At 37.6% G+C, this 132,952-nt stretch overlaps 3 protein-coding genes across 8 annotated transcripts; 1 reads left to right on the plus strand and 2 right to left on the minus strand.

Moving 5' to 3' along the window:
• Positions 1-9,943: 9,943 nt before the first annotated feature.
• On the plus strand, positions 9,944-92,659 carry USP53 (ubiquitin specific peptidase 53). 6 transcript variants are annotated; one of them, XM_033215122.1, is made up of 17 exons: positions 10,056-10,294; positions 15,649-15,767; positions 34,244-34,923; positions 46,953-47,045; positions 50,769-50,903; positions 59,722-59,835; positions 59,917-59,999; positions 63,575-63,680; positions 64,267-64,413; positions 65,830-65,979; positions 71,024-71,186; positions 72,746-72,898; positions 74,172-74,318; positions 75,740-76,478; positions 78,078-78,154; positions 88,496-88,592; positions 89,500-92,659. In XM_033215122.1, the coding sequence occupies exons 3-17, from the start codon at positions 34,780-34,782 to the stop codon at positions 90,371-90,373; spliced, it is 3,222 nt and encodes a 1,073-aa protein (XP_033071013.1). In that variant the 5' UTR covers positions 10,056-10,294; positions 15,649-15,767; positions 34,244-34,779; the 3' UTR covers positions 90,374-92,659. The 6 variants fall into 6 exon arrangements, with proteins under 6 accessions (XP_033071015.1, XP_033071013.1, XP_033071014.1 ...); XM_033215123.1 differs by having other exon boundaries at positions 10,056-10,147; XM_033215124.1 differs by lacking the exon at positions 15,649-15,767 and having other exon boundaries at positions 9,944-10,147.
• Positions 92,660-95,627: 2,968 nt separating this feature from the next.
• CUNH4orf3 (chromosome unknown C4orf3 homolog) lies at positions 95,628-101,317 on the minus strand. Its single transcript, XM_033215134.1, has 3 exons — positions 101,113-101,317; positions 97,466-97,880; positions 95,628-95,919 (listed from the first exon to the last, which is right to left on the minus strand). Coding segments are annotated over exons 1-3 (606 nt in total). The 5' UTR covers positions 101,303-101,317; the 3' UTR covers positions 95,628-95,918.
• A 13,713-nt stretch (positions 101,318-115,030) lies between these two features.
• On the minus strand, positions 115,031-119,955 carry FABP2 (fatty acid binding protein 2). Its single transcript, XM_033215136.1, has 4 exons — positions 119,830-119,955; positions 118,465-118,637; positions 117,337-117,444; positions 115,031-116,890 (listed from the first exon to the last, which is right to left on the minus strand). The coding sequence occupies exons 1-4, from the start codon at positions 119,894-119,896 to the stop codon at positions 116,840-116,842; spliced, it is 399 nt and encodes a 132-aa protein (XP_033071027.1). The 5' UTR covers positions 119,897-119,955; the 3' UTR covers positions 115,031-116,839.
• Positions 119,956-132,952: the final 12,997 nt, after the last annotated feature.

The following is a 132,952-nucleotide window of genomic DNA, read 5'->3' on the forward strand; positions in this document are numbered from 1 at the left end:
GTGGGCAAAGGATATGAACAGACACTTCTGAAATAAAGATATCTATGTAGCCAGCAGACACATGAAAAAATGCTCATCATCACTGGTCATCAGAGAAATGCAAAGCAAAACCACAATCAGATACCATTTCAAGCCAGTTAGAATGGCAATCATTAAAAAGTCAGGAAACGGGTGGGTGTGGTGGCTCACACCTGTAATACCAGTACTTCGGGAGGCTGAGGCAGGCAAATCATGAGGTCAGAAGATCGAGACCATCCTGGCTAACACGGTAAAACCCCGTCTCTACTAAAAACAGAAAAAAAAAATTAGCCCGGTGTGGTGGCGGGCACCTGTAGTCCCAGCTACTTGGGAGGCTGAGGCAGGAGAATGTCGCGAACCCAGGAGGTGTATCTTGCAGTGAGTCGAGATCACACCACTGCACTCCAACCTGGGCAAAAGAGTAAGATTCTGTCTCAAAAAAAAAAAAATTCAGGAAACAGATGCCGGAGAGGATGTGGAGAAATAGGAACGCTTTTACACTGTTGGTAGGAGTGTAAATTAGTTTAACCACTGTGGAAGACAGTGTGGCAATTCCTCAAGGATCTAGAACTTGAAGCACTATTTGACCCAGCAATTCCATTACTGGGTATATACCCAAAGGATTATAAATCATGCTAGTACAAAGACACATGCACACGTATGTTTATTGTGGCATTATTCACAATAGTAAAGACTTGGAACTAACCCAAATGTCCATCAATGATAGACTGGATTAAGAAAATGTGGCACATATACACCATGGAATACGATGCAGCCATAAAAAAGGATGAGTTAATGTCCTTTGCAGGCACATGGATGAATCTGAAAACCATCATTCTCAGCAAAGTATCACAAGGACAGAAAACCAAACACTGCATGTTCTCACTCATAGGTGGGAACTGAACAATGAGATCACTTGGACACAGGGCAGGGAATATCACACACTGGGGTCTGTTGGGGGTGGGGGGCTGGGGGGGGAATAGCATTAGGAGAAATACCAAATGTAAATGACAAGTTAATGTGTACAGCAAACCAATATGGCACATGCATACCTATGTATCAAACCTGCATGATGTGCACGTGTACTCTAGAACTTAAAGTGTGAAAAAAAAAAAAAAGGAATAAACAAGAATAAGTTATTCTTTTGCTATGTAAAACCAACTGGTACTATATTAACAGCATGATGAAGGCCGGGCGTGGTGGCTCACGCCTGTAATCCCAGCACTTTGGGAGGCCGAGGTGGGTGGATCACCTGAGGTCGGGTGTTGGAGACCAGCCTCGCCAACATGGCAAAAGCCCTTCTCTACTAAAACTACAAAAAAATTAGCCGGGCTTGGTGGCATGTGTCTATACTCACAGCTACTCGGGAGGCTGAAGTAGGAGAATCGCTTGAATCCGGGAGGCGGAGGTCCATTGCACTCCACCCTGGGCAACAAGTGTCTGGAAAAAAAAAAAAAAAAGAAAGCTATTGTTCTTTCTTGTGCTAGTTGTTGCTTGCAATTTAAATGTCAGCACTGTTTTTAGCAACTGAAATAGCTTCCTTCTATCACATTAACACTATTAAAACTTGATAAAGAGTTCTTTAGAGTTAAAAGTATTTGAAACATTAGCGGAATAAAACTTGCAGGAAGCAATTTAATGAAAACACTTTGATTTAACAATGTCTAAAAAGGCTTTAACACACATACAAGGGATTTTACTTGCCCAGAGTTGGTTTGTGTTTTTCCTCAGCATAATTTCAGGTTTAGGGCTTGTTTCACTGATAAGAAAATGAAAGATTCAAGAACATAAACAGTTAAGAATTGGTAAAAAATTCAGTATCTTAGTATTTCTGCCTTCGTATATACTTATAAATCTGGAAAATATTTTTGCCACTGAATATTTTCCAATAATATTATATTATTTAAAATTAAGTGTTATTTTACTTTTTCCTTTTGACTGTGAAGTGAATTTTAACAAGGAAATTCAACTTGAAAACACTGGTGCCCTGAATATTTTTGCCATCTTTATAAAGAAAAGTGCTCTCCAGGGCAACTTCCTTTGGGTCTAGTATTTCAGCCAATATGCTATGAGCAAAAGACACTGTGGTATTTTACTATTGCATTTCTTAAAGAATTACTTTAAAAACAATTCAGTCCAAGGTGTAAAGTGAGTGAGTGTGTGTGTTTGCGTGCATGTGCAAGTCACAGAGGCTTGGATTTGTTATATTTCCAAGGAGTGGGAAAATAAGTTTGATAAATTTGCAAACACGATGGTTGTTTTTTGTATAGTCAGAGAACTATCATAGATATCACAATTCAGAAAAAAGAAAATATTTGCTTTTGAAATACTCTTGACCTCCTTTTGTTCTCTTTCCTTTGTCTTATAAAAGGGTACAAAAGTACCAAGTATGTTTATCAATATTCCAATATTTGAATATAAAAGAAATTTTACTGCACTTTAAGAAAGAAAAGAGTTCCATCTTCCATGAAACTTCAGAATACTTCATGGAAAATTGTTCACACTAGGCAAATTCCAAATGTTAAGGAATTGGATTTCAATCCTGGTTCTGCCAGAGTCTAGGACGACCTTGGGTAACTTTTCTTTCCTGGGCTTAAGTTTTCTTATATTTACAAGTGAGGGATTTTTTTTTTTTTTTTTTTGAGGCGGAGTCTCGCTCTGTCGCCGGGACTGGAGTGCAGTGGCCAGATCTCAGCTCACTGCAAGCTCCGCCTCCCGGGTTTACGCCATTCTCCTGCCTCAGCCTCCCGAGTAGCTGGGACTACAGGCGCCCGCCATCTCGCCCGGCTAGTTTTTGTATTTTTAGTAGAGACGGGGTTTCACCGTGTTAGCCAGGATGGTCTCGATCTCCTGACCTCGTGATCCGCCCGTCTCGGCCTCCCAACAAGTGAGGGATTTTTAACAAAGTAATCTCTGAGGTCCTTTCCATCTCTAAGATTCTAAGTAATCTTATATGTAAAATAATTTTATAAAACTAGTTTTATAAAAAGTTGAAGAGAAATGATGTTTATAGAAAAGAATCCTAGTGAATAACTTTATGACAATTAAACCTCCAGATATTTTTGGCCATTACTTCTGGACCTATTATTAGTACAGTACATACTGGCTTTGTTCATTTCTACTTACTCTACTGTATTTCCATGGCTGTAACTTGACAGCATATTTAACTGATATGGTCTTTTATTTAGTCATTCATCTTCTGTTTATTGAGTGCCTCCTATGTTCTAGACACTATGCTAGGTACCTCATTTTCATTATTTCTAAAATAAGGATATTAGTAATATCTAAATATTAATATTTAGGATCATTGAAAAAGTTAAATAAAATAGGCTGCATAAAGCAGTTAGTTTCTAACACATATTTAGGGATTAAATAACAATTGAGAAAAGGCACTTTCACGCATTTCGAACAATGTACTCTAATTCTTTCATTCAAGCATGAGGAAAGAGAGGTTAAAAGGGGTTAAAACTGTCCTACCCATAGTCACACAACTACCTGTTGAGAGCAAAGAACATTCAGTGTTGTTTCTATCATATCCACGTTGCTTCTGACCACAAACAATTCCACAATTTGTTTTTTTCCATTCTTTTGCTCAGATTACAAAACATTGCCAGAAAAAAAATTACAAAACTAGGCAAATAAATGTCCAGAGGGGCTGGCAGTCCTACTTAATCCTGTTAACAGCCATCCAGTTAGCTAGGATACCCCGATACACACAGATGAAAAAACTGAGATTCATGGAAGTTAATAACTTTTCAAGATCACACAAACACTAAATGGCAATGTCAGGATTTAAATCTATTTCTGTCCAGGTACAAAAACCATACTATTTTATGACACCATGTTGCCCTTAAATGTTTCTCTTCTTGGCTTTCTAACAGTTTTAATTCTGCCATTAGGATTAATTTAGGCTGCAGCTAGAGCAGAATGTCAGGCATCCAGCCTTCGTCAACATTTTCCTTAATGACATAGCTGAAGACAAAGAAGATATTACTAATTTTTGTAATACAAAAATAGAGAAAGAACAGTGAATCTTATGAGATACGGCATGAAACTTCAAAGCAAAATAAGACACTTGAAAGAAATGAAGAAAACGGATGATGGGTTGCTTGTGCTCTGAGACAGCATAAAAATTTGTATCCAAAAAAGAATAATGGCATTAAGATTTGGGAAACCTAGTTTCCTATCATTTATAAAAGAAAAATAAATGAAAAATTAAGTATTTTGAACATAAACTAATATTGGTTAACAAAGTGACACAGTTGCAAAACAATCTTATTTAAACTATCCTGATAAGAAAACAGTGTCTGAACTATGGGAGGAAATAATTTCTCCAAACCACAATTGGGGTAATTGCAAAAATCTGTTTTTATTTTTGGGCAGCACATATTTTTCTGAAGTTGACAAGAGTGCATCTTGAATTCAGTCACATGGATGGTATGTGAGGCTTGTTACTGCGTTTGCCAGGAACATGTTGATGAAGCCATTGTTAGTGAACATAGATAAGAGTCTCCTTAGATACAGGCTCACATAGGGGAGAAAAGCATTTTAAACAATGACAGAAAAGTGTTTTCCTGTTACTGATAACTTAAATATCTTATTCACTTTTGGTTTTAGAACATAGCCAAACTGAAGTTTAAGTTACAGACTCATGCATATTTCTGTTCTTTTGCTCTCATTCTTTACCTTCTACTCTTATTTTAATTCCTGATAGCTGATTGTTTTTTCTTATTTCTATTTGACCTCCACTTTTTTATTATATGCTACAATTCGCTTAAAATCATTTAAATCATTTGTAGGATGAGGTGAAGTACTGTATAATAAATGAATGATTATGTGGATTAGTATAACATTTACTAGGCTTTCAAAAATTGTTGATAGAGTGGAATATTTTAGCTTAAAAACACAAAAGATACTTTCAGTGTTAAATAGTGTCTTATGAAAAAGGAGAATATAGATTTCTGTTGTTTCAAAGGACAAAAACAAGGCTAGTATGTGGAAATTACTAGGAGATAGATTCCAACTCATTGTGATGAACAGTTTTTAACAGAGAAGTCTTAAAAGGGCTATAATAGGCTGCCCCGCAAAGCATTGTTTTCTATCACTGTTACCATATTTGAACAGAAGCTGATAGTCCACTGGTGAGGATGATCCTCCATTGAGTGGGAGGCTGGACCAGATGAAATCTAAAGCTTTCTGTATTTTTGGGATTTTAATTAAATACATATCAATGTCATCAATGATAATGGGATTCTGTAAGCACCTTTTTTTTTTCTTTTAAGTAATCAGTGTTAGTAATCACAAGAATGGCACTAATGGCCATAATAACCTAGTGTGGGACTTTACAGTTGCTTTCATCTAGGGCCTTATAAAAAGATATTTGTGTAAGTATTTCTTCTCACCCCAATTTTACTAATAAGAAAATTAGAATGTTTCAATGTGAAATAACATACAAGGGTAATGAAATTGCCTATGTGGACACTAAGTCAGCAAAAATTAAAGAGGCCACTAGTTAAACCACTAGCAGTGATTTACTAGCAAATGTTGACCTTCTAAGGCAGAGTCTTAGAAGGTTTGGGATGGATGGCCAGAAAAGTTTCAGCCAAGGAAGAGCTAGCTAAGATATCATGGATATTGAATTTGAACTTCCAGTGTTTAACAAAATGTCATGCTGCAGAGCTTTGAGGAGTCCACTAAACACTCAAGTCCAGAATTCCTTGGAAGAGGATAGAGGATCCTCAGGAACTCTTTCTCCTTCCCACCTCATCTCTGCCTTATTTGTTCAGACCAGCTACTTTCAATGACAAGGCACATTGCTATAGCAATCACTTAGAGACCTATGGGAAGAATGTTCTAGGTCAGTAATTCTCAACTTTGATACTACTGACATTGGGGACTGGATAATTCTGTTGTGGGAGACTGTCTTGTCCATTGTAGGATGTTTAGCAGCATCCCTTCCTCCAATTGTGACAACCAAAAATGTTTCTAACCCTTGCCAAATGTCCACAGGAGAGAAAACGACCCCCAGTTTAGAACTAGTCTTCCAGACCTAGGGAATACAGAATGCAAAGCCTTGAACAGCATGAGATGTTGTTGCAGAGGTAGGAACAGATCATTCAGAGGTCTATAGGCCTTGGCAAGAATTCTGGATTTTATTCTATGTGAATGGAAAGTCACTGAACAATTGAAGTTGGGGAGTAACATGTCAATATTTTTAAAAGACTATTTGGCTGCTGTGTGGGAAACATTTAAAACCATGAGAATAAATATCAGGCACTAAAGCACATCAACATTTAAAGTAGATTGACAAGTACAAGAGAAAAAGAGGCTGAGAAAGAGAAGCCCATAAGGCAGGATGAAAGCCATAAAGGAATGATGTCACAAAAATTGAGATGAAGATGTCAAGGAGGGAGTGGTCAATTGTTACTAGATTTTTCTGGTTGGCTCATCCCTAAGTCATAGCCTAGAGATTTCTCTTCTTGCCTAGCTATAGTTTCCCCTACAGTTCTTCTGCATCTTATTCCAAATGAATCATTCTGTCCCAGAACTTACAAAGGCTTCCCATTGTAGTCCTGTACTGGCCTTGTTCAATCCTGTTTCTAAAACTTTGCTCTTTTAAGTTACATCTCTTCCTCAATGCCTTCAAATACACCTGCTTATACCCCTTCCAAGCTGAAGTTCGTATTTGATCTCCCACAGAAGCCCTCTCCAACTTTAGCCCACACAGATGACTCTATTCAAAAAAATCAACAAAACTTTCAATTTTTTACTTTATCCAATAAACACTACTTGTTAAGCATCTGTGCTAGGCACTGTGCTATGCCTTGGAAATATGAAAAAACAGAGGGCTTAGGTAGTAAGGAAATTCACTTGCCACTCCTTCTTATGAAAGAATTTAGGAAGAAAAGGATTCTGTCTAGTAGCTAACCCTGAGTCAGTCATTCATCTACTACTTCTCTATGCTGTATTTCACTCTACCCCACCCAGCTCAGTCATGGTTAAGCTGTTGATGACCTCCTGGAACTACTGGGTTACAGCTCCGCAGGACACAATGTTGCTACTCCTACCAGTCATTAGTGGCAGGGTGCATCTAGCCACAGAGTAGGACATTTCCCGAAGTCTGAGTTATAATCAATCCAGAATAACACTAAGAAGTGTGGATATGTGCTGGTGGTGTGAACTTCAGCTGAGCCTAGGGTGTTATTTGGCATGCCAAGCCTACTCCTTTTCATGATCTCTTTGCCTGTGCGAGGTGCAGAGATTGGTCTTCACAAATTTGGGTCCAGCCAATCAGAAACTAGTGAATCGAACCCATACACATGTCCCTCAAGGACAAATAGTAAGTTAATATATTTTAAATCCTTGTTGTGACTTTCCCGACTGCAAATTTTCTGGGAGCAACTGCTGTCCTGCAATGTCAATTTTCCATTTTTTCATGTTTGCTTCAGACTCTGCCCTCTTGATGCTTAAATTAGGTCCTATTACAACTCTACCATTTAAGGATTGGTACATAGATATGCTTAAAACTGGTAGAAAGTATGAAATTATATGATTTTAAAAGTGCATACTCAGGGTTCAGTTAAATTCTTGAGCAGGGTGAACAGAAGGGTATTCTGTAATTGCTAAATAAGGCAGGGAGGTAGTATAAGCCATTATTATCCACAGTTAATTATTTCTCAAGAGTGGAGGTGGGGGTTACTCTGTCAGGTACATTTGCAGAAAAATAAATATAGTACAACATAATTGTTATAAAAAATAAGTCCCCAAAGGGTGAAGGAATGACAATTCTGTCTCAGAAAGTTATGAAAAGATCCATGGAGACAAGCATTCGCGAGATAACCAAAGGATCTTGAGAGAACCAGGAACACAGAAAGCAAGGACTTTAGAATGATTAATGTGGAGGAACTGGAGGAAGAATGGCAATGTGTTCAACAGTCTGATCATGGAAGGCCCTGCCGGTGGGTAATGAAAAATTCTTAGCAGAGAACTATAATGATCGTATTTTCATGTTAGAAAAATTATTAATAGAATGGAGGTTTGACTGGTGTTGGAAATAACTAGAGGATATCTTGTGAATGTTGCAATAGTACAAGGGAGATGAGTCATAAGGGATGGTGATTACTTGAAGGGCTAAGACAGTGAGAGTGGAGGGGTGGATTTGAGAGATACTTAAGGAAATAAGCGTCAGAATTTGATATTAGAAAAAAGGAAATGAAGGAAAAGTAACAAGAGTACTCATGGATTTCTGACTTGGGCAGTTGCGTGCCATTTTCTGAAATAGGGAATGGAAATGGTGTAGGTTCCAGATGGGTGAGGAAGGACATGACATCAGGAGCAAAGTATAGTAAAGATGTCCATGCCAATTTGGGACATATTTAAGGTACTGTGTGAAATCCAAATGAAGATGTTGCTTAAAAATGTCTGACCTATAGATATACAACTGAGAGTTCCTGGTGCACAGGACACCTGGTAGGTAAAGTCCATGATGGAAAGAGACTGCTCAAGGAGACATGGATTAACATCAAACAGAAACAGCAAAATAAAATGGAATGCTGGCGAACACAGAAACCACGCAGAAGAAAAACAGTATTTAAGGTGCACCAGAAAAGTAGCTGCAGAATGAGGAGAAAATGACACTAGGGAAACTGAGGGGAGAGTTAATTGTGTGCTCTTATTGTTTTAAAAATGCAGAGTAGGGTCTTTTTTTTCCCCACCCCTCCCACAGTTTTCAATATTTTGAGGGCAGAAACCACGGCTTCATTTTATCCTATTTCCTACAGTGCCTAGTTCAGTAAAGGGAACATAGTAAATGCTCAATAAATTCTTAATGATTCAGCCTCAGACATTACAAACGGGTCCTACTTGTCGCCTGTATCAACGTCCAGTATTTCTTCCCCCTATTTCTTGAAATAAACTTTTAGAAGTGCCTCTGGGTTTACTGAAATCCATTTTTACAATTAGTATGTTCAGCTTACACCAGCTTCGGAATGAGTTCCAAAACCTTATTTACTTACTTGAGAGATATTTGGTACCAATGACAATGGGTTTTTCTTTACTACTATTCCTAAGAAAGCTCTGCCTCCCGGGTTTATGACATTCTCCTGCCTCAGCCTCCCGAGTAGCTGGGACTACAGGCGCCCGCCACCTCGCCCGGGTAGTTTTTTTTTTTTGTATTTTTTAGTAGAGACGGGGTTTCACCGTGTTAGCCAGGATGGTCTCGATCTCCTGACCTCGTGATCCGCCCGTCTCGGCCTCCCAAAGTGCTGGGATTACAGGCTTGAGCCACCGCGTCCGGCCAGAAATCTTTTTTAAAATCAAAGTTTAGCCCAATTCCCAGCAGCACATTTTAACTTCAAACCTGTTAGAAAGCACGGCAAGGAGGTGGACAGACTTGTCTATTAATCATTAACTACGTCAACAGACTTATTAAAGCTATCTAATTAAAGGCAAGAAACAACTGCTTGGGGAATACATACTCACGCCACAGGAAGCCATTTAACTGCAAACAGATCGTCTAACGACTCACGGAAAGCTAAAGGAAATTGCGTGTCCGCAAGGGGTTTTGATGGCAAACTACGGATTGTTCTCTCAGGTAACACCTAACCTAAGTGAAGTCCTTGGTGGATCCGCGTTCTTGAGCTTAGAAAATACCGAACGAACTACCAAGAGCACCAGAATAATCGCCTCCTCCTGAGGAACTAGCCTTTCTAGCCACACCAGACAGCACGTCCTACAACCACCTTGCCCCCAACAACCAAACTCCAGCGCCATACAGCCGCTTCTAGGGAAATGTTCTATCTCCTGGTCTCGCGCGATCTCGCGCCTTCGAGGAAGCCAACTGTATCGCGCTCGCCATCAAATCCCCGCGGGAATAGGATTCCGCAGGTCCGGAAAGCCGGGAAATCGCGAGCGGAGGCGGGGTTACCTCGTTGAGCGTCAAGGCGGAGCCAGCTCCGAGGGGCAGGCTCGAGGCGGGGAGAGGGGCGGGGCTCCAGGGACCTGTTGATCGCAGGTGTCACTGGTCTGACTGGCCCCTGGGTATTGGGGCGTGTGCGCATGCTCCGCTCGTAGGGTCGGGCTTTGGGCGGCGGAGACCAGCCTCCTCTGCTCCAGTTCCCGGTGAGCCTCGGTACGTACGGTGGCAGCAGTCCGTGTGTCTGGTGGGTGTCCGCGTGAAGCGGAGCTGGGCCAGCGGGAGGTAGCTGTGTGGGAGTGGAAGGCCGGTATTTCTCTACCTGGACCGCACGCTCCTCGCGCAAGGAGGGTAGAGCTCAAGGTAAGTCTCCGAAGGCAGCCTTGTGGTTGGAGATCCAGCGACCTGCGACCCCCGCGGGCCTGACCGGGACACTCTCATTCTAGCCCCAGAGCTTGTCCCTTCCCTGGCAGCCCGGCGACCTCCTCCGGCCCCGGCCCTCAGGGCACACACACACTCTCTTCGCTGGGCGGTTCAGGCGCCAGAGGTCGTGCAGCCCTCTCGCCCCTTCTCGTCCCTTCTCGTAGCGTCTGGCGGAGATGCCTCAGGCCAGGCTGGAGGCGCGCGCGAGGCGGGAGGTGGTGCTGTACTTGCAGGGTCCTGGTTGTTATTGCTGCCGTGTTTGAGGGCGGCGACCGGGCAGAAGCTGGAGTCCTGCTGGGGTTATGAATATTACCCTTACTTGGCTCCTGCCCCTGCCTGTCCAGGCCATATTGTCTCGCCTGAGCACACAGTTTTTTACTTAAAGGGGTCCAGGATGGTTATGCTCTCTCCTTGGAGAAGAGAGATGACTGGACTCGTGAGATTCTTGGGGTGGTGGGTGGTGGTTTCTCAGTGGTAGTGGTGATGTAGATAAAGTTAATGTTTAGCTTCTAAAGGGCGGCTTACGGGGCATTTACCAAACTATTTTTAAACAGTGTTGGAGAACAGGAAGTACTTGCACAGGTGTAATAGGGAGGGTTTCTAAAACCTGCAATCTGAGGATCTTTTGAGGTTTGTAACCCTACTACAAGGTTTTCTTGATCAATGCAAAGTATGCAGAGAATTACCCGTTGGACAGCAAAGTTTTCCGAACGTTTCCTTATCTGGAAATATGTGTATATATGTGTGTGTGTGTGTATATATGTATATATAAATATATATATTTTGCAAAGAATATCTAAGGCTATTTTTGAGGTAGATTTAATAGTAAACCTGTAGTCCCAGCTACTTGGGAGACTGAGGCAGGAGAATTGCTTGAACCAGAGCTTGCAGTGAGCCGTGATCGCGCCACTGCACTCCAGCATGGGCGACAGAGCGAGACTCCGTCTCCAAAAAAACAAAAACAAAAACAAAAAAAACCCAGTAAACTTAGGAAGGAAGGTTTTTGTGATTAAGATCTGATTCACTTTTAGTTCTTTAAAGAAAAGCCTTGCTGGTTTTCACTATTTAAAGTGAGTATCAAGTGCTAACACAAAATATCTGATGGAAGTGAACTTTTAGTTACATTTATACTTGTTAGTTTTATTTTCTGTTCTTTTCAGTTCCATGATGATGGTCTAAGCAAAGACCCTTAGTCCTGTTAAAGATACATTTAAAAAACAAAAACAAAACCCAAAGGAAACAAAACTTATTCTGCAAAAGTAATATATGATTTATCTGCTGTTGTCATAAGAATTCCAAATAAACTCAGTGTAAGTAGTAGTTAATTATAGTCTGAGAAATAAGGTTTTTGTTTTGTATCTCAGTGGCTTTTGAAATAAGCTCCTTGATACAATTTGTGCAGGTTCGTGATTACTGGTGATAAACCATGAAAGTGATTTATTAAGATTTTTTCATTAATGAAACTAGTAGGTGTGTGTATCTCTTCCTAACGTGTAAAAAAGAGACTAAGAACCGGCCTTTCCTTTTTCCTACGAATTTTAAAAAGTATTTTAAAAAATGTATGTAGATTGTGTAAGTTCATGGAATTTGACACTAATAATCAATTCATTAATATTATTTTTACTAAACGATGCACAAGATAGTTTTAAGATATTTTAATGGGAAGGGAGACTTTTCCACCTAGTTTATTCTTTTCCTTAAAGAAAAAAAAGAAAAATCATAGTTCTCTTAAGACCTGCCATTTGTGCTGTGATTCAAGTTCTTTTATGTTGTTTAGTGTTAGATGTTTATTTTAAGCTCTGCAGTATCAAGAAATACAATTTCGGTACCATATGGTTTACAAGTTTGTTTTAGCAAGACAAAGTTTAAAAATGAAAATTTTATCTCATTTAGGTTACATATAGCTTCAAAAGCCAAAATCAGGATTATTTTCCCTCCTGGAACTGTTTGGAACTCTCTTACTCGGGTAGAAGGGGTACATTGCTTTACGCTACAACTTTCCAAAAACATATTTGATCTTTATAAAGTGATGGATTAAACTATCCTACAAAGATATTTAGTTACTAAAATACTTAGAAGGTCCTTTTTGACAGCTTTAACTATATGGTATTTCTTGTAGAACTCAAAAACAACCTTTAGAAAGCTGGGTAGTTTATATACTGCATCTGGAAGCATTTTGAACACAGTGTGCTTGGTGTGCTAGGGCCAAAATGATTGCCAGCTTAGCTTACTCTGCTCATGAGCTCTTGTTTTAAGGAAGGAAGTGTGCTGATTTATGTCATCTTTGCAGAGCTAGGTAGAAATAATGATGTCACAAATAATAGTATTATTATATTGTTAGTTTTATACAGATAATTTTAGAAACTTTTGCATTACAGTATTTGCACATAAAAGGAGCAAGGAATGGATGCAACCTGCTCTGCTACAAGTAAAAATCCTCAAAGGTTAAATTTTAAATAACTTTATGTAATATCATAATCTTTGCAGGTTATACATTTTTTAAAATTCATAAGAATACCATAGATACCATGTACAGTATATAGAATATTTAGGCGAATAATATTCTAGCTCTTCCAAGTTAACTCATATCCTCTATCAGGAATTGTTGAACCAAAAGCCCATGATTAGAACTGTGGTCTGTGGTTAGAATTGAGTTTTAATATAATTGGTTTTCTTTGTGATCTTAGTATTTTTTTCTTTTTCTTTTTTTATGCTATGAATTTTATTTTGTTCATTTACAAACATTATTCATAGAAGGCTTCATTAGGCCACCAAAGATGTCCGTGATACAAGAAAAGGCTACAAACCATTGCATCTGGCTAAAGAATTTTGATTTTACGTGAGACTTTAGAAGAGTTGCTTCATATACTCATCTTTGTAGTTCATCGGATTTTTTTTCTGCAGAATAAACCTTATTCCAATATCTTAGCTATTTTTATGAACAACAAAAAAGGTCAATTATTTGAGGTGTCATGGTATTTTTGAACTAATTGGAAGATAATTACATTAGTCTTAAATTTTACACATATTACAAAAAGGAAGTTTTTTTTTTTTTTTTTTTTTGAGACGGAGTCTCGCTCTGTCGCCCAGGCTGGAGTGCAGTGGCCGGATCTCAGCTCACTGCAAGCTCCGCCTCCCGGGTTCTCGCCATTCTCCTGCCTCAGCCTCCCGAGTAGCTGGGACTACAGGCGTCCGCCACCTCGCCCGGCTAGTTTTTTGTATTTTAGTAGAGATGGGGTTTCACCGTGTTAGCCAGGATGGTCTCGATCTCCTGACCTCCTGATCCGCCCGTCTCGGCCTCCCAAAGTGCTGGGATTACAGGCTTGAGCCACCGCGCCCGGCAAAAAAGAAGTTTTAAGAAATACCCTTCCTTTGGAAGTTTTTTACTGCTGCGCTTTTCTGAGTTAGAGGTATTCCATAAACATTATTGACCTCCCATTGTATGCTAGGCATAGTGCTAAACACTAGAAAGTAAAAAGTTAATTAGATAATGTTGGCTGGGCACTGTGTCTCACGCCTGTAATCCCAGCACTTTGGGAGACTGAGGCAAGTGGATCACTTGAGGCCAGGAGTTTGAGACCAGCCTGGCCAACATGGTGAAACCCTATCTCTACTAAAAAATAAAAAAATTAGCCAGGTGTGGTGGTGCACACCTGTAGTCCCAGCTACTAAGAGGCTTGAGGCAGGAGAGTCACTTGAACCCGAGACGTGGAGGTTGCAGTGATCCGAGATTGTGCCATTGTACTATAGCCTGGGCGACCGAGTGAGACTCTGTCTAAAAAAAAAAACACAAAAAAATCATTAAGTAGTTATTTTTTTCAAAACTTGTACATTTGTTGAAAATTTCTAAATCAAATCTCTGTTGCTGACATTGTTATTTCAGTCACTTTATCTTTCTTTCTGATCCATTGACTGCTAACATTTTAACTCAGTTTTCTCTTTCTCTCCTTTCTAGTCCAGAAAAGTTTTGTTAATGAACATTTACAACAATTCTTATTGAAAATCCACTTATAATGTGAAGCATCCCCAAACATTCATTGTATAAATTAGGTTTTTCATATACTAGTTATTCTTAAACTAGGATAGCTCCGTAACAAAAATTGCTTATCATTTACTAAGAACTGCTACTAAAATTTTAAATTTAAGAAATTGACATTTTGATGAACAGTTTATCTGATCTCATTAATCTGAATTAAAGCAATAGTTAAGTTTAATATATCAGTTTAAGGTATTTCCTTAAAGAAAGCAAAATGGAATATAAAATATATAATACACCTTCTGCTTTTTTCTAAATCCTTGTTGATATTGTTAAAAATCATTTTACGTGGAAGATAATGTTATTATAATTAGCCTGCATTCATTGAATGCCTATGTTTTGGCCATTTATTGGGTATTTTATACATGGTTTATGATTCTTACAATAGCCTTGTGAACCTTTTTATATTGATTTTGATTATAGATGATGAAACTGATACTTTTTTTTTTTTTTTTTTTTTTTTTTTGAGACGGAGTCTCGCTCTGTCACCCAGGCTGGAGTGCTGTGGCCGGATCTCAGCTCACTGCAAGCTCCATCTCCCGGGTTCACGCCATTCTCCTGCCTCAGCCTCCCGGGTAGCTGGGACTACAGGCGCTGCCACGTCACCCGGCTAGTTTTTTGTAGTTTTTAGTAGAGACGGGGTTTCACCGTGTTAGCCAGGATGGTCTCGATCTCCTGACCTCGTGATCCGCCCGTCTCGGCCTCCCAAAGTGCTGGGATTACAGGCTTGAGCCACCGCGCCCGGCCGAAACTGATACATTTTTAATGATTGAGTAGTTGAGCAACGTGTTGTAAATTTTATATCAGAAGAGGAATAAAATATCTATGGGAATTATAAGGTCACTATCAGGGTATGGATTCCATCCTTGTCAAGAACCCATCAGGGTATTCTTTGCCCATCAGATACCTCATGCTTTGGTTTTTTCTTAACTCCTCAGCCTGCATAATAAACTGTTGCCCCTCTCATGGTTCCCCTCCCCATACTTAGGTGAGCAGATTGTTTGAGCCCTAGATTTTTCCTCCTATATGGTGCTGCCATATAGGCATGAGATAATGCTCCTCCTTTGTCAGTGTAGTACTGACACTGACCTACCTGCCAGATGGTAGGAAATTGTCCTATACTTCAGTGCCTAGGTTGTCTTTGTTAGGAACACTGTTTTTTCCAAAGAGTTTGTTGTTTGAGATTTTACTTTATTTCCTGAGCTTCCTTTAATAAATATTTGATGAAAACTTAACCATGCACTGTGTTCTGTTCTAGATGCTTGCGATTTGCTTTACATTCTAAGTGGATTTGGAGACAATAAAGAATAAACAGTCAATTCTATAATATATTTAGAAGGAGAAAAGTGCCAAGGAGGAAAGAAAAAGTAGAGCAAGGTAAGAGGAATTGGGAAAGTGTGGTACAGATTGTGATGGTTTGCAATTTTAAGTAAGTGTAGGCCTCATTTAAGTGATTTTTTTTTTAGCAAAGCAATTATGAAGGGAGGGAGGGCAAAGCCATGTGGGCATCATGGGGGGAATGTGTTCCAGGCAGAGGAATGACCAGTGCAAACAATATAGAGAACAGAAGTTTGCATGGTGTGCAGGAATGAGAAGGAGACTGATGTGGCTGGAATGGGAAAGCCAAAGGTCAAGTAGTTGGATGAGGGGCTGGGCAGATAATGACCTTATGATTTAATTTTAGAAAGATCTCTGTCTACTACCCGGAATAGACTTATATGTTACTGTGTAAGGGTAGAAGCCAGGAGACAGACAGCTATTTTTTAATCCACACAAGATGTGATGATGGCCAAGACCAGAATTGTTGAAGTGGAGGTGGTGAGAAGTGGTCAGATCCTGAAATATGAGAGAAAAAGGAGTCAAAGATGACATCAAGATACTTGTTCTCAGCAACTGGAAAGATAAAGTAGCCATTGACCGAGATGGGGAGGAAGGTATAGATAAAATAAGAGTTCAGTTTGGGGCTTTGTCAAGGCAAATAAGTGTTAGGTTATTGCTGACTTGAGATAATTTTCTTCTGGAGATCATGTCTTAAAGTAGACTACCATAAGCCATTTTCTTTATGACCATGTCCTATATTCTGGATACCTGTGTATGCTTGTCTTTTGCTAGTTAGTTACTAGTGGAAACTGGTGAATAGGTAAAAGCAACATGAAATAAATCACAGTTTTTTGTTAGACACAAAGAAATAGAGCAAAAAAATGGAAACATTGAAAATTACTCAAAATTTACTGTTTTTTTGTTGGCAGTATTACAGTCTTTTTGCTTATTAATTTTATTTTCTGTCTTTGTTGTATAAATTTTCTACTGTAGTCTTCTCTAATTCCTCCATTTCTAGAGTGACAATGGTTTTATACATCAAAGGATGTTTATTCTTCAATTATACCTTCCTTACTATAATCCTTTAGCTTTATAAACACAAAGTTACTTCTATAATGAAAGATATTTCTTCTTTTTTCTGACACTATCTACTTGAAGATAAAAGTTTTTTTTTGTATTCAACTTGGTATAACTCTTCTGTTTGCTATCTAGTTATCTAAAATAAAATCTTAAATACTTCTACTAGTAAGATGAGCAGTTGTAGCATATCATCAAGAAGTCCTCAGTTTATCTTTGAGGAGCTGTTAGTGAAAAGATGTTAATATGAAGTTTACAGTTTGATGTCTAGGCCTGTGTACTGTTAAGAATATCTTTGCATAGCAGTGATTCTCTACTAATATGGAATTATGGATATTTCTAATTTTCTTTATGTAGTATTTCTGTGGTATTTCAGAAATCTAATGAATAAGTACTGTTTGATAATCAAAAGAAAAAAATCAATACACATAAAAGAACAAAGAGTCTTATGGCTTTATCAACCATTATATTCGTTTCCTAGGGCTGTTGTAACAAAGTACCACAAACTGGGTGGCTTAAATGACAGAAATTTATTCTCTCACAGTTCTGGAGCTAGAAATCCAAAATCCAGTTGTCAGTAGGATTGGTTCCAACTGAGGGCTCTGAATGGAATCCTTCCTTGCCCCTTCCTAGCTTCTGACAGTGGCTGTTCATCTTTGGTGTTCCTTGACTTGCAGCTTCATCCTTCTAGCCTCTGCCTCTGTCATCATTCTCTCTCTTTCTCTTTTTATAATGACTGCTACCAGTCACATTGGATTAGGGCCCACCCTAATGACCTCATCTTAATCTGATAACATTTGCAAATGCCCTGTTTCCAAATACATTGACATTCACAGGTCTGGGAGTTAGACATGTGTTTTTGGGAGACACAGTTCAACCCATAATAGGTATAATGAATCAGGTTTAAGATGCAATTATCATTTACCCAGAGCATTCTAGTAGCCTGATAAAGTTATTGGATGTTAGAATTACTGGATGTTAGAATTTGAACAAATTCCATATAGTGTCATCCCCTTTTGGGGGAAAACACCTATTACATAATTTATATAGCATGGTATAGATTACTTAACTAATTATGTATTGGGCTTAAGTTTTGGAAGGAGAAAAGATAGTCTGATAGTCTTGTCTGGGGTAATGAAGGAGAGTGGCTCTGGAATCTTGCTTTTTGAGATGAAATTATTGCTGGTAAAGCACTGACTCATAAGAAAGCAGCAGTGACTTATTTTCTTTCTTTTCTTTTCTTTCTCTCGCTCTCTTTCTCATACTTCTGATTAATTTTAAAGTTCAAATTTAAGTTTTTTATTTTTAAATATTTTATTGGAAAGTATTAATAACTGATATTAAGCACTTCATAGAGTTAAAAATTTTGTTTTTTTCTTATTTAAGCCTTACAGAAATTTTAATAACAGTAAATGTTGTAATTATCCTTATTTTACAGGCAAATGTGGATATATGTTTATAACTGCACAAATGAATTCTGAAGGGACACATAAGACATTGGTAGTGGTTGCCTATGGGGAATATAATTGATATGGGGGAGACTTGGTTTTCCTTATATGCTCTTCCATACTGTTTAAAAAATTATTTACAAAAATGTATACTAAAAGAGAGGGAAATTGCTGAGTTTTTCCTTTTAGCTGGACTATTAACTCTTTTAGGAAGAAGCAGTGATCTATCAAATTGTATTGATACATTCAGTAGATCTGCTACTGAAGTACTTATTTACATTGGAGTTAAAAACACAAATGCAGTTTGACAAATATAAATTCTTAGAAAAAGTAAGTTCTACTCTTTTATTTGGGGATATATTATTTTACTTATTTCATATTTGCAGTGTTGTAGAGTAATGCAGTTGCTTTTAACAAGCCATAAGTGAACTTCTGAGAATTTCATTCAGTGTAAACAGTTTAGGAGAACATAAGATGCTTTGAAGTGATTCTGCCATTTTTCTCATGTTTTTCTTTAAGAATTTCTTAAGCGTTATGAAATATATTTATGTATTTAAACTTTTAGAAATTTTTGCTGTTAAGGAAAAAATTATTCATGACAATTGTTAAAGACGGTAAGGAAGACACTTGTTACAGATAGATATAGGGAGCACTGCAGTGGAGTCTTGCAGTTGGGGAGAGAGATTGGGCTCTACTCTGTATACTACAAGTAAAAACGGGAATTTATAGACAATGATATGGGTGTGGTTGGTGGATGGAAAATTACTAGAGGGCAACATTAGGAATAAGAGGATTCTGGCCAAACTGACCTAACAGGATTCTTGTTGAAGGCAGGCCAGGGTGATCAGACATCACCTGGAGGATGGTGAAGGATGAGGAACCTAATCTGGTATGAGGGTGATCAGGTAAGGAGAATGGCTGGCTTGACTTAGTAGGACTTTTGCTAAAATTGGACAACATAGAGACAAACAAAGAAGTCCAAAAGTTGAGGAATAGATGAAAAAGAACACGGAATAGGTTGAGTAGAGTTTGATCAAGGAGGGAATCTTTGTCAATATTTTCTGACACCTGTATCTGAAAATATCAAATAGTTACTTGTATTAGTCCCATTCAGAAAATCAAAACTGTCGTATTACATTAGAATTAGTATTAGTGGCAGGGGCGCAGTGGCTCATACCTGTTATATCAGCACTTTGAGAGACTAAGGCGGGAGGATCGTTTGGGCCCAGGAGGTCAAGGTTGCAGTGAGTCATGATCAGGCCAGTACACTCTAGCCTAGGTGACAGAGTGAGACTCCAACTCAAACAAAAACAAAAAACAAAACAAAAATATTAATAGACCTTAAGGAGCCACCAGGGGAAGATAAATTATCTGGTGTTGGAAGTTGCCACTGTCCCTAGGCTTAAATTCCAAAGACAGGAGCCCAAGAACTGGAACCACCAAGCCTGACCTAGAACCTTAGAGGCCTTTCTATAAACGGGGAACTTGAGCCTTCGAGGAGAATATGCCAGAGATAGCACCAGGGCAGAGAGAGAAGGGGAGAAATACCTTGGCTTCTCTCCTCTGTCTTTGATTTTCTGGCAGTGCCTCTCATTGGCTGAAATGGGCCAGAAATGGATTCACAGGGATCCTGGGAAATGTTTGCAGAGATCAGCTCTGTATGGTTGTCCCATACAGAGCAGAGCAAAGGAGAGAGGGGGATGATTTTGAAACCAAACATGAACATAAACTGCATCGCACTGAAAACTTACCACAATATACAATAGCACCTTGCACTTCTCTTCTAGTGCCACACTAAAGAAGCAAACACTTTTAAGTCTTTCAACTGATTGTTCTATAGTTTTATTTATATTTCTAAATATGAATTCTGTATTGCTATTTGGTGATTTTTCAAGCTTAAATTAACATTAATTTTCTATGATGATGGATATCAATTTAGTGCTTTTGTTTTCTTCCTTATTGTTGCAATAGAATTGTATCTTTTTTAAATTTTAAATTTTGTGGATATGTAATAGTTGCACATCTTTATGGGGTACATGTGATATTTTGATATAAGCCTACAGCGTGTAATGATCAAATTAGGGTTGATGGGATGTCCATCGCCTTAAACGTTTGTTTTTTTGAGTTAGTAGCATTCTGATACTACCCTTGTAGTTATTTTGAAATATACAATAAATTACTGTTAACTTTAGTCACCATATTGTGCTACTGAACACGAGAACTTATTCCTTCTAATTGTGTTTTTGCACATTAACCAACCTCTCTTTATCCCTCCTCTCCACTTCCTTTCCCAGCCTCTAGTAATCGTTATTCTACTCTGTATCTCCATGAGATTGTTTATTTATTTTTTAGCTCCCACATATGAGTGAGTACATGGGATATTTGTCTTCCTGTGCCTGTCTTACTTCACTGAATATCCTTCAGTTCCATCCATATTGTTGCAATTGACCAGATTTCATTCTTTTTTATGGCTGAATAATATCCCCTTATGTATACATACCATATTTTCTTTATCCATTCATCCATTGGTGGACACTTAGGGTGATTCCATATCTTGGCTATTGTGAATAATGCCACAATAAACATGGGAGTACAGACATCTCTTTGATATACTGATTTTCTTTCTTTTGGATATATACCACTAGGGATTGCTGGATTTTACATTGCTTCTTTTTCTCCTGGAACGCATGTAATAAAAAAAAAAATAAATATATTCCCACTATTTTTTATAATTATTTTTATGATTTAAATCATTTCAATCACTTTATTACACTTCTTTATAATAAAATAAAAGATATATATTTTTCCCTTGTGGATTATGTTATACCTACAATTACTTTGGGAACCAGTAAATCTGAACTTTCACTGTCTCCATGTTCAGTATCTATATGCACATAATAAATTTTAAGAAATAACTAAAACCTAAGAAGTTAAAAGTTTATTACAAATGTATCTTTTAGTGAGATAAGTTGAGCATGAGTTAAGGTGCCCAATTAAAGGAAGCTTAAATTACACCAATATTTTGAGTTGCTCCTTTGGCATCTGGAGATTTTTGTAGTAAACCTAGAAAATAGAATGCAGTAAGATGTAGGACAGGTGAAGGGTATGTGTCATTATCTTGTAAAGTAGGAGGAAGGCAATTGTGAAAGCAGAACTGGGAAAGAACTACAGACTAATTGTTAGCCAGATCAATTCTAGGAAAGTGTAAATTTGGAAGTGGCAGATCTATAAATTGATTCCTTTAAATCTAACCATACCTTTAATCTCTGGGAAAATTATTATGTTTTCTTGGATTTGCATATCCCAATTTGAAGATTGCTGCCTTTAAATATAAGAGAACCAAGATTTTAGGGTTGGTGAAAAGTCAAAAAAGGAGAAGGTGACTTGCTAGAGGACAAGTTAGAAATCCCAACTAATAAGAGTTTCCTCTCTGGTACTTCTGTGTTCATGATCCTCCTGATGTGCTTCTAGAATCTTTACCTTCCACGTTATTTTTCTTAGTGCTACTAGGGTCACCTTAAAACAGGTCTGATCATCATAGGTGTTTTGGTTAGAGGTAAAAGTGTTAAATTGGCCCTTAAGGTATTTAATGTGGAATTTTAGCTCTACTACTTACAGTCTGTAAAACCTGGAGTCCATTAAACTTCTCCTGACCTGATATTTCTTACAGTGTCAAAAGAAGGAAAAAAGTTAGTTTAGTTTAGTGGCTTTCATACTTTTTTGACCATGACTTAAAGTAAGGAAGATGATTTGCATCACAGTCTAAGTACCTATATCCATATAGTATTTTATTGGAGACCTGAATTTCTTTTTAAATATTTTTATTTTATTTTATTTTTTGAGATGGAGTCTTGCTGTGTTGCACAAGCTGGAGTGCAATGGTGTTATCTCGGCTCACTGCAAGCATCACCTTCTGAGTTCAAGCAATTCTCCTACCTCAGCCCCCTGAGTAGCTGGGATTACAGGTGTGTGCTACCACACCTGGCTAATTTTTGTATTTTTAGTAGACACGGGGGTTCACCATTTTGGCCAGGCTGGTCTTGAACTCCTGACCTCGTGATCCGCCCACCTTGGCCTCCCAAAGTGTTGGGATTATAGGCATGAGCCACCACACCTGGCCTGAATTTCTTTAAACAGAACCGATGTGTAAATGCTACATTAAGCCCAAAGCAGCCTTGTTTTATTATATTACACAGTTTTAACAATGAACTGTTAGAATGCAAATTACTATATACTAGCCAAAAGAATATCATGACTGTCACATTTTAAACTTGTGTTTCTTAGCATGTATGAGGTTTAGAATTATTTAACAATGCAACCCAGTGCATTTAAATATTGTGGAGTTAGGGAGGGAGGTTAGTTATAAATATCTTTATAGATCTGGTGTAAAGCTATGGTTGGGGAGGCTGAGGTGACTAGAATTTGTGGAGCAGAATGCTAGAAGGGAAAGAATTTCACAGAGAGAAAACCCTGGCAGTCTGCATAAGAGTGCCCTTGAATCTCTGGCTGGGAACTGGGTACAGGGAGAAACTCCAGGAGGCTGGGGAAAGGAGTACTTGAAAGTTGAACAAGGGAAATTTGAAACTATGTTGAATAGAATACAATTGAACACAATATAGCAGACTGTGTGGGATTTAAACTAAGGCAGTGTGGAGGGAAATTTATAACACGAAATGCTTATATTAGAAAAGAAGAAAGCTCTAAGCTTTTATCAGAAAAATGGAAAAAGAAGAGCAAATTAAGCCTAAAGTAAGCAGAGAAAAAAAAAAAAAAGAGTTCTGGAAACCAATGAAATAGAAAACAGGAAAGCAATAGAAAAAAAACTCAGTGAAATGAAAAGCTGATTCTTTGACAGTATCAATAAAATTGATCCCTAGCCAAGACTGATCAATAAAAGAGAAGATACAAATTAACGGTATCAGGAGTGAAAGAATGGACATCATTGCAAACCTTACCAACATTAAGGGGATAATACAGAGTATTGTGAATTTTTTGGCCAATAAATTTGACAACTAGGTGAAATGGGAAAAGTCCTTTAAAGACACAAACTATGAAAGCTCACTCAAGAAGAAATAAAAACCTAAGTAGCACTTTCTATCAAAGAGATTAAATTTGTGATTTAAAGTATTCCCATAAAGAAAATTCTAGGCCCACATAGTGCTACTGATGAATTCCACCAGTCTTTTAAGAAGAAATAATAGCAGGTCTTCATAAACTCTTCCAGAAAATTAAAGAGGAGAAAACCCTTCCCAGTTCACTTTATGAGATGATTATAACTCTAATGTCCGGGCGCTGTGGCTCACACCTGTAATCCCAGCACTTTGGGAGGCCGAGGTGTGCGGATCACGAGGTCAGGAGATCGAGACCATCCTGGCTAACATGGTGAAACCGCGTCTCTATTAAAAATACAAAAAGTGAGCCGGGCGTGGTGGTGGGTGCCTGTAGTCTCAGCTACTTGGGAGGTTGAGGCAGGAGAATGGCATGAACCTGGGAGGCGGAGCTTGCAGTGACCTGAGGTTGACTTAAAACTCAATAATAATGAAACAGGAAAGGTTCCCTTGTTCCCCCTTGCAGGGTGTGCGATGGCGGTGTGACTCGCTTCTTCAGTGTCCCCCTGCTCAGACCTCTAAGGGAACATACAGATGGTCAGGCTTTGGGGCTCTGATCCCATGGCAGTGTCTAGGGGTGAATGTTTACAGCTCCTGAAGCCCCAGTGAGCGTGTGTTACAGGGTGGCTCTTTTAGTCTGCCTATAGGCACTTGTGTTAACCAGCTCAATTAGACCCTCTACCTTGTCACAAGGACAGAAGGCTTTTTGTATCCCAGGTTTCTTGCCTTGGTGTAGGGGAAGAATCGGATCACATGTGGTCTTGGAGAATGAGTGTAAAGTTTTATTGAGTCAAAGTAGCTCTCAGCCGGTGGGGGAGCCAGAAAGGAGATGGTTTTCACCTAGAGTTGGGCTACTAGTTGGCCCCGGCCAAACTCTGCCTCTTCCCGGTGATCGATGGCCTGGTGGTGTGCTTGGGTGCCTTTTGGTGTGCTTTTGTGCTGGCATGCTTCTTTTGACGACCAGCGGCTCGCATCTTCTCTTGACATCTGGCGGCCTGTGTGTGTGCTCGCTAGGGTTTCGGGTTTTTATAGGCCCAGGATGGGGGCGTGGTGGGCCAGGGTGGTCTTGGGAAATGCAACATTTGGGCACAAAGGCAGGAGTGCCTGTCCTCACCCTAGGTCCATGGAGGTGGAGCCCTAGCCAGTGATCACAGCCTCCTCTACCCAGCACTTCCCTTCCCCGCTTCCATATCATTTAAAGGAACCATGCTCTTCCCTTCCCAGTACTCCTGTGTCAATAACACATACAACCCAATACAATAGTGAGTAGAAGATTTGAATATGTATTTCTCTGAAGATATATGAATGGCATATATCTTCATAAAGCTACTCCATATCATTAGTCATTACAGAAATGCACATTGTAACTGTAATGTGATACTGCTAAACACACCCACTAGAATAGTTTAACTTAAAAAGACTTACAGTAACAATTGTTGAATATGTGGAGTAGTTATAACTCTCCTATATAAGGGGGGAATTAAAAATTGTATAGTATTCAAAAACTTAGGAAAGCACTTTGGCAATTTTCTATAAAGTTAAGCATACATTTACAGTACAACCTAGCAGTCCCACTGCTAGGTATTTACAAGAGAAATGTGTCCACAGAAAGACTTGTACTTGAATGTATGTAGGTACTTAATTCATAATAACCCCAAAATGGAAACAACTCTAATTAATCTACCTACTAGTAAAGAGATAAGCAAAAGAATATTACTCCGTAATAAAAAGGAATGTACAACTACTGATTTGTACAGCAATACAGATGAAACTCAAAAGTATGAGTTCATTTATGAGAAATTCTAGAAAAGTTGAAACTAGGACAGAAAGTGGATCAGTGTTTCCTTGCGGGTTGAATGTATTAATTTTCTATGCTACGTGACAAATTACTATAACTTTAACAGCTTAAAACAATGCACATTTATTATTTCACAGTGTTAGTAGGTCAGAAGTCTAGGTCGTTTTTAACTGGATTCTCTGCTCTCTGTCTTACAAGAGTGGTCGAAGCATCAAATGACCTGGCCTTTTATCTGGAGACCCTAAGGAAGAAGAATCTGCTTTCGGGTTCATTCAGGTTGTTGGCAGAGGTGTTTCCTTGTAGGAGTGAGGTTCCTGTTTCTTTGTTAACTGTCAACCAGGATCTGTTCTCTCATGTTAAGGCCCCTTCCACCTTCAAAGCAGCAATGGCACATCAAGTCTTTCTCGTGCTTCAAATCTCTCTTTTTCTGTCACCAGCCAGAGAAAGCGCTCTGCTTTTAAGGATTCATGTGATTACATTAGGCCCAACCAGATAATCACCATATTTTTAGGTCAACTGTGCCATATAACGTAACGTGATCATGGAATAGATATCTTGTCATATTTACAGGTTTCTATAGGGTATGAAATCTGGGGATGCGGGGTGGGTGCACTTTTGGAATTCTGCCTACCATAGTGAGGAATGTTATTGATTGTGAAGGGGCACAGGAGAGCTTCTCAGGGTGATGGAAATGTTCTATAGCTTGGTTCTGGTAATAGTTACATGACTGTAGGTTTGTCAAAACTTACTAAACTGTACTCTAACAGGATGAATTTTATTGATTGCAACTTCAAAAGCTGGTTAACTTAAACATCCTATGTACAAAAATATTGTACATAGGAAAATTAGCTGTCAGTGAGAACTAGTGACCTCTAAATGGTTTAATTTGTATCTTATTGAATAGAAAATAGACTAAAATAGAAATAGAAAAAATAATATAAAATAGAAGAAAGAGTAAGGAAAACTACAGTTGTGTGTCTAAATAGATTTAGAGGAATAAAAGGGAGGAAGGAGTTAATTACTAGCTGTTCCTCTAGACCTTCTGTTAGAGTTAGTTTCCTTCTGCTCTGCCTTCCTTTTTGCTACCCAGGTATTCTGCCTGGGGATTATAAATCTGAATGGTCTTAGCAACATCAGCTCTAAACCTCTGTCAGATACAATAGTAATTTTGCACAACATAGACTATAGTGACTATCTGCTGTCATCTATCCAGCCATCTATATATGGTACCATTATGTGAAATAAAGACTGAAATAATACTGGCTCCAGTGTAATAATTACTACCATAAACCTGGTGTTTCTGATATTCTTTCAGGCTGCCACTTTTCTCACTTGCATGCCCTTTTTTTTTTTTTTTTTTTTTTTTGAGACGGAGTCTTGCTCTGCCACCCAGGCTGGAGTGCAGTGGCCGGATCTCAGCTCACTGCAAGCTCCGCCTCCCGGGTTTACGCCATTCTCCTGCCTCAGCCTCCCGAGTAGCTGGGACTACAGGCGCCCGCCTCGTCGCCCGGCTAGTTTTTTGTATTTTTTAAGTAGAGACAGGGTTTCACCGTATTAGCCAGGATGGTCTCGATCTCCTGACCTCGTGATCCGCCCGTCTCGGCCTCCCAAAGTGCTGGGATTACAGGCTTGAGCCACCGTGCCCGGCCCATTTCATCTATTCTTATGGTTTCTTATGTTTATATGTTCATGACTTGAAAATCCATTATGTTCAACCCTAAACTCTTCCCCAGGATTACCTTTTGAATTTTAATGTTTACTGGATCTCACCCCTTGAATGTTCTGTAGAATCTCTTTCATTTTATCCCAAATGGAACTCTATTTTCTCTCAAACAAGCTCATTTTCCTATAAATGCTGTTTGAGTTGGTGTAACAGTCCTACTACCATTCACTATAGAAACCTGGGAACTTTCTTTACTTTCCTGTCTGCTTCATAGGTTTTGCTGACCTTACATCTGAAAGAGTATCATATTCATCCTCTGTTCCTGCTACCGCTGCCCTTGTGCAGGCCCATGCCATCTCTCCTCCGCATTCCTTCACCAGCCTCCCAATTTATCCCTTTTACTTGCAGATTAATTTACCTCAAATTCATCTGATTCATTGCCATGGTCTGTTTATACCACAAGTCTGATTGTAATTTCCCTGCTTAAAACCAACAAAAGGTTTTTGCCACCTATTAGGTGAAGTCTAAATTTCTTTTTTTTTTTTTTTTTTGAGACGGAGTCTTGCTCTGTCACCCAGGCTGGAGTGCAGTGGCCGGATCTCAGCTCACTGCAAGCTCCGCCTCCCAGGTTTAGGCCATTCTCCTGCCTCAGCCTCCCGAGTAGCTGGGACTACAGGTGCCCGCCACCTCGCCCGGCTGTTTTTTTGTATTTTTTAGTAGAGACGGGGTTTCATGGTGTTAGCCAGGATGGTCTCGATCTCCTGACCTCGTGATCCGCCCGTCTCGGCCTCCCAAAGTGCTGGGATTACAGGCTTGAGCCACCGCGCCCAGCCTCTAAGTCTAAATTTCTTATGTGACCTTCAAGACCAGCCATGATCTGACCCCTGGTTCTGTCTGCCTCATACTTTATTGTGTATATTACTTGATTACTTGGTTCATAGCATTTCTTTGAAATACATCTTGTCCTCCCAACATACACATGAAACTTGTGCTCATTTTTCATTTTATAGTAAGATGTAACCTCTCTAAGAAGCCTATTCTGCTTCCACATGGATCTTATGCTATAATATGCATATCTCTGACTTTGCATAATTACATGTTTTGTTCTTTTTTTTCTTTGGGCTTCAACTGCACATAACTGAGTTAATATTTTTTTATTTTCTAAGTTGGCTCTCTAACCCTGTTTCAATTATACATATATACTCCTCCTTGCTCAGGTGATCATATAATGCGTATGTGTTTTCACACATACATTGTTTTACCAAAGTGAGATCATATTAAATTCCTGCATTTTGCCTTTGTCACTCAAAAACACTGTTGTATTTTCCCCTAATGTGGTCTTGTGGGCTGTCTCTGGAGAGTGGCTATAAACACTACCCTGTCCCTGACAGGACTTCAGAGATCTGGTCATTGGTGTTTACAATGTGCCTTTCACAGGATACTTCTTTATCCTGGCATATGACCTAATGCCTTAGTGTCCATGACCCTTGATAGGTGTCTCTCACAGGAAACTTGTTTATACTGGCAGATGCCCTTGTAGCTCGTCTTACCTGTGTTGAGTTTATTCCTATCTAGATAGCCATTCTCTAGGAGAGTCCTGACCAGAAAAGAAGTTGGATTCCGCTGTTATTGGGTGAGACACACAGGATACAACTCACCAAAACACATGAAATAACAGAAGCCGTGTTACTTACAAATTGAGAGAGGAGAGGGCAGCATGCCTCCTATGGCCAACTAGAAGTGGGGAGCCACCAAGACACGCATATTCAACCACTGGGTGGGGAGCAAGAGACAGAGAGCGAGGGGAACCTGTGGGCCAAAGCCTTTATTGGAGTCCAGGATATTACCTAGGTGGGTTTCCTGCAGGGAGTTCTAATTGGTGGGTTTAGAGTAAGTGGGTACATGTTTCATGGAGTCACTGTGACTGAAAGGTGGTCACTGTGGCATATCTGCATAGCCCATGCAGGCTGTGTGAGTCAGTAGGTCAAGTCAAGGGGCTTGTATTTCACTGACCACCTATAAAGAGGTAGTAACTAGGAAGCAGTTGTGTGAAGTAGATACCTGGATTGACCACATTGAGGAACTAGGAGGCAGAAAACTGGAAACTGTCAAGGATAACTGAGCACTGCTTCTGGTATGAGAAAGTCCAACTTATGTTCAAAGTGAATGCAGAGGTAACATAAAATTATAGGAATTCACTGCAAACACCCTGTTAGCAATTATGTTCCTACTGATGGATATTTACTTTATTTCCTTCATTATTTACTGGTACAACCTAATGTACCTCACCTCAATAAAAATAGTACTTTTATTTCTGGGGTATAGATTCTCAGTATTGAGTTTTGGAGGTTGAAGTGTGTTTTAAATTTTAATAATTGTTGCCATGTTGATCTAATATTGCCAGAGGGTATAATAGTATGATTACATTTTTTATTAGCAGTGAAAGAAGGTACTTCTTCCCTTTTATCCTTACCAATAGTATTTTAATATTTTTGCCAGTCTGCTAGAAATGAAGCAGCTTTCAACTACTGTACTGTAATGCCTCTGGTTTTGGAGGCCCCCAAGATCCCTCCCACCTGACAGATTTGTTGGTTCTCTAGCAGGACTCACAGGGCTCAGCATATAGTTGTATGCATTGGTGCGATTTATTACAGTGAAAGGATATAAAGCAGGATCAGCAAACAGAGAAGGAGCAGGAGGTGAAGTCTGGAGGAAACCAGGCACAAACTTCCAGTTGTCTTCTGCCAGTGGAGTCACACAGGGCACACTGATTTCTCCAGCAATAGATTTTGTGATGACATGTATAAAATGTGTACCAGGAAGCTCATTAGAGACTCAGTGCTTAACATTTTATTATGGGGTGGTCACATAAGCATCCTCTGCCTGGGACGTACCAAAATTCCTGAGTTCCAGAAGGAAAACAAGTGTTCAGGATAAACATTTTGTCTGTGCAGTTTAAGTGCAGTGACTCACTCTTACCAGGGTCGTAGAAAGCCTTCCCAAATCTTGAATTCCCAAAGGTCAGCCCTGCAAGCAGACCACTGTAAGGATGGCAGTCTCAGGAGTGCTATGTAAAGTCTTTTACTCTTTTTAAAAATCAGCTTTATTGAAATGTAATCGCATACTATACAATTCACCCTTTAAAAGTGTAAAATTCAGTGGTTTTTAGTATATTCACAGAAGTATATGTATATTACCACAGTCAATTTTGGAACATTCTTACCACCTCAGAAAGAAACTCTACCTTTAATGATCACCCCTCATGTTCCTATAACCCCCACTTCTCCAGTCCTAAACAACCATTAATCTTCTCTCTATCTTAGTAGATTTCCTAGTTGTGGACATTTCATATGAATGGAATCATATAATATGTGATCTTTTGTAACTGACTTCTTACACTTTGCTTAACTTTTTTAATGTTCATTCATGTTGTAATATGCGTCACTACTTCCTTTTTATGGCTGAATAATATTCCACTATATGAATATACATAACACATTTTGTTTATCCATTGATTGGTTGATGGACATTTGTTTGGGTTGTTTCCACTTTTTGACTGTTATGAATATGCTCTGTTAGCTATTTTCCTCACAGCCTCCCAAATATTTATTGAGAGAATAAATATAGACTCACGTTTGCATTCTCATAATAAACTGCATTATTCTTTTCAAGAGTATGTTATTCCTTTGACATTGATTCTGTTTGCTAGCATTTTATTTATTATTTTTGTACCTATAATCATGTCACATTCATACGAGGTTTATTATGTTTTGATATGAAGGATATGTTAGCCTTATGAAATGATTTGGGGTTACTTTCTATTTCATTTTCCCTGTGGCCTGCAGAGATCTAACACTAGAATTAACTGTTATTTGAAGTCTAGATGAAATTTAACTTTGAATTTATCTGACCCAGATGCCATTTAACATGGGAGAACTTTTATCTCTTTTCCATTTTCTTCTAAACTAGCCTTTTTAAGCTTTTCATTTTTTCTAGTATTAATTTTGGTAATTTGTATTTTGTAGGAAATTACCTGTTCCTTTAGATTTTCAAAGTTATTGCCATAAGAAAGAAAGAAATATTCTTACCATTGCTTATGTGTCTGGTCATTTCTCCTTTATCAATTTCGTTAGTGTTTATGTTTCTCTCTTTTTTTTTTTTTCACCTTTATCAGGCTTTTTGTAAAGATGTTGTCAGTTTTTGTAAAATTTTACTTTGGGATTTATTTTTTCTATTGTTTGACTATAAATTGACTTGGAAATCTGTTTTCTTTTTAGTATTTAGGTTTCACAGTTTTCATCTTCTCTTTTTTCCTACATCATGTTTGAATTCTTTGAGTTACACATCCTGTTTTTATCTGAGTTTCTCAGTCTCTAATTCTGGGAAATTCTTAATCATTTCTAGAGATATTTACTTATTTCCCTTCCTGAGAATCTTACTAGATATTGACATTTAAATATTTTAACAGTGTCTCATACCTTTTGAGAAGTGTTTATATTTTCTGCTTCCTTATTCCTTTTTTAATGCTTTGTAGGAGAATTGCTTGGCCTGAACTTGTTGCTCACTAGTATGTTCTTGCCCTATATTCTTTTTTTTTTTTTTTGAGACGGAGTCTTGCTCTGTCGCCCAGGTGGGAGTGGTGCGATCTCCGCTCACTGCAAGCTCCGCTGCCTGCCGGGTTCATGCCATTCTCCTGCCTCAGCCTCCCTAGAAGCTGGGACTACAGGTGCCCGCCACCACGCCCGGCTACTGTTTTTGTATTTTTAGTAGAGACAGGGTTTTACCGTGTTCGGCAGGATGGTCTCTATCTCCTGACCTCATGATCCGCCCGCCTCGGCCGCTCAAAGTGCTAGGATTACAGGCGTGAGCCACCGCGCCCGGCCTGAAATGTGTTTCTTAAATAACGGGACTTAAAAGTCAAAATACTCCTTGATCCATGAACTGCAGAATGGTTATTGCAAGGATGAAAGCGACATTCATCTCTTTGTACATCACTATCAAGAAATCTGGGGTAACCAGGTGCATTGTCAATAAACAGTAATATTTTGAAAGGAATCTTTTTCTGAGCAGTAGGTCTTCAACTGTGGGCATAAAATATTTAGTAAACCATGCTGTAAACAGATGTGCTGTCATCCAGGCTTTGTTGTTCCATTTGTAGAGTATAGTCAGTCTAGATTTATCATGATTTTTAAGGCCCTAGAATTTTCAGAATGGTAAGTGAGCTTTGGCTTCAACTCGAAGTCAACAACTGCATTAGGTCCTAATAAGAGAGTTGGCCTGCAGCTGGAAAGGCGGCCGCCCCCTCGCCCGTCACGCAACACACATTCGTGGGGAACCTGGTGCTAAACCATTTGTAGACAACCTGCTTCTGGGTCGGGATTTTGTACATAGCAGAGCAGCTCCCTCACTGCAATCTATTGAAAGTCAGCCCTCAACAAAAGGTTGGAAAAAATTAAAAAGTAATTAAAAAAAAAAAAAAAAGAGTCAGCCTGTCCTTTGAAGCTTTGAAGCCAGGCATTGACTTCTTTCTGACTGAGAATGTCCTGGATGGCATCTTCTTCTATCTGTCCATATCACTGTCAGTCTTCAACTGTTTCTTCAACAGATGACAGTCTTCATCTGTCAAACAGTTGATGACTGTTTCTTCTTCAACACTGAAAATCTGCTAATTAGTGTAGCCATCAGTTAGCTAGATCTCTGGATAATTTGCTGTAGCTTCTCCATCAGCATTTGCTGACTCACCTAGTATTTTTATGTTATGGAGATGGTATCTTTCCTTAAATCTCCTGAACCAACCTCTTCTAGCTTCCTACTTTCTTTTCTTTTTTTTTTTTTTGAGACGGAGTCTTGCTCTGCCGCCCAGGCTGGAGTGCAGTGGCCGGCTCTCAGCTCACTGCAAGCTCCGCCTCCCGGGTTCAAGCCATTCTCCTGTCTCAGCCTCCCGAGTAGCTGGGACTACAGGCGCCCGCCTCGTCGCCCGGCTAGTTTTTTGTATTTTTTTTTAGTAGAGACGGGGTTTCACCATATTAGCCAGGATGGTCTCGATCTCCTGACCTCGTGATCCGCCCGTCTCGGCCTCCCAAAGTGCTGGGATTACAGGCTTGAGCCACCGCGCCCGGCCCCTACTTTTCTTCTTTAGCTTCCTCACCCTCTTTTTCTCAGCTTTCATAGAATTAAAGAGCGTTAGGGCCTTGCTCTGGATTGGGCTTTGGCTTGAAGGAATGTTATAACTGGTTGGATCTTCTGTCCAGGCCACTCAAATTTTCTCAATATCAGCAATAAGGGAGTTTCACTTTCTTATCATTCAGGTGTTTACTTGAGTAGCACTTTTAATTTTCCTTCAAGAGCTTTCCCTTTGCATTCACAACTTGGGTTACTTACTGTTTGGTGTAGGAAGCCTACCTTTCCACCTGTCTTGGCTTTCAACATGCCTTCCTCACCAAGCTTAGTCATTTCCAACTTTTAACTGAAAATAAGAGACTTGCGACTCCTTTTACTTGAACACCTAGGGGCCATTGTAGGGTTATGAACTGACGTCATTTCAATACTGCTGCATCTCAGGGAATAGGGAGGCCTGAGGACAGGAGAGAGTTGGGGAAACAGGTGGTCAGTGGAGCAGTCAGAATACACACATTCATGGATTATGCTTGCTATTGTATATGAGAGTGGTTCACATAGACTGAAAACAATTACAGTAGTAGCATCAAAGATAACTCATCACAGGTCAGCATAACGGATGCAGTAATAATGAAAAAGAATTACTGAAGTGTCACATAGACATGAAGTGGGCATATGCTGTTGGGAAAATGGTGCTGGTAGATTGGCTTGGTACAGGGTTGGCACACACCTTCAGTTTGTTAAAAAGGCAGTATATCTGCAAAGTGCAATTGAGTAAAATGCTATAAAACAAGGTATTCTTGTACTCATTTGTTTTTAATTCATAAGTTTAACATTTAAAGTCCTTTTAATCAGGAGTGTGCATTTGTTGATACCATGGAAATTTAATTCACCAAGATTTATTTATGACTTAAAGATTTCTTTTGAATAATTATACATATCCTTTTACATAAAATCTGTCTTTTTTGGAAAAATATGATTCTGTGTAAGATGGATAACAACATATTAATAAATAGAACAATTTAGTATTGACAGATATAGGATACCAGCTGAAATATAATTTATTCTAGGTTTTTGGAGAATATTTTCCTTATGAAACCATCTTTTGAGCATTGAGCTTAAGGTAGGTAGGGATTGATGTCACAGTGATATTTTAAAAATGTAAATGATGAAATTAAAAAATATATATATTAGAATGCTATCAGTTCTGATCCTTTTTATGACGAGTTTTAATTCTATATTCAATATTTGTGTTGAAATGGTAAAGTTAAGAGTTTTCTTATTTGCATTTGCTTTTAAACTTTTTTTTTTCTTTTTTGTAGATTTGCTTTGAGGTCACATTGATATGAAATATGGAGTCATCTTTCATAACTTCACCTGGGAAAGAGAAAGAAAACTTTCTTGTTAAAAAAACATAAGGAAAACAAACAACCAAAGGAATCATGCCAAATGCCAACTCTCCATCTTTTATTAGCATATTCTGTTCATCAGGACAAATGGCTTATGCATTAAAGGAGATGATTTGTTTATCAGTATTTTTAGCCATTAAAAAAAATCATTTTCATATTAACCTTATACAGCTCCCATAAAATTTAACACATCTAAACATCTTTAAGGCCTTGTTTAAAACAGTTTTCTTTTTTAGTGCTTAGAACTTGTATGTTTATGCACCGTATTGTTACTCGTCAAAGTCTTTAAGAGTTTATAACATCAGGAAAGATATGGACTTGGAAACTTCCATTATTAAAATAGACTGCAGTGGCTTTAAGTGGACAATTCAAGACATCCATTTTATTGTGCAAAATATTACATAAAAGTGTATAGTTTTTAGCCTAAATGCAAACAAAGTTGCTTGAAAATGGCATGGGTAAAATTCTTACGGAAACCTGGTGGCAATCTTGGAAAAGTTTATCAGCCTGGAAGTATGCTATCCCTAGCCCCTACCAAAGGCTTGTTAAATGAACCAGGACAAAACAGCTGCTTTCTTAATAGTGCTGTACAGGTGAGACCATAATTACTTATTATATTTTAAAAAGTACTTTTCAGAATATCCTTTGTTTAATGCTTCTTTAGCTCATACATTAAAAATAAAGTTACTATGGATTAGAATGACTTTTTAATATAACTTAATGGGAGCAAAAATGTTTTGGCTGGTCATTTTGGTTTTTATAATAAATGGAAATGTTTTTTTCGACAAACTGATGTATCACTGTGATATAAATAATCTTCTTATTTAAAAGGTTTATTTAGTAAATTAAGGACATTTTTCTAACATACACAAACGTTTTTGTTTTAATCAGCTAACACCCCTCCCTTAAAAAAACATACAGTATGTGGATCCCTGTAGATAGAATAAAAAGACTGCTTGGATTGAAATGAGAATGCAGAGTTTTTGATCTCAGTACTCAAACTCCCTTCACCTCCCACTGTGGTCCTTAAATTACCTCTGTGGAATCATCATTTGGGCAGCACTGTTTTGGTTAAATTGGAGGATAATCCATTTTGCTTCAATCCTTGTTGAAAATCTTTTAATTAACCTGCTTTTCTGCCGTAGATAACTATACTTTCTTATGCATAATAAAGTTTTTATTCAGCAGTTATAGATTTTATAGATCCTGTGTCCTTCTAACCATTGTAGAGTACTAAAGATGAGGAAGATTTAGAATACTGATAAATTTTTCTGTTGACCTTAGAATATACCTTAAAAGAATTCATATATAATGATTCACTTTTCATGTGTATTGTTTTTTCTTTTGAAAACTAATAGAGAAAAATATTTGTTGATTAGCTCATTTGACAGATAAACATGTGTAGAGTGTGTCAAGTGTACAGACGTCTGAGTCAGAACTGTGTTCTCCGTTGCCTTCTACCTGAGACAGATGCCAAACTTGAACGTTCTCTAACTCACCCAGGAAAGAGAAGCAGCTGGTATTAAGAAAGTGTTAATTTACTTTAGTTCACTTAAATGCTACTGTTCTGCCCTGGCTCAAAGATCCTACTGACATTACTGTGACAAATGCAGAAAAATATTTATTCAGTGGCAATGGATATAGTGAAATATTAGATACCAAAAGACCTGGAATTAAATGCTTTTGATGGAATCAGGCTGTGAGAAAGGGTTTCTGACATTTCAGATACTTTTCTGTTTATCCCTTTTCCTACTCTTTTTCCCTTTTATGTTTTCCCCTCTGTTTCTGTCCTTTTCATTAGTTCAGAGTTTCATGTATAGTTCAGAGAAACAAAACGCATATTAGAACGGGTGAAAATTTTGAGTAAGGAAACTTACATGGATCAGAACATTGAGAAGTATTCCTATGATGATGTATTTTTAAAAAAATGAACGTTCTTCTGACATTTACCATGAAGACTGTTTACTTATACTATCTGCATAGTTGCCATTTCTGGTGCTCATCAGTTTTTTGCATAGATCCACATTCCATTTGATATCCTTTGCTTTTGCTTGAAGGTTCTTTCTTGTAATACAGGTTTATTGGTGATCAATTCTTTCAGCTTTTGTATGTCTGGAAAAGATCTATATTTTACTTTTGTTTTTGAAAGATATTTTCCCTCATTAAAGATGGTCCAAGTTGACATTTTTCTTTCAGTGCTTTAAAGATTTTTGCTTCTCTGTGTTTTAGCTTGCATTATTCTAATGAAAAATCTAATATTCTGATATTTGTTTCTCTGTATGTTATTCTTTTTCTCTAGGTGCTTTTAAGATTTTCTCCTTATCATTGGCTTAAAACAATTTAATAATGTTTCTTGATATAGGTTTCTTCATATTTCTTGTGTTTGGGTTTGTTGAGCATCTTGAATCTGTGGGTTTTGGATTTAAATCAAATTTGGAAACACTTTGTTATTTCTTCAAATAATTTTTCTGTCTCTTCCCTCCTTTGGGGTTTTCCAGTTACATATGCAGTGGGTTGCCTGAAGTTTTCCAGTTGTTCTACAGCTCACTGATGCTCTCTTTATTTTCTTTCTCAGTCTTTTTTTCTCTTTGTGTTTTATTTTGTGTGGTGTCTGTTACTCCATTTTCAAGTTCATTAATCTTTTCCTTTGTATTGCCTAACTGCTATTAATCCCATCCAGTGTATTTTTTGTCTTAGACATTGTAGTTTTCACTTTGAGAATTTTGATCTTGGTCTTCTTAAAATCTCTTTCATGTCTCTACTTAGCATTTGCTAGTCTGTTAAACATGTGAAGTGTAGTTGTAATAATTGTTATTATGTACTTGTCTGCTAATTCTGTTATTTGTATAAATACTGGGTGTGTTTCAATTACTTGTTGTTTTTTTTTCTTTCCTTGTTTTTGTTTTCTTTTAATACTTGGTAATCTTTTGTTGGATGTCAGACAAGTTTTACCTTGTCAGATTATGGATTTTTTTTTTTTTTTTTTGCCAAGAAGAAAAAGGCAGCTTTATTCAATAAATGGTGTAGGGGAAACTGAATTTCAGTACACAGAAAAATAAAATTGGACCCTTATTTCAACACCATATACCAAAGTCAATTCAAAATGGATTAAAAGCTTAAACATTCCTGCATTAGTTTGCTCGGGAAAATTGTCAACAAGGAAAAGAAAGAGAGAAAGAAAAAAAGACTTAAACATAGGAGCAAGAACCCTAAAACTACTTGAAGAAAACATAGGGTGGTCAGATGACAGCCTTCAGAAAGAAAGAAAGAGAGAGAAGAGAGAGAGAGAGAGAGAGAGAAGAAAGAGACAGAGAGAGAGAGAAAAGAAAAGAGAAAAGAAAAGAGATTATGGATATTTTTATATTCCTAAAAATAATCTAGAACTTTGTTCTGAGACAGAGTTTATTTGGAAGCAGTTTGATCATTTTACTTTAAACTTTGTTAGGCGGGACAGAGCTGTGTTTACTCTTGGGTTAAATTCTCTGCTATTGAGAGTCTTCTTTTTCAACCATTGCTCTGTGAATTATGAAGTTTTCTACTTTGGCTGCAGGAATAGGCACTATCTTGGGCCTGTGCGAGCTCTAGGCACTATTCCTTCTAATCTTTTTGGGTGTTTCTTTCCCAGGCCTCAGACAGTTTCCTCATAGTACACCCCCAAATACTGGAGGGGGATCCTCTACTGATCCCTGGTAACTCTCTGTGCAGCTCTCTGCAGTACTCTGCCCTGCCAACTCTAGCAGCTTTAGGGGATCTACTGGTCTCTGTTGTCTGCCATATAAGCTAATTTACAAAGCCAATTCTCCCTGACAAAACAACTATTCAAATAGATTTTCTATGAGATAAGACCTGACTTTCTTTTTGAAAATTCAGAATACAAATGTTGATTTGCAATTTGATGAATACTTTTTTTTCTGTTTTTTTTTTTTATTATTATACTTTAAGTTCTAGGGTACATGTGCATAACGTGCAGGTTTGTTACATATGTATACTTGTGCCATGTTGGTGTGCTGCACCCATCAACTCGTCAGCACCCATCAATTCATCATTTATATCATGTATAACTCCCAATGCAATCCCTCCCCCCTCCCCCTTCCCCATGATAGGCCCCAGTGTGTGATGTTCCCCTTCCCGAGTCCAAGTGATCTCATTGTTCAGTTCCCACCTATGAGAGAACATGCGGTGTTTGGTTTTCTCTTCTTGTGATAGTTTGCTAAGAATGATGGTTTCCAGCTGCATCCATGTCCCTACAAAGGACGCAAACTCATCCTTTTTTATGGCTGCATAGTATTCCGTGGTGTATATGTGCCACATTTTCTTAATCCAGTCTGTCACAGATGGACATTTGGGTTGATTCCAAGTCTTTGCTATTGTGAATAGTGCCGCAATAAACATACGTGTGCATGTGTCTTTGTAGTAGAATAATTTATAATCCTTTGGGTATATACCCAGTAGTGGGATGGCTGGGTCATATGGTACATCTAGTTCTAGATCCTTGAGGAATTGCCATACTGTTTTCCATAATGGTTGAACTAGTTTACAATCCCACCAACAGTGTAAAACTGTTCCTATTTCTCCACATCCTCTCCAACACCTGTTGTTTCCTGACTTTTTAATGATTGCCATTCTAACTGGTGTGAGATGGTATCTCATTGTGGTTTTGATTTGCATTTCTCTGATGGCGAGTGATGATGAGCATTTTTTCATGTGCCTGTTGGCTGTATGAATGTCTTCTTTTGAGAAATGTCTGTTCATATCCTTTCCCCACTTTTTGATGGGGTTGTTTGTTTTTTTCTTGTATATTTGTTTGAGTTCTTTGTAGATTCTGGATATTAGCCCTTTGTCAGATGAGTAGATTGCAAAAATTTTCTCCCATTCTGTAGGTTGCCTGTTCACTCTGGTGGTAGTTTCTTTTGCTGTGCAGAAGCGCTTTAGTTTAATTAGATCCCATTTGTCAATTTTGGCTTTTGCTGCCGTTGCTTTTGGTGTTTTAGACATGAAGTCCTTGCCCATGCCTATGTCCTGAATGGTACTACCTAGATTTTCTTCTAGGGTTTTTATGGTATTAGGTCTAACATTTAAGTCTCTAATCCACCTTGAATTAAACTTCGTATAAGGATCGTAAGGAAAGGATCCAGTTTCAGCTTTCTACTTATGGCTAGCCAATTTCCCAGCACCATTTATTAAATAGGGAATCCTTTCCCCATTTCTTGTTTCTCTCAGGTTTGTCAAAGATCAGATGGCTGTAGATGTGTGGTATTATTTCTGAGGACTCTGTTCTGTTCCATTGGTCTAGATCTCTGTTTTGGTAGCAGTACCATGCTGTTTTGGTTACTGTAGCCTTGTAGTATAGTTTGAAGTCAGGTAGCGTGATGCCTCCAGCTTTGTGCTTTTGACTTAGGATTGTCTTGGCAATGTGGGCTCTTTTTTGGTTCCATATGAACTTTAAAGCAGTTTTTTCCAATTCTGTGAAGAAAGCCATTGGTAGCTTGATGGGGATGGCATTGAATCTATAAATAACCTTGGGCAGTATGGCCATTTTCACGATATTGATTCTTCCTATCCATGAGCATGGTATGTTCTTCCATTTGTTTGTGTCCTCTTTGATTTCACTGAGCAGTGGTTTGTAGTTCTCCTTGAAGAGGTCCTTTACATCCCTTGTAAGTTGGATTCCTAGGTATTTTATTCTCTTTGAAGCAATTGTGAACGGAAGTTCATTCCTGATTTGGCTCTCTGTTTGTCTGTTACTGGTGTATAAGAATGCTTGTGATTTTTGCACATTAATTTTGTATCCTGAGACTTTGCTGAAGTTGCTTATCAGCTTAAGGAGATTTTGGGCTGAGACAATGGGGTTTTCTAAATATACAATCATGTCATCTGCAAACAGGGACAATTTGACTTCTTCTTTTCCTAACTGAATACCCTTGATTTCTTTCTCTTGCCTGATTGCCCTAGCCAGAACTTGCAAGACTATGTTGAATAGGAGTGGTGAGAGAGGGCATCCCTGTCTTGTGCCAGTTTTCAAAGGGAATTTTTCAGTTTTTGCCCATTCAGTATGATATTGGCTGTGGGTTTGTCATAAATAGCTCTTATTATGTTGAGGTACGTTCCATCAATACCGAATTTATTGAGCGTTTTTAGCATGAAGGGCTGTTGAATTTTGTCAAAAGCCTTTTCTGCATCTGTTGAGATAATCATGTAGTTCTTGTCTTTGGTTCTGTTTATATGCTGGATTACGTTTATTGATTTGCGAATGTTGAACCAGCCTTGCATCCCAGGGATGAAGCCCACTTGATCATGGTGGATAAGCTTTTTGATGTGCTGCTGAATCTGGTTTGCCAGTATTTTATTGAGAATTTTTGCATCGATGTTCATGAGGGATATTGTTCTAAAATTGTCTTTTTTTGTTGTGTCTCTGCCAGGCTTTGGTATAAGCATGATGTTGGCCTCATAAAATGAGTTAGGGAGGATTCTCTCTTTTTCTATTGATTGGAATAGTTTCAGAAGGAATGGTACCAGCTCCTCCTTGTACCTCTGGTAGAATTCAGCTGTGAATCCATCTGGTCCTGGACTTTTTTTGGTGGGTAGGCTATTAATTATTGCCTCAATTTCAGAGCCTGCTCTTGGTCTATTCAGGGATTCAACTTCTTCCTGGTTTAGTCTTGGAAGAGTGTAAGTGTCCAGGAAATTATCCATTTCTTCTAGAATTTTAGTTGATTTACGTAGAGGTGTTTATAGTATTCTCTGATGGTAGTTTGTATTTCTGTGGGGCCGGTGGTGATATCCCCTTTATCATTTTTTATTGCATCTATTTGATTCCCCTCTCTTTTCTTCTTTATTAGTCTTGCTAGTGGTCTGTCAATTTTGTTGATCTTTTCAAAAAACCAACTCCTGGATGCATTGATTTTTTGGAGGGTTTTTTGTGTCTCTATCTCCTTCAGTTCTGCTCTGATCTTAGTTATTTCTTGCCTTCTGCTAGCTTTTGAATGTGTTTGCTCTTGCCTCTCTAGTTCTTTTAATTGTGATGTTAAAGAGTGTCAATTTTAGATCTTTCCTGCTTTCTCTTGTGGGCATTTAGTGCTATAAATTTCCCTGTACACACTGCTTTAAATGTGTCCCAGAGATTCTGGTATGTTGTATCTTTGTTCTCATTGATTTCAAAGAACATCTTTATTTCTGCTTTCATTTCATTATATACCCAGTAGTCATTCAGGAGCAGGTTGTTCAGTTTCCATGTAGTTGAGCGGTTTTGATTGAGTTTCTTAGTCCTGAGTTCTAGTTTGATTGCACTGTGGTCTGAGAGACAGTTTGTTATAATTTCTGTTCTTGTACATTTGCTGAGGAGTGCTTTACTTCCAATTATGTGGTCAATTTTGGAATAAGTGCGATGTGGTGCTGAGAAGAATGTATATTCTGTTGATTTGGGGTGGAGAGTTCTATAGATGTCTATTAGGTCCGCTTGGTGCAGAGATGAGTTCAATTCCTGGGTATCCTTGTTAACTTTCTGTCTCGTTGATCTGTCTAATGTTGACAGTGGAGTGTTGAAGTCTCCCATTATTATTGTATGGGAGTCTAAGTCTCTTTGTAAGTCTCTAAGGACTTGCTTTATGAATCTGGGTGCTCCTGTATTGGGTGCATATATATTAGGAGAGTTAGCTCTTCCTGTTGAATTGATCCCTTTACCATTATGTAATGGCCTTCTTTGTCTCTTTTGATCTTTGATGATTTAAAGTCTGTTTTATCAGAGACTAGGATTGCAACCCCTGCTTTTTTTTGTTCTCCATTTGCTTGGTAGATCTTCTCCATCCCTTTATTTTGAGCCTATGTATGTCTCTGCATGTGAGATGGGTCTCCTGAATACAGCAGACTGATGGGTCTTGACTCTTTATCCAGTTTGCCAGTCTGTGTCTTTTAATTGGAGCATTTAGTCCATTAACATTTAAGGTTAATATTGTTATGTGTGAACTGATCCTGCCATTATGATATTAACTGGTTATTTTGCTCGTTAGTTGATGCAGTTTCTTCCTAGCCTTGATGGTCTTTACATTTTGGCATATTTTTGCAATGGCTGGTACCGGTTGTTCCTTTCCATGTTTAGGGCTTCCTTCAGGGTCTCTTGTAAGGCAGGCCTGGTGGTGACAAAATCTCTAAGCATTTGCTTATCTGTAAAGGATTTTATTTCTCCTTCACTGATGAAACTTAGTTTGGCTGGATATGAAATTCTGGGTTGAAAATTGTTTCCTTTAAGAATGTTGAATTTGGCCCCCACTCTCTTCTGGCTTGTAGAGTTTCTGCCGAGAGATCTGCTGTTAGTCTGATGGGCTTCCCTTTGTGGGTAACCCGACCTTTCTCTCTGGCTGCCCTTAAGATTTTTTCCTTCATTTCAACTTTGGTGAATCTGGCAATTCTGTGTCTTGGAGTTGCTCTTCTGGAGGAGTATCTTTGTGGCATTCTCTGTATTTCCTGAATTTGAATGTTGGCCTGCCCTACTAGGTTGGGGAAGTTCTCCTGGATGATATCCTGAAGAGTGTTTTCCAACTTGGTTCCATTTTCCCCCTCACTTTCAGGCACCCCAATCAGACGTAGATTTGGTCTTTTTACATAATCCCATACTTCTTGCAGGCTTTGTTCATTTCTTTTTCTTCTTTTTTCTTTTGGTTTCTCTTCTCGCTTCATTTCATTCATTTGATCCTCAATCGCTGATACTCTTTCTTCCAGTTGATCGAGTCGGTTACTGAAGCTTGTGCATTTGTCATGTATTTCTCGTGTCTTGGTTTTCATCTCTGTCATTTCGTTTATGACCTTCTCTGCATTAATTAGTCTAGCTGTCAATTCTTCCACTCTTTTTTCAAGATTTCTAGTTTCTTTGCGCTGGGTACGTAATTCCTCCTTTAGCTCTGAGAAGTTTGATGGACTGAAGCCTTCTTCTCTCATCTTGTCAAAGTCATTCTCTGACCAGCTTTGATCCGTTGCTGGCGATGGGCTGCACTCCTTTGCAGGGGGAGATGCGCTCTTAGTTTTTGAATTTCCAGCTTTTCTGCCCTGCTTTTTCCCCATCTTTGTGGTTTTATCTGTCTCTGGTCTTTGATGATGGTGACGTACTGATGGGGTTTTGGTATAGGTGTCCTTCCTGTTTGATAGTTTTCCTTCTGACAGTCAGGACCCTCAGCTGTAGGTCTGTTGGTGATTGCTTGAGGTCCACTCCAGACCCTGTTTGCCTGGGTATCAGCAGCAGAGGTTGCAGAAGATAGAATATTGCTGAACAGCGAGTGTACCTGTCTGATTCTTCCTTTGGAAGCTTCCTCTCAGGGGTGTACTCCACCCTGTGAGGTGTGGGGTGTCAGACAGCCCCTAGTGGGGCATGTCTCCCAGTTAGGCTACTCAGGGGTCAAAGACCCACTTGAGCAGGCAGTCTGTCCGTTCTCAGATCTCAACCTCCTTGTTGGGAGATCCAGTGCTCTCTTCAAAGCTGTCAGAGAGAGATGTTTGCGTCTGCAGAGGTTCTGCTGCCTTTTTGTTGTTGTTGTTTTTTTTTTAGCTGTGCCCTGTCCCCAGAGGTGGAGTCTACAGAGACAGGCAGGTTTCTTGAGCTGCTGTGAGCTCCACCCAGTTCGAGCTTCCCAGCGGCTTTGTTTACCTACTTAAGCCTCAGCAATGGCGGGCGCCCCTCCCCCAGCCTCACTGCTGCCTTGCGGTTAGATCACCACAGACTGCTGTGTTAGCAATGAGGGAGGCTCCGTGGGCGTGGGACCTTCCTGGCCAGGTGTGGGATATATTCTCCTGGTGTGCCCGTTTGCTTAAAGCGCAGTATTGGGGTGGGAGTTACCCGATTTTCCAGGTGTTGTGTGTCTCAGTTCCCCTGGCTAGGAAAAGGGATTCCCTTCCCCCTTGCGCTTCACAGGTGAGGCGATGCCTCGCCCTGCTTCAGCTCTCGCTGGGTCGGGCTGCAGCAGCTGACCAGCATTGATTGTCCAGCACTCCCTAGTGAGATGACCCCAGTACCTCAGTTGAAAATGCAGAAATCAGCAGTCTTCTGTGTCGCCCGCGCTGGGAGTTGGAGACTGGAGCTGTTCCTATTTGGCCATCTTCCTCCGCCCCCCTGATGAATACTTTTTAAAAAATGCTGAGAAATAAATTGTAGAATATGTCTTATAAGAATTTACTAAACACAATATTAAAATGTTTGGATCTGATATAAGACAGAAAAATGAATTTATATGCCATTTCATATTAATATTTAAGCTATTTCTTACATTATTTTCAAGTAAAGAATGTATGATGAAAGGTTTTTATTTAACGTATATATAGATATGTGTTGATCTTTTGGGAATAATATAAGAAATATGTATAAATATTCAAAAATACATTAATTTTGTTAGGCACCATTTAAATTGCTACATGCAAATAATGAAAAAGTATATATTGCTAAAAACTAATTAGTTCAACAACTAGTTTAAACCTTAATTTTTAAAAATAAGTGATAGAATATAATCAACATTTTAAAATGAAATGGGACCAGGAACATTGGCTCACACCTGTAATCCTAGCACTTTGGGAGGCCAAAGTGAGTGGATCACTTGAGGTCAGGCGTTTGAGACCAGCTTAGCCAACATGGTGAAACCCCATCTCTACCAAAAACACCAAAATTAGCTGGGCGTGGTGGCAGGTGCCTGTAGTTCCAGCTACTCAGGAGGCTGAGGCAGGAGAATCGCTTGAACCCAGGAGGCTGAGGTTGCATTGAGCCAAGAGCACCATCACACTCCAGCCTGGGCAAGAAAGTGAGACTCCATCTAAAAAATAAATAAAAATAAAATAAAATGAAATGGATGAAGATTAACTATAATTAGGATAATTATTTTGTGATAGCGATTTGTTAAAGTAGTCTTTACACTATTGTGTTAAAGACAGTAATGTACAGGGAACTTGAAATAAATCACAAAACATTTTATCTGTAGTTTGATCCAGTGTAACTCAGAGTTTTTGTAATCATAGAAAACATTCTGGTTACCTTTGGAAGACTTCACTAACTTTATAAACAGATTATAGAGGGTATTCTATTTTAGCTGAATATTTTAAACTTTTATCTAATGCAAAAGCAGTACAATTAGGCCTAATATAACACATTAGTGTGATTTTAATGTCTGAGAAGCAAAGTTATAACATTTAATATTACAATACTGTTTAATAGCTCACATTTGTTGTATTCTTACCGCTTGTTTGAACATTACATATGTCACCTAATTTAATCGTTACAACATCTGTAAGAGGTAAGTACTACATTTATCTTTATTTTACTGATGAGAAAACTGAGTCCCAGAAAATATTTTGCCTGAGTCAGTCCAGAAATTAGTAAACAGTAAACCCAGAATTAGAAACCAGACACTTGCCTTCAGATGTGTTTTATTAACCTCAGTGGTATACTATTTCTAAAGCTGTGCTATCATTAAATCATTTTCTTTGTTGGTAAAATGGATTTCATTGTGTTTTTAAAAATATGCTAGGATGTGATACTCAAGAAAGTTTTTAAACATCATCAAGTGCTTTGCAAAAACACTGAGTTATCTGTGATAGAAAAATTGATCCTATTCATTATGCTTTAATAAAAGGCAACGTTTAAGGAGAAATTCTAAAATGACATTTAGTTGTGGAGTAGTTGAAAATATAGGACATATTAAAACCAGTTTGTTTTTATTAACTTTTTGTTTTTATTTGGGAGAAAGGAGAGATCATGAATAGATTTTCTTAGTTACGTTATTTGAGGACACGACTAAAAGATAGAGAAATTTGAAGATATTATTTGTTTATTGTAGTAGTAGTATCAGTCACAAATAGCAACTGGTACTCATTGCATGCCAGTTGAGTACCATACCCTGCTCTAGAAACATTACATATTATTTAATCCTTACAAGAACTTTATGAGACACAAATACTATTCTTATCCTCTGTATAGAATTCAGGTTTTTCAGAATGATTTTAAGTACTGGACTGATTTGACAGTTACAGTCTTTTTGGGTTTGCTTCATCTTTGTCTTTTTTAGTAGCAGAAGATAAGTGGATAATTGTAGCAAGTATATGCTTGAGTAATTTATTAATGGCTGCTGCTTACTATGCTGTACACAGGTACCCCCTTTCTTGTTCCATGTACAGTGACCGCACACACCTCTGCTCACCCCTTTTTCTAGCCATAATGTGCAGATCCCTGTTTTGTACACTCTGGCTTTAAAGTCTAATTATATTTCCTTTCAAAATTTCAGTTTGTTTCAAGTATTATAATCACTTCCTCTTTCATGTCTCTGCCAACTTCTCTATTTGGTATTCCATGTTTCCTGTTCAGACCAAATCCTTAATGAGGAGTTGGTTTTTGCCTGCTGCATGCCTGTCATGGTTTTTCATGTGCACCAGTAACAGTATCTTCTGAATCCAACTTTTATATATGCACAACATGCATGTAGCAATTTTATACTTGCTGTTATTTCCAGTGGTTATGTATGTCTGATTATGTACAGGCAATTAAAAGAAGTTACTTATTAGCCTTTTGGAATTTGTAAAATATCTAAATCTGTCTTTTGTTATAGTAAGAAAAATCTGTTTGTTTCTTTTTCCTTCACATCTTGCTGTTTTTTAGGTCTTATGGCAATTGGATATATTCCGACGAAGCTTGCGGGTTTTGACTGGACATGTTTGTCAGGGAGATGCCTGTATATTTTGTGCATTGAAGGTAACTTTTTAATAGCTCTGAAAAATTACTATCAATTGTTCCTTCAAAAATTTAAGTTTGATAATTGATATATTGGGTCAGTTGTAACTAAAGTTCACTGTCAGGTGATTAACAGTTTTGAAGATGAATTCTTCACAGTGTGACTTATTCAGGTTTGTGTTTTCATTTTCCTCTTTTATGTAAGGACAGTTAAAAATTAATATTCTAAGTAGAAAATTGTTAGGAACATTATCTTTTTCATTATTTTGCAGTTATTCTTACTCATTTTAACAAATGTTTTTGGAGCTACTACTGAGTTCTGGGTACCAGTGTAGTGACTGAGGATACAGCAGTGAACAAAACTGATGAAAATCCCTGTTCTCATAGAGCTTGTATTATAGAGGAGGAGATAATAATAAGAAAGCAAAATATTGTAAGTATGTTAGATAGTAATAGTTGTAACAGTGGAAAAATACATCAGGGAAAGAAAATAGGGAGTGTTACGTAGCCAGGAAAACCTCACTGAGAAACTGATATTTGAATCGAGACCTTGAAGAGCCCTCCCTCCAGGTAGACAAAGAAACAGCAACTGCAAAGGCCTTGAGGTATGAGTATACCTGACATATTTAAGGAACACCAAGGAAATATGGGTGGCAGGAGCTTTATGAGCAAGGAAGAGAGTGGTAGAATATGAGCTCCGAGGTGAGGGTAGCCGAGGTGGCTTTAAAACATATCTGCAGATTCTTTTGCATGCTTCCTTATCCAAAATCTAATTCCTTGAATATAGACTGGCCTTGATGACTGATACTTGTCAAATAGACTATGGCAGAACTGAGGCTGTAATCCAGATATCTGAGGTTGGGTTAGTTTAGAAAAGATGATATAGCTATCACCCAGCCCTGTTTCTTGAGTTGCTCATTCTTGGAAGTGAGCCACCATGATGAGGAAGCCAGGTGGCCATGAGGAAAGACCACTTGGAGGCATTCTGGACACAACTAGAGCTGAGTTCCCACCCCACAGCCAGCATCAACTGCCAGACATGAAAGAGCGACCTTCAGATATTCCAGGTCCCGGCATTCAAACTGTCCAAAATGACTTCAAGTGGAGCAGAGACGTGCTGTCCCCACCCAAATTGCAGATTTGTGTAACTACATTTTGGGGGTGGTTTAGTTACAGGGCAATACATAAGTAGAACAGGGGTTTAGATTGTGTAGGGCCTTACAGGCCTCTGTAAGGATCGTGGCTTTTTCTATGAGTGATTTAGGGAGATAGGGGATTGTTTTGAGTGGAAGAGTGATACAGTCTGTTCTAACCAGATATAATATTTGAACTAGATCCCTGTGGCTGCTCTGCTGAGGAAAATAGAAGGAAGACAAACAGAGTGTCCAGTATATATTAGCAACTCATTTGTGTCACTGAAATCTTTTGCCAGAGAACTTAAGATTTTGTTATACATTTTAGAGATAAATGTTTCATTTTTTACATTCTTGAATATTCATAATGAACACACATACATAGACACACAGATTTTTTTTTTTAATTTATGTGCCTTAATTTCATTATGTTCCTGAAAAGATTGTTTGAGTAAATCACCAAAGGAAGAAATTTTATATTCTCTTTTTTTAAGAACATGGCAAAATAGGGTTATTGTTAGGAAATGAAGAATAAACCTAGATCACATTACAGTATCACATTTTATTTATTCCACAGTAAATTTTGAATGTTTTGTCTAATTGTAAAACCTAGGATTATTAATTTCCTAGACCAGCTCTCTTGTAGCCCTGCACAGTCACCTACCTCTTTCCTGTGCTTGCCTTCCTCTCCTCCCCTGTCAAAAACACACATAAATACATTGCAGTTTAACCAAACTGGGCTCTGTTTCTCAGAGCTGGTCTCCACCTCAAAGTCTCCTCATTGTTATTCCTTTTGTCTGGAATGCTTTTCTTTCAAATGTCCTCATGGCTAATGCCCTTATTTCCTTTATGCCTCTCCTCAAATGTTACTTTTTCATCAGTGAGACCTTCCCCGACTACACTAGGTAAAAGGTAAGCTGCCTCCATCTATGATATCCCTGGCATTCCTGTCCCCATTACACTGCTTTATTTTTCTCTCTTGTATCTCTTTATTTTTCTCTACTGTAGTTATCACATTCTGATGTTACATAATTACTTCTTTGCCTTCTCATTACTATAACTAGAATATAATCTCCATGTAGGTAGGGTTGTCATCCATTTTTCTAGTGTAGAACAATGCCTAACATATACTAGGGAGCCAAAAAATACATGTTGAATGAATGAGTAATCTTAAACATTACCTGGAAGTTAATTGCCTAAATAAGAGATAAAATCTGAAAGTTATTTTTCATCTTTTACTATTCATAATTTTAGCGATTTAATGGCTAAAATAAATATAGTTCTGGGTATCTAATATCAGTTGACATCTGTATTTTCTAATTTCTTATTTTATTTATAAATTATATTTTTTTGCAGTAGTGAAACAGATTCATGAAATGTTTTCCTTGTATGTTGATCTTAAAAATATTTTTTTTTTTGAGATGACATGACCCCTTGAGCTAACATGGGACTGAATGTGACCGATACTACTTTGGTGGACTGTCATTGAAAAGTTTTCTTTTTTCCTTACTTTCTTCCATGTAAGATGATTGTCATAAAATTGTAATTCATTAAAATGTTTTTTTCTTGCTTAAGTTTAATAAGGAAAATTGAAAATCAGATTAACAACTATGATTTCATGTTTCCAGTTTCTTGGGTTTAGATTAGAAACTGAATGATGTTTCTAGTTTCTTAATTTAGATTAGAAATACAGGTTGGATATCCCTTGTCTGAAATGCGCAGGACCAGCAGTGTTTTGGATTTTAGATTTTGTTTTTTGATTTTGGAATGTTTGCATTTATGTATTTACTGATTGAGCATACCAAATTTAAAAGCATTTCCTTTAAGCATTGTGTCAGTGCTCAAAAACTTTTAGATTTTGGAACATTTTGGTTTTCACATTTTTGATTTGGAGACATTCAACCTATAATTCTCTAAGTTAGGAAAACTGATAACTTATAGGTGGTAGGACCTTTTCTTAAAAGTTAAAAGACATTATTATCTCTTTTCTGAATCTTCTTGTAAAATGTACATTTGCATTTTTAAAAGGCAAATTTAGTCAAATAATAGTGGGACATTGTCATTCCGTTAAATCATCTAATTTTTAGATCAGGATTTGTCGTTTTCCGAGGTATTCTTAAGACTCTAGTAGAAAATTTTTTTAAGTTTGAAAAGTTTGTTTAGGTTACTTTTTTCTTTTAAGACTAGTGAATTCTACCAATTTTTGTGTGATTATATGTTTATTTTGTTTAGCGTAATTCTAATTCCTATTGTATATTTTTAGATTTAAAGCAACTTAAATCTCAAAATTCTGTTCCTTAAACAACCTGCATCAGAATCATCTGGGGAATAGTTTAAAAATGAGCCTCACCTAAGACTTAGAGTCTGAGGGTGGGACCTGGGAACCCTACATGTTTAATTCTTGTGTCCGCTAACATTTGATTTAGAGGCTGGTGCAAACATTTCTACACTTGGTGATACAAATAATTAATTTTTGTATGAAATTTTAGAGCAAAAGACTTCTGTGTTATTTTCCAAGTATAGTGTTTTGAGTTTCTCTGTGTTGTAATGAAATTACTGAAACAATTTTAAAGCTGGCGTTAAACTTATTGGTTTTCTTGTTGATTCCCAGACGATATTTGCACAGTTCCAACATAGTCGAGAAAAAGCACTTCCCTCAGATAACATAAGGCATGCTCTTGCAGAAAGCTTCAAAGATGAGCAGCGATTTCAACTTGGCCTTATGGATGATGCTGCAGAGTGCTTTGTAAGTATTTCTGATATTCCTTAAGAAGTCAGGATAGTAGCTTTCATTCCTTAGCTGGTACAAATGTTGAGACAAATGAAACAAAAGTGTAGAACAATAGAGAAATGTCAGAACTGGCTGGTAGATCCATATCTTACCCTTCCTTCAAGCCTCAACTTCAATCCATCTGTGTTTTGTGTTGTACTTTTGGTTTTGATTATTTGTGTTGCTCTAATTTTTACTCTTGGGCTACTAAAATATTTTAAAACTTAGTTGGAGCAATAAGCTTTGCTGAATATAAATGATATCATTTAAATCAGTGTTCTGCCACTATAGGGTTCACATGTACAGCACATTCCCAGCAATAATAGTTTTCATTGCATGCAATGATTCTCATTGGGAGATAAGGGGATTTTGGTGGGAAGTTAACATGGGCAACAGCCTGTTACCCACATTCCAGGTTGAGAATCACTGAGGTTGATGTTCTTAGGCTCTGTGTTACCACCGTATTAGTAAGTAGAGCATTCCTTTGATCAGGTACATACTTTATACATGTAAAATAGATATGTTAATTATTAAATGTCTCGGTTAATATTGATGTCACCTATAAATAAGTTGTAACCATTTCTTCTCTCTCCTTCCTGTTTCTAGTCAGCAAATTCTGTAAATTCTTTCATCAGAAAGATGATGAAAGTTTTTTCTTTCCATATTTTTTCAAATATTTTTCAAAAGTTTTTTCTTTCCATATTAATTCCCTACCACAACTTCTTCCAGGTCACCATATTTAAGCCTCCTACTGGTGTCCATTCAGCTTGTTTATTTATGTCCTATTTTTTAAATAGCCACCATATTAATATGATTTTCTTCGGGTTAATGCTTACTCTTCAAATATTTCCACGATTCAAATCTAGACTTTTTATTCTGATATTTAAGGCCCGTTATGATTAAACTCCACCTTCCCTCAATGCTTCATAGCTGGATTTTTCTTCCTAGTGAGATTATTCCATTCTGTTCCTCACATATATTTTTATATTCCTGTTTATACTCCTTATTTATAAGGCTGTTATACTAGCAGCCTTTGCTCAAGTTCCTGAAATACTCAGAACTTTAAAAATCTATCATTTTGTGAAGATTCAAGCTAAGTCTATGCCTACCAGACAGCACATGACCAAACCACCCAATCCATTCCCTGTAGAATTTACTGTCTGTAGAGTTCATTTGGTGTGTGTATATTATTCATCGCCTTTTAAAAATGAGCATCATCATGGTTTCCTTAGATGGAAAGCTCATTGACTAGCATCTTGCATAGCACACTTGCATGTTGATTAAAATGTCAATAACAGCACACACAGTAATGAAATATACTTTCCATATTTCTTCTGTTTATAATTGATTCTTTGCTTAAAACAAATATATTTTGAACAATGCTAAACTTTGTAGTTTTTCTTTCACTTAAATGAATTATTCTTATACGTGGTATGATAATTCACAAAATGTCTAGAAATCTAGGCTTAAATTATTAAATGGTCTTAAATATCCTGGAGCAGAGGAGAGGGAAGTTAGCTAATGAATAGAATCCATTGGTTAAGCTTTGGTAAAAAGCATTCTGTTAAATAAATAAATACCCCTTATTGATCTATATTGTAAGTCAACATTTATATGAAATTCATGGCAGATTACATTGCCTTCATTATGGTGTTAGTGTAGATATAGAGCCTTTGTTTTGCTGTTACTTATACAGACTACCTAGGTGATTCAAGTAGGATTTTTTTAATCATATTTTAAATTCTGGGTTACATGTGCAGAGCGTGCAGTTTTGTTACATAGGTATACACGTGCCGTGATGGTTTGCTGCACCCATCAACCTGTCACCTACATTAGGTATTTCTCCTAATGTTATCCCTCCCCAGCCCCCCACCCTTGACAGGCCCCAGTGTGTGATGTTTCCCTCCCTGTGTCCATGTGTTCTCATTGTTCAACTCCTACCTCCGAGTGAGAACATGTGGTGTTTGGTTTTCTGATCTTGTGATGGTTTGCTGAGAATGATGGTTTCCAGCTTCATCCATGTCACTGCAAAGGACATGAACTCATCCTTTTTTTGTGGCTGCATAGTATTCCATGGTGTATATGTGCCACATTTTCTTAATCCAGTCTATCATTGATGAATATTTGAGTTGGTTCCAAGTCTTTGCTATTGTGAATAGTGCCACAATAAACATACCTGTGTATGTGTCTTCATCCTAGAATGATTTATAATCCTTTGGGTATGTGCCCAGTAATGGGGTTGCTGGGTCAAATGGTATTTCCAGTTCTAGATCCTTGAGGAATCTCCATACTGTCTTCCACAATGATTAAACTATTACACTTCCCCCGACAGTGTAAAAGTGTTCCTATTTTTTGACAACCTCTCCAGCATCTGTTGTTTCCTAACTTTTTAATGATCGTCATTCTAACTGGTATGAGATGGTATCTCATTGTGGTTTTGATTTGTATTTCTCTAATAACCCGTGATGATGAGCATTTTTTCATATGTTTGTTGGCTGCATAAATCTTCTTTTGAGAAGTGTCTGTTCATATCCTTTGGCCATTTCTTGATGGGGTTGGTTGTTTTTTTTTTTTTTGGAGACAGAGTTTCACTCTGTCGCCCAGGCTGGAGTGCAATGGCACAATCTTGGCTCACTACAAGCTCTGCCTCCCGGGTTCACGCCATTCTCCTGCCTCAGCCTCCCAAGTAGCTGGGACTACAGGTGCCCGCCACCACGCCCACTAATTTTTTGTATTTTAGTAGAGATGGGGTTTCATTGTGTTAGCCAGGATGGTCTCGATCTCCTGACCTCGTGGTCCACCTACCTTGGCCTCCCAAAGTGCTGGGATTACAGGCGTGAGCCACTGTGCCCAGCTGGGTTGGTTGCTTTTTTTCGTGTAAATTTGTTTTAAGTTCTTTGTAGATTCAGGATATTAGCCCTTTGTCAGATGGATAGATTGCAAAAATTTTCTCCCATTCTGTAGGTTGCCTGTTCACTCTAATGATGGTTTCTTTTGCTGTGTAGAAGCTCTTTAGTTTAAATAGATCCCATTTGTCAATTTTGGCTTTTGTTGCCACTGCTTTTGGTGTTTTAGACATGAAATCTTTGCACATGCCTATGTCCTGAATGGTATTGCCTAGGTTTTCTTCAGGATTTTTATGGTCCTAGGTCTTACGTTTAAGTCTTTCATCCATTGAGTTGATTTTTGTATAAGGTGTAAGGAAGGGGTCCAGTGTCAGTTTTCTGTATATGGCTAGCCAGTTTTCCCAACACAATTTATTAAATAGGGAATCTTTGCCCCATTGCTTTTGTATGTCAGGTTTGTCAAAGATCAGATGGTGGTAGATGTGTGGTGTTATTTCTGAGACCTCCATTATCTTCTACTGGTCTATATATATGTTTGGTACCAGTACCATGCTGTTTTGGTTCCCGTTGCCTTGTAGTAAAGTTTGAAGTCAGGTAGCGTGATGCCTTCAGCGTTGTTCTTCTTACCCAGGATTGTCTTGGCTATGCGGGCTCTTTTTTGGTTCCATATAAACTTTAAAAAAGTAGTTTTTTCCAGTTCTGTGAAGTGGTAGCTTGATGGGGATAGCATTGAATCTATAAATTACTTTTGGCAGTATGGCCATTTTCACGATGTTGATTATTCCTATCCATGAGCATGGAATGTTCTTCCATTTGTTTGTGTCCTCTTTTATTTCATTGAGCAGTGGTTTGTAGTTCTCCTTGAAGAGGTCCTTCACATCCCTTGTAAGTTGGATTCCTAGGTATTTTATTCTCTTTGTAGCAATTGTGAATGGGAGTTCACTCATGATTTGGCTCTCTGTCTATTATTGGTGTAAAGGAATGCTCGTGATTTTTGCACATTGATTTTGTATCCTGAGACTTTGCTAAAGTTGCTTATCAGCTTAAGGAGATTTGGGGCTGAGACAATGGGGTTTTCTAAATATATAGTCATGTCATCTGCAAACAGACAATTTGACTCCCTGTCTTCCTATCTGAATACTCTTTATCGCTTTCTTTTGCCTGATTGCCCTGGCCAGAACTTCCAATACTATGTTGAGTAGGAGTGGTGAGAGATGGCATCCTTGTCTTGTGCCAGTTTTCAAAGGGAATGCTTCCAGTTTTTGCCCATTCAGTATGATACTGGCTGTGGGTTTGTCATCAATCGCTCTTATTATGTTGAGATACGTTCCATTGATACCTAGTTTATTCAGAGTTTTTAGCATGAAAGACAGTTGAATTTTGTTGAAGGCCTTTTCTGTATCTATTGAAATAATCATGTGGTTTTTGTCATTGGTTCTGTTTATGTGATGGATTATGTTTATTGATTTACATATGTTGAACCAGCCTTGCATCTCAGGGATGAAGCCAACTTGATCGCTTTTTGATGTGCTGCTGGATTCAGTTTGCCAGTATTTTATTAAGGATTTTCACTTTAATGTTCATCAGGGATATTGGCCTAAAATTCCTTTTTTTGTTGTGTCTCTGCCAGGCTTTGGTATCAGGATGATGCTGGCCTCATAAAATGAGTTAGGGAGGATTCCCTCTTTTTCTGTTGATTGGAATAGTTTCAGAAGGAATGGTACCAGCTCCTCTTTGTACCTCTGGTAGAATTTGGCTGTGAATCTAGGCTGCGGTCCTGGACTTTTTTTGGTTGGTAGGCTATTAATTATTGCTTCAATTTCAGAACCTGTTGTTGGTCTATTCAGAGATTCAAATTCTTTCTGGTTTTGTCTTGGGAGGGTGTATGTGTCCAGGAATTCATCCATTTCTTCTAGATTTTCTAGTTTATTTGTGTAGAGGTATTTATAGTATTCTCTGATGGTAGTTTGTATTTCTGTGGGATCGGTGGTGCTATCCCCTTTCTCATTTTTTATTGCATTTATTTGATTCTTCTCTCTTTTCTTCTTTATTAGTCTTGCTAGTGGTCTGTTTTGTTGATCTTTTCAAAAAACCAGCTCCTGGATTCACTGATTTTTTTAAAAGGCTTTTTGTGTCTCTTTTTCCTTCAGTTCTGCCCTGAACCTACTTATTTCTTTTTTTTTTTTTTCTTTTTTTTTAAGTAGAGATGGGGTTTCACCGGGTTAGCCAGGTTGATCTCGATCTCCTGACCTCGTGATCCGCCCGTCTCGGCCTCCCAAAGTGCTGGGATTACAGGCTTGAGCCACCGCGCCCGGCCGAACCTACTTATTTCTTGTCTTCTGCTAGTTTTTGAATTTATTTGCTCTTGCTTCTCTTGTTCCTTTAATTATGATGTTAGGGTGTCGATTTCAGGTATCTCCTGCTTTCTCTTGTGGGCATTTAGTGCTATAAATTTCCCTCCACACACTGCCTTAAATGTGTCCCAGAGATTCGGGTACGTTGTGTCTTTGTTCTCATTGGTTTTAAAGAACAGCTTTATTTCTGCCTTCATGTCATTATTTACTTAGTAGTCTTTCCTGAGCAGGTTGCTCATTTTCCATCTAGTTGTGCGGATTTGAATGAGATTCTTAATCCTAAGTTCTAATTTGGTTGCACTGTGGTCTGAGAGACAGTTTGTTGTAATTTCTGTTCTTTTACATTTGCTTGGGAGTGTTTTACTTCCATTTATGTGGTCAATTTTAGAATAAGTGCGGTGTGGTGCTGAGAACAATATATATTCTGTTTATTTGTTGTGTAGAGTTCTGTAGATGTCTATTAGGTCCTCTTGGTCTAGAGTTGAGTTCAAGTCCTGGATATCCTTGTTAATTTTCTGTCTTGTTGATCTGTCTAATATTGATGGTGGGGTGTTAAAGTCTCTCATTATTTTTTTATTTTTATTTATTTATTTATTTTTATTATACTTCAAGTTCTAGGGTACATGTGCATAACGTGCAGGTTTGTTACATATGTATACTTGTGCCATGTTGGTGTGCTGCACCCATCAACTCGTCAGCACCCATCAATTCATCATTTATATCATGTATAACTCCCCAATGCAATCCCTCCCCCCTCCCCCCTCCCCATGATAGGCCCCAGTGTGTGATCTTCCCCTTCCCGAGTCCAAGTGATCTCATTGTTCAGTTCCCACCTATGAGTGAGAACATGTGGTATTTGGTTTTCTCTTCTTGTGATAGTTTGCTAAGAATGATGGTTTCCAGCTGCATCCATGTCCCTACAAAGGACGCAAACTCATCCTTTTTTATGGCTGAAGTCTCCCATTATTATTGTGTGTGAGTCTAAGTGTCTTTGTAGGTCTCTAAGTACTTGCTTTATGAATCTTGATGCTCCTGTATTGGGTGCATGTATATTTAGGATAGTTAGCTCTTATTATTGAATTGATCCCTTTACCATTATGTAATGGCCTTCTTTGTCTCTTTTGATCTTTGTTGGTTTAAAGCCTGTTTTATCAGAGACCAAGATTGCAACCTCTGCTTTTTTTTTTTTTTTTTTTTTTTTGCTTTTCATTTGCTTGGTAGATCTTCCTCCATCCCTTTATTTTGAGCCTGTGTGTGTCTCTGCACATGGCACATGAGATGGGTCTTCTGAATACAGCACACTGATGGGTCTTGACTCTTTATCCAATTTGCCAGTCTATGTCTTTTAACTGGGGCATTTAGCCCATTTGCATTTAAGGTTAATATTGTTATGTGTGAATTTGATCCTGTCGTTATGATATTAGCTGATTATTTTGCCCGTTAATTGATGCGGTTTTTTCATAGCATCGATGGGTTTTAAATTTGGCATGGTTTTGCAGTGGCTGGTGCCGGTCATTCCTATCCATGTTTAGTGCTTCCTTCAGGAGCTCTTGTAAGGCAGGCCTGGTGACAGATTCAGCATTTGCTTGTATTTCCTGAATTTGAATGTTGGCCTGCCTTATTAGGTTGGGGAAGTTCTCCTGGACAATATCCTGAAAACTGTTTTCTAACTTGTTTCCATTCTCCCCATCACTTTCAGGTACACCAATCAAACATAGATTTGCTCTTTTCACATAGTCCCATAGTTCTTGGAGGCTTTGTTAGGTTCTTTTCACTCTTTTTTCTCTAATCTTGTCTTCTGACTTTATTTCATTAATTTGATCTTCAGTCACTGATAGCCTTTCTTCTGCTTGATCGAGTCGGCTACTGAAGTTTGTGTATGCTTCACGAAGTTCTCTTACTGTGTTTTTAAGCTCCATCAGGTCATATAAGCTCTTCTCTTCATGGGTTATTCTAGTTAGCCATTCATCTAACCTTTTTTCAAGGTTTTTAGCTTTCTTGCACTGGGTTAGAACAATGCTCTTTTAGCTCGGAGAAGTTTGTTATTACTGACCTTCTGAAGCCCACTTCTGTCAACTCTTCAAACTCATTCTCCAGCCAGTTTTGTTACCTTGCAGGCGAGGGGTTGTATTCCTTGGAGGAGAAGACACCTTCTGGTTTTTGGAATATTCAGCCTTTCTACTCTGGTTTCTCCCCATCTTTGTGGTTTTATCTACCTTTGGTCTTTGATGTTGGTGACCTATGCATGGTGTTTTGGTGTAGATGTCCTTTTTGTTGATGTTGATGCCATTCCTTTCTGTTTGTTTGTTTTCATTCTAACAGACAGGCCCCTCAGCTGTGGTCTGTTGCGGTTTGCTGGAGGTCCACTCCAGACCCTGTTTGCCTGGTTATCACTAGCGAAGGCTGCACAACAGCAAATATTGCTGCCTGATTCTTTCTCTAGAAGCTTTGTCCCGAGGGATACCCACCTGTATGAGGTGTCTGTCGGCCCCTAGTGGGAGGTGTCTCCCAGTCAGGCTACACGGGGGTCAGGGACCCACTTGAGGAGGCAGTTTGTTCGTTATTGGAGCTCGAACGCCGTGCTGGGAGAATCACTCCTCTCTTCAGAGCTGTCAGACGGGGACATTTAGGTCTGAAGAAGCTGTCTGCTGTCTTGTTCAGATATGCCCTGCCCCCAGAGGTGGAATCTAGGGAGGCAGTAGGCCTTGGTGAGCTGCGGTGGCCCCCACCCAGTTCAAGCGTACCTGTGGCTTTGTTTACACTATGAGCAGAGAACCACCTACTCAGGCCCCAGCAATGGCAGACACCCCTCCCCCACCAAGCTCCTGCATCCCAGGTTGATCTCAGACTGCTGCACTAGCAGTGAGCAAGGTTCTGTTGGTGTCAGACCAGCTGAGCCAGGCAGTGGAGTGGAACTCCTGGTTTGCTGGTTGCTAAGACCATGGGAAAAGCTCAGTATTTTGGCAGGAGTATACTGCTCCTCCAGGTACATTGACTCATGGCTTCCCTTGGCTAGAAAATGGAAATCCCCTGACCCCTTGCGCTTCCTGGGTGAGGTGATGTCCTGCCCTGCTTTGGCTCGCCCTCTGTGGGTTGCACTCACTGTCCAACAAGTCCCAATGAGATGAAGCAGGTACCTCAGTTGGAAATGCAGAAATTACCTGTCTTCTGTGTCGATCTCGCTGGGAGCTGTAGACTGGAGCTCTTCCTATTCATCCATCCAGGATTTTTTTTTTAAGCTATCTGTTTTTCCTTCATTTGAGAATGTCGGGAACACAGGAAACTGTTTTCTAATATTAAATTCTAGATGTCAGTCACCAGGGGTTTTTAGAAGGATTAAAAATAACTTTATTAAAGATCATGTTATATTATAATGTTGCTTTCATTAAGCAACATTTTCTTTTAGCTAGTGCTATAAAAGGTGAATAATTGAACATTCGATCAAAGTGTTCATTAGAGAGGAAAGCTGAAAAGCTAACAATATGTATGACACTCTTAAATTTACACTTTGGGAAATCTCCAGGTAAAGAGTTACATTTTACTCTGTTCCCTGCAAGATCAACAACTCATTTATCTATTTTATTTTTAAATTAGGAGAATATATTGGAGAGGATTCATTTTCACATAGTGCCAAGCAGAGATGCAGACATGTGTACCTCTAAATCTTGTATCACTCACCAGAAGTTTGCTATGACTCTGTATGAACAGGTGAGATGGCTTGATTATTATTTAGATATTATAGTTCTGTTTTATGATTGATAGATTAAGCATATGTTTTTGCCTATGTAGTGTGTGTGTCGTAGCTGTGGAGCATCATCAGATCCTCTACCTTTTACAGAATTTGTGCGGTACATTTCTACAACAGCCTTATGGTAAGAACCTATTAAAGCATAATTATCAAAAACGTTAATACCATATTTAAGCACATTGAACACTTATTTTATAAAATCGTAGCATACATGAGTTTCCCCTCTCTGTCTGAGGCTACCAGATATACTGCTGTGAGATGTATTAAGTGATGTCTATCAAAGTTGGATGTTTGTAATTTAGCCTAATATGTTACTTAGTGAAGTGTTACTTAGTGAAGTGTACATAATACTAGTTAAATTTTATGTCTGTTTAATTTATAACAAATTTTAGAACTGTGAAGGGGAGCATAAAATGATAAACTGAATGTTAAATGGAACTATACATGGTTGCTTCATTTATGAGATATTCTGTTTGTAATGGCCATATTTTCAGTCAGCTCTGCTATGTCCCTTTCTGGTGATAAAAGCTAGGGTAAACAGAGAAGAAACAAAAATGTGAGCATAATTCTCAGTTAGGTTATTGCATTTGAGGTCTCAACATTCACTTTAAATAAAAAATTTGCCGTGCTTGCCTGCTCACCTGCCCACTGACTCTCTCCCTTTCTGTCCATGAAAGATTAGCTAGTTAAGGATCTAAAAGTTAATGCTAGACCTTACATAATGTTCTTTGACTATTTTCCAACAGGTATTTGAAAGTATACATATTTGGCATGTGGCCAGGTGCAATGGCTAATGCCTATAATCCCAGAACATTGGGAGGCTAAGGCTGGTGGATCACCTGAGGTCAGGAGTTCAAGACCAGCCTGGCCAAGATGGTGAAACCCCATCTCTACTAAAAATAAAAAATTAGCTGGGTGTGGTCTCGGGCACCTGTAATCCTAGCTCCTTGGGAGGCTGAGGCAGATAACTGCTTGATCCCGGGAGGTGGAGGTTGCAGTGAGCTGAGTTCATGCCACTGCACTCCAGCCTGGGTGACAGAGTGAGATTACGTCTCACCAAAAAAAAAAAAAAATTTGGCATGTGGTAAACATTGAGTAAGATCATAGACATTTGCATACATTTTAATACAAAAGACATAATATGGATCAGTAATTATCAGTCAAAATATGTGAGTGCAACAGTTGATAAATGTTGCTATTTGTGTCAGTGTGCAAAGTGAATATCATGTTCATCCATTTCATATGATTTATCTTCCTGGCTTTATTGTGTATAAAACCTTATTTCATAAAGATTATTGAATAATAACAATTTTGTTATTTGGATATGTTTACTATCTTTCTTACGCTTACAGACAAGTAAAAAACACTGATTTAGAGAAACATTCCTAAACTTCAGTCAAATTGTAGTCGGTTGTCAGTCATTTTTTAAAATTTCTATGAAAAGTAGGATGGTGTTCGAACAAAGATAGACAATAAGTTAATTAAAACTCTTGAATGAAATGACAGTGTTCTCAGGCAGAATGTTAGATAATAAGAATTAGAGCCCATCATTCTCTGCTTGGTAAACACTGCAAGTTGCGGGAGTGTGCGCTTTGAATTCTAACTATAATACCCTTATTTGTGTTGGTAATCAGTGTTGAATACCAGTTACTGAATGTTTACCATGTTCCAGGCTTTATGTAAGTTGTCACTTTTAATGTTAATGAAAATTCTATTTTGTTGATGAAGAAATAGGTTTAATGAAGTTAATCTAGTAAGTAGATGAATTAAGATTGAAACCCAGATCTACCTGACTTCAACATTTTTCTGGATGTTGTCTAATGCTGTCAGTTTTGTAAGAGCAGAGCTTATCAGATTTAGGGCCTTCTAGTGTACTCGTGAAGTGTTTTGGATGGGTACATTTAGTTGTTACCAAATACTTGGAGATTATTTAAACTATTGAACTTTAAAATATATCCAGCTCTAGAATAGTTATATTATTGTTAAGTACAACCAGAACATCTAGAATGGAAACTAGTTAGTGTTTCAGCTTACATGACATTCCTTTTTGGAAATATTTAGATAGTTTTAGTATTAGCCTGTTCTCATGCTGCTAATAAAGACATACTCAAGGCTGGGCAATTTATAAAGCAAAGAGGTTTAATTGACTCATAGTTCCATGTGGCTGAGTAGGCCTCACAATCATGGCAGAAGGAAAGGAGGAGCAAAGTCACATCTTACATGGTGGCAGGCAAGAGGAAAGAATGAGAGCCAAGCGAAAGGGGTTTCCCCTTACGAAACCATCAGATCTTGTGAGACTTGTTCACTACCACCAGAACAGTATGGGGGAAACTGCCCCCATGAATCAGTTGTTTCCAGCTGGGTCCCTCCCATAACATGAAGGAATTTTGGGAGCTACAATTCAAGATGAGATTTGGGTGGGGACACAGCCAAACCATATTAGTTACTTAATACCCTGATACATAAAAATATGTCTTTTAAGAGGTTGAATAAAAAGTATCACAGTTAACCTGTAGTGCATTAAAGGGCCTGCCCTGGGCTCTAATAAAATGATTAGTATCCTGGCTGGGCACAGTGACTCACTCCTGTAATCCCAACACTTTGGGAGTCTGAGGTGGGTGGATCACCTGAGGTCAGGAGTTCAAGACCAGCCTGGGGAACATGGTGAAACCCCATCTCTACTAGAAATACAAAAGTTAGCCAGGTGTGGTGGCACGTGCCTGTAATCCCAGCTCCTCGAGTGGCTGAGGCACAAGAATCGCTTGAACCTGGGAGGTGGAGGTTGAAGTGAGCCAAGATTGTGCCATTGCACTCCAGCCTGGGTGATAGAGCAAGACTCCATCATACACACACACACACACACACACAAAACCAGGAGTAATATTCATCATAAGAACAAAAGGCGTAAGTCAGGCTTTAACAACTCTGGTTGTGACTTCTGCATTTAATCAGCAAAGGACCTTCTAGCCGAAATTGATAACTTTGCTTCTAGGAACTTTGGGCCAGAGAGGGAGCCTTTCCTACAGTTTGTTGTTCTTGTTAGGTTAGGGTTTAAACTTAAGTTTCTACTCATTAAGTAATAATACAAATGAAACATTTGCCTTAAAACTACCTCCAGGCCGGGCGCGGTGGCTCAAGCCTGTAATCCCAGCACTTTGGGAGGCCGAGACGGGCGGATCATGAGGTCAGGAGATCGAGACCATCCTGGCTAACACGGTGAAACCCCGTCTCTACTAAAAATACAAAAACTAGCCGGGCGAGGTGGCGGGTCCCTGTTGTCCCAGCTACTCGGGAGGCTGAGGCAGGAGAATGGCATAAACCCGAGAGGCGGAGCTTGCAGTGAGCTGAGATCTGGCCACTGCACTCCAGTCCGGGCGACAGAGCGAGACTCTGCCCCCCCCCCAAAAAAAAAAAAAAACTACCTCCAGACAGAGGATCTTAGCCTCATTCGTCTAGTTCCAAACATATAATTTTGTGTTATTTTGTTCTCTTTATTTGAGCTAATTTTTTTCATCATATACTTGGCAAATTTAATAATTTTTCGTTTTATGGAAATGTACTTTATGGTTCATTTTTCAGTTGTGGTCATGTTTTAGACAGAAAAAGTGATGAACATCTAAACTGACAATATTTTTCATGTGCAATTTATTAAAATTTTAAGTTCATAGGCCCAATTTGGGATTGCTTCTTTTTTTGCAGCAATGAAGTTGAAAGAATGTTGGAAAGGCATGAACGCTTTAAACCTGAAATGTTTGCAGAATTGCTACAAGCAGCAAACACAACAGATGACTATAGGAAATGTCCTGTAAGTATAGTTTGGAGAATGTTAGTATGCTTCTTGTTCTGTAAATTTGAAAATAGGCATTCAAATATTATCATGTAAATATTGATTCTATATATAGAATTAGCTTTAAGAATTTTTAAAAAATATTATTTTAGATTATACCATGTGTACCATTTATCTTAGCATAATTTCTTTAAAAACTCCTAAGTTTGTGAAGGTTTGAAGGTAGCATATGTTGATTAAATTTTTTCAGAGTCCTGAAATTTATCATTTGATTAAAGAGAAAGTTTCTTTTCAGTAAACTTGAATGATACTCTTTTCTCATCTAATATATTTGTATACTGACTTCAGTGGTTTTATTTCTGCTTTTTTTAGGTTGAATTCTTTAACAGATTTACAAAAATATCAAAGAATACTTTTATTTAAAATAGACTTCTTGTTTAATCAATAATTAAGACAAATCGCTTGTTAGAAGTCATTTTTTAGTATACTGAATAAATTGCAAATATGTTAAAAATGTCATTATATAATACAAAGTGTGTAAGGTTTTGCCTATGGTTTATCTGTTTTCATAATTTTAGAACTTTTCTTTTGTGTTTTTCTGTAGAGTAACTGTGGCCAAAAAATAAAAATTCGCCGTGTTTTAATGAATTGCCCAGAGATTGTTACAATTGGTTTAGTCTGGGACTCTGAGCATTCTGACTTGACTGAAGATATTGTTCGGAATCTAGCAACACATCTTTATCTTCCTGGGGTATCTTATCTATTTTCATTCCCTTCCCTTTTATTTTCAAATTCTTCTAAAACATCTTGACATACATTATGATACACTTATTTTGATTTCAGAACTAAATTTTTTTTTCTGAACAAAATAATACTATTTTGATGTTTTATCTGATAAAATCAAGTTTAATCGAACCAGGCTAACTGGAATGCCTTTACTACATAGACTAGCAATGGCTTTTAATTACAAACTAAACTGTCTCATGACTTTTGCTTCTTTCACTCTAAAATGATGATGATTGATGATTTTTTATCTATGGTCATGATTGTAAATATAAATACTGTTAACTTAGGTTTAAGTTTTTTTTTTTGAGATGGAGTTTCGCTCTGTTGCCCGGGCTGGAGTGCAGTGGCTGAATCTCAGCTCACTGCAAGCTCCGCCTCCCGGGTTTACGCCATTCTCCTGCCTCAGCCTCCCGAGTAGCTGGGACTGCAGGCGCCTGCCACCTCGCCCGGCTAGTTTTTTGTATTTTTTTAGTAGAGACGAGGTTTCACCATGTTAGCCAGGATGGTCTCGATCTCCTGACCTCATGATCCGCCCGTCTCGGCTTCCCAAAGTGCTGGGATTACAGGCTTGAGCCACCGCGCCTGGCCAAAAGGTTTAAGATTTAAAATTCATCTAAAGTACTGATCTCTTTTTTCCCCCCCGCAGCAGAGTCTTGCTCTGTCGCCCAGGCTGCAGTGCAGTGGCACAATCTTGGCTCACTACAATCTCTGCCTCCCAGGCTCAAGCAATTTTCATGCTTCAGCCTCCCTAGTAGCCAGGATTACAGGCATGTGCCACCATACCCAGCTAATTTTTGTATTTTTAGTAGAGATGGGGTTTTACCATGTTTGCCAGTCTGTTCTCGAACTCTTGGCCTCAAGTTGGTCCACCTGCCTTGGCTTCCCAAAGGGCTGGGATTACAGGCGTGAGCCAGCATACCCGGCCATGATCTCTTGATATGCTTGTTACTTTCTTAGTATATTTTGAATCGGTTGATGTTACAATTAAAGTTTTAGAGATAATTACCTTTTAGATAATATGTTTAATGAGCATTCAAATACATGATTCAGTCAAGAATTACCAGAAATGTGGAATTTATCTCATATATTGAGTTTCTTTATGAAAAGTGTCAGTCATGTGTCATTAGAGATACTCTATTATTACTAAACTACTTTGTAGTGAATTCGGTTTTTTGGGCTTAAAGTTTCTATGAATGAATTGAAAGTGGTAATTCTGTTAACAATGTGATGTCAGTGGTGCCTTTAATAATATCATAATATTGGATTGGGGCAGTATGCGTGAGAAATATTTCATTATGTGTCAAATACATGATTCATCTAATTATTCCTCATTTTGCAAAAGATACAGTGTTAAGTGTAAATTACTAATTTTTTTAAACAGCTTTTTTATAGAGTTACTGATGAAAATGCCAAAAATAGTGAACTTAACCTTGTTGGTATGATCTGCTACACCAGCCGACATTATTGTGCCTTTGCATTTCACACCAAAAGTTCCAAATGGGTATTTTTTGATGATGCAAATGTGAAAGAGGTAAGTGACACTTTCTTTAATTGAAATAATTACTGTGATTTTTACTTTTTGTTAATAAATGATATATTGATATTAATATTCAAAAGGATATTATTATGTAAAATAGTAATAAATGAACATAACAATGATAACATTAAGTTCAAACTTTCTTTTGTTATTCTTGAAATTGGCTTATTTTGAAGCCAAATTTTAAAGCAGTCCATTTCCAGAATAATAATAGACTAATGAATATTAGTATACAAATATGTAACTATCAGTGATCTGTGTGTCAGTGATGATCCTTTTTGCCTGATGCATACTTGCTTTTTTTTTTTTGTAGATGAGTCACAGTAGTTTTGTATAACTAACGATGAAAATGTGCTTGCCTTTATTTTTATTATGACAATTTTTTTTCAAATTTTGTGTGTGGAATACAGAAATAGATATATCAGTTATATCTTTTGGTAATTATAGCTGACCCTTGAACAACATAGGAGTGCCAAGCCCCTGTGCAGTTGAAAACCCATGTACAACTTTTGACTTCCTCGAAACTTAACTGCCAGCAGCTTACTATTGACAGACAGCCTTACCAAAAACATAAACAGCAATTAACACATATTCTGTATGTTATATGTATTGTATACTGTACTCTCACAGTAAAGTAAGCTAGAAAAAAAAATCTTACTTAGAAAATTATAAGCAAAAGGAAATATATTTACCACTCACTAAGTGGAAGTGGATCATCATAAACGTCTTCATCCTTGCTATCTTCACATTGAGTAGACTGAAGACGAAGAAAAGGAAGATTGGTCTTGCTGTCTCGGATGGTAGAGGCAGAAGAAAATTCACATATAAGTGAACCTGCACAGTTCAAACCTGTGTTGTTCAAGGGCCAACTGTAATTTATTTACTCAAATAGTAATAATATTGTCTAGAAAAGTAGTGAATAATAGTTCTTAATAAGGAGTATTGGAATCACATGAGGAGCTTTTTAAAAACCATATATTCCTGGACTCCTAAAATTTTGATTCAGTAGTGTAAAGGCAGGTATCTGAAATTTTAAGTTCTGCAGGAAATTCAGACATAGCACAGTTGAAAACTATTGGTCTTGCCAAAGCTTACTGGCTTTGGCAATCTTTATTAAGTAGTAAACTCATTTAAAAATGCAAGTTCTTTGGCTGTTATAAGCAAATGATGTAGAATTCTATTTAATTTCATCTTAATATACAACAAAAGGCCATTTATCAGCACTGTGATTAAGACAATACAAATTCAAATATTTGGTATTTAGTGGACTTCTAATTCTACCCACGAAGGATTAACTGCTATAGAAATAGGCATTTCACTGTTTAAAACTAGGACATAGGTGAAACAACTCTAAACATTGAACAACATGCAGTTGAACAGAGAAAAGGGAAACAAATGAGGTCAGCTCTATAATTACCCACTGCTTACTGCCTAGAGGTAGTTTCTGGGTTGCAGTGCAGGCAGTGGGAGCCCAAACAAAGCCCAGCAGTGTCACTGAGTTCTGCAGACTGAAACTGGAGTTCAGGGAGGCCTAGATGGCTAAAATGTGCAGGACAGAATACTAGAAAGAAAACTGCACAGGGAGAAAGTTCTGGAAATTGACAGAAGGGTTCCCTGGAATTTGTGGCTAAATTGTGATTTGTGCATGTGAGGGGTGAACCCACACAAGTTTGGGGTTAGTTGGGAGAGATAGGAAGCATCACTGGAAAACAAAAGGTAGGAGGCAGAGGTTGCAGTGAGCTGAGATCGTGCGACTGCACTTCAGCCTGGTGACAGAGTGAGACTCTGTCTCAAAAAGAAAAAAAGAAAAAAAAAAAAAAAAGCTTAAAACAAGCCTTGAAAGTTCAAAGCTAATCCCACTTTTAAAATAACACAACAAAATTCAATACCCAAGACTATGAAGTTCAGTGAAATTCAATATGCCACTTCAAAATAGCATTCAATAAAATATTACCAAATATTCAAATAACCTGAAGAAAAATTAATAAAAACAGACCAGAAATGACTGAGATGGGAATATCAGGGAAGGATAGTAAAACTACTATTTATGTATAGGGATTTCTTAGATAACGTTTAATAAGCATGAACCATAAAAATAGTTGGTAAATTAGACTTCATTGAAAGTTAAAATTGTTGTTCTTCAGTGAGATACTATTAGGAGAATAAAGTGACAAACCATATACTGAGAGAAAATATTTGTGAAGCATGTATCTAATAAAGACTGTATCCAGAATATTGAAATAACTCTTAAAACCCAATTAAAAAATCAGCAAAAAATGTTGACAGTTCACCAGTGAAGATATATGAATGGCCTTGAAATGATATTCAGTACATCATTAACCACAACGAAATACAAATTTAATTCATAATGAGATTCTAGTACTCACCTGTTGTAATGATCAAAATTAAAAAGACTGACAATACAAATAGTTGGTGAGGATAAGAACAGCTAGATCTCTCACACGACGCTGATGGAACCACAAAATTGAACATTCACTTTCAAAACTGTCAGTTTCTTTAAACATATATTTACTATATAACCCAGCAAATCCACTCTTGTGAAAACATAACTCCACATAAAACGTGTACTTGAATATTCAGGATAGTTTTCTTCATAATGCTCAAACTAGAAATGACTCAAATGTCAATAGGTGAATGGATGAACAAATTGTGGTATAGTTATACAGTGGAATACAATACTCAGCAAGAAGGACTGAACTATTGAACTGATACATGCAATAATGTGAACAAATCTCAGAAGCATTATGCTAAGTGAAAGAAGTGAGATATAAATGACTATATGCGATGATCCCATTTATATGAAATTCTAGAAGGAAAAACAAAGGTTTGGAGAGTAGATCACTCATTTCCAGGGACTGCAAAGTGGGGTACCAGGTAATATTTTGGGGTGAGGATTACACAATTGTATTGTCAAAACTCACTGACTTGTACACTATAACTAGATAATTTTACTTCATATAGTACACCTCAAAGCTGTTTAAGTTTTGGTATTTATATTTAAAATCAGCACTTTGCTTGAATTACTTAGCATTTTGATGTAGGAGTTTATTAAGTTTCATCTTGAGTCGATGTGTAAAAACATTTTGCAGTTTCTGCTTTGCTTTTACATAGTTTAAATTATTCAAAATTTGGAGAAAGAACTGGGTATATTAATTACCCTGTGAAGGTTTTTATTTTATTTTCACATTGACTCTTCAAAGTCTGGCCAATGTGGTGAAACCCCATCTCTACTAAAAATACCAAAATTAGCCAAGCGTGGTGGCACATGCCTGTAATCCCAAGAGGCAAAGTCATGAGAATTCCTTGAACCTGGGAGGAGGAGGTTGCAGTGAGCTGAGACAGTGCTACTGAACTCCAGCCTGGGTGACTGTGAGACCTTTTCTCAAAAAACAGACATTACAAACAAAAAAATGGACTCCTCAAGTCTCTTGGAATCCCCAGTGAGGAGGATAAATAGCTGAATATATATAGTTCAAAACAGCTCATCAGAATTGTTTCTTAAAAGTTCCCTTCTCTGCAAACATATTCTAGAATGCTTTGTAGTGTTTTTGTTTGGTTTTGTTTTGCTTTTAAATCAATTTTATAGAGGTATAGTGCAAAACATTAAAATACACCCATTTTAAGTGTACAGTTGGAGTTTTGATAAATGTATTCACCTATGTAACCACCATAATCAGTACACAGAACATGTTCATCAGCCTAGAAAAATTCTATCAGGCTTCTTTGTTGTCATACCCCCCACACCACCCCAGGACGAGGAAATTGCTGGTCTCATTATAGCTTAGTTTTACTCATTCTACAATTTTATATAAATGGTCTCTTATAGTATGTACTACTCTGTGTCTGCCTCCCTTCCTTTAGCATAATGTCTTTAAGATTCATTCATGTTGTTTGGATTCACACTTTATTTTTATTGTGTGTTTTATGGCTGTACAACGATTTATCCATTTACCTATTGAAGTATGAATAATCTGTTTGTGAACATATTTTTTTCCATTGCTCTTAGATAATACCTAGAAGTGGGATTTCTGGGTTGTGTGGTAAGTGTCTGTTTAACTTCACAAGAAACTATCAAATTGATTTCCAAAGTGGTTATACCAGTTTGCATTCTATGAGAGCAGTGTACGAGAGTTCCTGTTGTTCCACATTCTCAGCAGCACTTTGTGTTGGTATTCTTTTTAATGTTAGCCCTTCTAGTATATGTATAATATTATCTCATTGTGGTTTTCATTTGCATTTCCCTTGCGGTTGGTAATATTTTGAGTATCTTTTCTTGTGCTTGTTGACCATTCTTACATCTTTCTTTTGGTGAAATGTCCAGATTTTTTGCCAGTATTTCGCACTGGATTTTCTTCTTCTTAATGCATTGTAGGGATTCTTTATTCTGCACAGTAGTCCCTTATTAGCTGTATGTTGCTTTTTTTTTTTTCAATTTCTTAACGGTGTCTTTCTAAGAGCAAAAGTTATTAATTAATTTAGATTAAGTCCATTTTAAAAATATTTTTCTTCCGTGGTTTGGTATGCTAAGAAATCTGCCCTTCCCCAAGTTTGCAAAGATTTTCTCTTTTGTTTTCTTTGGTTAAGTTTTAGTTTTTGTGTGAGCTATTCTTAGTTAATTTTTTTTGTTTGTTTTATATGAAGTCAGGTTAAAGTTATTTTTCTCATGGTAAAAATTCTTTATTTCCAGTTGTAACACCATTTGTTGAGCTGACTCTTAATTAAATTTCTCCATTGAATTGCCTTGAAGTCTTTGTCAAATGTCAGTCAACCACATATTTGGAAAGCTTTTTAAAATTTATTTGCCCATCAAATTTGTAAATGATAATGTTTAAAAGATTTTTATTTAGACTAGTTACTAAATACAGTTAATTATATAATATGATATATACTTGAACTACTGGCAGCTGCATATGTAAATTTTTAAAAAATATAAAATAACTCAGAGTTTCTGTCTTTTCATATAACACATTGATTACAAGGTTTTGTTTTGTCTTTATTCATTGTGTTTTTTTAAAAGATTGGAACCAGATGGAAAGATGTTGTCTCCAAATGCATTCGATGCCACTTTCAGCCACTGCTTTTGTTTTACGCAAACCCAGATGGGACAGCAGTTTCTACTGACGATGCACTCAGGCAGGTTGTCAGCTGGTCACATTACAAATCTGTTGCAGAAAATATGGGTAATTCTTTCTTTTAAAAATTCTCCATGTTTTTCTGTTATCACAGTCAACTAGGAATACTAATACTCTGAATATAAAATGAATATCGGGGGGAACCCCATCCCCGATATTTAACATGGGTTCTTTTCTATTCCCTAAGCGTCTTGGCTGGTTTGAGAAATAAAGGGAAAGAGTACAAGAGAGAGAAATTTTAAAGCTGGGTGTCTGGGGGAGACATCACATGTCGGCAGGTTCTGTGATGTTCCCTGAGTCATAAAACCAGCAAGTTTTTATTAGCGATTTTCGAAAGGGGAGGGAGTGTACCAATAGGGTGTGGGTCACAGAGATCACATGCTTCACAAGGTAATAGAATATCACAAAGCAAGTGCAGACAGGGTGAGATCACAGGACCACAGGATGGGGCGAAATTAAAATTGCTAATGAAGTTTCCACATGCATTGTCATTGATAACATCTTATCAGGAGACAGGGTTTGAGAGCAGACAACCTGTCTCACCAAAATTTATTAGGTGGGAATTTCTTCCTCCTAATAAGCATTGGAGCGCTACAGGAGACCGGGGCTTATTTCATCCCTTCGACTTTGACCATAAAAGAGGGATGCCTCCAAGGGGGCTGTTCATAGACCTACCCTCAGGGCGCATTCTCTTTCTCAGGGATGTGCCTTGCTGAGAAAAAGAATTAAGCAATATTTCTCCTATTTGCTTTTTAAAGAAGAGAAATATGACTCTGTTCTGTCTGGCTTACCGGCAGTCAGAGTCCAAGGCCATCTCCCTTGTTCCCTGAACATTGCTGTTATCCTGTTCCTTTTTTGAAGGTGCCCAGATTTCATATTGTTCAAGCACACATGCTCTACAAACAATTTGTGCAGTTAACGCAATCATCACAGGGTCCTGAGGCAACATACATCCTCCTCAGCTTCCGAAGATGACCAGGATTAAGAGATTAAAGACAGGCATAGGAAATCACAAGGATATTGACTGGGGAAGTGATAAGTGTCCTTGAAATCTTCACAATTTATGTTCAGAGTTTGCAGTAAAGACAGGTGTAAGAAATTATGAAAGTATTAATTTGCGGAACTAATAAATGTACATGAAATCTTCACAATTTATGTTCTTCTGCCATGGCTTCAGCCGGGCCCTCTGTTTGGGGTCCCTGACTTCTCACAACAAATATTGAGGATAATTTCAAATTTGACTTTGAGTAGAGTTGACGCAATTTTAGTAATTTTTGTTAGTATTTTGGAATGAACCTTTTCTCATCAGTGGCCTCAGAAACACTTTCAGGAGTTACCCACTATTATGGTCACACAATCACAGAAGAGGCTTCACTAGTAGCTCTTTCTAGAAGTACGTTTTAAGTGATGTAGTAAACTGGAAAAGTCCAAAACAGTTAGATCCTTTTTGAATGCATTATAAAGCATTTCGAAATTCTTAAATGATGTCAGTCCTCTTAAGTTTTAAGTAACTTTTTTTACAGTTAAAAATAATCTGAAAAAAATGATTCAAACATCTCTTTTCATGGTACGGAAAGGAATGATACATTTTTGTTTCTCTTTTTAAGGATGTGAAAAGCCTGTAATTCATAAGTCAGATAATTTAAAAGAAAATGGATTTGGTGATCAGGCAAAGCAGAGAGAAAATCAGAAATTTCAAACTGATAATATTTCATCATCTAATCGGAGCCATAGCCACACAGCTGTAGGGAAAGGACCAGGTATGTGTTTAAATTGTCATTTTTACATAGTTCCGAGTGAGTGTCTTCCTTTTTTCACTTACCGCAGGATGCTTACCTAGCTTTCCTTGCCTATGAAGAGATAATAACAAGTAGGTAACAAAATTCGTCTTTTGATTTATGCATTTCTCTGAGAGCTGTAGTTTTACCTGACCAGTTTGATTCCATGAGTTGTTTGAGTTTCTCCATGCACTCAGACTGTGGTAGGCCTGAGGCAGTCTGGACAGTTACCAAATAAAGCAACAATGTGGCATTTCCTTCAAGGAGTTAATAATCAGCTTGAAGCAGAAAAATGTGAGTTAATAATTTGGCATAAAGGCCAAAATTAAATTTACTGGTAGTGAATGCAACAGTAGTTCAAAGTTACTGTTGCCGTAGTTTGTTCTTAACCTCATTTTTATTCAACTCTGTCTTGTTATTGTTATCCTATAACTAACTTTCACAAGTCGAGTTCTGTAACTTGGGTTCAAAATGAGACCTCATGATACTGTGTACAGTTACAGTTTAGAAATACATGTAACTCTTGTGTGGATGTTCAGGATGATTTTGTAATCAGCCTTTAAATATATTAATGAAATAATGTGTAATCATAAAAGTAACTCATTTAATCAAGGGTAGTAACATTGAGAATTAACAGTTATCCACAAAAAACTAAAATAAAGGCTTTTAAAAAATTATTAAATATTAAATATTAAAAATTTTCCTTTCACAGATTATCGATACTCGTAGATCAAGGCATTTTATGTTTTTCAAAAGACACCTAGTTTTAAGCCCAGAAATAGTATATGTGTGTTTAAGAATAGAAGCATTGGAACCAGACAACTTGGGTTCATATTCCTGGTTCTCGACTTACAAACTTTGTGAACTTGGGCAAATTTCTAATTTCTCTCTGCCTCAGTTTCCTTACCCAAAGTAGAGACAGTAATTGTACTTTGAAGAAGTAAATGAGTAACACATCTGGCAAATAGTGACCATTCAATTACCTTTAGCTCTTATTATTTTAATGGCAGATCCCTTTCTCTTTTTATACTTGTTTTAGAGGCTATACAAGAAGTTCTAAAAGACAACATGCATCTCCAGTGTCAAGAAAAATCACATTTAGTTTTTAATCATAAAAATACCATTGTATACTATATATCTACATATCTATGCTTTTTAAAATTATATCGTAACATTTTTATATAGATCAAATTTTATTTTTATTGAGCAATTTGAAAAATGATCTGTATCATAGTAAGAATGATTTCTTTTACAGCTAAGTTAAGTCACATTGATCAAAGGGAAAAGATAAAAGACATTTCCAGAGAATGTGCTCTGAAAGCTATTGAACAGAAAAACTTACTTTCTTCACAAAGGAAAGATTTAGAGAAGGGACAAAGAAAAGATTTAGGACGACATAGAGGTAAGTTAAGATCTTGTACTATTGGTTTTAAAAGGAGCTGCTAAAATCTTATTTTAAAACTGAATTTTATAACTTTAATTTCTGTATATGTTAAATATAAAAAATATATAAGTTAAATATATATATAATATAGAAATATAAAAATTATATATATTTCTGTATATGTATATATAAATATATAATTTCTGTATATAGTTTATACATAGAAATTAAATTATATTAAAGTTATTTTTAATAACTTTATTTTTAAGAGGTGAGAGTTCACTCTTGTGCAGCCTAGAGTGCAGTGACACAATCATAGCTCTCTACAGCCTTGAACTCCTGGGTTCAAGCTATCCTCACATCTTAGCCACCTGAGTAGCTAGGACTACAGACACATGCCACCACACCTGGCTAAATTTTAAAAAGTTATTTATAGAGATGGGGTCTTGCTGTGTTGCTCAGACTGGTCTTGAACTGCTGGCCTCAAACAATCCTTTTGCCTCAGGCTCCCAAAGTGCTGGGATTACAGCACTTTGTGTATATGTGTATATTTTATTAATGAGTAATTTAATACACCTATACTAAATCTAAATATGCAAAATATCCTGGTTCTTATTTAATTCTAACCTGGGATACTTGTATATGGGTTTTGATGTTTTAACTTACTTATAGATATAATTCACTCATGGCACATTCAAGTAATAAGGAAGTTTATAAATAAGTGAAGGGACTTCTTTTCTGGCAATCCCTGACTTTCCCTCTCTTTACTTAGTATTTCCATTTCCACATTATAAGCATGTCTCTTTATGGTTTTATGCTTTTTTCTTTATGGACAGAGCATAATTTAACTGATAGTGATAGACTTTACAGGCTGATTTAAGATTTTTTCTTCAGCAACATCTTTTTTCACACATAACTTTGTACATTTTTGCATATAGCCATAGTATAAAATTCCTTCAGAGGAATTGCTGGGTCAGGATATGTTTACTTTTAATTTTGACAGATGTGGCTCAGTTGCCCTCCTAAAAGACTGAGCTAGTCTGCACTCCGACCAATAATGATTGGATGTCTGTTTGTTCACACTCTCAGCAGCAATTGGTTTAACAAACTTTTAAATCTTTACCAATATAAGAAATGGAAAGTATTTTTATGATTTTTGTTATGAGTGAGATAGAGTGCTTATTTTTTTTAAAAAACTGCCTCAATTTTGATCTACCTTAGAGGTCATTTTTTAAAGTTTCTTTTATAAATACCCCTCATTAAGCATACATAAGGACTGGAAAAACACTTTTTAATCTCAAAGCAGTATGTGATATGTACTTGCAATTACTATTTACCTAAAACTCTTTTAACATTTTATCTCTAACAGGTATTTGCCTTGTGACTACAAGGTGACTCTGAGGAGTAATTCATGTGTATCTTTAATTTTTTTTTTTAAGATTTGATTGATGAAGATCTTTCACATTTCCAATCTGGATCACCTCCTGCCCCAAACGGTTTTAGACAACATGGGAATCCACATCTATATCATAGTCAAGGAAAAGGATCATATAAACATGACCGAGTTGTACTGCAGAGTCGAGCTTCTGCACAAATAATAAGTTCAAGTAAATCCCAGATTCTTGCTCCAGGGGAGAAAATAACTGGCAAAGCTAAGAGCGACAGTGGCACTGGATATGATACAGACAGCAGCCAAGATTCTAGGGATAGAGGAAACAGCTGTAATAGCAGCAGTAAAAGCCGCAACCGAGGTTGGAAACCTATGAGAGAAACATTAAATGTTGATAGTATTTTTAGTGAAAGTGAAAAAAGACAGCATAGTCCAAGACATAAACCAAATATCAGTAACAAGCCTAAATGTAGCAAGGATCAAAGTTTTAGTAATTGGCCAAAAGAGAATCCAAAGCAAAAAGGTTTAATGACCATATATGAAGATGAAATGAAGCAGGAAATAGGAAGCAGAAGTTCCCTTGAATCTAATGGAAAAGGAGCAGACAAAAATAAAGGCCTTGTAGAGGGTAAAGTGCATGGTGATAACTGGCAGATGCAAAGGACTGAGTCTGGATATGAAAGCAGTGATCACATCAGTAATGAATCTACTAATTTGGACTCACCTGTTATTGATGGAAATGGTACAGTAATGGATATCAGTGGTGTTAAAGAAACAGTATGCTTCAGGTAATGTAAAAGTTGAGTGAATCATTTTTCCATCACTGTTCTTTCTTATTAATTGCATGAAGTAATTGTCGAAGTTTGGGGTCAATTAAATAGGATGGAAACAGCATGAGCTGTTTTAAAGAACTTTAAAAAGTTTGTTTCTTCTAAACAGAAGTATGTTTCTGTAAAGAAACCTAGGATATTGCAGTTTATTTGATATTTTAGATTTCCATTTTTAATAGTTATTTCCTGATTCCAAAAATAGCAGTTTTTTATTTTTAGAAAATTTGGAAAGTACTGAAGTTTATTATCATTGTTGTGTGACTGTCAACAATTGACTGGTTTTAAAGCACAGACTTCAATTGGTATCATCTCAGTCATTAAGTTGGTTGTTTAATTCTTCCGTTTTTGGCTTGTGGGGAAGGAGTCTCGCTCTGTCGCCCAGGCTGGAGTGCAGTGGTGCAATCATGGGTCACTGCAACCTCCGCCTCCTGGGTTCAAGCGATTCTCCTGCCTTTGCTTCCCAAGTAGCTGGGACTACAGGCACACACCACCATGGCTGGCTAATTTTTGTATTTTTAGAGACGGGGTTTTGCCAGGCTGCTCTCGAACTCCCAATCTCAGGTGATCCACCTGCCTTGGCCTCACAAAGTGCTGGGATTAAAGGCCTGAGCCATTGTGCCTGGCCTGTTGTTTAATTCTTCAATTTATGTAATGTTTATAATCTCATGTCTAACATTTGTAACTCAGAACTGAAGCTAGTTTTTACTGTCACAGCTCATTCTCATGGAAGATATTTTCCCTTAGCAAATATAAAAAAATTCAGTCAAATAACTTTGTGTTCAATTAATTCTAAATACATTTATTATATTACTGTTTAATCCTTCTAACATGTGTTTGTTTGATATTAGCTGATATTTGACCACATTTGTTATTAAAAGGTAGATTTGCAAAAATCAACTGCTCATGTTTTATGAAAATGCTTGTTTCAATAAAGACTTAAGGAAAGGGCCAGGTGTGGTGACTCACACTTGTAATCACAGCACTTTGGGAGGCTGAGGCAGGAGGATTGCTTGAACCCAGGAGTTCAAGACCAGCCTGAGCAACATGGAAAGATCTCATCTCTATGAAAAAGTTTTAAAATATTAGCCAGGTATGGTGGCATATGCCTGTGGTCCCAGCTACTTGGGAGGCTGAGGTGGGAGGATCTTTTGAGCCCAGGAGGTTGAGGCTACAGTGAACCATGTTTGTACCACTGCACTGCATCCTGGGCAAAAGAGCAAAAGGTCCTGGCAAAAAAAAAAAAAAAAAAAGACTTAACAAGGTAATTTTTTATAATTCTTCTTGGAATGGAGTAGCCTAGGGTAGTAGAAAGATCAGGACTTTATAACCAGATAGACTTAGATTTTAATTATTGGGCAAATTCATTTGACTTTTACAGTCTTTATCTTCTCTTGTAAAATAAAGATAACTACTTTTAAGCATTAAATAATGTACATTAAGGCCTAGAACAACACATGGCATGTAATAAATGTTTTAACAAATTTTTTTTTCTTTTTTTAGAATAAACAAAGGCAGTCCATAATAACTGATGTGTTTAGTGTGTATTTTATTTTCTAGTGACCAGATTAAGACAAGCAACCTAAATAAAGAACATGGGGACTGTACCTCCCTTCAGAGCCAAAATCACTTAGAAGGTAAAAAGCTTATTTGAATATAATAGTTGCTATAAAAAATAAATTATAATTTATTGTTTGCTATTATGATGTACCTAAGAGAAAACCCTATATGACTATAAAAATGACTATGAACATTATGTTTAAATAACCCTAAAATATCAATAAACAAATTTTATTAATATATGTTTTAAATTATGTTTTAATCCAGTACATGTGGAAAGAAGGAAATCGGCATTCTTCTTTGTATATATATTGTTATACAAAAGAAAGCATGCTATACTTTCCACATTGGCTTCACAAAGTGTTAATAATGGTTTTGTATCTTACTTTTTATTTGATTGGATAACTATTGCTTTTTAAGTTTGCAGCCTTTTTAAATGTGCTGTTTGGATATGTCTCTGATATTAAAGATAGCATTATTATTATTTTTTGATTTAGATGATGAAGTCTTTCAATTTTTTTTTTTTAGTAGCAGTTTGCATTTTAAGCGTCCACATTAGGGACCCTTGAACACGTTGCTTTTCATACTTGCCCTTAAAACTGTTATTTGAGACTCAAATAGGCAGGAGTATCTGTCTATGGTGGCTTGTTAACACTTTACTTTTACTTAACAGAAGGTATATTTCTATATTTGCAAAGAAAAATGTCATGTTCTGATAGCTTAGAAACTGTCTGTAGACTGTTGGTCTTTCTGACTTTACCCACTACCTTTTATGCCTATGAGAAATAGGCATAAAAAGAGAATGGTCCATTGAGGTAAGAGAAAAGAAGATAAGAATGGTCCTGTTACTGGTAAGTTTATGAGTAATGATGAGGGAAGTTGAGAGCATTCATACTTGAAGGCTTTTAAGCGATGGGAAAAGCTATGAGAAAAGGGGAAACTCTTATCAGGATAGGTAGGTTTTAGATTATGCAGTGGTAGTATCTTCAAAATCTCAAGGTGTTAACTCAAGTTTGTTTCTTGCTCACAATACAAGTCCAGAGGTGGTCAGTGTAGTCTCTTCTTAGGAGTCACTCAGGATCCCAGGCTAAGGGGATATGGGTGAGGAGGAGATAAAGGAGGATATATTGTGGAGAATCACCTGCCAACTCTTAAAACTTCAAACCTGAAGTGACACATGCACTTCCACTTCTGTATCATTGACCAGAGCTAGTGTTCTAACCAGGCCTGATTTCAGAGAAGGTAGAAAACTGCAATTTTACAGGTGCTTGGAATTGAATGGAAGTATGTGTGTACAACTCTAATGACTGTCACAGTAGTTAAAAACAGATAGAAAGATTGATAAACAGCCTTCTGGAAAAGTTCCGTTTGGCAACAATAACTATGCAATGGCGTGGGATTATTATAGGCGATTTGTTAGCAACACATAACAGCCCAGAAGCAAAGAAAGTTAGAAATTTGAATGTATACAGGATTCAGGGTTGCTACTGGGAGTATATACCTGAAGAATTTGGGGTAGAGAAGTCAAGGAAGATGATTAGCAAAGGAATTACTATGTTGCGATCAAAGACAATGTTTTCAAATTTTATAATTCAGAGGAGTAGAAGGGATATAATTTTTCACAATATAAAAGAGCAATGAACAGCAAATTTTAATGTTTTTTAGTCTTTATTATCCTTAAGGCTTTTGTGGGGATTATTTTTCAGTTTGCAGACAAAGAATGTGATTAAATGTTAAATTATTTTGTTTTCATCAAATGGTATATTATCAGAAGGAAACACTTATATTAAGGAAATAACCTTCCTTTCCCATATTAGAATGTCTTGCCTGATAAAATCTGATAAGTTTGGTAACCAAGTATTACAGGAAACAGTAAAGGGTTGGCCAGAAATCATAGCAAAAGTCAGTGAGATTGAACAATAACTGCAAGTTCAGTACTTGTTACAAAATGATGCTTGCTTCCTGATAGTTATAAAAACACAAGATTGTAGAGATTTTGATGGTCAGAAGTACATTGCTATAAGAACTTTGCAGGAGTTTTCCTCATTTAATATGAAAGTGTGTGTGTGATGTACTTAAAAATGCTTTTTTTGTGATAACGTGTATAACTAAATTTACCATTCTAATTATTTTTAAGTGTACAGTTCAGTGGCATTAAGTATATTCACATTGTTGTGCAACGATTACTACCGTCCATCTCCAGAACTTTTTTATCTTCTCAAACTCAAGTTCTCTACCCATTAAACAGCTCCTCATTCTCCCCTCCTTCCAGCCCTTGGCAATCACCATTCTACTTTTTGTCTCTGTGGATTGGACTATTTTAGGTATCTCATATAGGTGGAACCATATGATATTTCTTTCTCCTCTTGTGTGTGTGGGTTATTTCACTTAGCATGATGACTTCAAGCTTCATCCATGTTGTAGATGTATCAGAATCTCATTCCTTTTTAGACTGAGTAACATTCCATTGTATTCTATATCACATGTTGTTTATGCATTCATCTGTAAGTGGATATGTGGGTTGTTATTATCCTTTGGGTATTGTGAATAATGCTGCAATGAATATTAGTGTGCAAATGTCTGTTTGAGTTCCTACTTTGAAGTCTTTTGAATATATACCCAAAAGTGTAGTTGCTGGGTCCTGTGGTATATGTTTAATGTTTTCAAGAACTGCTGTACTATTTTTATAGCAGCTGCACCATTTTACATTCCCACCAGCAGTGCATAAGGACTCCAGTCTCTCCATATCCTCACTAGCACTTGTTATTTTCTGTTTTAATAGGTATTGTATTGTGTTTTTGTGTAACCCATTCTTTAACTAAATCAATTATACTAAAGTTATTTCTGATTTCATAAACTTTCTACTTCAAAGCCTACCATGGTTCTCTAAGCCAGTCTTTGACTTGAGAACATCTGTTTGTGTTGTAGCTTGTGGTATTACGTATTCCCTTCCCCCAGTCTGGGACTGAGAGTATGTGGAAAAGTGATACAGGAATTTTTTCCCCAAATTAAAAACTTGCTGTGCATGGTTTTTTCCCCCCACAAGGGACAATTTGTTATAATTTTGTGACTATATATGATTTTCTTGGTCATTCCTATTTCTTACTTATAAAATGGGGGCACACTTACATTACTGAACTGTAGAATCATTTTATATCAATAGCTAAAAGACTTAAAATTCAAAGAGCCTTAGAAATTTCTTATTTTCATATTTTCTTGGCATTTTGTCAATTTTTAATATTAGTCTATGTAAGTATATTTAATGGTAGAGGACCAAAATCTATAATAATGTTGCTGTTATTTCTGCATTTTTTCCCATTAATAGAGATATTCTATAGGCTTGTCTGCCTATGTCATGATGAATTCTGCTGCAAAAATCCATCCCTACACTGCCTAAATCTGTTACATTTGGGAACATTGTTTAAATTGCCACAATGCCATTTGGAATGTTTTAGCCCCCTTTTTAAAATCGAATTGTAGTGGAGGGATTTCACACGCCTTAAATTACATTCAGGACAGAAGAAATGATTTCTTCTTACAAAAATGATTTCTTCTGATAAAAAGTATGTTTTATACTTTTTAAATCTTTCAACTTTTCTGAATTTCGAAAATTTATTTCCAAGTAAAAAGTTAAAAGATTACAGTAGACTAATGGTTGCACAGCAATGTAGATGCACTTAATACCACTGAACTGTACACTTAAAAATAGTTCAAATGATAAATTTTGTTATGTATATTTTACCACAATAAAAAGAAAACCCTTTAAGTGTATTACATACTTTTTCATATTAACTGAGGACACCTATTGCAAAATTCTTAGAACAATGTGTTTTGACCATGAAAATCTCTATGACCTTATGTTTTTATAACAGGAAGCAAGAGAAGTAAAGAAATGAATTTTTGTCTGTCTTTCCAAACCTTTGCTGTGAATAGCATACCTGGAGGAGAAAATGAAACTAAGTGCTTAGTTTGCATTTTGTTTGTTTTCAAGTGGACATGCTTGGTATTTATATTGCAGAAGATAAGGAACTAATGATGTACAGGGAGAGAAAGGCATAAAGAATAGAACAGAACAGTAATTGATGGAGTAAGACCCTTGAGGTATGGAGTGAGAAGGAAACAAGGTAGAGACAGGATTTGAATGAAAAGGATGGTAGCTTTTCTGTGATGAAGGAGAGAAAGTTGAGAGCAGATATTGATTAGTGTGTATTTGTGTTAGGTAGAACAGTTGAAGTGTTTATACCTAAGGGACTTTCTTTTTTCTATGAGGTGTGGTTATCTACTGAGATAAGTACATAGTAGGTTAGGATATTTACAGATCATATGTAACAGATCACAAAACAATTCAACAACTTTTGCCAATTGCTTCCGGAGTCTGCAATACTTGGCTTAATCTCAGTTGATCCTAGAAGTCGGGATTAGTTAATGCTGAAAGTCATGATCTGGGACTTAACAAATAAGAGTGAAAGAAGTTAATTAGTGGTTTAAAAAATCTGTTAAGCCCCTTATTTCTTCTTGTACAAATAGTCTGTACCTCTCCCTTCTTAAGTGAAATATACTGTCCTTAATGTTGTTACATCCTAGAATTAAGTCAATAAAAAATTTTGTCAGAAGTATTTGTACATTTCTCTAAGAGGTTTTTGGCAAACTACAGAGTTTGTTCATTTAAGATAAATACATTAGAAAGTGTATTTAGAGAAAGAAGTACTTTTGTCAGCCAATTTTTTTTCTATGCATATTAAACATTTTTTCTCTAAGAATTCACAAACTGGTAACACATAATCTATTCTCTTGCTGTGGCCTACGCAGGACCACCAAATGGCTACCTATGTACTTTTTTGAAACTAAACTTCTGGGGTTGAAATTTACTTTGTAGCAAAATAGCAATATTTGCTCTTCCTTTAAATTATAATCCCAGTGCGAAAAGCAGGTATTGATTCCTGCTTATTTATTTTGTAAAATCCCCAAATTTAGGTTTCAGATAGTATAGATTATTACTACATATTAAAGTATTTCTCTACTCCTTTTAGTATGTGGTAAATTTGGCCATAAATATTTATCTAGTTAAAGTTTTCTGATTTTTCTAAAATATTCAAATTTATTTCAAATATATTTTTATTGTAAATTCAGTCATTGATTTGATTATTGCTGTTGAATGTTTAGGGTTTGTAAATGTAGTATTATCATTATATTCTGAAATCTCATACAAGAGTGAAGATTACATTGTCTATGCCAGCAGTTTGGTTTTATTGCTATATATATATATATATATATATATATGTCTATTTTAAATGTAGGTCATTTTTTTTCAAATGAAATATGTATTTTGATTTCTTGAATACTCTGCTTTGGGTTTTTTTATGTATACAGAATCAAAATGGGCATTATTAAAATTTCTTGCCTTGATACTGAGGGTTTTTTTTTCTGTGTCAAAGTGTTAAAATTGAACTGTCTTAGATTTGTGAATAACCTGGAGCCAAAATTCCTCACAAAGACACATGGATGTCTATGTCAGCAGAAGAGAAAAATAACATATCTATTTTTAAGTTAGTTGGAATTCTGAAGTCAAACCACTTTGTTGAATGCCTGCCACAGTGATATTAAAATTTCAAACATGCTAATAAAACCTCTGCTGCCTCCTGCTGCCCATTGTGTGAATAATTTATAAAAGTAAAGAATTACTTAAGAACTAAATAAACTTGTTTCTTGTTTTGTGAACATTAAACTTGAAATTATGAATTGGCAAATAAATTATGAATTGGCTAATAGTATGAAGTTAAAAATCACACTGGGTAGCAAATTACAATTACAACTCAAAAATTAAGCTTTAAACATTGACAAATTATTGAGGTTCTTTTTGACATCTTATTTCTTGTCACATCTTTTTTAAATCATAAAATAGCTGTTGAAAAGACTGGCAGAGTTTTCGAGCCTCAGGCAGTGTGTCAGGCTTACCTACAGTGATTTTCTTAAACGTGAAAAATAATGTATTCTTTCTAGAGAGACTCTGGGATAAATTTTACTGCTTTTTAAAAGTGTTATGAGTATAGCACTTATAGACTTGAGATAAGTGAAAGGGAAAGATAAGATTTTCTCAATTCATACTTAACTTTTCCTGCACCACTGAGTTGGGAACATGATGGGCAGGATGGAGGTGACTTTAAAAAAAGTAAAACAGTGTGTTTTTGAGGCAATTGTTTATTCTGCAGACCTTCATTTGAATGTCTTTTGTGTGCTAGATACTGTGCCAACTTCTGGGGAAATTTTTTTTTTTTTAAGGCACATATATAATCAGAGCACTTACTGCAGTTTAGTGGAAGTAAAAGTGTTAAATCTTAAATCAATGCCAGACTTATAGTTCCTCTCATTCTACCATCTTAAGTTTTTATTATTTACTATATGAGCAATATTGGCATAGAGGGTATTAAATTCTCATGTATATTAAATGACTCTTTCTTGGAAATTGCTTCCAAGATTTAACTTGCAGAGCTTGATCATAATCAAATATAGATTCTTTTCCCCTTATAGGGCAATACCAAAAAAAATCTAAGATAAATAACACTTATTGTTTAAAAAATAAAATTACTGCTTTAATAACTTTGATTTGTTTTCTTTGCAGCTTTCATAGATTTGGTGTACGGTAAAGTAGAAGCAGGAGAATGAGAGGAAAATGAGATGAATGAACATGATGAAAATGTCAACTAAAAATACAGGAGAATGCAGAAAAACTTACTAGAAATGTAACAGAAGTGTAGACAATTAATTGACAGTTCATGCTAATGCCATATATTTTGCTGTCTTCTATGGGCATCAGCATGTTATTTGATGTTCACACTAGTGGCCTAGTTTCATCAGAAGGAGATTTAGTATAATGACTTTGTATATTAATGGCATAGTGCAGTGGCACGAGCACTAGCTTTAGAGTGAACCCTGGATTGGTTTAAATGCTCCTACTTACCAGATATATAGAATATTGGTTAGGTCACTTAACTTCCCTGAGCCTAAGTTTCCTCAAGTGTGAAAAGGGGAATTGTTTCACAGAACAGTTGTGACTGATGTTTTAAAAGACAACTGTTACCAACTAGAACAGTAGTTTTCAAACTTTTGGGCCTCAGATATCTTTATAATCTTAGAAAAGGATTTATGACCTAAAAGAGCTTTTGTTTCTATAGGTTATGTCTATCAGCATTTGCTAAATGAGGCACTAAAATTGAAACTTCAAAATATTTATTCATTTAAAGAAATAATAAACCCAGTACATGCTAACACAAATAACATTTTTAAATGAAAATTAACTATTGAAAACAAAAATTTAGTGAGATGAATGGCATTGTTTTATGCTTTCAAATCTCAGTTAATGCCTGGCTTCATATAAGATGGCTGGATTCTTGTTTTGGCATTCAGACTGTTGTGATGTTTTCATGTGTGAAGAAAGCCCATTTACACACAGATAATACAGCTGGAAATGGGAATATTGTAATAGCTTTTCCTAAAAATTGTGGATATTCTTCTTTGACACTACACCAAGTAGTAGTTTCTTTAATGCAGTGTGAAATCTGAAACCAAAGTGTTTAACTTTTCATCCTCCATTACATTAAAATACATTAGTTTATCTCACACTTTGAATGGATATTTTACTCATGCATGATTTTGTAACATCCATGTATGGTCATTTAAAAAATACTGGTTTGCGGCTGGGCATGGTGGCTGACACCTGTAATCCCAGCCCTTTGGGAGGTCGACGCAGGCGGATCACCTGAGGTTTGGAGTTCGAGACCAGCCTGACCAATTTGGAGAAACCCTGTCTCTACTAAAAATACCAAAAATTAGCCGGGCGTGGTGGCGCATGCCTGAAATCCCAGCTACCCAGGAGGCTGAGGCAGGACTGTTGCTTGAGCCTGGGAGGCGGAGGTTGCAGTGAGCCGAGATCGCACCATTGCACTACAACCTGGGCAACAAGAGCAAAACTCTGTCTCAAAAAAACCTAAAAAAACAAAAAAAAACTGGTTTGCTAAGTTATGCAGGGCTTCCAAGTGTTGATACATTTCACTAATATCTTTCTAAAAACTATTTTTGTTAGTATCACCATAGATACTAGCAGAAAGTCTTTGTAAGTATTGGGAAGTTGCGAAACTCATGGTGGATATAAGTTTTCCAAAATTCTTACTTTCTTTTCAAAGCCTGAATTTTATCATTGGTAATAAATATTGCCAGTTGTTTTCCATGAATTGACAGGTTCACTTATTTTTAAGAAAAGGTCTTCCAGTACCCAAGTCTGAATAACCAAAGTTTGATATCTTTTCAGGTAAAAATGGTGTTCTGTGAAAAACCAGCTAAATTCAGCTGAGAGCTCAGACAATCTTATAAATGCTTTTTCTTGAAACTGCTGTCATGCTTGGTATTACCACAGCAAAAGTGCTTTATGCATAGTTCCCATTTCCTCATATAGAATAATAAAAAGATGTGCAAATGAAATAAATTAATAAAATAATTGTTACTGTTTTATCAAGAATTCTTTGAGTAAAACTGGCTTAAAAAAAACAAAACACAGTATATGGCAGTGAAGAATACGGTTAGTACAGTTTAGTGTTACTGCCTTGAATTATGCTAACAGTTTTATCCATTATTGTTTTTGCACCATCAGTGTAAATGGCAACACAGTCAAAAAGAAAAGTAACATCTTAATATTATCATGAAAATAGTTTGACTTCATAGACCCCCTGAAAGGGTCTCGGGGACCTCCAGGGGTCCAAGGCCACACTTCGAGAATTGCTGAACTAGAATAATCTTAAGACTTGGTACATATTGGGTATTCCATAAACTGTAGCTATCATCATTGTGGTGGTACATGACTAAAATAATTTTATACAGTTTTCTACTTCTCATTTCTACGTAAGCGGGTGATGATGTTCACAAAGTAATTAAAGATACTTTTGTGCTTTGTTGATACATTGGTGGTTGTGACTTTTCTATCAGTATATTGGTGCCCCAGGCCTCTTGTGCCTTAGTAAAGGAAAAAGCTCCCTGTAGACCTTCAGGTTCTCAGATATAAAGCACCTGCTGTCCCATAAGGGGGAATCAAAAACTGAGATGGTCTCAGGTAAACTCCTGTACAAATCCAAATGTCTTAATTTCCTTTTCTTCATCTCTACCTTTTAAAATAATTTTTAGTTTTCAGGGTTTTGTTTGTTCAGTTGGGCCTACTTTATCTGTAGTCTGGACATTAATTTCATTTAATTATATTAAAGATTAGAGGGCAATAGCTGGTTAAGGTCATGTTTTGTAGAGAGAAATCCAAATGTAGATAATGTTTTACTCTGAACATTAATATTGTTAAAGACTCTCCAGTGAATTCTTCTAGAATCGTTCAGAGGGAAATAGATCTGCTGTATTTTATTTGGTGCTACATTGACCTTTAGGCACTAATCAAGAGCTAGCTATAATTACAGAGAGAAAATGGTTAATTTGGTATATGAAATCTTACCATGTAGCAGGCTTGGAAGTATAAACACACTTGGAAGTAACAAAAGTCACACTGTAACTTATTAGTATAACTTTTTTCATAAGACTTCATTAAAATTAAATTCAAAAACTATTTGGTGCCTATTAAATGTCAGAACCAGGGGAGAAGTTAAGTATCAATTATTAGGAAGCATTATGGCATCATGATAGTTAAGAGCACTGACTTTTGAGTCATAAAGATCTAATTCTGTAGTATATAGATACATATACTTAACATTTCTAAGCCACTGTTTTCTCATCTGTAACATCAAGTTGATAGTCATTTCTTATTAAGGTTATTGTAAAGATTAAATGAAATATTCATTCTCACAACTTGAGTAAGCAGTCAATAAATGGTAGCTAATTAGTAGTGGTATATTTTATATGCTGTCATAATAACCTCCTACCAATTTTAATTAAGTTTAAATTCCTAATATTCCCATGAGGTAGGTAAAATGGATTATCATTATCACATTATATAAGTGAGGGAACTGAAATTTTAAGAAGTTAAGAGGCTTGTTTACCTACCCATAATTAGTGAGTCCAAACTTCAACTCAAGCCAACAATGTTCAAATGCAGGGTTTTTTCACTGTTAACACTTGGTCAGTAAAGATGTTGTCTCAAGTAACAGGGGAAACACATACACCGATCTGCATGACCCAGCAGGAATAGCACTGTTCTGTCACGCATGACACCCTCAAGTGATAATAAACTGAAGAAATTTTGCATAAAGCATTAAAAAAAGAACTTATTTTGAATTGAGTCTTCAAGAATTCATTTTTTTTAATTGGAAGAGATTACCTGTTTATAGAAAGCTTTATGTAAATATAGAAAAGTATAAATGAAATAAATTCTGTAAGATAATTTAAATAATTTTGTTTTCCTCATCTCTTCTCCCCACCCCACCCAACCCTAGGCTTTAGAAAAGAACTCAGGAATTTGGAAGCAGACTATAAATCTCACGAATTCCACCCAGAATCACATTTACAAATAAAAAATAATTTGATAAAAAGGTAACCATAATTTTTTTCTCTAAATACATTATAGGCACATTATTTATCAGAAGGGCATAAATACATATTATTACTTTGAAAGCAATGGGTCTACAGTATTAAGATGCCTTTCTTATTGGAAATCGTTAATAGAATGTGGATCTAAGGATAGAGAGCTTACAAAGTACCAGGTACAGTATCTGATTATTTCTTTCAATCCTCACAGCATTCTTATGAGGTAGGTGATATTTTCCAAGAGTAAATTTGAAGCTTAGTTTATAGTATCATTAACCCTCACCTTAGAAAATAACCATTACCTAAAGGTAATCTTGATTAAAGTATTTTAAACTAGTATACGGCCAGGTGTGATATGGTGGTACATGTCTGTAATCCTAGCTACTGAGGAGGCTGAGGCAGCAGGATCACTTGAGGCCAGTTTAAAGCCATCCTAGGCAACATAGCAAGACCCTCACCATAGCAAAATAAAGTAATATACTATACTACTACATATCAAAATTTAAGTACTTCTACCTCTGTTGCCTTTAAAGTTCGGAATGTTGGTGGGGAGATGTTTTAGGGTACTGTTTGACTGTTAATACTTTCCTCAAATTCTATATATTGCTACAAATAAATGTAATTTTAGTGTTTTAAGTTGAAGTGAGTTTTTAAAATTATATTTCTAATTATTAGAAATGGGATTCTGGTAATGATGGCTGTTTCTGGTAAACACATATTCTGACATAAAGAGTTTGGATTTGGAGAGAGTTGAAAATGTTAATGGTTGCAAACGTCTTTCCATTTTTGTGGTTTTGTTGTAAAAATAATATAAACTGTATTTTGGGAAAATCAAACTACAAAATGTTTTTTTCCCCTAGTTTCACATATTTGCATAGGATGTTCTAGCTTTGTTTTTATTTTCATATTTCAGATCACATGTACATGAAAACAATGGAAAGTTATTTCCTTCATCCAGTCTACAAATACCCAAGGACCATAATGCAAGAGAATATGTGCACCAGTCAGATGAACAGAAACTTGAAAAACAAAATGAATGCAAATTTTCTGAGTGGCTTAATATAGAAAATTCTGAGAGAACAGGTTTGCCGTTTTGCGTTGATAACTCTGCTTTTGGGAAGAGAGTGAACAGTAATGAACCATCTTCATTATGGTCTTCACACCTAAGAACTGTTGGGTTAAAGCCAGCAACTGCTCCTCTAATCCTGCAGCAAAATATCATGGATCAATGTTACTTTGAGAACTCTGTATCCACAGAATGTATAATTCAGTCAGCCGGTAGATCTGATGGGTGTCAGATGCCAAAACTTTTTTGCCAGAATCCACCACCCCCTTTGCCACCAAAGAAATATGCTATAACCACTGTGCCACAGTCAGAGAAAAGCGAATCTCCACCTGATGTCAAACTTACAGAGGTGTTTAAAGCTACCTCTCATCTTCCGAAGCACAGTTTAAGTACAGCTTCAGAACCAAGTTTAGAAATGAGTACACATGTGAATGATGAAAGACATAAAGAAACATTTCAACTGAGAGAGTGTTTTGGCAACACACCAAACTGCCCGTCCAAGTCCCCAACTAATGATTTTCAGGCAAACTCAGGTGCCGTTGATGGATTTTGCCAACCAGAACTAGACTCTATTTCTGCCTGTCCAAATGAGACAGTTTCCTTAACCACCTATTTTTCAGTTGATAGCTGCATGACAGATACATATAGATTGAAATACCATCAGAGGCCCAAGCTCGCTTTTCCAGAGAGCAGTGGCTTTTGTAATAATTCACTATCTTAGAGTGAAAAAGGACTAGGACCTGTGTTACAAAATAATCTTGGTTCAAGCTGCCCTTCTGAACAAAGATATAAACCTAGCATACATTCTAATAGATAACTGGTAAAATTGACCAACTTTTACTTCTCAGAGGCCATTTAAATATAATAGGAACCTACTGACCAAACCTAGTGATACATAAAATTAAAGCCCGTGGCATTTTTAAAGTTGTTAATCACTATACATATGTACGTGTATATGTGTATACACATATCTAATTTTATGATCAGTTTATTAGGTATTTAAGAAATTCCCTTTGAATAGTCTTGGCATGCTGCAAAAATAGAAAATCAGGGAGATATAATAATTCATTTGTTACATGCTACAGTTGAATAAAAATTAAATTTGTCCCCCTATTTTGTGGCCAGTAGACTGGGAAGCATTAAACTAACCAGTACTCATGTATGGAGATTATAAACTATGCTAATTGAAAAGTACCAGGTGATACATAGCCTGGTACTTTTTTGTCAAAGAATTGCTTTATGAAGAAGCACTTTCTAATGGGTAACCAGAAAAGGGCTTCACCCATTTGTTTTTGACTTCTATGATAGTCACTGCATATGATCCCTTTAAGTGTCTTTAAAAAAATGACTTGTGAATTTGATAGCATTTGGGGAAAGAAAAGCCTTATATGATTAACAGTTTGTAAATTTTCAAGATCAGATGAAATTTAATTTTGCTCCTAGAACTTTTGTCTTCAGAGTATCTACCTAAATTAGGCCTTTGACTATTATAGGTATTCATAAATACTACTTTAGCCATGTAAATTAAAAAGTTAAAATACTTAAACTTTAGTATATTTATTTATCTTGTTACTCTTTTTTCTAATTTTGTGTGAAATATGAAAGATCTTTATTTTGGTTTGGTTTACTTTGGGCTGCTAACCACCAGTGTTAGGAATTAATGTAGGGCCCCCACTGGGTATGTCACTGTCATTGCCTACATTTTCTTTGCTGTAATATTACCTGCTTATAGGTTGTCAACCCATTTTATCTGAATTTGAAAATCTATCTAGGTTTCCAGATTAAATTTCTACCTTTCATATAGAGTTTAATTTTAATAAAATGTTTAATTGAAGCATCCTTCCCTTTTATCTACTTTGAACAAATAGTAATTTTACCCGGGCTTTGAAAAATTAAAGGAATTTTTATTATTATGGTAACCTTACGAGTAAAAATAAGTTACTTTAATTGCCTTATTTCATTAGTTGTCATTTTATTTTGTACTATGCTGGTAAACTAATTGTGGTTTAGAATAGTTTTATGTTCACTCCAGATAACTGAGAAACAGAACGAAAGTTTTCCTTACATTCCTAAATGGATAAACCTCATAAATATAATTCAGTAAACTAGTAAATGTAGCCACTTGACTGATTACGTAAATCGTGTTAAAACATTCTAAAATGTTGTAAATAATTTAATGTGAATACTGTTAGATAAACAAAATAATTGCTTATAAAAGTCTAACTAAAAGTTTAACCAGTTACCAAGTCGTGGCCCAATTTTATCTTCTACCTATAGTTTTTACTAGCCTTAACTATAATAGTGAGTGATCATTACTTTATATTCTCATAAGTTAGAAATACTTGAATGCCAAATTAATTTTATCGTTTAAGAAAACTTATTTTTAACATAATTTTTTGGTATGGAGGGTTTGTAAATAAAGTTTGTAAACCTGTATTTGAAATACCAAAGTTTTTACTGCTTTTTTTAACACTGTAAAATACTAGAAAATACTAGTTTTTTAATACCTGTCAGAAAGTTTGTGTAGTTTTTTTTTTTTCTATTTGGTTAAGATGTGAGTTGGAAATGTATTATTTGAAACATTTAAACGAATTTTTGTGTTTAACAGCAGTTTCAGAGATTTGTCTTTTCAACTCAGTTGAGTTGTAGACATCAAATAGATATGTCCAGTTTTGCCTCTTTTAAGTACTGTCCAGTTGAAACCTCCTGACTCATGTACTGCTACACAAACTAGAAACTGACCATTTATTTTTATGTTGATTCAACACTCCAAATACAGATCGATACACATATATTAATCATTTTATTTCATGTAAAATTTTTACATCTAGGGTGCCTATTTATTTTTATAGACGTTTTCATTCAGATATAAGCTCATTATAACTTTGTAAATAATTCAGCCGAGTTGTAATGTTTAAAATACTTACCTTCACAATGTTCTATTTTCATGTGAAATCAATTTCTTCTCATCCAAAAAAATTTTAAGATAAACTGATTTTTAAGTTTATATGATTGGACTTCTCTTTGCATTCATGAACTGTGCGTCACCCTCCCCCCAACATGGATTACTATGGGTTAAGTCACGGATACTTGGAATTTCACTGATCATGAAATGTTATCTATCACAGGAGAGATCCAAAGAGTTAAACTCCAGCAGGGTCTAAAGCACAGCTCCTTAGGAAAGGAGTTGGCAAACTTTCTATAAAGATAGAAAATAATTTTGGCTTTGTGGATCATAATATTTCTGTAACAACTACTCAGCTCTGCCTTTGTAATGTGAAAGCAGCCATAAACAATATGTAAATGAATGAGCATGGCTGTTTTCCAGTAAAACTTTGTCAACATAGAAATCCAGATTGCATATAACTTTCATGTCATGAAAGTCTTTTTTTTTTCCCCAATCATTTTAAAATGTAAAAAATATTCTTAGCTCACAGGCTGAAGTCTCCAAATGTACTCCCATGCCACTTATGGACTCAGTATTTGCAGCTCTTTACATCCTGAAACGTTCAGGTTAAGCCCCCTAAAAACTATCCCTTGCAACTGCTAATAAGCCAGTTCATTTCAAAAGGAACTACTAAAACAATCATTTCACTTATATAAAATGGTGTGAATTTACAAAAGAATTTATCAGAGTAAAGTCACATTGATTTTCTTTTGATGTCTTTTTTTATGTTTTGTTAGCAAGTATGCAACTTCTTGGTGTTCCATTTATCCACTCCTTAAAAGCCTTCAAACTGAGGGTAATGTAAGCAGTCACTATACTTGCTATGGCACAGTTTAATCCTAGGTACAATTTCTTATCTATAGGAAAGATTCAACCTTCATACTGCCACCAATTTAAAAATTTAAAAAACTGCCAATTACAGTCATGTCATATTACTAAGTCAGGGTTCTCCATAGAGAGAATCAACAGGATATATAGAGAGAGACATATAGAAATAAATATATTATGAGGGACTGGCTCACATGATTATGGAGGCTGAGAAGTCCCACCATCTGCTGTCTGCAGACAGTAAGCCCAGGAAAGCCAATGGTGTAGTTCCAGTCCAAGTCCAAAGGTCTGAGAACCAAGGGGCCCTGCTCCATGTCTGAAAGCCAGAGAATCAGGAGAACCAATGTCCAAGGATAGAACATGGATGTCCTAGTTCAAGCAGAGAGAAGACAGAATTTGCCCTTCCTCTGCCTTTTTATTCCAGCCAGGCTCTCACGGGATTGGATGATGCCCACCCACAGTGGAGTGGATGGCTCTTTTTTATTCGATCTACTGATTCAAATGCTAATCTCTTCTGCAAACACCCTCATGGACAAACCCAGAAATCTGGGCATCTTCTAGCATAATCAAGATGACACATAAAATTAACCTTCACACCAAGATCTCTCCATCTTCACTATACTAGAATACCTGGTAGTTGTGGTAGTAGGCTGATTTTAGGCTCAAAAAGACAGTATGGATTATGATCGGAAGTCTGTGTGTGACCTAACAGTAAACTATGTGAGAACTGTTAATCACCTCACAATCTCACCACCAGGTAATTTGTTACAATAAAACCAAACTCAGCTATATAAGTAAACACTAGACAAAACCATTAGCAAGCAGTGCAGAAACAGTTCACACAACTGATTTGGTAAACTCAGTGAAATCCCAGTTCTGTGTTCCCACAGATGTTTCAACCATACCTTCCATAGATGGTTCTCTTTAGGTTGATGCAGCAACACCTTAAAGGCATGATTGCTAACTTTATACTCAGGAATTATATTCCAGACTTGACTAACTCTAAGAACCATTTTGAAACGTAGGAAGATAAACAGAGTTTACCAGATCTTATTCCCTGTTTAAAAGGGAAGGGAATATTCTCAAAATATTTAAGACAATTTATATATACTGAATGCAACTAATTTAAACAAGAGACTACTTTTACCATTCCTCTTGTAAAGCCTTTAGGGCTAACAGGAATATTTTCTTTTTGAGACAGGGTCTCTGTTGCCCAGGTTGGAGTGCAGTGGCCCCATCTTGGCTCACTGCAACCTCCACCTCCTGGATTCAAGCAATTCTTATGTCTCAGCCTCCCGAGTAGCTGGAACTACAGGTGCATGCCAACATGCCCGGCTAAATGTTTTGTATTTTTTAGTAGAGACAGGGTTTCACCAGGTTGGCCAGGATGGTCTCACAACTCTTGACCTCAAGTGATCCACTGCCCTTGGCCTCCCAAAGTGCTGGGATTATAGGCGTGAGCCACTGCGCCCGGCCAACAGTATTATTTTTTATTAGCTACTACAGCTTAGAGTAGCTGCTATGGGAGTGTGGCCTTTTTGATTAAATACCAGCTGATCAACCCTAGAATGTAAATTCTTGTTTTATAACATTTAGATTTAAATAACAGTAAGAATGTAAGCTCTATGAAGGCAAAAATGCCTTTTTGTTCTGTTCACTGCTGTGTCTAAAATAATGCCTGGCTCAAATATTTGTTGAATGAGTAAATATGCTGACTTCACTGAAGTATTTAAGCAAGTTACAGATATTATAAAAATAAATGTTTTGGGCACAAGCACACTTAATGCAACAGTAATAAAAAATAGGTTTGAAATACACAATCCTTCGTTCTAGGAGGCTCAAGAGTTTAAAAGGAAAAAAGGGGGAAGATACCAAGGTAAGAGGGCATGCATGCTAGCTTTCCAATATTTTGGTATTACCTGCTTTTTCTAAAACTGTATTAACCTGTCGTCCACCCATAACCTATCTTTTCATAACAGAGTCCAACTAAACCTAAAAATTAAAACTGGAACTTAGCCTCTATGCAATCTAAGAATACTTTGTTCCCTCTCTCAAAATCTTTCCTTGCTTTTGAATTGGCTTTTGAATTCACAAAAACCTTCCCTTATTAATCACCCTATTACTTGCATCATATTAAATCCTGATCAACTCTTAAAACATTAAAAGACATTACTATATTTCTTAATGAATACACAAGACCTTTAAGTATAAATGTTTTTATATTCAGCTCCTGTAAAGCCATTAGATGTTGGAAAGTTTTTAAACACGAACAAGATGGTTTAATTTTAACAACTTAGCTAGGAATGGGTGAAATCCTACCCATTTAATAGAGTTCTGCAAATTAGTAACAAAGTGTAAAATGAAAGGAAGGGTCCCTTGGAGATGTGAAATTCTTCTGTTGAGAGTCTTGTCTTCTTTATTCAAGAAGATTGTAGCCATTTTCAGAATTCACTCAAGAACCAACTTCTTAATTTAGATATCAGCAAACGAGTCTGTAAAAAGCAAGTATTTGTCAGCAATATTTGCTTTATCTTCCCAATTTTTAACACTTTATGCCTATTTACATATTGACAAAAGAAAAAGAAAAGCCTGGAACATTTCTTGTAAGGCCTCTATTTTCTATCCAGAGCTGAAAATTCAGGTCATAAAAACACACACACACAAAACCCACTGTATTTGAGATTATTAGTCTCTACCAAAATAGGGTGGGAGAGTAAAACTCTCCCTTTACAAATGGCTCGACAGATAATTTTATACAAATCCCTATCCCTTTTGCCATCCTCCCCATTAATCCCTCTGGCTCCCCTACCCCCGTTTTTTTTGAGACAGGGTTTTGCTTTGTTCCCCTAGACTGGATTATACTGGCGCGTTCACAGCTCACTGAAGCCTCGACCTCCCCAGTTCAAGCAGTCCTCCTGTTTCAGCCTCCCAAGTAGCTGGGACTAAAGGCGTGAGCCCCTGTGCCTGGCGCTGTCTTCTCTAAGTTACCACACCATCCAAGAAATCAGACAGCGAGGCTTAAGACATCCAAATCTTGGTGAAAATATAGGATGGGGGTTGGGAAAAGTGACTGCCTATCAAGAAGTGAGAATTTCAGAAGTAACTCATAGGCATGGTGACTGAGAGGAGTTAACAGTGAGTGAACAATCAACTCCAAAGTCCATGAGAGCTGTCTAGATGGGCTACACTGCTCTTCTCCCATAGGAACCCTCTTTCATCTCACTGCTTCTCCTTAGCTTGTCTCTTATCACCGTCTCCATTTGGTGTCCGCTTCCTCCTGCCCTATTCTCTAAGTTCCCTTCCTTTATCCTCTGCCAGAATTGTCTTTTCAGAGCGAGTGGCGATGAAAATGGAGAGCATGGGTTTTACAAGTAAACTCTATAGAATTTTGTCACTTGGTGTTTTAGGATATGTGGATGTAAGAAAAGGACAAAGTGTCTCAGGTTTCTGGGAGGTAACGGTGGATAAAGTTGGCGTTTACTGAAATGGGAACACTGCAAGGCAAGTAAATTTGGGTAAGAAGCTGTTAAGAGTTCAGTTTTGGACATGTTAAGTTTGAGATAGCTGCGTAGTGTGCTCATGGCTAAAAAACAGCTGTATAGTAAAAAACAGCTTTCGTTGAGCACTTACTACTGCCAGGCAACACGCAAATCACTACGATCTCAATCTTCACTACACCCTTATGACCTGGGTCACTAACGGTCCCAAATGGCAGATGAAAAAATAAAGCTCCAAAAAGCGAAATAACTTCTCCAGTCGCTTCACGGTGCTGCAGGAACTCAAGCCTAGCTGGTTTCATTCCAAATCATGAGAAAATATGACGCCAAGTTTTCTCCACACTTCTTTGGAGACGCCCACGGACGTTCAAAAGAACATTTTACTCCTAATCCTTCTCCCCCACCCACCCGACTGCGCCACTCACCAGCTGCGTAATCCTGGACATACATAAACTCCGGAATTCAGTCCCCTCTCCGCCCAAAAGAGAGCAAATTATCTCTAAGCTCCTTACCACTCCAATTCTGCATTCAAGATACTCACCATGGCAAAAAATACACAAAGAGAAACACCACCACATCGAAAAGGATGAAGAGCCAGAGGTCCAACCAGTAAGAGTGTTTGGGAAGCCCGTTTGCCCCAGACTGAGGCCGCACATCGAGGTTCTGCCCCCCTCCCTCGCTCAAGCCTCGCCGCTCCCGGAGACCATCTCGACCATCAACAACCGGTGCGTCCACCTCCATCTCCCTCCCGCAGCTTCCTAACAATCCCAGAAACTGAAAATGCTTAGATTCCTGGACTTTGGTGTTCGCCGGACCGGAAACTGAGTGGAATCCGACCGCCTGCGCAGTCCACCACTCACCGGGTTCCGGAAAGCACTCTGAGCCCACCCTTCCCAGCGCGCAGGCGCCTGGTACGGCTTTCCGCTGCCTACGTGACCGCGGACAGGAAGCGCGGCCTCCGCCTTGATACTAAGTCAATGGGCCCGCCTACTTCTGCCTCGCGGCGTCTCAGGACGCAAGGTGGTTTTCAGGTTTCATTGGAAGAAATACACTCTCGTCCCACTGAAAGGCCCATTCCAGTCAGGTGATGGACTCCTCCCTGGAACTGCCCAAGGTCACCTGTCCTATCCCTGTATTCCGTTTGGATCCTTATGCCAACGTGTTAGGAAGGACCCCCTGGTGGGTTTTGTACTGTCTCTAGCATTTTACACTTAGTATTTGAAACACCACCAATGAGGTGGACGTCCTACTCACAGGACTGAGTTTCCTTGGGCCAGAGACCAGCACGTATTTTGCAGGTACTTCAAGGGAGTGGGTTTAAGAATAACCTGGCCACGCCCCCTGTAATCCCGCACTTTGAGAGGCCGAGGCAGGCGGATCACCTGAGGTAAGGAGTTCGAGACCAGCGAGGCCACCATACTGAAATCCCGTCTTTACTTAAAAAAAAAAAAAAAAAAAAAAAATTAGCCGGGCGTGGTGGCGGGCACCTGTAATACCAGCTACTCGGGAGGCTGAGGCAGGAGAATCGTTTGAACCCGGGAGGCGGAGGTTGCAGTGAGCCGAGACCCCGCCACTGTTGCACTCCAGCCTGGGCGACAGAGCGAGACTCCGTCTGGGGGGAAGGGGGGCGGGGAAGAATAATCCAAAGGTTATTTGACTTTGAGTGTGAGCCTCAGCAAGAATAGATTGCTAGCAGGAAGAAAATGACCCATACTGCCTGGATTTTACCTAGTGGGTCCAATTTCAAATATTCTCTTTTCACATTATGATTCCTGAATTGTTCAGAAAATATGGGCACCCAGATATATAAGTGGTTCTCTTAGTGCATAGTAAATGGAGATAAGACTGTAGTTGTGTTTTTACAGAAAGTCATTAAATCGTCGTAAAACTTCTTTGAAGGGGCTGTACTGCATTTTATAGAACTAGAAAATGAAACAAAAGGAGTGAATTGTCTAAGGTTACTAAAAAAATTATAAAGCCTAAAATTATTCCAAATCCAGCAGTCTTAAAGCTGTTCCATAGCTTCCTAACCTTGCTCCAATTTGCCTCCAAATCAATTGCCAGGTTTTAGAGACAGAGATAGTATATGACCTTTCAAGAAAAATGCTTTGTAGATTCTGGGATGAGAGAGTCATTACCTGATAATTAATTAGATTGTGTGCTGTAATGCAGATTTTCTGATGGTAGTAGACAAAAAGACCCTGGGCATAAGTGGCATTGAATCTTTACAAAAATTAGGAAAGGCAAGTAAACAATTGCCTCTACCGGAGATGGAAGCATTCTTCTCGCTGACAATGTAGCATCAATTACTCCTAGTTTTTGAAGTAGGATTGATAAAAAATTATTGAGATTATTAGTGTTGAAGAAGCATGACATAAACTGAACAGGTCTTGAAGTGGTTTTAAACTTGTCCTTGGCCCAGAGTCACATGCTCATCATGAGGGGATGTTGATAGTATGATCTGATCTTGAGTCAGGAACGTCTGTCAGACTTGGAAGAGTAACTAATGCAAATAAGCACTAGGGACTACAGATTGAATCATTGCACTGTAGCCATGATCCAACACTTCCGTAATTCTGTCAGCAAAATTAATCTGATTGAGCTGGGGTGGAGAAGGTGGTGCATGAAAATGCTATAACCATCAGGCCAAAGACAGCTAAGTGTTTTTAAGAAGACACTCAGAAGGTTACAAACCTTCTGAACTTCAAGTGCAATAAGTTCTCAGGAGGGAGATGATGGTGAATTTTGCTTTAACCTAAGGGATAATGCAAGTTTTTCTTATGCAGCTCTCAAGCCACTATGTCCATGTGATAAAGCATCCTCGTGATCATCCTAGGAATTAAATTAATTTTACAGAATAACCTCTCCAACAGTGGAGCATTTGGTTACTGTAATTTTAATCTGGAAGTGTGTGTGTTTCTCTTAAATTATTCTTTCTCATCTTAATTTCATCTTTTCTTCCTTTTCAAATTGAGTACCTGTCCTAACAACAACCCTGTTGATTGGTACCACAGGTTACTTCTCCATCTTCTGGGTCATTTTATTTATTCATTTTGTTGTTATTGTTCTCTTAAATTCTTTTTTTTTTAAAAAAATGGAGTCTTGCCCTGTTGTGGCCCAGGCTGCAATGCAGTGGCATGATCTTGGCTCACTACAACCTCTTTTTTTTTTTGGAGACGGAGTCTTTCTCTGTCGCACAGGCTGGAGTGCAATGGTGCGATCTTGGCTCACTGCAACCTCCGCCTCATGGCGTCAAGCGAGTCTCCCTGCCTCAGCCTCCCGAGTTGCTGGGATTACAGGTGCCTGCCACCAGGGCGGCTAGTTTTTGTATTTTTAGTAGAGACAGAGTTTCGCCATGTTGGCCAGGCTGCTCTTGAACTCCTGACCTCAGGTGATCCGCCTGCCTCAGCCTCCCAAAGTACTGGGATTACAGGCATGAGCCACTGTGCCTGGGCTGTTCTCTTTCATTCTAACTCTTTTGTATATCTTCCATAGTTTTCTTTGTTTAAGAGTTGTACTATCTGCTGGGCACTGTTGTTCACACCTGTAATCCCAGCACTTCAGGAGGCCAAGGTGGGTGAATTGCTTGAGTCTAGGTATTCAAGACAAGCCTGAGCAACATGGCAAAATCCCATCTTTACAAAAAATAGTTAGCTGAGTGCTACACCTGTAGTCCCAGCTACTCGGGAGGCTGAATTGGGAGGATCGCTTGAACTGTGATTGTGCCACTGCACTTCAGCCTGTGTGACAGAGCAAGACTCTGTTCCCTCCCTGCTCTAACAAAGAAAGAGTTGTACTATCATCCTAACTAGGTTGCACCTTTTATCTTTATCTTGGCCTTAGCAATTCCCACCTTTATATCCACTATTATTAATCTGGCTCCACTCTACTCAGACAACCTGGTGCCCAGGAAACATTCTTTGCTTCAGTCAGAGTGCTTTCTTCCATTTTCCTCATGGAAATTATTCTCTTGGCCTCTGGGCTTTGGTGCATGTTTTTCCTGTTATACTGGAAGTATAGTATATTTTTTCCAGCATTGGGGATTGCTTTCTCACCTGTCTAAATCCTACTCATCCTTTGGGGCCCAACTTAAAGTGCCAACTTCGTAAAATTTCCTTCACTACAATTCACACTGATCTCTCCATTCTTGGTATTTCTACATACCAATTGTGAAAACTTCACATTTACAAGTCACATTTAACTTGTCTCCACCTTCTATGTCTTGTTTTCTTCTTGAGGAGAGGGTTATTTTCTCAAGATGAAGGCAGTGAATGAAATATTTGTTTCCATAGATTTTTGCCTTCCTTTGGCACCTATTATTTCCCTCTACATTCTGTAATGGCCTCCTATTAATGGAGCTATTTGTTAGATTGGTCATCTTTCAAAATTTCCCTACCTCTGGCTCAAAAAACACTGAAATTTTCTTGATATTGTCTGGCACATTGGCTTGCTTTGTAGGAATTCTATGTAGATTTTCTCTCCTGTTAGAGTATTAAGTTTTGTTAATTTGTTTTGAGACAGGGTATTGGTCTGTCACACATGCTGGAGTGCAGTGGTGCAATCAGAGCTCATGGCAACCTTGAACCCCTGGGCTCAAACAATCCTTCCACTCAGCTTTCCCAGTTGCTAGCACTACAGGCACACACCACCATGCCAGGCTTGCTTTTTATTAATGTTTATTTTTGTAGAAATGGGGTTTCACTATGTTGCCCAGACTTTTCTCAAACTCCTGGTTTCAAGTGATCCTCCTGCTTCAGCCTCTCAAACTGCCAGGATTACAGGCATAAGCCACAGAACCTAGCAAGTATTAAGTGTTCTTTAAAGGAAAGACAGTATATTTGCCATCTTGCAATCTCCACAGCTCTTCGAACAGTGTCTTCCACATGGAAGAAATTTAATATGTATTCAACAATATTTTGTTATATTCTGCAACCACTAACACAATCCCAGTCAAAAAAATACTTGTAAAATTTTGTGTTTTAGAACATAATGGTGTATGATACCAGTGGGATCTAACACTACTGATCTATACTCTCAGCGGGGATACTTTCTGAGATGTTTTGAAGTACTAGTAATGGATACTTGCCAGTCTTTTCCCTTTTGTGGATTTTCCTTCTTTAATTTTAGTAAATACTTTTTAATACCTGCTGTGTGTCAGGCTCCTTGTCCAAGGAGCCATAAGAGATACAGAAGCAATACCAACTGATTCAGTAAAAATACTGACTGAGGACATATAACAGAACAATGAAATTTTCAAACATTATCACAGAGCCTGGGGTTCTGCATAATGATTTGGGTATTTGGAAGGCTGAGCAGAACTGGCTGTGAACACACTAGTCAGATACAATTAAACCTCTTTGTGCTACTTACTTATACATGTATAAACAGACTTCCACCATAAAAACTTAGTTTTGTTTATATTTTAGAGTTTCATACAAGATTTTATTTCAAAACAAAGCATCCTTCTGCTTTTAAAAGTTTAAAAACAACTTCAGTAGAGCAGAGCTTGACTAGTAGGCACAAATGACAAAGATGTTGAAACCTACAACTTTGAAATTTCGTTAAGCTAATCATCAGCAATCAACCTGTTACTTGTTTTATTGAAAGGTGTTAGAGAGGCAGTCATTGAGGATGGAGTTTCAAAGGTTAGTCAATACGTGACGTGTTTTTATCTCATAAAGATTATAGGTTTCCACGCATAGGAAACCTGTGCTTGGAATCAAAACCTAGGCTTGGAATTAAAAAGCTGTTAATTTAGAATAAATAAATGGGTGCTAAGGTGATCATTGCTATATATAAAATATTGACCAGAATTAGACTTATATGTGTGACAACTGTAACCATGTTAACAGAAGTTATCCTTGGAAGATGGGATCACAGATAGTTTTATTCTTTGTGCTTTTCCATATTTTTCAGATTTTCTCAATGAAAATGCATTTTATTAACTAGAAGTTAGAAAGTTTGTTGGAAAAAAGTAAATCAGAAAATAAGCAAGAGATCATCTAGTCCAAAATTATTGTTCAACTGTTTATGACATCAAATCATAGGCAGTAGACACATAAGTATCAAGGGGCTTTAATGATTTATAATAGTGTTTTTTAAACTAAATTTCATGGAATGCTGTGATTCCTCAGGGATTACTCAAGGACCAACATGGAATGGAAGAGATAGATGCAGAGAATGTGACTTAAGGCCTCTACTGGAGAAGCTCAGCTTTCTTGTTCATATCTGAAAATATGCCTGTTGGAGAACAGATTTATTGGTGGTGTTTTTTTTTTGTTTTTTGTTTTTTTTCTGTTCTAGTGAAAGCTAGTGTCAAAAGTCACCTTGGGTGACCTGTGTTCAAAATGGTGGAATAGCCACTCCAAGTTTCTGTCCCTCCACAGCAGCATTGAAAAACAAGCAAAAGATGTCTGAAATAACTTTGTCAGAATGCTGGAAAACAGTCAAAAGTTTACAGCAACCAAGAAATTGCTGAATCAAAATATATGAAGCAGACATTGACAGAATTGAAGGGGGAAATAGACAGTTTTACAAAAATTTTTGGAAACTTTCATACTTCACTTTTAATAATAGGTAGAACATTTAGACAGAAGAGCAATAAGAAAATAGGGGACTTGAACAACACTATAAACCAACTATACCTAACAGACACATATGGAACTCCATCCAACAGCAGCAAATTATGCAGTCTTATCAGGTATACATGAAACATTCTCCAGGATATATTATATATTAAGGCATAAAACAAGTTTCAACAAAGTTTCAAAAATTGAAGTCAGAAAGGTCTCTGACAACAATGAAATGAAGTTAGAAGTTAATAACAGAAGGAAAACTGGAAAATTCACAAACATGTGGAAATTTAACATACTCTTAAACAACCAGTGGTTCAAAAAGGATATCATAACGGAAATTAGAAAATACTTAGAGACAAATGAAAATGAAAATGCAACTTAGGAAAACTTGTAGATTGCAGTGAAGACAATCTATAGCCGTAAATGCCTACATTAACAAAGAAAGATCTCAAATCAACCTAACTTTACAACATAAGGAAATAGAAAAAGGAGAGCAAAGTAAACTCAAAGCTATCAGAAGACAGGGAATAATAAAGATTAGAGCAGAGATAAATGAAATAGTGAATACAAAACCCATAGAGGGAATCAATGAAACCAAAATTGGTTCTTTGAAAAGATCAACAAAATTGGCAAAACTTTAGCGACACGAAGAAAAAGGTGGGAAGACACAAATAACTAAAATCATAAAGGAAAGTGTACATATTACCACCAAACTTTACAGAAATAAAAAGGACTATAAGAAAATACTATGGGGCCGGGCGCGGTGGCTCAAGCCTGTAATCCCAGCACTTTGGGAGGCCGAGACGGGTGGATCACGAGGTCAGGAGATCGAGACCATCCTGGCTAACACGGTGAAACCCCGTTTCTACTAAAAAATACAAAAAAATTAGCCGGGCGAGGTGGCGGGCGCCTGTAGTCCCAGCTACTCGGGAGGCTGAGGCAGGAGAATGGCGTGAACCCGGGAGGCGGAGCTTGCAGTGAGCTGAGATCCGGCCACTGCACTCCAGCCTGGGCGGCAGAGCCAGACTCCGTCTCAAAAAAAAAAAAAAAAAAGAAAATACTATGAACAATTGTATGTCAACAGATTAGATAACTTAGATGAATAGAAAAGCCAGACAGACCTATAACAAGGAAAGAGATTCAATCAGTAATCAAAACATTCCAACAAAGAAAAGTCCAGTAGTAGATCACTTCTCTGGTGAATTTTATCAAACATTTAGAATTTTATCAAACATTAACTCTGTTCTTACTCAAATTCTCCCAATAAATAGAACTGAGAGAGCACTCTCTAATTCATTCTTTTAAGCTAGTACTCTCATACTAAGGCAGATAATGACATCACAAGAAAAGAAAATTATCGATATTGCACACCCATGTTTATAGCAGGACTTTTCACAATATCCAAGAGGTGGAAGCAAGCCAAATATCCATCAGGTGAATGGATTAAAAAATGTATTATGTACTTACAATGGAATATCATTAAGCCTTAAGAGGAAGGAAATTCTGTCAAATGCTACAACATGGATGAAACTTGAGGCCATCATCCTAAATGAAATAAGCCAGTGATAGACAAATACTGTATGATTCCACTTACATGAGGTATCTTAAGTAGTCAAATTCCTAGAAACAGAAAGTAGAGTGGTGGTTACCAGGGGCTGGGGACAGAAGGAAAAGGCCAGTTGTTTAATGGGCATAGAGTTATAGTTTTGCAAGATGAAAACGTTTTGGAGATCTGTCTCACGACTGTAGGAATATGTTTCACACCACTAAACTGTACTTTTGAAAATGGTTAATATGGTAAGTTTTATGTTATATGCTTTTACCGCTATAAAAAATTACAGACCAGTATCCCTTATGAATATAGATACAAAAATTCTCAAAAAGAGCAGGGCACCGTGACTCATGCCTGTAATCCCAGCACTTTGGGAGGCCAAGGTGGGTGGATCATGAGTTGAGGAGTTCAAGACCATCCTGACCAAGATGGTGAAACCCCATCTCTACTAAAGCTACAAAAATTAGCCAGGTGCAGTGGCAGGCACCTGTAATCCCAGCTACTTGGGAGGCTGAGGCAAGAGAATTGCCTGAACCCAGGTGGCAGAGGTTGCAGTGAGCTGAGATCGCACCACTGCACTCCAGCCTGGGCAACAGAGTGACACTCTGTCTCAAAAAAAAAAAATCTGTCTCGAAAAAAAAAAAAAATAATTCTTAAAAACTACTAGCAAACCCAAACCAACAGCATGTTAAAAGGATTATATACCATTACCACGTGAGATTTATCCCAGGAATGCAAGGATACCTCAACATAAGAAAGTCGATTAGCATAATATGCCACATTAGTAAAACAAAGGGAAAAAGACAAACATTTCTTTTCAACTGAGCAGAATAGGCATTTGGTAAAATCTGATACCCTTCCCTAATAAAAACATGCAGAAAACTGGGAATAGAAGGGAACTTCCTCAACTTGATAAAGGGTATAATGAAAAACCCACAGCTAACATCAAGCAACAACAACAAAATAGGTAAGTTGCATTTCATCAAAATTAAAAACTTGGGCATCTAAGAACACTATAAAGAAAGTAAAAAGACAATTTACAGAATGGAAGAAAATATTTGTAAATCATATATCTGATAAAGATTTAATATACAGAATATATAAAGAACTTCTACAACTCCACAACAAAAAGAACCCAGTTAAAAAAAGTACTGATCAAAGGACTTGAACAGACATTTCTCCAAAGAAGATATACAAATAGCCAACATGCAGTTGAAAATATGCTCTACACCATTAGTCATTAGGGAAATGCAAATCAAAATCACAATGAGATACTGTTTCACATCTACTAGGATGGCAATAATAATGTAATAATAGTACAGAAAAAAACAAGGGTCAGCAAGGATGTGGAAAAACTTAAATCCTTTAACATTGGTGGTGGGAATGTAAAATAATGGAGCCATTATGGAAAGTAGTTTAGAGATTCCTCAAAAAGTTAAAGAAGAACCATATGACCTAGTAATCCTACTTCTAGGTATATATCCCAAATAATTTAAAACAAAGACTCAGATACTTGTACACCAAGTATACACCAAGTATGCTGTTTCATCGCAGCACTATTAACCATAGCCAAAAAGTAGAAGCAATTCAATTGTCCATAAATGGATAAACAAAATGTAGTTATATGTGTCTTGAATTATTACTCAGCTATGAAAAGGAATGAAGTTCTGATATGTGCTACAACATGGATGATTCTTGAAATAATGCTAAATGTTTTAAAATAATGTTTGAAAAAACACTGAATGAAATAAGCCAGACACATGTAAAAAGACAATCTATAGAATGGGAGAAAATACTTGATTTTTCAGGAACTTGGGAGATGGGGGAATTAGGTGTTATTGCTTAATGGAAAGTTTCTGTTTATGGTTATGAAAAAGTTTTAGAAATAGATGGCGGTGATGATTACACAATATTATGAATATAATTAATAGTCACTGAATTGTATATACAACATAGTTAAAATGTCAAATTGTATATTATATGTATCTTACCACCTTAAAAGAACCCCCCCCAAAAAAAGAATATTAATGCTTGACAGTCTTCACCTTCCCCACAACAAAAAGTCACATTGGTCTTCATTAGGGGACTAAATCAACCTTAAAGTTCTAAAACAGATAATTCCTATAATTTATTAAATTGGACTGTCTGGAAGCAATCAGGGTAGCAATTCTTAAATAAATAATTCTCTTTATGTATTTTTATATATAGATAGAGGGAGAGACAGGGTCTCACTGTTGCTCAGGCTGGTCTCAAACTCTCGGCCTCACGTTATTCTTTCACCTGACCTCCCAAAGCACTGGGATTTCAGGTGTGAGCCACCACACCTGGCCCTTGCCTTTATATCTTAAGTGGGGCTCTTTAAGGTCTTAAAAGGTGAATTTTTCAGGTGCTGAGAAAATTAAAGTAGAAAAGCTTAGAAGACACTGGGTCTGTGAGGTACAGGACACCTAAGCCCTTTCAGCCCCCATGTTCCAGCTGATAGCCAAAGGTAGTGATAGATATGAAAGGAGGAGGTTCTGCTGCCAGCCAAACCCCAATATTCCAGGACTCATGGTAAGACTTTGAGGACACCTTCTAGTCCAGTACTTTGTACTCAGATCTGATTGAACAAGTCCAGATGCTTCAGATAATGGCTTCTTGTGACAATCTCAGGTTATGCCATTCTTTACTCCCTGAAAGGAGTATTAAAGTGGAAAACCTCAAGTACTGTTGCATGAAGAATGAGCTAGTGTACCCTCTTCTAGGTGCAGAGTAGAGTTGACAGTGTAGGTATTGTTAGACTTCCATGAGGATTTCTTTTGAAAAGATATTCCCATGCTTAAAAAATAAATGACAAATTTAAAGTATTCTCAGAGTTCAAAAGAAAAAGTGTATTTTCCCCCTATTTTCTCTGTTGGCAAGTAGGCCACATAAAGATGCAGTTCTGTTCGTTTAAGCTGTTAGAGTATTGCACCAGGTACCTCAAAGTTGGGGAAATGTTACTTGATTTTGAAAAGCATGAGGCATAGAAGGTAAAAGATGGCACCAAAAAGCTAACCTAAATCAACTTAAGAGGGATACAGATTCATGGTTCATTAGTGGTCAGAGTTATAGAATGTAGGAATAGTATATCTGTGGTGTTTTTCTCTGTTTCTTCATCATTCCAATGCACGCTAAATTTCATAAACAACTTTCTTTTCATAGAGTGACTCTTGCCTGGGAATTAAGGGTACTCCCTAGGAACCTAAGGGAATGAGTAAAATGACCCCCACAGGAAGACAAGGCTACTCTCCCTATTGTGAGAATGACTTCATCAATTTGTAACCCAGGCAGACTAAATATATCGATCATGTGTTGGTTTTATAACAATTAGAAACTGGGAAGAATAGAGTTCATAAAGTTTTCAGTATTGTTGCCTCACAAAATAATCCTTCAGAAATTCCAGTTCAGAAGATAGAAGGAGTCTATTGCTTGTTTCATAATGCTTATTTTGTTACATTACTCTGTTCTTCCTCAGCTAGAAACTTTGAGCCCCCATAGGCTATGCTAATTAGGCTCTTTCTTTATTTTTTTGAGACAGAGTCTCTCCCCGCCTGGAGTACAGTGGCATGATCATGGCTCACTGCAGCCTTGACCCCCTGGGCTCGAGGGATCCTCCTGCCTCAGCCTCCTGAGTAGCTGGGATTGCAGGTGTGAGCTACTGTATCCAGCCCTAGACTGTTTATATTACAGAGCCCAGGAACCCTCAGTGTAATTCCAAGGCTCTTTTAAGACCGTCACTGGCTCAAGGATCCAAATCCAGGGCTCTGACTAAAACAGAATGATTCATTCTCTCACTTGCTTCAGGGTGTTGCTCAAATGTTACCTATTCAGTGCTATCCGAGTCTCTATTTAAAACTGCATCCGTGATCTCACCTCTGACACTCCACGTCCCTCTTTCTGGTTTTATTTTTCTCAATAGCACTTATATCATCTAATGTACTATATATTTCACTTCATTCTCTTGCTTGTTATCTGTATCCCTTCCATGATGACAGGGATTTTTGTCCGTCTTGTTCTTTGTGGTATCTGTAACACCTACATCAGCACCTGGCACATAGTGCCTGCATGTAAGTCATGCTTAATACATATTTGATGGATGATATTTTGAATGAAAATTTATCTACATAACCACATTAAGTAAAATTGAATTTGGACTCTAGGACGACTGCTTGGGTCCAAATTCTGGTTCAGCGACTTACAGCTGTTGACCTTGGGCAAGTTATATAACCTCTCTCTGCCTCAGTTTTCTCATGTGTAAAGTGAGACTAGCAATAATTGTTCTTGTTATATAGACTTTGTTGTGATGACGAACTTGAATTGGTATTATAAAGCACTTTGAAAAATATCTGGCTAATTGGAAACACTATGTATTAATAAATGTTAACTTGTAGTGATAGAAGGAGTTGCATTTAACTGTATCTGAGTTAGTGCTATGTTTTATAAAGAAAGCCTTTATTTAGATTTTGTGATTTCCTGCTTGTGTGTAGGAGCCAATTTGTGAGAAAATAAGGATAACAGGAGTCTGAAATGTGAGTTAGGCCCTTTAAGAATTCAAGAAAGTCCATACAATCAAGCATCTTATGAAAAATAGTTCAATGGAAAGTATAATTCGAGATAGCATATATTTCTATGAGAGCCTACCTTTACTCCTTTATCATACTTATCACAACAATTTTTACTTGTTCAATATGTCTTCCATGTCTAGATTCTAAGCTAAGCTAGATTTGAAGTTCCATGGGAACAAAATAGATTAGTCTTGTCCACCACTAAAACTCATGTCATATTTAGCACATGGTAGGTGCTTGATGCATATTTGGTTAAAGGAATATGTATTCTTGGCTACTCAGAGTACAAGGAGCCTATACTGAACAAGTTATCTTTTTATCCACCAGAAGCAAGAATTCATTACTTCCACATCTAAAAATGTTATCTCACCCCTCTTTTCTTCTATCCAGTTTTTGTTTACTAGAACTTATCATGGTTGCTTTTACCTCATGTCCTCTGTTGTTTGCTTTTCCATCTGTATCTTTTAACTTTTGCCCATCATTACTAGCTAATGACTTTCCCTGTGTATTGAAGTCAAATTCTCAACAGACACCCTACCTGGTTTTAATTAATGAGAATTATTGGTCTTGTACAAAGTTCTATCATTGGCTGCTCTCAAGTATAGAAATTGACTGTCCTTGGATCAGGTGGCCATTTTTGACCTAATCAGATATGGCTACGGTGATCTGGTTCAAAATAAGTTTATCTGTTTGTAAAGAACAACAAGGACTGATTCCCTCAGTAGATCTTCTGGGTATAAGAAAGAATAGGGAAAGCTGGCTTTCTGAGGCTGGGGCTGCCCAGCATGCCCCAAATTACAATCATTAATATTTACTATGTGTTAGAGGGATACAGTGTAGAGTACAGATATAAGACACTATCCTTGCCCTCATATAGCTCACAAACTAGAGGAGGCAGGCAAGCAGATTGAATTCAGAGTAATGGTATTGCTGGAGTTGAACACCTTGTGCCATGGGAACACGCAGGACAAACAGTCTGGACTGGGATTGTGAAATAACCTCCATCTTCACCGAGGTTTTTGTGTTCCGAGTATATGTTAAAGAGAGGAAGTTCTGTGTCACATTTGTGCCCTTCAGTATCCTTTAAAAAATAATCTTGTTAAAAAGTTTCTAAATTGAGCTGGGCGCGGTGGCTCAAGCCTGTAATCCCAGCACTTTGGGAGGCCGAGACGGGCGGATCACGAGGTCAGGAGATCGAGACCATCCTGGCTAACACGGTGAAACCCCGTCTCTACTAAAAAATAAAAAAACTAGCCGGGCGAGGTGGCGGGCGCCTATACTCCCAGCTACTCGGGAGGCTGAGGCAGGAGAATGTCATAAACCCGGGAGGCGGAGCTTGCAGTGAGCTGAGATCCGGCCACTGCACTCCAGCCCAGGTGACAGAACAAGACTCTGTCTCAAAAAAAAAAAAAAAAGTTTCTAAATTGACATTGAGCATATACTCCTTTACCTAAAGGATGTTTTGTTTTCAAGTTTATGAAGAGTACTGTTCTTTGACTTTCAGGTGTTTTCTCCAGTGAATATATTGAGTGTGCCAGAATCGTTTGATAAGAACAAGTTTCACTACCTGTAATCTGAGAGATGTGGCTTTGAAACTGGACTGACATTTAGGGAGCACTTCCTTGCCTGTCCTCCTTCAGAGTTCTACTACTCCTTCACTTCACAGCAGTCCTAACTACTAATTATTTTAGCTCCCTCTTTCATTCCTGATAATCTTGATTACATGGCAGGGAGGACTTCTCGCAATCCGTGATTCTAATGGATTCTTCAATGAGGATATATATGGATGAGAGAAGCCCTCTGGAACACTGTGCTTTATCCATGACTATTGATTTCCACCATTTGCTCCTAACTTTCATCTTCTGCCATTGTCTTGCATACTCTTCTTTTCCAGTCAATTCTCCAGTAAAATCTGTTCCAGACAACAGCCTGAAGGTTGGTCATCGGGCCTGAAGGCAATATACAGCATCCTGCATTATTAGCACACACTGAGTGAAAGTATAACCCTACTCTAGATGACCATCCAATGCTGAAGATGATGATACTATTCTTGGTACTTTGATTCAGACCCAAGATGAGCCTGAGAATTGTATCCATTTGAGGAAATTCTTAATGACCTAAGTATCTCTACCAATAGTGTTCATCATTAAATACTTTCTGCCTGGCACATAGTGCTTTTTTAAAATTATTTTTTGTTCAATAAATGAAAGCAGTTTTAGTGGATCAGTTCAAGAGGAGTCTTTGTATTAGCTTTGTTTAATATGGAGTTTGGAACTGAAGAAACATTTAATAATTATCATTTTAAAGTATAGAATATGGTATATCAGACCTTTCTGGAACACTCTCTAGACACTGAAATGCAGCAGAGACTGCGTTGGAAACCTCTGAAAGAGTGTATCCTTGGCCAGCAGATGGCATTCTAATACTATAGTTTAGAGAAAGCAAGTAGCAAAAAGTAAAGAAGCACTTTATAATGCTGAAGTGACCATCTACCTCCTTTTTCCCCTCCCCATCCCCACATAACTTTATCTCATTTCCATTTTATCCCAGGCAACTATCTTTTCCATCCATCCACCCCTCTTTAGGTGCCTAGCGATATCTTGCTGCCATTCTCTCTAGTTCCTCATAGGAAAATATCTTTTGTACTTATTAATAGTCAATCCATAGAAATAGGACCAGCCACATAATTTTCAGGGCCCTGTGTAAAATGAAAATGCAAAAGTTGTTCAAAAAGTATTGAGAATTTTAGGACAGTAAGAGAAGAGCATTAAACTGAGCACAGAGGGCCCTGTGAGCCTGCATAAGCCATACACCCATGAAACCAGCCATACTTTATAATGTAAATATTTCCCTCTTCCCATTCTACCTTCCATTATTCTAATACCCTGTCCCTTGTGACCCGCACCAAAAGGGCTGCTTAAGAAAGGAAGGAATCACTAAATGTTATTGAGACATCATAGAATCTTAGCACTGAAAGAAAATTTAGAGATCTAGTTCAATCCTCTCATTTTAAAGATGATTAAACTACATTCCAAAGAGATGAAGAGGCTCTCCCAAAGTCCCCAGCTAGTTATGTCACAGACTGGACCGGATCTAAGTATTCTCATCTGCCAGGCCAAGGCTCACTCTCTCACGCAGTCTCCATGAGAGGTATTTTAAGAAACAAGTTTTCCCATCTGCTCGGGATATACTTTGCCCCATTTTCTCTACAGGAGAAGGGTACATGTTTGTGTTACATTTGAGTACCAGGTATATGCTGGGCATTACACTCGATGTTTTTTTTTTTTTCGTTGAGACGGAGTCTCGCTCTGTCACCCAGGCTGGAGTGCAGTGGCCGGATCTCAGCTCAGTGCAACCTCCGCCTCCCGGGTTCACGCCATTCTCCTGCCTCAGCCTCCCGAGTAGCTGGGACTACAGGCGCCCGCCACCTCGCCCGGCTAGCTTTTTGTATTTTTTAGTAGAGACGGGGTTTCACCGTGTTAGCCAGGATGGTCTCGATCTCCGGATCTCGTGATCCACCCGTCTCGGCCTCCCAAAGTGCTGGGATTACAGGCTTGAGCCACCGCGCCCGGCCGACTCGATGTTTTATACATAATACCTCAGTTAGCAACAAGCTCAGAAAATCATTATATTCTCCCCATTTTTCAAATGAGAAAAATTGAGAATCAGAACTTGAATTTTAGTCAGTAAATGGGAAGACAAGAATTTGGGCAAGTCTGTGATTCTAAAACCCAGTCTGTTTCACTACATCATTCCTAAATTTTAGGAAAGCTGAATCAGCCTGTATTTCCTGAACATTGGTCTTGTTTTTGGTCAGCTCTGGGTGATCTTGGGGACTCTTTACAGGCTATTTTCTTCAAATTTATGAGGCTTGCTACTGCCTTGGTGTCTTTGCGCCAGGGTGTTTCCTCTGTTTTAAACACTCTTTCCCCAGATATTTCATGAAAAACAGGACCATGTGTTGGATAGGTAACAGGGAATCTGATCATTCAGGGTCTTACAGGTCATTGTAAGAACATTGGCTTTTTCCTCTGAGTGAAAATGGGAGCCATTGCAACAGTGTGAGCAGAGAAGTGACGTATCAGATTTAGATTTTTAAAGGATCCTTCTGGCTGCTGTGTAGAAAAAGAGACTAAAGGGATGGAGTGGGGAAGGTAGAAGTTTGTAGGCTTTTTAGAGAGTTATAACAGTAATCTAGGAAAAAGATAATGGTGTCTCATACTAAGGTGATAGCAGTGGAAGTGATGGAAAGTGGCTGGATTCTGGAGTTATATGTGTATGTAAATACTATATTTTTAACTTGTTATGGAAAATCTCAAATACATACAAAAGTACTACAGAGATGAGTATAATGAATTCCTATGTTCCTATTCAGTGAGCCTATCGTGTTATGTGTCAGGCACTTTGCAACAGCTGCAAGAATTGCCAACTTGTATCAATCTTCCTCCTCAACCCTAGATTGGGGAGAAAGCAATTTGAAGCAAATCCCAGATACTGTATTGCATGTGTAAATATTTCAGCTTCTACTACTACAACTGCTTCTGACTGCCCCAACATTCTGCTATTTACTCTATGGTTTCTGCTTGTTCATAGTTTCAGGTACTCATGACTTCTACTTACTGTCTGCTCTATTTGTCCTCCTTAAGCCTTTTTCCTTCCTATCAACTACTAACTCTGTACTTCTCAAATTCAAACTCCCTAAAAAGAGGTTCTTGTGGGTTCAGTTAGTTGTTATTTTTCCTTCTACACAGAGCTCATGATCTGGCCCAATTGTGGTCGATTGGCTGCTCTTGGGTCAGGGACCCTCTTTTGGTCAACCGCGGTGGTGTAACAACAAGGTTAGTTTTCCCGAAATAGGGTTATTGAAATGGAAGTCACTTAACAAATAATAGGCTGCTCTCCAATACTAATACATAGTGGAAATTTAATTCTAGAAAGGATATAATGGTGAAAAAGTAAGCCTGCAGTGAGACTAGAAATAGATAAGTGTCTAATCACTGAACACCGTTATTTTACAGTCTGACCTGACTCATTTAGAGTGCTATTCTTGGGTGCCACTGAGGAATTACGCACATTTTTTTCTTAATATATTTTTGTTTATAACAGGCTGAGTAATAGCATAGATAATAATGATCTAGGCTGAAAGTCAAGACCTACATTTAATTTTTCTGTTCATCATGGACTTTGTACAGTATTAGACAAGATAATAAACTTCTTTGTGCCTTTGTCTCTCTCCAGTGAGATTAATACCTACCTTTTCCTGATTCATATATGGTAGACACATAAGATTAGAGGGATAGAAGCATATTGAGCTTTTATGAAGAGAAGCATGTGAAAATCTGAATAATTACTATTTCCTATGTGAAGATTTTTATGAAATTATAAAATGAACATAGATTTAAGGTTTTTTTTGTATAAATTTGAGGAGTACAAGTATAGTTTTGTGACATGGATATATTGCATAGTGGTAAAGTCTGGGCTGTAACCATCGCCCCCTGAATAATGTACATTGTACCCATTAAATAAGTCCTCATCCCTCACCCTGGCCCCCGGCCAACCCTACAACTCTTCCAAGTCTCCAGCATCTATTATTCTACACTCTGGTGTGTCCATGTGTATACATTATTTAGCTCCCACTTATAAGTGAGAACACACAGTATCAACTTTCAAAGATTACACACTCTCTAATCTATTCATTTTCATCAGGTACTCAAACATTTTTCTTCCTACATTTTAATGTATGTGTCATATGTATACACTGCTTAGAACAGTGTGGGGCAAGTAGTAAGAACTATGTAAATGTTAAACCGTTATCTGCATCAGTGTCAAAAAGAATTTGTGAAAAGTCCAGAGTTGCAGCTGCAAATGCTGAAAAATTTGACCCCTCTCTCCATCCCCTAATATATAGCCTGCTAAAATACAGTTACATAAAGCACATGAAATAGTATGTCATGTGAAAATATGAATAAAAGGAAACTTTTTGAGCCCTGGAAAATTGACAATGTATGTGTTTATGTGAAGAAAACCACCACCACCACAAAAAAGAAGGGGGGTGGTTAAAAATAACATTGATAACTGATATCTCCATTGTTCTCAAAAACTAGTTAGTGGACAGGCTGCATCAGAATCACCAGGAAATTTTCTAGAATTCTTGGTTCTGTTAGCGATTCTGATAGAATAGAATAACAGTGGAGATTAAGAATGCAGAAATTGTTTAAGTTTCTCAGATGATCCTGATTTTCAGCCAAGCCTGGGAATCACTGATGTGTAGAAAAATGTAATACAATAATTTAATTTGAATTAGTACATCATTTATTTCCTGTCATCCTATTCAAAGTGGTATGTATTGGGAAATATCTATCCCCAGGGAAGAGGACTGGGAGGATATCTGTTAAAATCAGAATGGCAATTATCTCTGGATTATGAGTTATGGAAATACTGATTTTACATTTGCATTTCTTATTTCTAAGTTTTCTGGTTGAGCATATATTATTTTTGTAATAATAGATATTACTTACAACCAGTGCCAGAAAAGTATTCACAACCAGTGCAAGATGTTAAAGAGTCATATGCAGCCTATGTTTTCAGTTTATCAAATGTAAAGAAAAAAAGCAACTTGATAGACTGAGGCAGGAGGATCACTTGAAGCAAGGGATTCAAGACCAGCCTGGGCAATATAGCAAGACCCCATCTCAAAAAAAAATAAAAAGAAAAGAAAACAAAAATTAGCTGGGCATGGTGAAGTGTACCCATAGCCCTAGCTGCTCAGAAGGCTGAGGCAGGAAGATAACATGAGTCCAAGAGTTTGAGGTTACAGCGAGCTATGATCTCTCCACTACATTACAGCCTGAAGGACAGAGGAAGACCCTCTCTCTACCAAAACAATCTGTCAATTCATATTCACATACTTTTTGTTTTAAAAGGCAAGGCTACATGTAAAGCAACATGGACACAGTATTTATTTTTGTTTTTTAAAATGTCACAAATTCTTTTAGTAAATATATGTCTTAGAGAATATAAAACAGATTAAATCCTAATTAGCTTTTACTTATTTTGCTTTGGCACGAATGGAAATATACCAATGTTTATAAAAGGACCAATCAGTCAGTAACCTTATACTTGATGGGGTGAAAGAAACAGTTCTGGTACAATATAGATCTTCTGTCCAATTTGTATTTTGGGCTGTGCTCCAAGAATAATGTTCAATCCTTTTTAAAGATCCTCTTGGCCTCTACTCCTTCATATACGTAAGTCTGAAAGGTGTTAACAAACAGAAGAATTTATCTTTAAGATTTACATCTAAATTAAGAAAAATATTGGTATTATTATAGTTTTATACTATATGAGTTTATACTATTTTTATATTATATATGTTCATATATATTATATGAGTATAAGTTTACACTATTTTTTCTTGTACTTGATAGCAAGATTTTATACAGATATAGGATACAGCCATTTCAAAACACTTGTTGGTTTGTAGTCATTTACATTTTCGGTTAAAATAGGCATTGATCATTTGACTTACATAAGTTCTCTTTAGTAAGTAGGCATCAGAAAATAGCTATACAATATTTTTAAAATTAGTAAGATTTATGAGAAAAGAAGTCTGTTTACTGAAGATCTAGCTCAGCAGTGACAAAAATTGTTTTGTAGTAATTTTTGCCTTTTGAAAATAGCTATAAATGTTACAACTCACCTGGACTAGTTCATCGCCTATAATTTCTCGTACAGTATTCAGTTCATTTCCATTGTCTGTCCGTTTGAATTTTCCAATAAGTTTATTTCCCTCAAGGCTCCAGGTCCCCTACGTAATAATAATAATAACAATAATGGAGTTTATTAGGGTCTTACACATGTCAGGCACTGTTCTGAGTTCTGTAGACACACTTTTTCATTTAATCTTCATGATGACCCTATGAAATTGATACTATTATCCTACTTTACAGAAGAGGAGACTGTAAAATGGCCCAGTGATTCACCTAAAGTCACAGTCAGGAGTGAACCTAGACCATTGGGCTACAGAGTATGTGTTGATAACCATTATGCTTGTTCTCTTAAATAATTTCCATATGCTGAATTTTAAGGCAGATGAGCAGGGCTTCTTTCTGAATCTTTCGTGTTACATATCCAGAAATATAGTCATGGTTAACTTATTAACATAGTTAATAAGTTTCAGGGAGAGGTTAACAACTCTGTGCTTGTTTTAATTTGTGTGATTGTGGAACTAATTAAAGAAAGGCATAACTGATAAAACATTCAGTAGTTAAATTGTCATTACAAACATGCGTAATTTAAATAGAAAAATGTTGAGGCTAAAAAAGTTTTTAAAAAATTTGTTGAAAATGATGACTTCCTAAAATGTGTTATCTTAAACATGAAAAGGTACACTCTCAATGACCTGCACTACATCAAAGCTTGCCATTTGGTAACTCACTCATTTGTTCATTTCTTTTATTATTTTAACATATTAAATTGCTATTACAGTTAAGTTACATATTAACTCTAAAAGCTTCTGTTGCTGTACTGTTTAAAAACACAATTTTAATTTTTTTATGAATAAGTCTATACTCAGTCATTCAAAAGATATTTTTTCTAATTCTTATTGTTCAATTCAGATTCTTCACAGATGCGTATAAAAATAAAAGCATAATACTTAAATAACCCTGCCAATTTGTGTAATATATAACATAGACAAACTTCATTGGCTTCTTCAGTAAATAAAGGAGACCTGCATTAATTAAACCAACCAATGAAATAGAGCAGAGATCATTTTAATATTGGGTAGAAAAATCAAGAATGCATTGCTCGTAAAAAAAATTCTTACACTGAGTTCAGTTCCGTCTGCTAGGTTGTAATTAAAGGTGACACCAAGTTCAAAAACAACTTCAATGCTTCGAAAAGTGCTTGATTCTTTGACTGTGAATTTATTTCCTTCTTGTGTAATTGTCAGCTTCAAATTGTCATGAGCTGCAAGCTTCCTTTTCACTAAATTGACACCTGCAAAAGGTAAGACAATGGAGAAAATAAAGTCAAATCCCATAGGAAGCGTTTATTTTTCCAAGTTATGTTTTGTTTGTTTATTTTGAGGGTGGGAAGAAAACTCGGTAGCATTGCCTTTGCACAAGAGCATTCAGATTGCTTCTATAGAAGTTCAGTTTCAATCAGATCAAGAGGACTGATTAAAGTTGTTTTTCAAAAACTTGAGAAAAATTAAGTACAGTACAGAATTATAGAATCTTAGAGCTGAACAACTTTAATAAGATTAACAAACTTCATTTCAGTGTTAAGTAAATCAAGTTCTAGAAATATCAAATGAAGGATTAAAATGTATATTCATATATTTATGAGGAAGCACATATTTAATTCTACATATACAGTATTCTTTTTTCTTAAATGCCCCTTTGTTTTTCATAGTGCCTTTAAAATTTTGAACTTTATAATTCTCTTTGTTTCTTGTGGCATTTCTGACTGACACAAAAATGAGAAAATTAGCAAATGTTATAGCCAAAATCACTGTAAGAATCTACAAATTTTATAAATTTAAACTTAGAATTCCTAAACTGTAAGCTATAATTGATGCAGATTTTTCTTTTAGGGGAATGACACAAATTTGTTTGCCTGTCTTGTGTAGTATATGGGCTGCCAGAGTATTGGTATCCATTTATAAATCAGTTAAATTAAGCCTCCCTGAAGAAAATACATAGCTTCTCAAGATTATTCCAAAACTTTTGTAAGTTAGAAGAAATGAGAATTAAATCTAACTTATTCAGAGCTATAAATTTTAAGAGAACTTTTTCCCATTACTTTCTTATATGGTCTTTGCTTTTCCATCTCCTAGAATTTAACATTTTCAAATCTGGAAGTTATCATTACACGCTGCCATTTTCTTACTGTAAACAACAAAAAAGTCATTTTTCAGTTAAAGAGTGAAGGAAACATATCTGGATCTTTTTGGTGTGTTTCCGAGGACAGCACTCAAAGAATCTTTTCTTCCATTAGTGAGATAGTGGATTCTTCCTAATGTAAGAAGTGAGAATATGGTTTCCCTCCTCTGAACATCTTCTGGGTCCTTACTACCACATTAGGAGCCATCCGTAAGCTATCTGTAATCTCCTAGAGGTTTAGAAGTTAGAAAGAAAAATGTTTGTAAGAAAACAAAGAATAAGCCACAAAGAAATAAGGTCTTTACCCATTTTTTCCATGAACTTATCATAGTTTTCACTCCGGTCTACCTTCCAAGTGCCATTAAACGCCATGATTTCAGTTGAGTCAGCCTCCAGGCAACTAGAGATTCAGGTCTGTGCTTGGGCAATAATTTATTATATTTCTTATCTTAGAACCAACCCCATACTGTGATGTGGAAGTTTAAAGTTCAGGAAATCTCCTAACTACTCTATGTCAAGCAATTAATTCTTATTAATTAATAAGAATTCTTATTAATTCTTAATTAATTCTCATTCTGTACATTCCTGAGATCTTCTGAAATTCAACTGAATTAAAACATGAGAAGCATACCTATTCTGTTTTAAACTACAGTTTGTGGGCATATTTATTTCAAGAATTAGAATGCATGCTATCTGAAGATTGCTTTTCTAAGTTCAAAGTGCACACTGTGTTGGAGCTAATATAATTTATAGCGTAAGTCAGATAACATCTGGGAAATGAGACCATGACCTGTCTCTTTTTCATAGCAGCAATTATCTTATAAAGTAAGACTTTATGATGAAATATAGTTGAAAAGTTAGTTAATAAGATTCTTTTTCTAATATGTCTTTTTGCATTGTGTTTAGCATTGTCAGGAGTTTGGATAAATATCCTGGCACTTTGTACAGTGCATCACATGCAATAAGTGCTCATTAATTTTTATCTTGATCCTGAATGGTGATAGGCCACGAGCAAAATTTCAAGAGGTACAAATGAGGCTGGATAGTATAAAAACTTGCATAAAAGAAAGAATTAGCTTTAAACATCTGCCATGTGCAGAGAGAACAAAATCCGGTTTTAGCTGTGCCATTAATTAAAACCACTCCTTCGTTTCACTCTCATTGCCTCTCATCCCCAAACCCAGTAGAGTCAGAAGCCACAGCTCAGTATGTATGTGTGGTTAGGGTATAGAGGGTAGCTAGTAAGGTACAAAGAAAAGGTCACCATATCTCTCCTTTCCCTACTTCACGCTGCCAACCTGGAACAGGCCAAGCTTGGGGAGGAAACTTAGTGTGAAGTAAAGAGTTTTAATTACTAGTCTTAAGATGTTTATTACTAAAATGAGTCTATTATTGTGATTGAATGTGACCAGATAATATCTTATTAACTAAGGGTCAGGAAAGAAGCTCTAGGGCTTGCCCAAGATATTACTTAGGGTCAAGGGAAGATAAATCTAACAGATTTGAACAGAACATTGGGGAATAGAATCCCGGTTTTTAAATTTTGGTATTATTTTATATTTTGATTTTTAAAAATCTTTTAAATATTTTTGATATTGTTCGATTTTTTTATTTCGAGTTGCCCACTTTTTATTTTATTAAGTAAGCACTTTAAAAAGCAAACTATTTTCGGCCGGGCGCGGTGGCTCAAGCCTGTAATCCCAGCACTTTGGGAGGCCGAGACGGGCGGATCACGAGTTCAGGAGATCGAGACCATCCTGGCGAACACGGTGAAACCCCGTCTCTACTAAAAATTACAAAAACTAGCCGGGCGAGGTGGCGGGCGCCTGTAGTCCCAGCTACTCAGGAGGCTGAGGCAGGAGAATGGCGTAAACCCGGGAGGCGGAGCCACTGCACTCCAGTCCGGGCGACAGAGCGAGACTCCGCCTCAAAAAAAAAAAAAAAGCAAACTATTTTCTACTAACTCTATTATTTCATTAAAAAAGAAAAAGAGTTGCCTGGTGCAGTGTTTCTTGCCTGTAATCCCAGCTATTAGAGAGGCTGAGGCAGGAGAATCACTTGAGGCCAGGAGTTGGAAACCAGCAGTTTGAGGCTAGCCTAAGCAACATAGCGACAGCCTGACTCTAAAAATTATAATAAAATAAATTAGCCAGGTATAATGGCACATGCCTGTAGTCCCAGCTACTTGGGAGACTAAGGCGGGAAGATCTCTTGAGCCAGGAGTTGGAGATTGCAGTGAGTTGTGATCATGCCAGTCCACTCCAGCCTGGGCAACAGACCCCATCTCTAAAAGATAAATAATTTTTTAAATGTCAAAAAAGGAACGAAAAAGAACACACATACACACTTATGAGCTGGGGACAAAGGTCATAATGGGAAGTCCTTTACATTCATAATTTAAGCTTTACTTTCAAAATTAGGTACATTGTGATTTTTTTCTCTTTTTTTAGAGAATTAAAACCTTATCACTTGGGAGCAATCAACCTAATATGCTTTCAACTTGGAGGGAAGTAGAAAAGTTTGTTTAAAGCTGAGGACTAGCAGTCTTTTAGGTAGTTGACTGGTTATGGTGATTTGTGAACTCAGAAGCCTATGGAGAATGAATCCAATCTTTCTTTCTAGGTCAGAAAAATAGGTATATCTGGTCACTGAAATAGAAATGTGGTAGAGTGAAAAGAATATGTGTTTTAGAAACAAAACCCATTGACTTGGGCTTCAGTGCTGACTAAACATACTTACTCCGCAGAATCTTCGTCAGATTACTTACTCAACCTCTCTGAGCCTCAGTGTTCTCATCAATAAAATGAAGACAATAATAATACCTGACATGCATATTTTATGAACAAATTCCATAAAGCACCCACCTGAACAACTTGTAGATAAAAGATACTCATTAAACCTCTGTTTCTCTCCTAACTCTCTGACAAAGGAAATCTGGGAGCAATAACAATGTTTTAGAAGCATCGTAGGTCTCAAACCACTGTGATATTTTGTTAAGAAAACTCATGTCATTCTGGTGTTTATGAGAAAGTCACCTAAAAGTTACTTAGATATTTTATGATTTGCACTAGTGATCCACTTGGGACTGGCTATGCCTTGGATTTGCCTGTTAAGGATAGTGGTAATACATCTTTCCACTATGTGATCTCATAGCAATTGAAATGAAAGTGCCTGACTCAGGAAGGAAGGTTGGCAGGAAGAAACTAAAATGGCTTACCATTTTCACCATGACCTCACCTGTGTCTCATGGCCACTTTAAGCTTCACAGAAGGATCCAAATAGGATCAATGTAAAGCAAACAACCCTTCTTCTCACACAAGCCTGGTAACAAAATAAGCATGTTAAACTTTCAGTCTTAAATTTATATCAGTTTTATAACATTTAAATTAAAAATGTTACAATTTAACATTAGGTAGGACATCCTGTAATCTCTGTAGAGTGGCATCATTGGTTTTTTTCCTTAATGCTCAGATTATATTTTTAACATTACACTTTTCCTTCTCCAGCTCCCCGACTCTAGCTCCTCAGTTTTTATCACTTATCTGTAGTCCATCTAGAAAAGAATATACAGAACTTAGGGGCCAATTTCCCTACAGATCTTTCCTACTGATGATATGATTGAGCCAACCAGCTAAGGGCAGACCCAGCCCTTTCTTTTCCATTTTGATAGTATTAAAAGACTTGAGTATTGCAGTTCGGGGTCATAAGTGGACTAAGTATACGTGTGCATGTGGATGCAGATGCTATGGAGGTAGAGCTATAGCTATACCCTCTTTCTCTGGGCTCTGCAGTCAACATCGCCCACGGAGTGGTTTGGAAGAAGTGGAAATCAGCAGAAACTCCTGTGGATCCCTATTCCATTCCTCCAAGGGAAAGTACAAACCACAATCCTTAGCATGGTTTACAAAGCCACTACTTAAATCTCCAGTTGCTTTTTCCATTCCCTACTGTGTACTACAAGATCTAGATCTATTAAACTTCTTGCAGTCCCCAGTCCCCTGAATGTCCATGCCTCTGCTGCTTCAGGTCTCAGCTTGAATGCTGATTGCTCAAAAATTATTGCCTTGAACTACCAAGAGTGAGTCAGGCAACCCTTCTTCTCTCAGGTGTAATGACCTTCTAAAGGTCTCAGAGTAGCTCATAAAAGACACAGCTGATTCATGATAACCAAAGGAATATTGTTATCATGAAGTCCAGCGACATCATTAGCAAGGGCAATAGGGTGTTAAAATCTCATCTCAAAGGAATAATGTTCTAGAGATCAAAAAATCCTTTTACCCCATTGTATAATAGAAGGGAGTGTGCTTGTAGAGTATTATTCTTTATATATCCTTATGGCGAAATAGCATTTTAAGGCATATTCTAATCATCTCAGAGTTTGTGTATCCTATTTTTTGATCTCAAGTTGTTTAGCTTTTTGTATGTCAAAAAATAGAGGTCTCTATCAGAGCTATATGAGAGAAGGATTTGAGGGACAGATAGAAGGGGTAACAGGAAAGTCTTAAGGTTACTGTCAAATCCGTAGCAGTGAATGGGGAATGAGAAAGAATTCTAAAGTTGGCCAACAAAGCTTATTTCATTCTGTTTTAATGATTAGCCTCTAAATTTTAGAAATATTATGACCTATTTAATTAGGTTTTAGATTTTGTATCTGGGATGACTGGTTGGTTTTCTTTCAAAGAGATTATAAATGTACAGCAGTGTACAGAAGAATGTCTAACACAGAGTGGTGAGTATGGCTTGCTAATTCTCATTAATAACAAAACAGCTTAAGAAAACAGCCATTTTAGAAGATTCATGTGTCCATTGACTGATCTTGCATGAAGGATTTATGATTCCTTCTTAGTAGTCTGTGTTTATTCCCAAAATGATGAGTCCCTTTCAAGCAATGTAGATAGGAGGTTGTTCATCTCCTGTGCCCCTCATACCACAGGTAGAAAGAGATGGGTTTGCATTATCGTAGCTCCCTACTGCCACATCCAAACCATTATGTTTCTGCCTTTTTCAAAATAAAATACTGTTTTCTGAGGCCACTCCCATTTGGCTGTGGTCCAGCCTACTTCATCATTGTTACTGCCATCCACTCCCTCTAGCATTATCATCTACCATCTATCACTGAAAATCCTGGTACTTGGCTCACCATTATCTGTGTCCTGCCATCATCCTGGGTGCCTCAAAGTCCATGTGGATAAGCCATTTGTCAGTCTGGCTTCACAGCTCCTTAACCCCCTCATATCTAATGACCTTTACTTCTTTTATGCTTTATCCACTTACATCCAGGGCTGTGTCCTGTGATCTGTCATCATTAAAGCTGCTCCTTCTGTTGTATTTAACATGCCACTCTGACCACAGCTTTCCATGCTCTCAGCTCCTTTATTTTCTCCTGCACATTAGTTATTGGCTTGGAGAGAAATTTTCTCAGTTGTTGCCTCTATTTTCTCTCAAGTTAAAGCCCCCTCCTGTTTTATTTAAATTCTCTATTCAATTGATACCCTGTTTCCAATTTTAAAACTCCCTCACTTTTTCCTGCACTGACCTAGGTGCTATTAGGCATGCATGGTTTCTAGTCTTAGACTAATTATCAGCACTCCCTGGCAAGACTTCTGTGTATTTCAATCAGCTTCCTCCATGTTTGCAACAATGGCTGTGCCTTTAATCACCCTCCTGTAGCCTTTTACCCTTGCCCTCAGCAGACAACCTGCACATTACTTCACAGAGGAAATAAACCATCAAACAATTCCCTCAATTTATGCCTTCTCAATTACAGAGTTACCTGCTATTACTTTCTTTACTCCTATTAATTGTTACACTTATGTATGAGGTTGTTTTTGCATTGCTATAAAGAAATACCTGAGACTGGGTAATTTATAAAGAAAAAAGGTTTAATTTGCTCATGATTGTGTAGGCTATACAGGAAACATGGTGACATGTACTTCTAGGGAGGCCTCAGGAAGCTTCTGATCATGGCAGAAGGCAAAGGAGAGCAGGCACGTCACATGGCAAAAGGAGGAGCAAGCGAGAGGGGGAAAGTGCCACATACTTTTAAATGACCAGATTTCATGAAAACTCACTATTGTGAGGACAGTGTCAATGGAATGGTAAACCATTCATGAGAAATCTGAATTTACTGTTTCTTATCACCCCCTCTTTCTTTTTTATTTATTTGCTTATTTGGGTGAGGTGGGATGCGAAGACGATCAAGTCTCTCCCATTAGACATGAAGATACTTAAATTCTGTTGGCATTTCTAGAACCTACTCAATCCTTCTCCTCTTTATAGCCAGGCTTCTTGAAAAAATAATCTGTACTTTTTGTCTTCACATGCTTATCCTTCATTAATACCTCAATCTACTGCAATGTGGCTTTCATATTCACCAGTCCACTGCAACTACTCACTAAGGTCATAGATGAATTTTTAGTTGTCAAACCCAATGCACATCCTGGCCCTTACTTTATGTCATTGTACCATTGACATTGCTGTGGTAGCTTACACCATCCTCCTATACATAATTAATAACTGATGTCTGGCTTATCTGTTTAGTAATAGATGTTATGTGTTTAACGGTGCCAGTAAACATAGGGTGCTAATTCCTTCCTCACCAGTGGGGTGCATGAGACGCTATTGAAACAATTGGCAGCACAAATGGAATGGACCAGCCCTCATGCAGGACACCAGCTCAACTTGACCTACCTGCTATCGACTGATGGTTCCGTAACACATCAGCAGTCACCTGGGTCAGAACCGTGAGCTGACGATGGGCCTTCCCTTTAGTCTGCACAGTGTTTTGTGGTCTTCAGGTGTTGTCATCTTCTCCCACACTAAAATGCTCTCATCTCCTAGACATGAATGTTTAATTGCACCCCAGCATGACATTTGGCCTGTGCTTAGCAGGCAGTTTTGAGGCCCTGGCTTATTAATGAACAAAAGCACAGCACATAAGCCAACACTTAAGTCCTAATTAGCAAGAATCAGGCTGTATCTCTGCAGTCCCTGCATCTAGTCTGGTCACCATCTCTGTATGCTTAGGGCAGCCATGTGAACATTATTTATTATTGTACACTCCAAGACAATAGTTATTATGTAGGCAGAAGTAGTGGCCTTGTTTGTTTCTTGTGCTGCTGCTCCCCTTGCTGCTGTCCCATACACCCTCCTGATGAGGTGTACATCTATGGTGCCTCATGGTTCAGGCACTAATGAGTAAAGAAAATGGGAAGAAAGAGTTTGATATTAGCTCCTACCGAAGCATATGAAGAAGCGTCTCAGTTGCTTTCTTTGAAAAGTTCCTAGCCAGTGTGTGGGCTTTTCTTATCACTGCTGCTTATCAGCATGTCAAAAGTCTAATCTTCGGACTGCAAGTCTTGACAGCCTTAGACATAATGGCCTTACTGCATGTGGAGCTAACCCCAGGAAGTTGGAGTGGCACTCCCTGGAGGATTAGGTGGTCTCCTCCAATGTGGGTTGATGGGCTCCTGAACTCTTTCCTTTAACCGGGCAGAGATTCTACACTACCAGTGATCATGTGCCGCAACTCTATAGATGCAGAAACTCAAAATATTCGAAATATTCTGAAACAGTTTCCATTGAAAGGAAAGAGAAAAGTAGTCAGGTGCCACGCTCAGGTCAAAAGAACTAGTAGATGGCTCACAAGAACGCTCTGTCACTACTGTCTGTGCCTCTGTCACAACAAATATCCTGATCCTTCAGTTTTAAGGATGCAGGGCCATTTTCCTCCCTTTCTTACTGGTAGTTCTCAAGATAACTGTATGATATGCTGGGAATGCAATATCCTGATAATCAGGTGACATTGGTCAGAACAGCCCAGGCTCTTATAATACCTGCTCGAAACAGAATGGCCTTTAATGCTTGTGTCCAGCAAACCACATCCCGGGAGAAAACCCAAGGTGAGCTGCTTTCTGGTGTCCCTCAGTTGTAGTGCAAGTGAAGCATTTACAGTCAAAACTCCATCCATCTGCTCTGGGTAGCCTTCCTGATCTTGTGGTAGCAGTTCATATTGAATCCTAGACTTCTGTTGTCTTTTGTTTGCTATTTGTAAGTAAATACATTCAGTTTATGGAATTTATGTATGGATGCGTTTGGTCTCATTGTACTCAGAAATGTTGGTAGCCATTGCACAGTGAACCCGCTTCATAATTGGTGAAAATACCTATGGCCCCCTTGTGCCACAGCAAGGAGATTAATTCAGCCAAACATAAACTTCGTGTTCATAAAACCCTGTAGCACAATTATTACCATGTGGGAGGCCTTTAACAATGGTGATGCTGATTTGAAGAACTCTGAAGGAAGAAATTTACACAAATGGGTTGGGTAAATGGGAGTCCCTCCTAACTTAAAGCAACCCTTACTCCCCTCTGCCTAAAAAGAGTGGAGAGGCCGGGCGCGGTGGCTCAGGCCTGTAATCCGAGCACCTTGGGAAGCCGAGGTGGGCAGATCACAAGGTCAGGGGTTCAAGACCAGCCTGACCAACATGGGGAAGCCACATCTCTACTAAAAATACAAAAATTAGCCAGACGTGGTGGCAGGCATCTGTAATCCCAGCTACTTGGGAGGCTGAGGCAGGAGAATCGCTTGAACCTGGGAAGCGGAGGTTGCAGTGAGTTGAGACCATACCACTGCACTCCAGCCTGGGTGACAGGGCAAGACTTCGTCTCAGGGAAAAAAAAAAAAAAAAAAAGTGGATAAGAACTGAAACAGGTTTAAAATTTCACCTAATTGGAAATGCAAAGTTTACAAAAATAATATTTAAAATAAAAGGTTAAGTGAGTGCTCATTGAATTTTATGCCTCCACAAAATAGTTTGTGAATTAACTTCCACATTTGTTGAAAGCCACCAAAGTTGGGAAGCCTCTGTGTCTGAAATTCACATGTGGCTAAAATAAGAATTATACCTGGGGATACCCCAAAGTTTAAATATTGTATCCCCTATGATATTATGAGGAATTACTGTATATAAAACAGGTTGTCTTCCTCTAACTCTGAAAATCATATTATCTTTCCTAAATTCTCCATAACGCATCGCTCTGTAGTATCCTATAGTGGACATAGGTTTCCTGACCAATGACCACTAAAATTAAGTGTGTGCGACTTACCTATGTTCTTATCAAAATGGAAATCCCCAAATCCCACCAGTTAGAATAACATGACAGAATGTCAGATTTTTGGAATATGTAAGTTTTCTGTAAGGTTATTAGGTATTGATTCCATTTTATTAATAGATATAAATATATTTAGATACCTATTTCTCCTGTGTTTTAGTATTAATAGATTGTGTCTTTTAATTCATCCAGTTGGTCTAAGTTACCAAGTTTATGGGTTATGGAGATTGTAATTTTCTTTATTATTTTATCATCCATGGGCTCTCTAATATAAAGGCCTCTTTTAATTCTTATATTATTAGGTTGGTGCAAAAGTAATTGTGGTTTTGGACCATGAATTTTAAATTTTTGTAACTAGGCTGCAACACATCTTTATTAATCAAAATGGAACCCATTACAATGGGCTGGGTGCAGTGGCTCACGCCTGTAATCCCAGCACTTTGGGAGGCTGAGGCAGGTGGATCAGGAGGTCAGGAGTTTGAGACCAGCCTGATCAACATGGTGAAATCCCATCTCCACTAAAAACACAAAAATTAGCCGGGCATGGTGGCATGGGCCTGTAATCCCAGCTACTCAAGAGGCTGAGGCAGGAGAATCTCTTGAACCCAGGAGGCAGAGGTTGCAGTGAGCCGAGATTGTACCTTTGCACTCTGGCATGGGCAACAGAGTGAGACTCTGTCTAAAAAAAAAAAAAAAAAAAAAAGAAACCATTACAATGAACACATTTTTGCCAATGAGAAATAAACTTGTTTATTCCATGCTTTCAGGGTTCGATGAACTCTTGGAAAGCATTTTCTGCAACCTGCTGGTTGTGTAAGTGTTTTCCCTGTAAAAAGTTGTCAAGATGCTTAAAGAAGTGGTAATTGGTTGGCGAGAGGTCAGATGAATATGGCAGATGAGGCAAAACTTCATAGCCCAGTTTATTCAACTTTTGAAGCCCTGGTTGTATGACATGTGGTCAGGTGTTGTGGAGAACTGGCCCCTTCCTGTTGACCAGTGCCGGCTCCAGGTGCTGCAGTTTTCTGTGCATCTCATTGATTAGCTTGGCATACTTCTCAGATGTAATGATTTCACCAGGATTCAAAAACTGTAGTGGATCAGAAGACCAGCAGCTGACCACCAAACAGTGACCATGCCCTTTTTTTGGTGCAAATTTGACTTTGGGAAGTGGTTTGGAGCTTCTTCTCAGTCCAACCACTGAGCTGGCTGTTGTATGAAATCCACTTTTTGTGGCATATCACAATCTGATCAAGAAATGGTTCATTGTTGTTTCATAGAATAAGAGAAGATAACACTTCAAAAGGATGATTTTTAAAATATTTGGTCAGCTCATGAGGCACCCACTTACCAAGGTTTTTCGACTTTCCAATTGACTTCAAATGCCGGATGACCATAGAATGGTTGACATTCAATTCTTTGCCGACTTCTCGTGTAGCTGTAAGAGGATTGAATTCAGTGGTTGCTCTCAATTGGTTGTTATCAACTTCCGGTGGCTTCCCACTACGCTCCTCATCTTCAGGGCTCTGGCCTCCTTTGCAAAACTTCTTGAACCACTGCGCTGTACATTAATTAGTTCCTGGGCCAAATGCATTGATGTTGTGAGTTGTCTTCCCTGCTTTAGGACCCATTTTGAACTCGAATAAGAAAGTCGCTTGAATTTGCTTTTTGTCTGACATCATTTCCATAGTCTAAAATAAATAAATAATAAGTCATCAGCAAAAAAAACAAAGGCAAGAAATGCCCATTAAAATGATAACCATCATTCTTAGCAAACTATCACAAGAAGAGAAAACCAAACACCACATGTTCTCACTCATAGGTGGGAACTGAACAATGAGATCACTTGGACTCGAGAAGGGGAACATCACACACTGGGGCTTATTATGGGGAGGGGGGAGGGGGGAGGGATTGCATTGGGAGTTATACATGATATAAATGATGAATTGATGGGTGCTGACGAGTTGATGGGTGCAGCACACCAACATGGCACAAGTATACATATGTAACAAACCTGCACGTTAAGCACATGTACCCTAGAACTTGAAGTATAATTAAAAAAAATTAAAAAAATAAAATAAAATAAAATGATGAATAACATAACCACATTTATTTAAGAGGGTATTCCAGTATCAAACAGCAAATTCCAAGAATGCAAAAACTGCCATTATTTTTGTACTTACCTTATAGTAATTTGCATGATTTCTTTTTTTCTTTGTTAGCCTGGCTTGATAGTTACCAATTTTGTTGATCTTTATGAAGAAACAGCTATTGTCCTATTGAGTTCTTCTGTTGATTTTCTGTTTTCAGTGCCATTGACTTGTCATCTTGTTTTTATTTCTTTTGAGTGAATTTGGGTTATATTTTTTTTTTTTTTTTTGAGACTTAGTCTCGCTCTGTCGCCCAGGTGACCTCGCTCTGTCGCACGAGGTCAGGAGATCGAGACCATCCTGGCTAACACGGTGAAACCTCGTCTCTACTAAAAATACAAAAAATTAGCCGGGCGTGATGGCAGGCGCCTGTATTCCCAGCTACTGAGGCAGAAGAATAGCTTGAACCGAGGAAGTGGAAATTGCAGTGAGTCGAGATCGTGCCACTGCACTCCAGCATGGGTGACAGAGCAAGGCTCCGTCTCAAGAAAAAAAAAAAAACATATTAGCTGGGCATGGTGGTGCATGCCTATAATCTCAGCTGTTCGGGAGGCTGAGGCAGGAGAATTGCTTGAACCGGGACCCGGGAGGCGGAGGCTGCAGTGAGCCGAGATCATGCCACTGCACTCCAGCATGGGTTACAGAGCGAGACTCTGTCTAAAAAAAAAGAAAAAAAAAAAAAAAATATATATATATATATATATATTTGAAGTATTATCCTATGAGAGCAAGTGTTCTGGAAGACCTCATTTAAATACAGAATCTGAATGGGGGGCCCATGTCACACCTGCCATTTGTTCATCTTTGCAGCTGGGCTTTTCTCTGCTGTTTCCCACAAAGCGTTCAGAGAGTCTGCTCTGAATCCTACAACCAGGAGATGAGAAGCAGAGTGACACCAGCAGGAGAACATAAAGATGCGGTGACAGTTGTCCTCCTCCTGCAGAGTCCAAAGCAGTGCACTCCTACCGCTGGTGCCCTAGCTAAGCCTGGGGGCCAGCATGCCCGATGATAGTCTGGGAGTGCTGCAGTCAGGGTCCCCACAATGGGCACCCAGCCTGTGCCCTTGCACTCTGCATGACCGTGGCCATTGCCACCTCAGAGCCTCTGGGAACAGAGTAATGCATCCTACCAGAGCTGCATGTAAGGAAGGAGCACATGAGTCCCGGGAAAGAGTTGAGGCCCTGCAGGGGGAGGTGGCCAGGACTGAGACCTGATGCCTGTGTGAAGAATTGTCTGTGGGTGTGAGTGGCACTGTGGGGTCAGTGCCCGGGTTCTGCTGCTCCCCCTCCTCAAAGATCAGGGCCCGAGCAGGGCCTGGCGTGTGTGTGGCACCTGGAACTGCAGGGCCACCACCCATGTGTGAGGCCTTCACGGGGACCTGAACACGGTGTCATCTGCAGACCCCACCCATCCATTGGCCCCAATTCCTGGCCAGCTTCTGCCAAGGTGAGAGGGTGGAATTTGGAAGGTGGGTGTAAGCCGAAGCCCGTCCCCCAGTGGCTGACATACAGTGGTGACACGCTCTGTGTGGGGGAAAGAAAGAGAGATCAGACTGTTATTGTGTCTATGTAGAAAGACAAAGACATAAGAAAGTCCATTTTGATCTGTACTAAGAAAAATTCTTCTGCTTTGAGATGCTGTTAATCTGTAACCCTAGCTCCAACCCTGTGCTCACAGAAACATGTGCTGTATTGACTCAAGGTTTAATGGATTTAGGGCTGTGCAGGATGTGCCTTAGTAAAAATGTGTTTGCAGGCAGTATGCTTGGTAAAAGTCATTGCCATTCTCCAGTCTGGAGTACCCAGGGACACAGTGCACTGCGAAAAGCCTCAGGGACCTCTGCCCAAGAAAGCCTGGGTATTGTCCAAGGTTTCGCCCCACTGAGGCAGCCTGAGATATGGCCTCGTGGGAAGGGAAAGACCTGACTGTCCCCCAGCCCGACACCCGTAAAGGGTCTGTGCTAAGGAGAATTAGTGAAAGAGGAAGGCCTTTTTGCAGGTGATATCAGAGGAAGGCATCTGTCTCCTGCTCATCCCTGGGAATGGAATGTCTCGGTGTAAAACCTGACCATACATTCTATTTACTGAGATAGGAGAAAACCGCCTTATGGCTGGAGGTGAGACATGCTGGCAGCACTACTGCTGTTTACTGCACAGATATGTTTGTGT

The sequence above is a fragment of the Trachypithecus francoisi genome, unplaced genomic scaffold (assembly GCF_009764315.1).
Source record: "Trachypithecus francoisi isolate TF-2019V2 unplaced genomic scaffold, Tfra_2.0 Lachesis_group1, whole genome shotgun sequence".
Lineage (NCBI taxonomy): Eukaryota > Metazoa > Chordata > Mammalia > Primates > Cercopithecidae > Trachypithecus > Trachypithecus francoisi.

Coding starts and splice junctions, on each gene's coding strand:
- USP53 (XM_033215124.1), top strand. CDS start 34,780: ATGGCATGGGTAAAATTCTTACGGAAACCTGGTGGCAATCTTGGAAAA. Junction 59,836..59,916: donor CTATGACTCTGTATGAACAG/GTGAGATGGCTT, acceptor TTGCCTATGTAG/TGTGTGTGTCGTAGCTGTGG. Junction 78,155..88,495: donor GAGCCAAAATCACTTAGAAG/GTAAAAAGCTTA, acceptor ACCCAACCCTAG/GCTTTAGAAAAGAACTCAGG.
- CUNH4orf3 (XM_033215134.1), bottom strand. CDS start 101,302: ATGACCAATCTAACAAATAGCTCCATTAATAGGAGGCCATTACAGAAT. Junction 97,881..101,112: donor AGACAAGTTAAATGTGACTT/GTAAATGTGAAG, acceptor ATCAAGGCGGAG/GCCGCGCTTCCTGTCCGCGG.
- FABP2 (XM_033215136.1), bottom strand. CDS start 119,896: ATGGCGTTTAATGGCACTTGGAAGGTAGACCGGAGTGAAAACTATGAT. Junction 118,638..119,829: donor TAAGTTCATGGAAAAAATGG/GTAAAGACCTTA, acceptor TACCTTTTGCAG/GTGTCAATTTAGTGAAAAGG. Junction 117,445..118,464: donor CAGACGGAACTGAACTCAGT/GTAAGAATTTTT, acceptor ATTATTACGTAG/GGGACCTGGAGCCTTGAGGG.